The sequence below is a fragment of the Apteryx rowi genome, unplaced genomic scaffold, assembly GCF_003343035.1.
Source record: "Apteryx rowi isolate R43461 unplaced genomic scaffold, aptRow1 scaffold_380, whole genome shotgun sequence".
NCBI classification, from domain to species: domain Eukaryota; kingdom Metazoa; phylum Chordata; class Aves; order Apterygiformes; family Apterygidae; genus Apteryx; species Apteryx rowi.
This window is the reverse complement of record NW_020450308.1, coordinates 221,466-365,644: the sequence shown is the minus strand read 5'-3', so window position 1 is coordinate 365,644 and position 144,179 is coordinate 221,466. Positions and strand designations below refer to the sequence as shown.

Genomic DNA, 144,179 nt, shown 5'->3' with positions numbered 1-144,179 from the left:
CTGAACCGTCACAGGGAGGAAAGGCGAAATAACTTACTTCAAAACAGATAATCCTCCAAACACAATAGAAGGATTTTCTTCTCTTTTATCAGACTTAAAACTTACTGAAGACAATAAAGCAACTCCTTGCGGGGCCCTGGCAGGCCTCTGATTGGGTGGTTGGGGCTTTGCTGCCTGTCTGCATCTATATTTTTGGGCTGTAAGTTCTTCAGGGCAGAGATCGTGCTAATTGACATTTAGTAGAGTGCTGCGTGCTTCTTCTGGAGTTTGCTTATGATATTTTTAAGAAGTCTTCACTAGAGAGGTGTATTTTTCAGCTGTGGGATTTGATTTGCAGACATGTTTTAGTGAATGTCAAGATTTATTATTATACATTTGTAATATAATTATTGATCTCATATCCACCTTGGTCATTAGCAATTTTGGGAAGTTAATATCTTTGGATGTGTTTATTTTATTAAGTTTTCTCAGTTAACAGCTTTCCTGATACCATCACAAGGGGAACAGTGTTGAAACACACAAGTTTCCATGTCCCAGCCTCTTGAACAAACTCTCATTTTTTTCATTTTAACTACTACTTAAAAGAACAGAATTAAAAATTTAAAGAGTTTATGCATTTGTCGTGAACGGAGTGATGCACTTCACTTGTAAGAGGGAAGCAGCACTACGTTTATTGCAGTAAGACAGCGACTTAACAAAGTTCAGTCATAAATAAGAACGATTTAATGAGGTTTGATTGGCAAGGTTCACTCAGTTATTTACTGCATGAAGGACAGGGTCAGATGCGTGTGCAATGGAGACCCTCCCATTGAGTCACGAGGTTCAGACTGGACCCCCTGGCTTTCTAAACTGCTTCGGAGAGGAGCCTACGTGCGGCTGGATCCAGTCCTAGTCTCAGACTTGGTCAATGGTTTATGTCTAAGGGATTATGTGCGCAATTAGTCAGAGATATAACTCAGCAAAGTTTCGCCAAGTTTGCAAAAGTTCAGCATGCTATTAATCACTTACCGAGGATCTGACGCGGGTAAGGAATCTCTCAACCTCGAGGAGTAACCTTGAGAGGCGTCCCTGCTCAAGGGGAGGTTCTGCAGTGCAGCCCGCTGCCGTGCAGGAGAGCTCAATGGACTCTGGGCTGCCCCCTATTTATGGGGGGGAGATGATTGACTCATAGTCATATTTGCATGCTAGATGGGCCTTAGTTGGCGCATGCTCAACCAGCCCCTACATACGTGTTGTTTACAGGGAGGTCAGGTTGAGGGGGAGAGAGCACATCAGTGGGGGGGAAGGAGCACACTGTCACAGCATTATAACATTATTTTGCTCTATATTATAAACTTGGGAAGCAATATCCTCAAGTCCTCAACAAACCTATCAGATTTCAAGACATTTATTATATTTAATTTAAAAGACTGGATACATGTTGTTAAAATCTGTTAATGTTTCATCAAAATTCTGGGAAACATTTATCTTATATAAAATATCTGACATCACTGGTTATTGCAAAGTGTTTCTTAATGTTCTTCATTTATTCTATAAACATAATCTAAGAAAAGATAACATTTTAGCTTAAGTGATTTGAATATGCCACCTGAGAAAGTTTTTTTTTCCCATGAAAAGTTCAGACACTAAAGATGTGTGACCTGTTCAAAGTTTATAACAAATTGCTGGATAGGTGTGTAGCAACCTGCCTTACAGCAATTAGGGCTTCAGTAGTTTCATTTGCTTTTACACTTTGTCGAATAGCAGGTAAAAAATAGATAGTTGTATTGGAATTAATGGTCATTTTTTTTGCTTGGAGTGGAAATTTAACAAGATAGTATTAGAACTAGCTGAAACTTGTCTTTTTAAACAGACAATTTGTAGGTCTGTTCAAATAAACTCTTCTTTGAGATCATACCTCTCCCTACTGGCTGGCTCGCTAAGCTACTTAATCTCTGTTTCAGTTCCTTAGGCAGCAATGTGTGCTTTCAGTGACAAAAGCTGCAGCCTTGATTCCTGCCGATGGTAGCAGTGTATCTCTATGTGCCAGTGCAGCTCCTTGGGTAACTGAATGAGGCAGCTGAAGAAAGAGCAGAGGATTGAGGCCATTAACTCTTCTTTAGCATGTCCAACATTTTTATTGTTTTGGTCTTGGCAGAACTCCTTCTATATTGTAGTTTATAGCACTGAATTGAGGAGATGACACTTTGCTCTGATATGCTGAATCTCACTGCTCTGAATAGTGGAAAACTGGATAAAGAATGATAATGACAAAAGAGGTATGCTTGCAGCCGCAAAACAGTGAAATAAAATCCCTCTTTAGCTTACACAGCACAAATGGTGTGTCAGTTCCAACTGAGAAATCAGTTGCGTACTGATAGAGTTGATGATTCCTGGTTGGAAAAGTATTGAGGAGAGTCAATGTAGCAGATTATGTGCAGCTGCCCCTTTTTATGGAGATTACTCTGGCCTGAATTTGACATTTCCACAGTTCTCTGTCTCATCAAAAGATTGTTCTTCCTTCTTCTGGGCGTAGAATGATTTTTCTGTAGTCGTCTGTGCCTTTGTAAATCTGACAGGAGTCTGCTGTGGTTCACTCAATACTGGGATTAGTTTAGAATAAACTCAGAAGTTTGAAGGTATAGCATGCAGCAAAAGCCTTCCTGAACACAGCATCTCTTTCAGTATATGTTTATGAGGCAGTTTAATGATTTTCAGCTATTGGTTCTGTTGCATGAGACTGTATGATCTGGGACAGGTATATTCTAAAATAATACTTTTTATCTCAAGGTAAGAGGTGAAGAAGTCACTTCTTTGGGACTAGCTAAAGCAGAGAAGCTGGATCCTCCTTTGTTTAGATGGTAGAGTGGTGTTGGAAGGGCATTCCTCAGCAAAGGGATCCAGATATCTTGGATTTGGTTATGATATGTTTTCTAATCACTTGAAGTTGTTGAATTTCAGAGTATTCAGGGAAGTCTAGCTGCTTGTATCAGTATGGAAAGCAGAGGACAGGAGCAGTCCATGTTTCTGAGACTGATTTTTTTGTTTGTTTATTTAGTCATGGATTGGGGCTAACAGGACAGATGTCTTACTATTCTGTTCTTTACGATGTTATATTTTAACATATAAGGCACCTTATTTTATAGTAAATAGAGTTTAAAGTCACCATGTATCTCCAATGCCCTCCAAATATTCCTGTCAAGTAAATACAGCTTTGAAATATCCTTTTTCTGTTCTCAAAGTGACTTACACGCCACAGAAATAAAGTGTCACTTCATTGTTATAGAATTAGGAAATAGAAGTTACTAAAGTGTTAACAGTATTTAAAAACTTTATAGTGCTTTCTAAAACCTGGAAGAATTATTTGTATTCCAGTTTCCTCAAAGTAAGAATTTTTTGCATTCATCATTTCTGCCATTTATTACATACAAGGTTCTATAGTTGAACCATGGCAGCTTGAGGGCTATGAGTGTAATCAAGCACTATGGATGAGACAATGGGATGAGACAATATTAAGCTTGGAATTTTTAATGGTTTTTAATTTTTGCTTATAACAAAAAAAATTGGCGTTGACATAGTATATGACTAGGATTGTGATTATGAGCTATTAAATGAAAATGAATGTAAAATGCTTCCTAATGTTAAACATCCCAGTGTTATGGGGAAGCCATGAGTAACATGGCTCTTTGCTAGGACCTGAACTTCAGAAATTTCTCACATTCCTCTTCTAAGATGATTTCTGTACCATCAGACTGGTCTTTGTTTAATGACATTTCAGGTTTATTTTAGCAATTGTAGAAGTGGGTATCCCTGGGGATGTTCTTGGAGAAAAAGGATGCTAATTTGGGGGGATATAGATCCCCCCAAAACAGAGCATCAGAATATCCCATCAGTTTTGTTTCTTGATGAGACATTTAGGTATTGCTGAACCACTTCTTTGAATATTCATATTTCACTTTGATTATCTTATATAAAGCAGCCTTGGAAAACGTAGGGGTTAATTCTTTTATCAATTATCTTGAATTCACTAGAATTGTCTTTTGTAAAGTAAGTACTAACAAAAAATGACCTATGTATCAAGAGTTCTTTTGACTTTTCAGGAAGCAGAGATATAATCCATTGATTTATTACTCGGATAATGACAGTTATCAAACCTATGACATGGAAAAAATTGGGAGTACACAAAGATGTCAAGCTTCTGAGTTAGCTGAGCCCATTATTAGCAAATATACAGTAATTCATGATGAACTTTCTATAAATATCTTAAAAATGAATGAGGGCAATCAAGAGAAACAGGTTTAGATCAGTATAATGTACTGCTCTTTGAATGGAGGACAAATCACAGACAAATAGGATATATAAGTCTTGCCACTAACTTCATATGACTTTGGATCAAGCCCATTAGGTGCTTCTAAACTGCTTCTGTAGATATCACTCTGAATCTTTTCCTTCACTTTGTTGTGGTCAGCAGCATTCAGAGACTTTATTTTCTTTTGAAATATTTTTAGGATCACAAATATAACTGGTATATAATTCTTAAAATAAATATATCTCATTAAATATCTGCTGCTTCATAAGAGTCTGGAGATCTAATGATTAGAAAAGCTGTGCTATCAAAAATAAAAGCTGTTCAAAATATTTGGTGGGAGGAATCCATTAAAAAGATTATCTTCTAAAAATTATCTTCTAAATACTTACTACGGTTTGACTCTGTGAAGCTAATAACTATAATCCAATGGATAAGATATGATTTCAAAGCATATACTGAAAATATAAACAAATAAAGAATATGCAGAGTATGAGAAAATTTCAGGACTGCTATCTCTATTTCATGACTATATTGTCTAAGGAACTCATTTGTAAATCTGAACTTAACTTTATGGTTGGAGTTTAACTTTGTTTGTATCACATGAAATCCTTCATTTGCATCATCCCTCTTCATGAATATGGGGCTCATCTGGAAGAACTTCTGACTTGTCAGTAGAGTTGTTATCTGAATGAGGGATATAAGAACAGTTGCATTTTTAAAGGTGCAGTTTCTCATGCCCAGTGATCAGCTAATACTTAGCTTTCTAAAAGGATTTTTAGTCCCTTTATAGAATAATAATCATGTTCCAAATTCAGTTCTGACATCTTTAGTAATTTACAGTTCCTTAACGCTTCTTTCAGTATACTCAAATCTTTCACCAAATATATCTTATATTAAGACAATGTCCCTGAGTCAGTGTGTGAGAGACAGAAGGACAGAAAAATAATCTGTATCTGTAGCTCAGTAATTGTTTGCCATAGCACATATCAGTGAATGTTCAAGAGATTACAGTAAGTTTGTGTTATGATTTTTAAGTTATTATTTACTTCACTGCAGTCAAAAGTGTGATGACAGACATCTTATACAACGAAGTCCTTGCTTTGGCAAAATAAGCTAAAATCATACCATGAGTTAGCTGCAGAGTGTCTTAAGGATGAAGGGAAGAAATGCTGAATGAAATGACAGTAAGTTGATTTTGGTGATGAAGTAGCCTCTTTTGTAGTTGAGAGCGTAAGATATTCTTTGGCTAAAGCACTTGACTGGGACTCAGGAATCAAGCTCAAATCCCCTGCCTCTCCTCTGAATTTACCATACAGTCCTTAATGTAGGAAAACAGTGTTAGAGAATATCGGACTGAAGCTGTCTAGGATTAATCGCTTAGCATAACTTGCTTAGCATTAGTAGCTAAATTTGCTGAAGCCTTAGGCCTCAAGATGTGAACGTTCACCTAGATACGTTGAACTTTTACCTAGATAAGTAAAAGGGGGCCCCAGAGCCGGTTCAAGCTGGAGAGATAAAGAAGTTACACGGACAGCTGGAGTAGCAATCTTGAAGATAAGAAAAGCAGCAGCCCGCCTAGAGACAATGGAGGGGCCCAGTGAAGAAGGGGAAGACCCCAGACCTCACTATTACTATTGGTCCATACTATCACCTAAGGGGTGGGGAATTTAGATTGTAAGGGTATAATTGCCCAGGGATTTCTTTGTTCGGGGTCCCTCTTTGGAGGCACCCAGCTCGAGTTGTAATTACCACACGTGTATCATTAAATTTTATTTCCCTCCAGTCTGACTTCGAAATTCTGCCTCAGCGGGAACCTAGGGTCAGACCCTGTTATGGTGGCTGGCGAGTCTAATTTTCCATAACAACAGGACATGAGAGCACCTACTGGATCATCAGACAAGCTCCATATTATAACACCCTTTCCATAAATCGACTCATCTCAAGCTTAATTTTGCTGTTCTTTGACTCCTCAGCTGCAAATGAGACTAACATTTTCCTACCTTATAGGAATGCTCAATAGAAAAATGATGGTCAGTCCAATAAACAAATTAGTCAGACCTGTTGGTAATAAGAGCTAAGTTTAAACAATTCAAGTGCATAACATGGCATGTCTGACTGTCGCAGTACTACTCTCCATGCCTTTCACTGAAATACTTGTTTTGGCTGGTAATTTTAAATTCATCCACAAGTCTTGCTATGCAGTGGGAGCACAAGAACAGCTGTGCTGGGTCTGTCCAGCCAAGCTTCCTCTTTCTTGTTTCCTGCAGTGGCTGGAGAATTGGACAGGCTTTCAGAGATCCTTCCTGCTGCTACACTCTTGCAGCAGACTGCATTTAGGGGCTTTCTGAATCAGGGGTTGCATCTCTGTGCTTAATAGACTCTGATGGAAGTTTTCTTTCATGACTTCCTCCAACCGCTTTTTGATCCCATATGAACTTTAGGTATCTACACATCCTGTGGCAATGATTTCCGTAACTACATGCTCTTTCCAAAAGTAGCTATTTGTATTTGCTTTTAACTTTCTGACTGATAATTTCATCTGATATTTCTTAATTATTATTTATTATGAAAATACAATGGATGATAAAATCCTATTCATTTCTCCATGCCACTGCATGTCCATCTTTATTACATTTTACCATTATTTTCATAAAATTATACATTTAATATACATTTGCTGTTTCACCAGAGAAAGGAACATTCAGGAACAGTAGAACACTGTCCAGTTAAACTGCATAATTTTTTGACACAACATAGGAAAACGCAGTTTTAATATTTCAAGAGCTGAAAGGAGATAGTTCAAAGAGTGTAGGCAAACAGTGATGAGAATGTGTTGACAGTGCATAAATCTGTGATGTGGATTGCTTCATAAAGTGATTTTTCAGGGATGCAAAAGTAACCTCCAGTTATAAACCCTTGAGTGAAAAAATTCATGTCAGCAAACTTGGTTCTTTGGCTTTAGCATTGCTTCTCAGCTGAAATCATCCCATGGCTAATTTCTGATAAACATCCTGTAGTGCAAAGAAACATAATAGAGGTTGTCCTGATGCTGATGAGCCATTCTGATTTTTGCTGATTTGCTTTTTGTAGGAAATTAAAATAAATTAATAGGAGGAGGGATTTTTTGGAAGGAAGGAATAGGATTCAGGAGACAGGACTGACAAAATTGATACTTTATTTATACAGTTGTATAATATTTGTCAATTACGGATAAAGTTGTACACACTTTTCTTATATACCACCAAAGAAATGAATTGTAATTTGCAGAGTAAGTGCCCCAGTGGAAGCAATGGGCGCTCTATTTATGCACACCTTAGACACAGTTAAGGAATGAAAAGTTCTCAGTTTGATTCCATCTTGCAGACACACTTTTACATCGGTCTTGCTGTACTATGGCTTGCAGGAGCATCAGAAAGCATCTGCTTCGAAAAGTTGTGGCTAAGCCACAATTCTGCAGTTCATGAGAGAGGAACAGAGGCGCTGACGCCTGCCTGCTGCTCCCTGAGCCCCCTGTGAGGTCTTCTAGCACTGCAGGGTCTTTGGCCTGTGAGAAACCTTCCTTGCAGGCTTTGGAGGGAAAGACATGTCGCTTCCTACCTTCCCATTATGCAGCTAATCAGAAAGTGAGCAACAATGTGATTTATTACTATAAGCAATTGTTTCTTGTAAATAATCTCCTCAAAAGTCCCATCATTTGCTTGGGGGTCATGGAAAGGAGGGACCCAATCAGGTTGCTCCTGACACTTAACAGGCAGATATCTGCACTCTGTTTCTTAGAGCTCTTTGGTGCTAAAATAGATAGGCCTGATACTTGAAAGTGCTTTTATGAAAAAAAAATTTGTTATGAAAATAACTGGGAGATGGTTGCAGTCTTTGACTTGAACTTATATTTATAGCTAAAATTCCCTAGTGGGAGAGCTAAGCTGGGAGAGCTTTCTAACCTTCCAGAAACATGTCTGGAAAGATAAAAGTAAGACATGGGGGTGGATTTCCTTAGAAAATTTGATGTTTTGTATGGAACTTGTGAGAAGCCTCTTTAAAATGTGGTTGCACACAACACCTCAGAGTGTAGCAGCCAACACGATCATCCCCCAGCACCTCCAACTCCAAAGCATTAACTGCCCTGTTCATGACTGTTAGGAGGGTGCTCTCAATGGAACAGCACTGATTTTGTTGTGCTTACAAGTAGGCATCCATCAGGACTATGCAGGAATGGGAGCATAAGTGTTATACCTGAACGATGGTCTCTTTGAAGTAATAGCAGCATTCAGTCCTGCAAAATTCACTGTGAGCCTCCAGAATTAAATGCTTGGAGATATCTTTTTCACTACATATTCATTAAGAATTTATTTAATTAGCTCCTGCTTGTTTTTCCACCCCTAAATGTTGCTCAACAGTATTAGGATCTTTCTGATGAAAAGGGGAGATATTTTTGCATGGCATCAGGCATAGACAAGCCCTAAACTAGATATCTTGCTCAAGCCACGATGTTCTTATTCACATGAGTTCTTTAAACAACTCTAGTCCTTCAGCAAACATCTCAGAACAAACACAAACACCACAGGGAACTCAGCCGCTGATATTATTCATGTCAAAAAAACACATAAAACAAGCAGGGAAAAAAATGACACACGCTCTGCAATATTAAGAAGATATTTCTGTATGGCTTCAGGAACTTTGCTGCATTTGTACCTCTTGGAGACTTACTTTGCAGCAGACTCAATTCCCCAGTAAAAATGAGTGCTTCTTTTTTCCTGATCTCTCAATATTCATGAGTCTGCACTGCAATGAGTCACAGCCATATCATAACTTAATTAGAGGTTTATACATTAATGGTACTTATATGACTCACCTTTGTTAACTCAGTATCTGAGTATTTCAGTTTTACTTTATTCTGTAAGAACATTATTTATCTTATTATGTCTTCATAACAGATAGCCAGTTTTATGGAGGCAGCCTTGATAAAACAAGACTGACTGAGTTCTGTAAGGTCCCTAGGAAACTTGTAGTAGTTCAGAGAACTGAGGCAGATTCTTCTAAATTTACAGCTGATGGCCCAGCCCCTGGACCATCTTTTCTTTCTATCTGAAATTATGTTTGTTGCTCAGGATAAAGGAAACTGTGAAATAACATAGCTGTTATAAAGCAGCACAGTGTTGTACTGAAATTAACTTACAGGAAAGGATGCATAATATGTGAATCAAATTCTTTCTTTATCTACACCTCATGTTCACAAGGATAAAAATATTCTCACTTTTGATTAAAGACTACTGAAATACAAATGAGGAAGTTTCCTTTCAAGCATGCAAGCAAACATCAGGCATCCAGTACCTCTGAAAATACATCAATAGTGAACACTTCACTATCTGAAGGAAAAGGACATTTCACAAGATGAGAAATTAGGTGGCTGGAATTGGCAAAACATCTTGCTGAAAAGTCCTGAGCAATCTTCAAATAGGGTGAATGAGAATTCTCTGAAAAATCTGAATTTCAGTCAAAATTAGTGATTGTAAGGGAATAATGTCCTTGATATGACTGCAAAGATATAGGGGCTTGGAAAGGGGTGTGTGTGTATGTATGTGTGACGGAGAGAGAGAGAGAGAGAGAGAAATTGTTAGGTGCAGCAATACACTTGATTAAAACATTGCAGTTGTTCCATTATTATTTCGCCTTCAGATATGATTGTATTGTACAATACATATTGAAAAGAAGCATATTGCTCTTAGGATCATAGGATCACAGCATAATTCAGGTTGGAAGGGATGTCAGGAGGTCTCTAGTGCAACCTCCTGCTCAAAGCGGGGTGAGCTCTGAGGTCAGGCCAGATTGCCCAGGGCTTTATCCAGTTGGGTCTTGAAAACCTCCAAAGACGGAGACTGCACAGCCTCTCTGGGCAACCTGCACCACTGCATGACTGTCCTCAGGGGGAAAAAGTATTTCCTTTTATCCAGGAATCCTTATCCTTACATACTTGTTTTAGTTAATGCCCATTTCTCTCATCATCCTGCCATGCCCTGCTGTGAAGAGTCTGGCTCCATTTTCTTGTTAAGATTCCCACAGGTACTGGCAGACTGCTGTGGGGTCCCCCAAAGCCGTCTCTTTTCCAGGCTGAACAAGCCGCAGTCCCTCAGCCTCTCCTCACAGGGCAAGTGCTCCAGCCCCCAACCATCGTGGTGGCCATCTGCTGAACTCGCTCCAGTTTGTTGATGTCTTTTTTGTACTGGGGGTCCCAAACTGCATGCAGTATCTAGGTGTGGTGTCATGACTGCTGAATAAAGGAGGATAATCGCATCCCTTGATCTGCTGGCTGTGCTGCTGCTAATGCAGCCCAGGATGCTGTGGGCCTTCCTTGTTGCATGGGCACACTGCTGGCTCACGCTCAGCTCGCTGCCCTCGGGGCCCACAGGGCCTTTTCTGCAGAGCTGCTGCCCAGCTGTCTGTCCCCAGACTGCGCTGCTGCAAGGGCTCCTCCCTCCCTGGAAAGTGCTGGCTTCCCTGGCTATGCTTTTCTTCTTGTTGAATTTCATGAAGTTTCTGTCAGCCCATTTCTCCATCCTGTCTGGGTCTCTCTGAATTGCAGCCCTGCTCTCCAGCGTATCAGTGCCCCCCACTCCCCCCAGGCTGGTGTCATCTGCAAACCTGATGCGAGTGCCCCTTATCTCCTCCTACAGGTCAGTGATAAAGATGTTAAGCAGGACAGGTCCCAAGATAGACCTCTATGGTTCTTCAGTTCTTACTGGCCTCCTGGTGAGTATGACCCATTAACCACTGCCTTCTGATCCCAGTTATTGCACCAGTGTTTTACCCATCTGGTTGTCCGTCCCTCCAAAGTGTAATGTCCTAGTGAGGATACAGGAGTATTTTGGGAGACAGTGTTGAGAGCCTTGCTAAAGCTGAAGTAAATTACATCCACTGCCCTCCCCTGTCCACAATCTAGGCATTTTCATCTTCATTCTTTCTGAAACCTAAATCAGAAAACAAAACAACAACGGAGTTACACACGTCTGGACAGACAGATGACAGAAGCAGTGAGGATGTAGCAAGGGCCAGCTACTTTTGCCAACAGACCAAGCCAGTTCTGTTGCCTTGCTGTTTTAGTTCAGCTGGAGAAACCTCCTGTGGATAATAACATTTAGCACTTATATGCATGCTTAAATGTTGTAAAGGGTTGTGCAAGCATTAACCTATCCTTCCAATCAATCTTTTTGGCTTCCTGAAGACAATACTGATGTTAGAAGCTAGCCACACAATATAATGTTTAATGCACGCATATATAGAAGACCCAGTAGCTGCTCTACAAATATCATGTTGTGAATCAGGCTGCAACACTACTGGAGCTGTGGCAGAGTTAACCCACACTCATGGAATTGATTAGTTTGTTTATAGCCGGTGTGATCTTCAGGTGGCAATTGATTTCACATCACTTCTCCTGGCATATACTTGAGAAGATGACTTGTAATAGTAATCCCCAGATCAAAAACTAAAAATAAAAGTTTAAGAACAAGGAAAAATAAAAGCTTTCCTAGATTATTGCATTACTGGGTAAAAACATACAGAATTTTTAGGTGGAACATGACTTTCTCTTAAATAAAAAAGTAGTCATCATGTAAAGAAATGTCTGTGTTGCAATATATTGGGATTTGAAAGCATGCTTTGGTTCTATACCAAGAATTTTCTTTTCAGAAAAGGTAAATCCTTAAAGACTTCCCACAATGTTAAACTCTCCCAAAATAGAACCCATTAAAAATGCACAAATCTGACACCAAATCCCATGATATTTAACTTAGGCAGTAGCTATAAGATTATTAGTAAAAGGGATCTATCAGAAGAAAGGGATTGGGCCTGCTGTTTCATACAATGGCCTAGGTTGTGACTGAAAGAATTTAGGGATGATTTTTCCTTTTACATTCCTATCTGAGGGGGAGAAGTGGAGGATATTTGCAAGACCTGGGATGAGATAAGAAGGGAAATGTGGCTCATTAAAAGGGCTGTGGTGTACAGCGTTGGGACATGCAGTTGCTCAGTGAATGGCAATGTTACTTTGGTGTCAGTCCCTTGTCATTTTATGTAAATGAGGGAAGATACTTGAGATTCACCCAGCTATTGCCAAGATTCAAACTTGGCTAGATTCTTCTATTGTTCTTTGAGTATCTTTGTTTTTTGTGGAGCTGTTTTAGTCATGGAATTAAAGAAGTTAATTTGCTGGTTTAAGATGAATTTTCCACTCCAAATGTCACTTTCATTCTGTATAAATGGCGCTCGCAAGGCTATATGAGGTGGTTGTTAAAGAAGAGCTGTGCTGCTGGTGTGCTTGGAGCGCTTGGCCTTTGCCACGCTTTCTCCCTAAATAGCTGGGTCTTGTATTGTTCTTCACAGGTGACTATGCATTGGTAGTGTAATGATGTCTTAATTTTAGTACAGGTAATACGCTTGGAAAGGGAAAATGAAACAAAAATTATACTTTTGCTTAATCAGCCTGCCGTAAAATTCTGTCTCACTGTAACACAGACGTGTTAAGAGTGAGATTAAAATGTACATCCTTTGGGTAACGTGTGAGGCTGGCATTTGGAAACTCTTTTATGCTAGAAGGGATAGTGCTTATCAGCTGGAAATGTTCTGTATGTCCTGATGAAAGCTAAAATGCTGAAGTAGTGACTAGGTTTCTTTTGACTGTGTCTGAAATAAAGAAGATTAAGAAAAAATGTAATGTGAGTTAGTGTGTGTGGGGAGAGTGTCATTAATTGTCTTCATGGTGTGCTGACAGTATTTTACAGTAATTCTAGTACCACTAGTGGTATATTAATGGAATGTTGCTTTGACCTGCTATCAATCATTGTGATTTGCATATCATTTGCATAATATTTTGCCTCAGTCACATATTAATCACTAGAATTTTGTACTGCTAAAATGCTGGGTTAAAAAAATGACTGTAGTAGCATTGTTCCACAGCAAGAGTCCTCTTCTACATTTCACATTTTCCTACTATTTTCTAAAATATTTTATCATAATGTTTTTAGTATTTCAATATTATTTTTATCATGGTTGGTAGAAAATGCTGGACCATCAGCAGTCAATACAGTTCATTATTAGCCTCTCTCTTTTTTTTTTTTACCACTTTATTTAAATTTATCATGACAAATTTATTCTATGGTCTGTCAGACCTGTGTATTTGAGATATATTTAAACAAAATTACTTTGACTGTTACTATTAAAACAGTAGATTTCACATATTTAGCATGCTATTTCACCCTTTGCTAGCAAAGAACTCACAGAATCACAGAATCACAGAATCGCTGAGGTTGGAAGGGACCTCTGGAGATCATCTAGTCCAACCCCCCTGCTCAAGCAGGGTCACCTAGAGCACATTGCACAGGATCGTGTCCAGGCGGGTTTTGAATATCTCCAGAGAAGGAGACTCCACTACCTCTCTGGGCAACCTGGTCCAGTGCTCTGTCACCCTCACAGCAAAGAAGTTTTTCCTCATGTTCAGATGGAAGTGTCTGTGTTTCAGTTTGTGCCCGTTGCCTCGCGTCCTGTCGCTCGGCACCACTGAAGAGAGTCTGGTTCCATCCTCTTGACACCCTCCCTTCAGATATTTGTACACATTGATAAGATCCCCCCTCAGCCTTCTCTTCTCCAGGCTAAACAGGCCAAGCTCTCTCAGCCTTTCCTCATAAGAGAGATGCTCCAGTCCCCTAACCATCTTTGTAGCCCTTTGCTGGACTTGCTCCAGTAGTGCCACATCCCTCTTGTACTGGGGAGCCCAGAACTGGACRCASTVCTCCAGATGTGGCCTCACCAGGGCTGAGTAGAGGGGGAGAATCACCTCCCTCGACTTCTGGCAACACTCTTCCTGATGCACCCCAGGATACCATTGGCCTTCTTGGCCACAAGGGCACATTGCTGCCTCATGCTTAACTTGGTGTCCACCAGCACTCCCAGGTCCTGCTCCACAGAGCTGCTTTCCAGCAGGTCAACCCCCAACCTGTACTGGTGCATGGGGTTATTCCTCCCTAGGTGCAGGACCCTGCACTTGCCTTTGTTGAACTTCATGAGGTTCCTCTCCGCCCACCTCTCCAGCCTGTCCAAGTCTCTCTGAATGGCAGCACAGCCCTCTGGCGTATCGGCCACTCCTCCCAGTTTTGTATCGTCAGCAAACTTGCTGAGGGTGCACTCTGTCCCTTCATCCAGGTCACTGATGAAGAAGTTGAACAAGACTGGACCCAGTACTGACCCCTGGGGGACACCGCTAGCTACAGGCCTCCAACTAGACTCTGCACCGCTGATCACAACCCTCTGAGCTCTGCCATTCAGCCAGTTCTCAATCCACCTCACTGGCCACTCATCCAGCCCACACTTCCTGAGCTTGTCTATGAGGATGTTATGGGAGACAGTGTCAAAAGCCTTGCTGAAGTCTAGGTAGACAACATACACTGCTCTCCCCTCATCTACCCAGCCAGTCATTCCATCATAGAAGGCTATCAGATTGGTTAGGCATGATTTCCCCTTGGCGAAGCCATGCTGACTACTCCTGATCACCTTCTTGTCCTCCACATGCTTGGAGATGGCCTCCAGGATGAGCTGCTCCATCACCTTTCCAGGGATGCAGGTGAGGCTGACTGGCCTGTAGTTCCCTGGGTCCTCCTTCTTGCCCTTTTTGAAGACTGGGGTGACATTGGCTTTCTTCCAGTCCTCAGGCACCTCTCCTGTCCTCCATGACCTTTCAAAGATGATGGAGAGTGGCTTAGCAATAACATCTGCCAGCTCCCTCAGCACTCGTGGGTGCATCCCATCRGGGCCCATGGATTCGTGGGTGTCAGGTTTGCCTAAATGATCTCTAACCCGATCCTCCTTGACCAAGGGAAAGTTTTAAGTTAATGTAAGTGCTGTTATAATGTCAGTAGTTTTTTTTTCTCTATTTATTTATAAATTCCAAAAGAACTGCTACAATTCTCAGTAGAGCCATTTCCTAGAGTTCCAGTGACGCTGAAGCTATTTTGTTGTTGATAAACCTTCCTCACAGCCATTCTTTGACAACATGAGAGTTCCCAAGCAGCCTTTTTGCTTTCAATGGGAGGTGTACAATTATTTTTCATACATTTACTTTTTTAACCAAATTTTTCATCTTTATTTAAAGAAATAATTTTTCATATATCCCAAAACACCTCTCCTCAAGCAATGTGTCTGCATTTTTTTTTCATTCTTGAAAGGGATTTGTTATGTAAAACTTGCTTTGTATTATTTGATTTTACAGTGTAGCCAGCTATTTTTTGTATATTGTATATTTTGGCTATTATGGCACTTTTAGTAGCCCATATGTATACTTCTGCTGCCCTTATTCTTAACTGTTCCCTAGTTAATTTAGAGATGGCCAACCTCTCATCTGTCAGTTTCATATTTTCCATAACTACCATCACCATAAGAAAAATTCTGGGGGGAAAAGTGTAGATTCAGTCCCTCTGTATATATATGAGCCGAAATATATGAACTATACATGAACTATATTGCCCAGTCACTAGCCGAGCAGAACTTAAAAGAATATTGTTCAGTAAAATGTTTACATATAGGTTTAATCTAGATTTTAAGAAGTCCCCAGTGAAGATATATTACATATCTGTATAAAACTTACCCCTTCTTTGAACAAATCCCATCATCTCAGAAGCTTCAATATATTTGGGGAATAATATATGGACATCACAGAAATTAATGATAGAAATTAATTTTTAATGGAATTCTTATCTTGGAAATTTCTTAATATACTTCCCCATGTACTGTTCAGATATGAAAATTGGTTCAAAGCAAGTATATTTCATCTCTTTGAAAGTCTGTAAAGGAAGTACTGTGGATACTATAATTATCTGAGATATACATGGAGGGTAAGTGAAAATTATACCTCACCAAATTCTACTTCCAGGTGTTGTAGCTGTTTCTGTTAGGGAACTAGGCACTGCCGTGATGGGGTGTTCTGAGAGACTGAGACACTGGGCGAATCTCAGAAATTCAAACAAATGCTTATTTATGCTCAACAACCGGAAATCAAGCATTAATCAAACATATTAGCCAAGCCTAGGGTAAACAATACTGTCTGATGCCATGTTGCTGGCCCTGATGGCCATAGTGTTTTGGTGGGTCTTAGTCTCTGAGGTCAAGATGTCCTGCCTGGCTCAAGAAAGATGGAACTGAAATGAGCTCCAAGCTCCACTTGTGTCAGTGGGGTCTGGATAACCTTTTTCCATGGATCAGGACAAGTCTGGTCCAAAGGATTAGTTTCTCTTCTCATAGATCAGAACTAATCTGTTCTGGCGTGTCTGGACTGATGTTACCTCTGAGAGCTTGTCTATTCTGGTTTCTTCACATGGCTGTTACATGATGGCAGACCGGTGCAGGTCATCTGATCCCCTCAAGTAGTTGCAAACTGTGTGCTGTTAGATTAGTTTTGCTATTTTTATACAATTATGCCAAGCAAGCAGACGTTACAAAATAATTCTCTTTCTACCCTAAATCAAGTAGTCTTGTGGTATGTCTGAGTGCAAAATAAACAGGATATGTTTCACGTTTTGCCTTAAATCCAGCAGGCTTGTGGTATATTTGAGGTGCAAAGAAAACATGTTACGTTTGGCAAATAGGCCTTCATGCTACGCAGGAGTAGACTAACATGCTATATTGATGGTACTATGTGGAATCTACATTTTCAATAGGACTTTTGGCAATCATACGAAAAGAGAAAGTCAAGAAGAAAAGAGTCAAACACTGGCAGATAGGGCAGTGTTTTCTTTATATAACTACAAGTTTGACAGAAAAAGTTAGATTAAATCTGTTTTTTGGGGGGGTGTCTACAAACAAGAGTAGCAATAAAGTAGACGTGTAATAACAGATTCAGTTTAGCTTCAAAACTCATATAGTTATCCCAAAATCTGATGCACACAGTGGATGTGAAACATATGCCTTCAGAATATAGTGAAATAGCTTCTTTTACTATTAAATAAAAAAATTCTATGTCTTACTTATACCATGACTGAGCAAATGTCTCCAATCTGCTCCTAAAGAATTTGCTCTCAAAGCCTTAGCATTTTTTTCTCTTATGTTGAAATATTATACATACTATGAGATTCTTTTTTGCTTTATCCAAAAAAGGGATAAATTAAAGAAAAAATTTATTACAGCTTTTGGAACATAAGCAAGCCTTTTCTTTGTTATCATAAAAATTCAGAAATAATGGATCTGTAATTGCACCAAAATGGATTTTGCCTTGAAACAATGATAAATAGTTTTTTTGCAAAAATTATGAATATCATAATAGGAGTGATTAATGTAATATCAAATTACATTTTTTTTTCTGTAGAATTGCACAGAATTCATACTATGGATTTGCACAGCTCTGCTTTGCTGTAATGATTAACTTTAATTCAGATCCAGTATTAAGTGAACCAAATGTTATTAACAACAAAACTTAGAATATAAATGCTAATTTAATTAAGAATGATGGATTCATTTAACTCAGCATGGTCATTCTCTTCCCTGAGTTTTCTCATTTGCTTTCTGTTTGCAGAGTCTCATGGCACAAATCAGGAATAGGTCATGCATGGTTGCTTAGCAATTCTTTAATTAGTATTATGACCCATTTGCTTTGTTAATAGCTTTGCATTTGCAAATATCGTATCTCATTTTTCCTGAGGAATCATCACTGCACATATTCAAGAATAGACCTGTTAGGTACCAGTAGAAATGGAATCCTGAATAATCTTGCAAAACATATTTGTCATACTCTGTGATCCAAGAGAATATTTTCCTTTGTAGACTTGTTGTCTATCATTCTGTGAAACCTGGGCTGACCTATGACCTGACTATTAGACTGTGTCTTTAAAAGTGGTGTTATCATTCACTGTGGCTTTAGCTAAAACATATTAAATGGAAAAGTTCTTACTACATGTAGGCCAAATATATAATCTCTACTAGTTTTTTTCTTTTCTATTAGAGAGGAGAGCAGTGTGTTACCAGAAAGAAAATGCCAGAGAGCAGGGAGATCACTTCATTGCTTACTGTTTAAAAGCTTTCTTAAAATGCGTGGCATTGCTGAGAAGAGTACCTGTGTTGATTTTGGGCAGTAATGAGAAGCTAGAGGTTGTGACATATCAAATTATGCCTCTTGGGGGCAAAGGCTCACCATGGCTTCATGATGAAAACATTGAGACATGCTGCAAGTTAAGTGCGTGCCCGTGTTGGCATCCATGGGCCAGTGGTACTGCGCAGCGAGAGAGGTGTCTGCAGGACTGAGCTCTGTATTTGATGCAAAGCAAAGCCTGGCTTTGGAGGGAGAGCCGTGCAGCCCCCTTCAGCTGGCTATGGATAGGCACTGATACAGTGTGCTAAAAGGCAATAACTTCTGAAAGTGACAACCTAGCTACACAGAGGACACAATTACCAATTGAAATGTTTTAGTCTCTTTATGAAGGAATCCCATTTTATCATTAAAAATCACCAATATATATTAAATGGAAAAATATTTCATTTCTTCTTTTTTAAGACAGGGAAATAAGTAGAGTTGCGATGTATGATTTGAACTAATTTTTGGTCTTGTTTAATGATTATTCACCAGCTCATGAAAGAGGATATGGAATATAGCAGCACTGCAGTTTGCTCACTCAGCACTTGGTCAGAGGTTTATTTGAAGTTCATGCTGCACAGATGGGTGATAGTTTGAAAGCACAGATGGAGTTTAAGGAACAGCAAGTTCAGTGGCAAAACTACTGTCTTGAAGAGAGGGAGAAAACTGAATGAACCAACAGCTTGAGACAAAAATATTGAGAAACAGCTCGTTATTACTCAAAATACTGCAGCCCCTCCTAGCATATAAACTGTGAGGATAAATGGCAAATGTTTTAAAAGACTTGGCACTTTCCTCACTATCTCTTAAACAAGAAGTGCCTCTGAAACCTAAAACACTTTTTTTTTTTTTGGATGGGTGATGTTTTATTGGGAGTAAGCAGAAGAGAGAGAGAGAAGGATGGATATTATAGAGCTAAAGGCCATGGGTAGAGCAAAATAAAGTGGCTGGTCAGGAGAGGGATTAAAAAGCCTGCAGAGGGAAAGAAGGGCCGGAGGGAAAGGCGACTTGCTGACCTCACCAGTCTGCAGGTCCCACTTGTGCTATGTCTCCCCTTGCCAGGACGGGTGTGTGGCTGAGCCCTTTCACAGCATCTGCCTTGCAGAACCTGCTGGGGGAGGCAGGGCCCAAAATATGTCTTGCTACCCTTTCCCAAAAAGAGCAAAAAGAAGGATATTCCCACCTAGGTTTCAGCCACCTGCCTCTTTCTCTGAGCTGTGTCCACTTGTCAGTCCTTTTGCATTTACCTGCTTCCCACTAATGCCAAAATTAAGTTGTGTCTGCAGTGATTTAATCTCATGCCAGTGCACTGTACACTTTAGTTCCTGACTTGTTCTGTTACCTGGGAATCTGAACTCTGTAGTTTTAGCCTAAACCTTGGGATCTTGGCTGAAATGTACAGTCTCTCATTATAATCAAGTAACTGAGTACAGTATTACTGTTTACTTTCAGATTCTCACATCACATTTTTTTGGAAAAGTTTCATTCAATTTGGAATAGTTTTATTCAATAAATGAGATCTGTTAAGCAACAAAGGTAAAATTTGAGGAAAATATGTTTTCTTAGAACATTTGCATATTTTATATTGTTCCTTCAGTTCAATGACTTTCTAATATTTCAGTCATAAATATGTGATAGATTTTTTTAGCTAAGTTATAAAACAATGAATAATTATTGTTGAGTACTGAATTCCATTTATGTGAAATTCCAAGAATAATGTGAGATCCATCATTCAGAACAGGAAGAGAAGTCTCAGCAATAAATTCATTCCTTCAAGCACTGATTTAAAAAGAGAGAGAGAGAGAGAGACTAAAATTATATAATCAGATGATTTAAGACTATAATTTCTTGCTGTGCTCTGATTTATCTCCTGCCACTAGAGGTTGCCTCATAAGTGAAGCCACTATGGTCTAGCATTTAAATTCAGATTTTTTAAGTCTGATTTTTTTTCTTCAAAGGTGTGTTTTTCTATACATTTAAATTTTAGTTTATAAAACACAAAACAACTTAGACCTTTCAAGCTTATTTGCTGAATATAATTATTTTTGTATGTATATTTTCATAACAAAAATAGATAATAAATGTAAAAGCCCCAAACAAATAATTCTGCCTTGTAATGTGTAATGTTGTGTATAAAACAAACATTCTTCTTTATGACAATGTCTCTGTGGAGGCCTGCTGTAGGAGCTGAGAGTCTTCCTTTATAAATAAGAGGAAAATATACTGAAGTTATTAAGGATTTTTTGTGTGTTGGATCCAATACTCAGGAAGCAAAAACATTCCTGGTTTCTGTCTTTCCATTAGCTGGGCTAGTTCTTCCAGAATGAAATTGAAATTTACTGTGATAGCGTATCATTCTTTTGTTTCTTTAATTTTATAAAGGCTGTTTGTTGTTTTTCAATTTTTATAGTAATAGTATTTTTGTGGGTTTTGGTCTATTGGTAGTAGCAATGCCCTTATTGGTCTTTGATGGAAAAAAACAAGAAGAAATATTTTTAAATATCAATTTTTAACACTTTTTAAATTTAAAGGGTCTGGAGAAAGGATCTTTTCTTTTTTCAGTCTGTTGAGGGGTATTTTTGGTAACACTTATACTCGGTATCAGGAAAGTAAAGGCTGTTTGCCATCTTTTCGGAGGAGTTCTTGATGCTCACAGGAGCAGTGAAGAGCTTCTTTCTGTTAAACATTACTGTCCCTTTCAGGGTAATGTGTGGAAGTCCCACAGTGTGAAGCTACATTAGCCTGACATTTAGAGAACAGATGTTTGCAAGGAACATTCTGTAGCAGAAGCTGACTGACCTAATGACTCATTAATATTATTAGATAGCATCATCATTTATCAATTTCGGTCATCAGCTCATAAGGAAATACCAAAGAATCTCTGTGTATGAGAAGTTGGCTGAAACAGACTGTTCATACTGTGATAATGACTGAAATAGCAGCTTTATAAATAAAGAAATTGGTGTCCACAGACCTCTGCTTTGTGTAACTGCCTTTAAGAAGGAGATTGGATTGAATGAGGTTAAAACCTCTGGCAAGTTATTTATCTCACTGGGCTTTTGGCACTTTAGGTTCCCTGTATAGCTGGTGGAGAGTGTTAAGCATGCCCAACTTCGGTGCTTTCCGCTCTCCAACTAAGAAAACCAGATTTGACTGAGAAAAATGATAGCTCTCTGAAAAACACAGGAAAAAAAGGGCAAAACTCTACAGACCTATGGGGAAGTCACTTGCATTCTCCCAAAGGACATGGTGCTCAAGGGGGATATTAGCAAATAAAAGACCATGGAAGTGACAGCACTCTGAGGGGAGCGGAAAGCACTGATGCTGGTCAGCAATCAGGCTTGCACCCTAGTGTGCCGGGCGCTGCAGATGCCACCCTTCGCTGCTGATTGTGTGGTTGTGTTAAGGAGCACAGGGGCCCAAGCCAAGGGATTAAAAATTAGATGGTGTGGAGGAACAGAGTTTTCCTGACTTGGCTATTATGACTATAGCACATATGACTGCAACTCCCTTTATTTACAGGAGTATTGGCCACCAATGATGGTCAGAGGCTTTTTTTGTTAACCTCCAGGCCTTCCTAACTTCTGCAATTATTTATGAGTTTTATTTCTTTTTTATGAAGATCAGAATATTATCAAATTTCCTCCTATTTCTGGCCTTTCACTTCAGATTTTAAATGTCCTCTTCTTTTATCACAGTCTTCTTTTGTAGTTGTGGAAGAGTGACAAGAAAAGTGGATAGGCACAAAATACGGGGGTACCTTCTTTGTCCTTTTCCCCACTGTGGTACAGTAACTTCCAGTTTCACTTCTAAAGTCCTGTTCCCTTCCTATCTGAATGGCAGTGTAGTACTTCCTTGCTTCTGGCAATCCCCAAAGAGAGAAAGAAAAATCTGTGCTTTCAGCACAGATTTGACATGCCCTTAAAGCCTCCTAGTGCAGAGCAACCCAGTTTAAAAACCATAATGCTTATTAGTTCTCTTTAAGCATAAAAAGAAAAGGCTCTGGCTTCCTAACTTGAGTAGACTAATGGTTAAAAGCATGTATAAGAGAAGCACAGATATTGGCTTGTCCTTGTCCTTTTAACATAAAGAACTGTTTCTGTCACATTCAGTTCAGACTCTTGGGCTGTAGAAAGGAGAGGCCTCTAATGAAGGATGCTGCAGAGCTCTCCTTTTTGAGGGACTTCACAAGCACTGTCTAAATGATGTCATTCCCATGGTCTTTTATTTGCTAATATCCCCCTTGAGCACCATGTCCTTTGGGAGAATGCAAGTGACTTCCCCATAGGTCTGTAAAGTTTTGCCCTTTTTTCCCTGTGTTTTTCAGAGAGCTATCATTTTTCTCAGTCAAATCTCGTTTTATTAGTTGGGTCTGCGTAGCTTAAAACTTATGCTGTTTTATCATTCTCTGATTTTCCTTTGTGCAGAAGAAATATGTACATTCCACTTGAGCTAGGTGATGTCAAGATTGTGTCAAGGTATGGAAAAAATAATTTTTTAAAAAAACTGATAACTTTCTGTCTTCATTTCCTCTGATACAAATTCCAACTGTTAAGATTTTGCAGTTAATTGTTTTATGAGGAATAAAAGGATATATATGCTTTGAAGTCATTTGATAAATCAAAAAGGATGAGGATGAGGATTGAATGGGTTTTAAGTAAGACTTCGAGGAGGTCATTAGGGATTTTACTGAGGGCAGTTTTGGTGGAGTGCATAGAGCAGACAATGCAAATGAAAGGATAGTCACACAAGGATAAACTTGTATGCTGTATGTCTCTGGAAATAAGTTTTTTAAAATATATCAGAGATAAAATGATGAAGTATAAAAATAATTTTAAAGAATGAAAATTATTAATAAGATCAGCTATCCATATGTAATTACCTATAAAATAAAGTAAAATAAATGTGTTTAAAAAGTGCAGATAACTTGTTTTCTGAAGAGTAAACTCAATAAATTACTGCCTATCTTTAGCAATGGAAATTGATTTTTCTATCTGTCTATTTACAATGTTCTTAGTCTTCTGCTGTTTTGTCACTGAAGTACTTGGACTTTTTACCATATTCTGATCAATAGACTACATGGAGAGCTTTAACTAAATGACTTTATTTCTGCCTGATTCTGGAAAGGGACAGTAGGCAGATGGCTCTAGTGGGTTTTGCTTTCCTGCATTTTTTAAATTTTACCAAGTAAATGTTTTTGTCACTAGAGCTGCAAAAGTTTCAAAAATTAGTATATTCTAGAAATAATATTTTTATTTTACTGATGTTTATGGTGTTTCTGAAACTTCATATCATTATAGTACTTGCTGATATCACTATAATTTCTTTTATCTGTGGGGAGTTAGATTAAACAGGGTAGTTTTCATTAATGGAAAATCCTTCATAAATTCCAAGTTTCTGTTATATTAGAGATTACTGGGAGACTAATGCAAAAGAACTCAGTCTTTCACTGTTCATGGCTGGAAAACTTTGCTCCCTTAAAAACAAATCTCACTATTGATATAGCAGGCATGTCATAGCTGGAAGTACTGTGTTGTCCAGTCTTATTAAGAAAAAAAAAGATTGTGATAATGTTAAAATACAACAGTATTTTAGTATGGTTTCCTGTTTTCTGGTAGTCCCAGAAGTTGTAAGAAAGTTGACAACACGAAATTTACAACAGAATTAAAAAAGTAATTATCAACACCGTTATTGCAATTACTTATATAACTATTCTGCCAGTACTGATTGGTCATAGCAAAGACCACATTAAAGGGATTATTAAATCACTGCACTGCCTTGAGCTCTAGAACACTGTGCTATAATGGGATTTGGGAATAATACTACCCCAGGTGTTTGATGAGACATACTTCCCCACTCATCAAATTAAACAGGTGTGTACAATCAGTATTTTATTGGTTAGAGAGAAAAAAAAACCCAAACCTAAAATCATACTATCTGGGAACCCCCCAAAAGATAAAGTGAATCTAATTGCTTCCCCTTCTTCCTTGCCAATAATTCTGCCTTGTCTTCCTCCATAGCTCTGGGTGGCTGCTGCCTTACCAAGTGAGGATCCCACTACTCTGCAGACATCTGCTGTCCTAGGCTCAAAAGAATCCAGCTAATGGTCACGTGAATCTGTTATGTCTAACAAGTGTGTTGAATTTTCTACAGCTTGTTGCCACTCGATAAAATTGTTTTCCCCTCCTGCTGGTTAGGGTGAGATGCCACAGCTGGTGGTTCTGTAAGAGCCAGGTTCTCGTAGGTGTTCTTACTGGTTGGGTTCATAGCCCTAGTCCCATTAGTTGTGCCTTCATGGAGATGCTCCCATTTCTTTGCTAGTCTCTGCCATCATCTGTGGCAATGATGATAAGTATTATTTTGCACTTATCTTCAGCTGTGTTTGAGAGAAATTACCCCCACCAATGCATCTCTCAAAGAAGCCTGCTTGGGCTGGCACATTGACCCTTTCCGGTGATCTGTTAAAGATGATCCACAGATGGTGACAAAGCACAATGCTGTGGGCCTCCGTCCACCTGGATCACTCAGAAAGGAGCTTTATTCTGTCCTCAGGCTTCAGGCCACTACATACATATTGATTATACTAGTATTTCTATTATTTTAGGCATTGTAGATACAAGATCTTTCCTTCCCTCTTTTTACCCCCAGACAAGCTGGACCCTCTTGACTCAGAGAGAAACAAGAAGTTGGTACACATTACAAAATTATTTAAATCTTTTTCTGACAAGTTATAAAGTATGCGTGAAAACACAGATGTGAGGGTAGAAAAAAATGTGGAATGGTGATACATCATCTGAAGAGAATGAAACACCAAAAGTCTGGAGGCAGCATGGTTCTAGTGGCTATTGTAATGCCTCAACATTCAGAAAAGATCTGAGGTGGGATTCACCTCACCTAACTGTAGTCAAAGTGAGATACTGAAGTAGTCCGGGCTAGTAATCCCAGCCTCCCCTTAGTCAATGGTGAATAAATAGGCAATTCCAGAGAATGATTCATCTGGCCTATTTTGGAAGTATATCTCCTCCTCATCTGTCTGTTTCTCTCTGTTGGCTAGAAGAGAGCTGAAGGCAACTAGGTTAGATTTAAACATCTAAAAGTTTTTGTACATCTCTTTGTATAGATGACTCTATACTTCTCTCTCCAAATATATAATTCTAGCCCTGCCACAGATCTTCAACTTGTTACTTCCTCCTTATGCTTTCTCCTTCTCTCTTTTTTTTTGTTTTATTTAAATTGACCATCTAGACTGTGAGATGTGGTGTGAAAGGGTCCAGTAGGGTCCTGTTGCTGTTTTGGACCTCTTTGTGCTGTTGGCAAACAAATAATTAGTAAAATGCTATTTTACCCATTATTTGATTACACTGCATCAATGTGTGTCTTGTTCTTTCAAGGCTGATATTCTTAAGGCTGGCCTCTCTGGCTGGTAGAGAAATAAGAAGACACTGTGCTTTAAGAGAAGCCTGGAAGCTTCTCTTCTTTCTAGAGTTTTCTGTATGTTTTTTCTCCTCTCTATAGGTTGAAGTGTTAGTCTTTTAACAGATGGAATGGTAAAATAATCTGTCTCATGAGAACTGAAAAAACCCTATCATATAAAATAGTGTGTTTACATAGGCATATTATTTTCATTTATGGAACCTGAAAGCATCTGGTTGCTGTAGGAAATGTAAAGAAAACTAAAAATGCTTTTGGTACATTCATATACTTTCTAGTATAAATGTTTTGTTGTTGTCTTACTGCTTGGTTGGCTACTGGAGTCATATTGATTCTTTCCTTGTTCTTCCACTTGTTATTGTTGTAAGTGTCTAGACAGAAAGTTAAACCATGAACCTACTAGTGCTGCATGCATAATAACCAAGCAAAGAGTTTTGTTTACAATTTTTCCTTGCTGTGTTCTAAAAATACAAAATTACTGAGTTTTGCCTTAAATTCTGCTGTAACTTAAAAAGTGCTTTCCAGTGTATTTGTAAGGAGAAAAACCAGGGCAATCCACAGTGTCTACTCCACTATTGTGCCATGAAAGGACAGGAAGCACATTTGAAAATAAAGCAGAGGAGGTTCTGAGACAATACTTCTGTCCCAGTTCTCCTGGAACATTAGCCTTCCCCAGCTTGTCCTTTCAATTTCCTCTACTCTTTTACTTCTGAAGTTAGAAAATTTTGCCTTTGCACTCCCTTCCCTGCTCTGCTCTGCCTTGCCCTCTGCTCTCCATCCCTCCCTTCCCCTCCCCTCCTTCTGTTTCTCTAGGTAAGTCTACAAAGAGACACTTGAATTGGCTTTGAACTACCCATTTCTATATCAGAAGCATTATCATGTATATGAACTAGAGGCAGGGAAAAAATTCACAGTAAAGTGCCTACTCAGGAATTTCTACACTGTGTAATAAATATAGCATCTTTTTAGAGTAACATAAGTTAAATCCATTTCTGGTGTACACGACACAACACAGCATTGTATGGAGGCACTAGCTTGGGCCTGGAAATCTTGTAAGTGCATTAAAAGGTGCTGCACTAAAGGTAATCAGCCCTAACTCTCAGATGTTGTTTCTAATGGTTAGGCGGCTTCTGAATCAGCAGCTTCCTGTGCTGTGGTGATTTGGGGAATCTCTACATTGTGCCTCAGAGGCGCTATCTGTATGTCTTGCAAGAACAGCAAAGAAGAAACTGAAGATAACATGAACAAAAAAAAGCAATGAGAAATGTATTGAATGCCTAAGTGCAGAGAAAGGCTGGTGTATGGACGTCTGATTTTCAGTATTTGTTATGCTGCATTTCCCTTCTCCCAATATTATGGCACAGTTGACAAAGCTTTCCTCTATTAGTGTCTTTGTCAATGGTCTTTAGTATAATTCCCAGATTCTTGTACAGCTGGGTGTTCCTTAATTCTGCATCCAGTGGCACCATGACTTCTAATTATATCAACATCAAAGATAAAAACTGACCAGTTGCTATATACTGCAATATTGTTGTATCAAGTAGCTGTGACTTCCACAAAGTGTTGGGAAACCGTTTGAAATTTGGTTCAGTTTGAAAGTGAGCATCTTGGAGATTAGACAAGTATCTGCTTTCTTGGTAATGGACAAAATACATCTGAAGTACTTTGGGAATACGACTTCACTTTGTATGACAAATATGAATGACTTTTGGGTCGTTCATATTTGGACTGGAGGAAACCGTATGGTCCTTGGATCTACTTGTTGGAGTGTAAGGCTGCCTTCATTGGGCAATTGGTTATATCTTGATGGCATCTGCTCTTCTTCACTGACACTTCTCTCTCCCCAGTCCTTTAGGAATTTTACATGGAAAAAAAAATCTAAATCTATTTATCCAGTGAAGCTGTGCCACTCTATTGAAAGGGATGTATCATAGGACCAGGACCAAATCAGAAGCCCAGCAGTAGAGCCAATTCTTGTGGAGCAGAGGTACTCCAGGATCCAGTCCCTGTTTCTTGTAAAGTTTACACATAAAACAATTGCTCGGTAAAATGCACTGGGAGCAGAAACTTGAATCCAGGATTTGAACTCCTAGATTATGTACTCACTGAAAGATAGATTACTGGCAGGAATCTGGACACAGAGATTTTGTGGATGACCCATTTTGACTAAGCTGATTAAATGGTGCCTAAGTCCTATTTTTGACATGGTTACCAGTCCTTTTGGAAGACTGAAGTAGACAGCTGCCTGCATTTTTAGGTTCATAATCTTCTTAAAATCTCATGTGGATACATAACAACTCCTAGGGGAGTTAGTATGTGCCACAGCTCTTTGTGATCCAGTTGTGGGTGGGTGTGAAACATTATACTCAAAAGACATCTTCTATAAAAGTATTTTCCTACAAATACCTATTTTCTGCAAATACCTTCTGACTGATCCAATAAAATCATTGACTTTCACTTCCAGCAAAAGCATTGCGGGTCTAGAAATGACATCTCAAGATCAGTCAGTCTGGATTTGCAGAAGTATATGGTGCTCACAGAAGGGGTCTAGCTGTCCTTCCAAGTACACAGGGCACTTGTGTACATTTGGTATGCAGTTTAGTATGGTAGCTCCTGACAGTGAAGCAAAGTGTATTTATCTTAGACCTCCATCTAATTCTGCAGTCACATGTTATTTTTGACCCCAGTTTAAATATACAGATGAGACCCTCATGAAATTTTGGGGGTGATTCCTTTTGAAGTATTGTAAACAAAATGCATTTTAAAAATCATAGCTCCTGGGAAAAATGTTTTGAAACAATCTCTATGAACATTATTATTTTATAAGAATGAAGATAATCATAGTTTTTATGTAAACTAATTTATTTAGTAAAACCAGATTTCCCTTCAGTTTTACTTTTTACTGCAGTTTTTAGGCATGTTTTTGACACACAAAGTTTCTTGAAGGAGATCATAAACTATCTTGTCTCTTGATTTTACGGCATAAAAATATTATTCAGAAAAAAAGTGTAATTTACCAGTTGGAGACATGAGGAACCTGATCATTTGTATTCACATTTCTCTCTGCAGCAAAAAGAAAATGGTCGCATTTCCCAAACACTGTTTGTAATGGTACAGAAAACAAACATTTCATAAGCTGTCTGAACAGATAGCAGCAGTTTAATTGTTAGTAATAAATACAAATAGCCTCTTACATTTTGGGTGTATTTGTTCATTCCATGTCACCTAAAAATAATCATAGAAGAAAGTATTCCTAAAAATATTTTTATGATTATTGTAAGACTATATCCCACTTGTTTGACCATTTTGAAGTTGCTTTTGGATAGGACATCAAGTATGAGTTAACAGGAGATCTGAAGCATGGTAATACGTGTTGTGCAAATGTAAAATTTGTATGACCAAAATGCTTAAGAGACTATTAGTAATAATAGGGTTTTGTCAGTAAAGTGGTAATTATTGCATATTAATAATGCCTTCCTACATGTCTGACCACAGTTTTGAATATATTCAGACTTCTTATTAGCAGCATAAATTTTAGTCAAAGATGTTATCCAAAGAGCTCAGCTTCTATAATGCTGTAGCTAGATGCTCAGATGTCCTCTGCTGCCAGAAGCATTCACTTGTTCTCAGTCATTCTTAGGAACAATGGAAACTGCTGGCTGTTGAACATTTAAGAAAATACAGTGTCTTAATTTGGGTGCCTAACCAGAAGCTAGATTCATCTGAAACGCTCTGCTTGCTACTTCAGTATGAATTGTCAACCATGGCTCGGCTTCCCTCATTCTCTTGGAAGTGCAGTAGTGATGGTTAGCAGCTCTGTAACTTGTCATCCCAGTAATGCAAATTTTTGAAAAAAAAAAGTGTTTGTATTAGAGTGGACATAATGTTTTGGTCTGCTGTAAAATAATGTTGCCGAAGACAGAGTGTTGCAGAGAAATATACAGTACATGTCTCTGGTCTTTCTTGTGCTGCTTTCTTTCTTTTTTTTTTTTTTTTTCATTTGCACAGCAGCAAACTCAAATCAGAATTCTGCCATTGGTGTTTGCAAGATGTCAAATATCTAATAAAATAGTCTTCAATCATTGCTGAAGTATAACTACGAGACAAACATGTCATATGCCATTTGCTGAATATGCAATGTAATTCAATCTTCAGTATTTCTTCTGTGTGCCTGTGCACTGTGACCTCTATGTAAACCTGCAAATGGCTCTCCTGTGTCTATGGAGATTGTTTTGTATAAGCCAACTTTGGAGCACTGTGTACTGCTTTTGTTCCCCGATTGTTTAAAGTACCGCTCCCAAAATAAAACTAGAAGAAAGAAACATCTGACAAATCTTTGCCCTAGAAAGGTTAGAAACCTGTATTCATTCAATTTTCTTAGCATGCCTCATCCCTACTGGATTGTGCAAATGGTTCTTGCCAACTCCAGGGTATCTAAGTGACAAAACAATATGCCAAGACTTACTCTTTTTTTCTTATTATGAAACGGTTATAGCTATTGCACAGTTAAGGTTGAAGCTAGCTTCCATTACAAGCCTGATCTACAATTCCCATCAACCACTTGCCCCCCAAATGAGCCATTCCCTGTGAAATTTCACATGTCACATCTCATGCAGAGTTAAATGTTTCTAGGAAGGCTAAGGAAAGAAAACAGAAAAGCAGTTTTCAAGTTACAAAGCTTGATTCTCTGCTGCCATGAACAAGTTTTAGTCATAATAAACAGTGAATGTATCACACACTGTGTATGTATATATATTATAACTGGGATTGCTAGCTCTGCCTATTGTAAGAATCCCTAATAAGTTCCATTATAAGACCCCATTTTTAGCTGCTTATAGCTTTGACAAATGTTTACTGTCTTGGGTATTTATCTCAGGCCGATGTGTGTGTTTATGCATGGAGCATGTGTAAAATGTCAGCCAAAACAGCACAGCTATTCATGAGAAAGACATGGGCACAGCAGATCAGGCCTTAGTTTCCGTAGAATATACGAGCTAAAAGCTATGTTTCGCTGCTGAAATAAAATATAAACGAATTCTGGATCAAAACAGTTAGAAAATAAGATCTCAACAGAGGTTTTAGGAGAGGAGGAAACATGCAGTGATCCTCAAGCACGTGGGCTGTGCTCTGCGTGGCGCTGGCACGGCCTGAGCATTGTGTTCTCCTTTGCAAAGCTGAAGGCAGTTTTTCAAAAGGCCCAAATACAAAAGTGGAGATCAACTAGCTTCAACAAGTGTTCAGCACTTATTTTATGATAGTTTTATGCTTAATATCAAAGCTCTGTCGCTTACAGTATGTTGTGTAGAAGCATATATGAGAATCCCCCTCCTACAGTATGCATTTGTATTGTTAATCTAAGTTGTACATTTTTTCTATTGCCTGATCAAATTATTCTTTTAATTTAATTAGTAGCCAATTCTGCTAATTTCAAATTCTAGTCAAATTAAAAAGATGCTTTTGCTGTTCTTTATCAAGAAATTGGCTGTTGCAAAATAATCAAGACTTACCCCTTGAATTCCAAATTTTTGAATACCCATGGTAATAAACCTTATTTTTTCATAATGACAGAATATAAATATAAAAGTGGGAGAAACATTTTAATATTTTTCAAATTTAAACATATCTGTGTAAAAAATGTTAGGTGTATTCACTTGATCTTAGATGCCTTACAACAGTTTTTATTTCCTTTTTTACCTCATTAGACGGAGTCTATTGACAGTTTTGAGGGGTTTCTTTTGTGTAGGAGTTTCCCACATAACTATGACAATTTTGGCCTGGAATAACCTTCTTCTATTTCAGTAAGATATATCTATTGAACAGGCTGTCAGTTGCGACGAATTGATTTTTTTTTCTGAAGCTCACAGACTTCCTTTGGATTAGCTGGATGGGAACAGTAAAGCTCATTTTCAGTTCTGATTTGAACTCAGTACCAAAGAGCTTTTGCATTTAACCCACTGAGCCACGTAGCTTCTCATGAACAAGTTTTCTGCAATAAATATATGAATAAGACACTTGATTTCATTCTTCAAAATCTATTCCATGTTGAACCAATTTCTGAACTTCTAGCTACTCAGGTAATATCAATCAACTTTCTGTCATCTTCATACATTTAATAATGCATGTAGTTATTTTGTATGAAGGAATGAAATAATTTTCGTGTTATGGATAAGTACTGATGAAAGCGAACAGCAGAAGCTTTGTCTCCTTATATGCTTGGAATGGATATGTCATGAAAATTATCTAAAACATATAATAATAAATATACCAAATTGCTCCTTTTATAAAACTCAATATAAGGATATACTGTGGAAGTCTAATTACTGTGACTGATAATAGCAGCCATTTATTGCATATCTTAGGGAATCCGATGACGTGCAGTGCTTGAATTTTGGTAGGCCGTATTAATTATTAAGTAGAGTTCCCCAGTGATTTCTTTGTACTATTCTATTTAAAAATTGATGGTGTGAAAGGAGCTGGTCTTATCAGGGCTGAGATAAAACTGAAGCTCATAACATTGTTTAAAACCGTAAGGTGTAACAGATTGTGTGATCATCTCAGGAAGAGATCTCTGTAGAATAGATGTCAAACTGCAGTCCTTGCCAGAGAATTAAAGACCTGACTTTTCTCTATTTACTTTCCTGTTCATGTACATTAGAGTGGAATGGTACATTTTTAACAATGGGAACTCTTCATCTTTTTTTGTCTTCTTTACATTTGTTGTACTAATTTATTTTTTAAAAAATGTTTTACCACGAAAACTTCTTGTTCCGCTATTAAGTTGAATTCTGAGGATATAATAAAAGATATTTGGAAGGATGAATCTTGATTTCTTTTGTGCATCTAGAGATCAACGTATCTTCCTCAAAATTTTCAAAGTTTGAATTAATTCAATTTTTTTCATATAAATTGTAATCTTGCTTAATTTACTGTTCTGTGTTTCCATTGCTGTTTGTAGCAGATAGTCCCAGTGAAAGTGGTAGGTGTCTGACAGTGAAATGCAAAGATTCAACAGTAAGCTTAATATGCTTGACAGCATCTTTAGAAAATCTAAACATTTCCTTTCAGAACATGCATAACATTAACAGTAGGGCCATGAAAACCTCCTGGGCAAGGAATTAGTTTTCAACACTGTAATAAAAAAATGGTGTGTGTGTCAAGGGTATGCAGCTCTTTTGTTAACTGGGAAAATTTTACTGCAGTGTTTGTCTGCAGCAGGAGTATACTTGCAAATCTACTCTGCAGTGAAGCTACAATCCTCTCTTCAGAGTACAGACTTAAAGGATTTTTTCAGACTCTCAAGAATGTGATGAAGATGGATTTTTAAATTTTTTGGGGCTAAAACAGAACACTTGGTCTTCGTTTATTTTTCACTATTTGGGGACCCTCTCACAGAGTTCAATAAGGCATTTTGTCTAAGAGAGACTGAAGAAGGGACTGAGATAGAGCCGCTGAAGAATGACATAAATATAGCTGTTTCCCTCTTTGGACAGGGAGAGCATCTATATATTCTTCCTGAAGTCTTTTCTAGCCCTGTGATTCTGCGAAAAATGGTGCATTTCCCCATGGGATCTATGTCAGAATTCCTTGACTGTAATGGTTTGAGGTTTTGGCTACTTTATTATTGAGATTAGATTATTTCAGTAGTGTTTCGGAAAGGAAAATTCAAGAAAGACTGTGAGTGGTTTTGATATAGTGAAATCTGTAGTCATTGGTTTGAGAGGCACTCAGATGATTCCAAACAGGCAAGCAATTTAAAGAGTAAAGGATACATTTAAGGAAATTCTTTTCTATTTAGCTTTGTCTCTGTATTTGTACTTTGGAAACAATGTGTGAACTGATGGAACATAAAGGGATTTTGAGATGCCTGTATGTGTAGAATAGAGAGAATACACACATACATACCTATATATATATCTGGACATACACACAAACAAATATACACAAAATATGTCAGATAACAGGTTTATTTTTGAAGAGGGTTTTAGATAATTTGTGAATATGGACTAATGTTAGCATCACTCATTCAGTGGAGTTCTGCTAATCCATGCCAGAGGAGCCTAGCCCCAAAACATGATCCCAAAATAATGATGGCTCAGTTTAGGTGACCTTTTACTGCATTCTCTCTTTTCTTCCATGGAAAAGATCACATGTTAATGCTGACGGAGCATTTCCAAATTAAGCAAATAAAAGACAACTTCCATTAGTCAGCTTCATCATGCCATGCATAAGAATGTGATAGAGTGGTGATTGCTGTTTGATCCATCTGCTTGTGTTATGATTCATGTTAATAGAACATGCAAATGCTCCGATGAAGATGAACTCAGTGCAACTAATTCATTTAAAAGATATTCTCCAAAAGTTTTCCCATTCTTTCAGTCTTTGAATACTTTTGTTTGACTCAAATAGTGACAACATAAGGTCAGCTCCCCAGCTGGGATAACTCAGCTGATAGCAATACACCAATCCATAGTAACAAATGATCAGCATTTTAACACACAGCATTGTTAGAATTTGCCTAATATACTTAGCTAAATTTTGTGACAATTCATTATGTGGGAAACACAGCTAATAAAACAGATATATACAATCAGGAAAAGATAACATCAGTGATAGCTTTATTTCAGAGGCATATTTCCCGAAGCATAAAATTTTTCTGTAGATTTTCCCAAATCCCTGTCTTCTGTGCCACTTAATCTGGGGCTTAAACACATTTGCCACCAAAAACATATCAAGAGAGTCAGCAACTTTTTTTGCAATTTTAAAGCATTTGGGTTGGATTAAACTGAAATGTTAGGAATGCCCCCTTTTTTTGTAAAATTCTAAGTGAGTTAAGAGACAGTTTCAGAAGAACATATGAAATTCACAGATGAGCGTTTCAAATCTGAAAATTTTGGCAGCTTTCTTTTTTTCTTTTGTTATGCCTACCTTCTTTCTTTAAGAATGTTTGTTATCACTTTTGAACTTGATCACAGGAATGTCAGTGGTTGTTAAAAATATATTACCATATTCATAGCACATTGATACAATTGAAATCCACTTATTTTCTCTAGGGCTTCTGTGTAATCCTATTGTTTTAGAAAGTACTGCCATTTTAGGATGCTATCCTAAGATTTATCCTATCTTATCTATCCTGATGTCTATTAGGACATTGTCCTAATAGATAATGTATCAATATTCATGGCTGTTATTTATATATAAAAAGCAGTTATTTATATATACATTTTAATTAATCCATCTGTCTGGGAATGCAGCCATGTCTCCAAACAGTATTTAAAGTTGTGGAACAAAGTGTTAGTGTGCAACCTCTGAGCGCTTCGCCAAGCAAGTGTGCTTGTGCAAAACACTGGTGCTTGCTGGGGGACTGGCAAGGGAGGGAGAAAACCTCCACTGCTGCATGGCAGGGAGCAAGGAGCCCTCACTGCCCTTCCTGTGGTCCCACGCCGTGTTTAACTCTTAGCCTGATCCAGAAAAATGGAGAGGAATGACCAGGAAGCTGGAAAGGCTGTTAGCATCCTTGGCACTGTTGCGTGGCCACAGCTGCCAGCAGCACACAGGTGACGGTGCATTTGAGGTCTGAAAATGCAAACCCTTTTAAATGCAGACTGTTGCTGTTAACTTTAGTTGATAAGTAAAAATGCCTCACTGTGTAATGGAATAAGGCTAACTTCTGTCACACAGTCAATTTTATTTGACATTCTATTTCTGGAATTAATTTGCAGCATTTCAGTTTTCAGTTTTTTTCTTTTTTTACTAAACAGTAATAATATATTTTTTAAATATTATGCAAACAATATGGATATAAACAAGGCTTCTGTTTTTTACAATTAATGTCTTTTTATTACCTTTATTTTACTGATTGGATGACTGTTATTCCTTGAGTTTATCAGAGCCAAAGGTCTTCAACAAAAAAAAATGAAGTGGTTGGTAATTTGGACTACGCAGAGGAATGGGGAATACATGGCAACAGCTGTGCAAAAAACTGTGCTCTTGTTTTACTCTTTGAGCAGAGCTACTGGAAAAATACAATGTTTTGGAAGAATCACAAATATATTTTGTTTTCTAACTAAAATGAAAAACTACTGTGTTTTGAATCAGAATGAAATATTTTGATTTTTGAGTGTTTTAAACTTAAAACAAATTTTTAGATACATTTTAAAGTGAAATATTCTTTAACAAGTTCCCAAGTGAACCAGATCTTTCTTTAAACCATTTTGATTGCCTCAACATGAATTCATAAATTGATTGGTTGAACTGCTTATGCAATTTTCTGCAAAAAAAAAGTTTTCCTGATAAGTTTCATGCAGCTGTAGCTATGCTACAGTGCATTTTTCATCCTGTGTAGCGCACATAGAGCTGTCACATTCCAGAGCTCATGGTAAGAATAGGCTCCGTCTAAATAAAGTGATGAGATTTTTATAGCTGCCATTAATTTTTGTGAACTCTTTTTGCAGTTGGATGGCCAATATTGCAGTTGTATTTCTGTATTGATACATGCAGACACTCTTAATATTCTGACCAGAGAAGGATACTAAAACATGTGTGGAAATGTGTGCTTCCAATCTATGTTGTATTATCACCCTGGTATTCACAACTCCCAAGGATCCTTTAGGATGGGAGAATGGACTGTTCAGTGAAATAATAACAGGATTTGAAGACTTTCACCTCTAGGGCATTAATTTTTTCCCAGGCTAGGCTGGCACCGTCTGAAAGGAGTTATCACTTGAGAGCTTTTGTTTGGCCTATGTGAAATGAAAGTCTTAAATTTTTAGTGGACAGCTGTCCAAATAGCAAAAATACCATCATGTTTGGCACTAATTATGGCCTTTGCAGCTTCAGTAAAGAGGCAAAGCATTAAATAGACATTTAAACTTCACTCCCCTCTTATCCCTGGTGAGAGATCTTCTTTGTTAAGGCACTTTGCCAGGATATCCTTGAGAGTCATATACTGTCCTCACTGTGCCAAATGCTTGTTTATCAGTAATGAAAAAACCTTCAAGACTTGAATGACCACAGCACTAACTTAAAAAGCCATAGAAAAGGTTCAGGACTAGAATTTTTAACTCAGCTGCATAGAAAACTGTTATGTACTTCTCCAGGATGTGATGGGGGTGATCACCTCAAACTCACAATCACCCTAAATGGTTAATCATCATGTGTCTGATTTCAGTGAAGAACCACATAAGATGCCTACATGAATCACATCTATGTGTTTGTATCTGCTAGATTACAGGCTGATGTAAAATAGAAGCTTCACTGAACAGAAGCAGTTGATGTTGAAATATGGACAAAGTTTTACTTCAAATTGGCCCAGATGTGTATTAAATACAAAAGATGATAGTTTCCGGTCCACTGAAGAAGGCTTTGCTCTTAGGTACTGGGCAGTTCGTAACTTGGGGGAATATTAAAGCTTTGTTCTGAATTTGCTAAAGGTGAATAAGCCTGGGGGGAGATAACCTGAATCTGACCTGAGCACTGTGCGAGAAAGGTTAACTACTGTGTACATATAGCGAAGACAGAGCCAGACTCTTCCAGGAGATGCACAATGGTAGGATGAGAGGCAATGGATGCAAGTTGCAACATGGAAAATTGAGATTAGATTTGAGGAATTTTTTTTTCCCCAAGGATGATCAAACACTGGAACAGGTACCTGAGCAAAGGGTGATTTCAAGCATCAGGACATTCCAAAACCAAAGGACAGTGATCCTTAAAGCCCAACTGCTGCAAGAGTAAGAAACACCCAGATCCCCAGCACATGTAGCTTGAGGGAATCTGAAAGGGAATGGACTATGTCTCCATGTGAGCTACATGGGTCAATATCAGAACTTGCATCCGAGGGATATGGAGGGGCAAAAGTGTCTTCCAAGAAGCAGTAACCAGGAAGATTCTCTGAAACACATCAAGTAAGGGAGAAGTCCCCTGGATCTTGGGGTCCCAAAGCATAATCTGTCAAAGACAGAAGATAATTAAAAGCTAATCTAGGTGTTTTCAAGCTAATGGCAACTCTCCTTAATCCTTGCCAGTAAACCACATGGCAACCTATGTAGCTATAGTAGGAGATTTAATGTAGCAGAACTCAGTGGTAGATCCTGTGGAAGAAGACGATTTTATTTTAAACAAAACTGATTTCATTCACACTCATTGTCTCATAGATTTCACTCATTCCTGCTCTCACACACACATACGCACGAGCACTGACATGTGTCTAGCTAAGTGTTTTGGCCAGAACTACTCAGGAGACAAAGGATGCTGGCTACTGAATCCTCATCACATCCTTTAGGTTCTCTTGACTGGTGATGAAAAACGGGGTTTTGGACAGGTCTTTTATATCCTTTAGCAGTCAGCAGTTACTATGGCATGATCCTTTTGCCTCAGAATTTTGTTTACTTCAGCTTCCATAAATTTTAGGCAAGTTTGCTGGACATTGTTTATGTTTCCTCATTTTGGATATCTCAGAGCTGTAATCTATCTTCCTGATGGGCCATCAGGAAGAGGAACAGTGCATGTGATGTGCTGTAACCTTGCTGTCCTCCTCCTGTTGTCAAAGTGTCAGATCTTCCACTGTTGAATCATTTGTACTGTGGTTTTACTAGAGCGCTCTGCTCTTCATGAGAACAACACCTAGCTGAGTGTTTCATTCTGTCATTTGTGTCCTTGGTTATAAGTACGGGCTAGTCTTCTTTTAATCGCCTTTTAACTCTATTCTGCTATTTCTTCTGGTGTTTTCACAGGCATATTTCCATCCCTGCTTAACTCCAATTTAATATTTTTGTTACAAATCACATGTATAGTTCAGGGCACATCTTTTTTATTGGGCAAGAGGGTGAAACAGAGGAAAGGATAGGAGAATGTTGTCTCTTGAGAGGTCTAACTTTAAATTTTGTATGTGCTTGTGATGTGTGGAAGAGGATTTTTACACTCTATGAACAAGAATAGCGAGCTTTTACAGAATATAGCTCTGGGGCAAAAAAAAAAAAAAAAGCATCAGTGTTTTGCAAAGTGAATCGGTGGCATATTTGGAACTTGACAGACTTCCAGTGGACATCAGGGACATTTTTTTTGTAGAATGGGAGCAGAATATGCAATAATGTTTCACATTACAAACCAGAAAGGAGACCCTTTCCCTAAACTTGAAAAATGCCAGATTTGTTACACTTGTTTCTCTAGTTGATTCATTTACCAGTTAACTCACATCTTGAAGATGCAGCTACACTATAAATACATCACCATATCTTTTTATTGCATAAGCTACTAAACTGATAATTGATTCTTTGAAATTAATTGTTTATTACCACATTTGGGTATTCTTTCTTGCATTTTCTTACTTGCTGTAAGTTACCAAATTGCCTCATTTTTATGAAGTCAGCTTTTAACATTGGCTGTTTTGTTGGTATCATTAAGTAAAGACATTAAATGATTACTGCAGTTGCAGGGAGTTATACAGTGTAGTTTCAACCTCTGGTAAGTGAAACTTACCACATTTGCAAAATTTTGCTAGTGAAATCTGTTATTAGCTTCATCAGCTAGCGCAGCAATATACTGGGAAAAAGAGATGCTGTAGTTCTGTTATTGTATTCTGTTAAAATAGTGCAGGCGATAAAGTAGGTGGCATTTCCCTTTGGAGAAAAGCTCAAAGAGAAATAAACTGTGGCTTGCGTTGTTCATGGTGCTCTTTTCCTTTCTGGCTTCTGCCAGGTTCAGTGTTGAATGCTCTAGTAGGTTTTTTTTTTTTTTTTTTTTTAAATATGGCTTTAGGAGCTCTTTGGCTGTACATTTTGTATAGATTTAAAAGGATTTTCCTTTGTGGGTTTCCTCTTTACTAGGGACCTCCTTGCAACTGAGAAGCCTCTTTTTGGGACATTCTGCAATGCAGGAGATGGAAGGTCCATTTGGGGCTAATGAAAATGGTTGCTGCAGAAACAAAATGAACCTGGCCAGACAGCTGGGGCTGGTAAAGTGTAGATTACTGTCATTTCTGAGGCAGCTCTGGTAGGTGAATTCCCCAAGCACCAGTTGTCACAGGTGCGGGGCAGATCCTGCGGGCCTCAGCACTGCAGCTGCCTCGATGCACTGCTGCTGCCCAGCTGCTGTTGCCTTCCCGTAGGGCTGGCTCAGCAGGCTGCTGCCACCTTAACGTCTGGATGAAGCCACTACAAAGCGCTGCAAGGGAGAAGAGGAACAAGGGAAAGTGCAAGGCTGTGGTTCCTCAGTTCAGTTAAAACAGAAGGAATTCACCATTTACCCTCTGCTTGGTGAGCAGACACAAGCTTGCTCTGCGTATGCATGTGAAGAACGTAGCATTAGACTTCAGCCAACATGTCTCATTTCTCCGTAGGGCTGATTAACTAGATTTGATATCAGGCAAACTGTCCACAGCCTCTGGCTGGAGAACATGCTTGGAGTGTGAGCAGGGCCAGCTCATGTCTTCTTGCAAAATAGGTGTTTCCGATACTGAGCTTACTGAAGGAGGACTTACCGACTTTGCAGGCAGAGAAAAGACCTTAATCTCCTCCTGGAGTTGTTGTCAGAGTATTTCCTGATTGCCAGAGGTAACTGTTAATAATGTTCAGCTTTCAGGATGGGCTCTGTGCTGTTCTTGTCAGATTAGGGGCTAACAAAATGATTCCCCTTTCCCCGAGCTACTAGTTGGACTCAGTTCTCATTGAGATTGCCATTACCATTCCATGCAGTAGCCTTAAGAAAGCCTTAGAGTTGCTGTCTGTACCCATCTTCAGTCTGTCTGAGCTGGCTGGTGCAGTGACCACAACTGGAGCTGGCTCTGAGGGTCCTGCCCCTGAGGCTGTAGCAGAGTCACCGCTCACGTCCCGAGCACAGCAGCTGCTCCTGTTGCTGTGACCCTGTTGTGCAAACAAATTGTTCTGCTGGGCAGCCAGCTATTGCAAGAACTTCAGTTCCTCCTGTTGCTGTGGATCTCAGTTATGCGTTTTAGCAAGCTGTTTAGATCCATATTACTTCAACCAGAAGAAAAGCACTGGACTGCCCCAGGGAAGGAAGAGTCCCTGCAGCAGCATGGCCTGGGGACAGACGGCTGGGGAGCAGCTCTTTGGAAAAGGCCCTAAGGGCCCTGGTGGGCAGTGAGATGAGTGTGGGTTAGCAGTGCGCCCTGGCTGTGAGGAAGGCCCACAGTGTCCTGGGCTGCATTAGCAGGGGCACAGCCAGCTGATCTAGATATTGAATGCAGTTTTGGACCCCCAGTACAAGAAAAACATCAACAAACTGGAGCGAGTTCAGCAGATGACCACCACGATGACTGGGGGCTGGAGCACTTGCCCTGTGAGGAGAGGCTGAGGGACTGCGGCTTGTTCAGCCTGGAAAAGAGACGGCTTTGGGGGACCCCACAGCAGTCTGCCAGTACCTATAGGGAGGTTAATGAGAAGATGAAGCTAGGCTCTTCATGGTGGTGCATAGTGGGAGGATGAGAGACAACAGGCATTAACTGAAACAAGAGGGGGTTCAGGCTGGATGTATGGAAAAGCTTCCTCCCCATGAGGACAGGTTGCCCAGGGAGGTAGTGCAGACTCCATCCTTGGAGGTTTTAAAGACCCAACTGGATAAAGCCCTGGGCAATCTGGCCTGACCTCAGAGCTCACCTGGCTTTGAGCAGGAGGTTGCGCTAGAGACCTCCTGACATCCCTTCCAGCTTGAATTATCCTATGATCCTAATGAAAAATCAACTTGCTTAGCCTTGCCTGGACAAAACAACCTTTGCCAGTGGGAGAGGAAGAGAAGAAATGAAGGTGAAGAGGAAAACTATGCTTGTATATTCCATTTTTGCCTAGGCTACCACATATCGCGTTTACACAATATTGCCATTGCCTATGGCTTGCACTGTTCTGCTAGACTGCCAGGCTCAGGCATTCATAAGAGATCAATCCTGCAGCTGGGTCTGTGAAAGTCCTTTTCTTAGAGGGTTGTTGACAATCCAGAGGAAAAAAACAGACATTAATGGACTAATATAAAAACATGACAGGATTCTTTTCCTTATGTCCTGCATCAATGTTGCAGCCTTCAGGTCAAGCAGCATTTCCTGGCGTGGCAGCTGTTCTCCTGACTGGGACTGACTGGCTCTGGGGCTTAGCCACAAAGAGGGTGGTGGTTTTTCCATTTGCCTTCAAGTCAGACTATGCTGTTTTGGTTTTTTGGGTTTTTTTTTTTTTTTTGATTACCTGACAGTGCTGTACTCTATTCATTACATGAAACATTTTTGTTCTGGAGTATGGTCTTTTGCATGCCTGTAGTTCAAAAATATACTTTTTACCTGATCAAATACTTCTTAGCAGTTCCTTTAATGTTCATGGGTCATGAAACATTAGGCGCCAAGTAAGGGCTGTCTCTCGTAGCACAGAATGAATGGTCCTGCTGCTGCAAGGCCTCCCTTATCACTGTCATAAAAGAAGCAAAGCAATATAGCGCAGTGGGCACTGTGTTTTGCTGCTCAAAGAAATCAGCAAGGCACTTGGAGCAGGCTTTAGGGAGTGGGAGAGAGCCCTGCAGCTGTGCCACGAGTGTTACACACTGTGTGAAGAACTGCAGCTCTTTATATAGGAAAAGGTGAGTACAAAGTTTTGGCACTTGTGTCCTCATGCAACCTCAGCTGCTGTCACAAAAAGCCAGGATTACAAAACAAAAGGCTGAGAAAGAAGAGGACTATTTTTTAAATGTAAAATCTGTCTGCTCGGAAGCCTATTGGTTCTGAAGAAAGAAGAGCTCATCACTTATAAATTACTCTCTGGAAATTCAGAAAACAAATTAGTATGTTAAGTTTACTTTTGGGGCATAGATTTGCACTAGTGAGTATGGCATTTACTTGATCATGTTCCTTGTAACTTGTAAATAGCTATCTCTAACCATGGCAATCTCCATAAAGAGTAGAGGAAAAAGCAACAAAAAATTTATAATAGTAAACTTGCATCTCAGTGTCCATTGAACCTAGTGCAGAGGCTAACGTAGTGGTCAGATGACCAGATCAACTCATAAACAGCCAGAAATCTGTAGACATGAACTGTAGTGTTGTTTCCTTCAGATTGCTTTCATGCCGTTTTTGAAATCAGCTCCATCTGAAAAAGTTTTTTTTCAACACACATTGTGCCACTGCACACTTACATTTTTTTCTTTTATTTAAATTAATTCTATTTTTATGAAAGGTTGCTTCATTTTATAGATATCTGTGTAGGTGAATTTTTCATCTCTCCCCTCATTTAAAGACAAATTAGTCCATTTATTTTGAGAAAAGCTTTGATTCATTATATAAAACAGCAACGGTATACTACTATCTCAACAAAAATTCTACTTTTCTCAAAATTAAATCTCAATGGTGAAAGGTTTGCTTGGAATTGCCACTTGCTTATGGTGCTACCTTCCTGAATTATCTGTATTTGGAGCTGATCCCTTTATAGGATTTGATTTTCAGGTGAATATTTGTTATAGCTCTAAGCTTTAATTTATGGTTCAGTCCTCCAAAGCACTATTATTACCTGTTAGGCTCTGAGCAAAGATAGGATGTGAAGGGTAATAAAGCATGAATCATATTGTTTTTCACTATTTTGTTAAGAAGAGGAGAGCTCATAGCCTTCAGTGTTAGAGGTAAAGTTTGACAATGTTGAATTCTTCTGAAGATTGCCTTATCTTGGAGAAATTATGCAATTAGATGCCTAGTATAAGATTCACATTGTGTTCTAATATATAGCAGGAAATGCAAACAGTTGAATAAGTGTTATGCACATCAGAGTAAGGGTTGATTATTTGAAAGACTACAGTATTGCATATGAAGCTCAGTTATGACTATCCTCTGGCCTGTGGATTGTGCATACGATGAAAAAATATTTTATTTACATTTTTAATCACTAAAAAGAAATACTTCATTTGCCATAAAATGAAGTTTTTAGAACAAATTGAAAACAAAAAAATCACATAAGACTTGCATATCAAAACATAAGACTTACATATCAAAACATCATCAATAATATACAAAATAGAGTAGATCAGGGTAATTTTTGATGAAACCCTCTTTCAGCTGGAAACCATTGATGTGGAAAATAGCTGTTTTTGATTAGTTTCATAGTTTAAAATTGTTTTGAAAAATTAAGAAAATTATGGAAACATCCCATTTTGCCATTTTCAAAATGAAGAGTTTGGTCTTTCTTAATTGAAATTATTGTTTTGCAATGCATAGTTGTTTTATAGGAATAGCAGTGGGATGAGAATTAAAAAAATGAAATATTTTGACTTGCCAAAGTGTATCTTTTGTTGGCATTTTCAAGTTGCAAAAGTTATTTGAAATTTTTGCTTTTACTTTTCTATGTATGAGACAGGAAGGCTGTTGAAATCATGAATATTTTTATGGGATAGGAAAATAGTTTCCCTCTGAGATCTGTAAAAGTAACTGGGGTGGAGGACTCAGCTACCTTAAGGCATCCATTGGGTGCCTAAGCATGAGTGGTGTTGGAGACATGTATGGTCAGAAGAGGAGATTGCCTTCCTACACTGCTTGTCCCTTCCTGACTCAAATGTGCCTGGATCTCTCTAGAACAAATACGGGTGTTGGGTAGGGTCTTCTGTCATCTTCTGTCCCAGGATTAGAAAGTGCTAGAAGAAAAATAAACAAGAAGAGAGTGTGCAACCAATGCTGGGAAACAACCAATGGAAAAAAAAAAGGGGGGGGAGGGGTTCAAAGTCATGGTCTCAAAAATGGACCAACTGAGCCCAGGGGGAGGGCATGGAGCGGAGCATGCCTGCGAGTGCCCGTCGCTCCCAGAAGGTATCTGGCAGTGCTCTGCTCAGAGGCATGAACCCTTGAGGGAGCAGAAACAGACCCACAGCTGCTGGGATTCCCATCATTGATTTTCTTCCTCGTGGTGTTGTGGATGGCCAGGATGCCAGGGCCGGAGGAAGGTGAATGAAGAGGTGCAATGAGTTGGTGGGGCCTCATACAGAAAGGATGTAAGAGGAGGAGTGAGGGGAGAAGTGCAGCCAGAGCCTCTGCAAGAGGATCTGGAGAAGCTGGAAGGGGGATAGTGACCTGGAGCACTTGGGGTTCGTGTGTGCCAGGGTCTCCCTTTCTCCAGCGAACACACAGGAGTCGGGGAAACTGGAACCATGCCACAAACAACATGTCTGTGCCCACTGCTTTGGAAGGATTTTGCAGCTAATGTTCTGGCATGCCACAAGAAGAGGTCTGAGCAGAGGCTGGCCCTCCCTCTTAGAGAATTACAAGTACTCTATTAGTAGAGCGGAAAAAAAAGTAGGAACTTACAGTGAATTAGTGTAGTTTGGGAAGCTGGAAGAGAGAGAGAGAGAAACGTAGAGAGTTAGGAATCTCCCAGTGGGAAAAGATAGAGAATATGCCAGGAGACAGGCATATTGCAACATGGAGAGAGTAAGTGAAATAAAAAAAGGGGGGGTCACTGCAGTAGGGAAGAGAGAGGAGAAATGGGAAGTAGAGGTATTGCAGCTGGGATAGAATTCTCTAAAGACCTGTATGTATAGAATAATAGAAAACAAGAATCAAAAGATGTCTGCTAATCCATATACCTGCTTCAGAGCAAGGTTACTAGACCTGACCAGGAGTACTTACATCATTTACACTAGTATATTTCTGGTATGATTTCATGAGAAGCAGTCAACACCATTTTAACAAGTACTGTATTGCTTAAGAGGTCTTTCTCCTCAGAGGGGCACTGAGGACCTGAGGATGAGCATATATGAGTATCGAGTATCTAAATAATTTCAGATACTTTTTTTTTGCTTGTTTTGTGTCAGCCTCCAAAGTTATTTCTCCAAGTGAAAGTGAAATTAAAACAAACAAATATCAAATTTCTTCCCTAAAAAATCTTGAGAAAGAATACTTGTTCTGTGTAATACCTAGAGAATTTAAGCTGCATAAATGATCTGAGTGAATAACTGACAGAGCAAAGAGGATTATAATACTACAACAAAAGCATAAGCATATGCCGTTTAAAATGAGTTCTGCTTAGGCAGAATATTACTATTTCTTGCAAGAGATGAACTTTACTTTCTTTCTGCTTTTTTATTTTATTTTGAGCATTTCCACTTTTTAGATTTGGTCTTCATCAAATGAATTCTCTGCAAAGAAACAGAAAACAGTATCAAGTTGCATTGTTATATGTGTTAGTAAGATGAATCAATTATTATTACAGCCTGCAGGTTAATTTGCTTTCTTCTACTGACTTGGTCTTTGAAGGAACAGCAGATTAGCCCTTGATTGCTAGGAGGTGAACAATTCACAGTGAATAATTTATTCTGCAAATAACATATGACTTAGAATAACTTATTTACCTAAATGCGTTCATTAGATGTTGCACAGGTTTAAGGTGAACAATTTTCATTCTATAGATTATGAGTTATATAAGTTTCCATAATTATATAAGTGTTTATATTGGAAGCAAGATAACTGATCGAATTATCTCAGACTCTTTCCCCTGCTGTTGGATCCTTTGGGATTGTCCTTATGGCAGAGGCTGGGCAAAACTGTGGAAAACAACAAGAATCAATAGGAATTCTGGAATTTGGGGCCAAATTTACAATTTCCATTGATTTCTTGATAGTCTTATTTTTGCTAGCAAACATCACTTTTAACTTGTAACTAATCAGCATGAATAAATGGTTATTGCAACTGTGGGACTATCTGTGCGATAAATTTGCTGTTCATCTGCAGATGACTTTAGCTTTGTAAGTCGTGCTGTTTACTACCAGTAGCAAACAGATTTTCTGGTAGTTTCGGCAGGGTTGCCAACAGCTGTGCTGCTTGTAGCGGCTGAAGCAGTAATAGAGTGATAGAGAGCAAGGACGGTGTGTGGCAGAGAAGTACACAGAGTAACTGTGTCTGAAGGACCATGTCTTAGACCAGTTTTATTCAAGGCAAAATATGGGCCTGTGAGACAATCACAGACTGGTGGGCGAGGAAAAAGGTGCAGATCTGGAAGTACCAGCAGTGTTTTCCAAATTTCAGAATAACAAAGGATATTTATTTGATATTTATGGAGCTTAGCATGAAGACACACCACAGTGAGAGCTCTTATATTATTTAGTAGTATGCATGTAACACTGTCCAGAATTGCTACCTTTAGCATTAGTCAGTAGGTGGCAATTAAAGTGTAGGCAGATTGACTGTTTAAGTTCCTGGGATGGATCTATGTGCTGAGGGAGAACCCAGTTCTCAGGCATTAGCTCAAGCATTTCTGGATTTGAGTATGTGGAACTGCTGAATTACAGTAGCTGCTGACCCATATTTCTCTTTGCTTCTGCTCCAGACATCTGAGTATGTTAACAGAAAGATGTAATTTTCCATTGAGCTGCAAGGTCCAGCTGATCACAATAGAAGACTGAGTAGTCTGATTATTATTATTTTTTTAAAGGAAGTCAGTTCTTTGCTTGGTGTACATTAAAGTTGTGCAATTATATTTACTGTCCTGGGAGACCCAGTTTATCTTTTGCTATGCTGACTGAGGGAATCTCTTGCTGCACAATCGCATTGAAGAAAAGGGTTGTTTAACTGTTACCTGCAGCCTGAGCAGCTGTGTATTTGGGAGACTGTGAGGGAAATTTTACTATCTCCTGACAGAGTTAGGGTTTCCTCAGCAATAGTTCCTGGAATTATGACTGTCTGATGTGTGTTGCAAAACATCTGTGAGTGCAGAGAAAGCCTTACTGCAACTTGAGAGGTATTATTTGGAGACTTTCTAAGATTTATGACCAGCCAGTGAGACATCTATGCAAAATTACAATCTCCAGGGATACCTGGTCAGGAATATTTTGTATTCCTATTTTGAGAAAATAAGTTGATTTAAAAAAAATTAAACTGTGAGTCGAATTTCCTTGACTTATAGTTAAGATAATTCATAGTTAATGAAAATTTCAGGGATTATTTCATGAGTGCTTCATGAATTATTTCATAAATTGTTCAGTTGTCACGGAAATATTTTAAGTGTGAGCAGTCCTACTGAATGGCAATCAGTATAGCTGCTGCTTAATGGCTGTGTTCATACTGGTCTCCACACTTTGATACTGGACTTGAAAAAGAAACAGAGATGGTCATGAGATGTTGCACTGTTTGGAACAGGAACTCATTCCTCTACTTAAAAATTAGTTTATTTTTATAATGTTTTGTGTAATTTCTTTTGCTTTACTCATGAATATAAAAGTACATTCAAGTACATATCAAGTACATTTCATGTACTTTTCAATAATTTTAAAATGAAAATTCTTAATATAGGATTATATTTGCCTGCTTTGGGACATTTTTTATGGAACTTTTATTAGATTAAAAAAAATCAAATTAAAAGCAAAAGTAAAAATGAAAATACTTTTATCACCCTAGGAACCTATGCAAATGTACTGAATTAGAACAGAAAACAAAACCCAACTGTGACAACAGTGCTACAATTTAAACAACAAACGACAACTAAAACAGTTTGAAGCTAGCAGTCAGACACTCAGAAACAATATAAATTGCTGGGCTCGAGACTTTCAGCTCACAGTGAGGACTTGCCATATGCTCTGTGCTTGACTGCCCTTGGAGAAACTGAAAGTCAAAATGCATCTAGGTTGGACAGCAGCTGATGCCAAGGAGTGTTGTTTGGAGGGGTCTGTACGGGTTACTGATTATATTTTGGAAAGTTTTCTTCATTCAGGAGTGCAGGACATGAAAGCACTGCTGTCACACAGCAGAAGAGAAGAGTGAACTGTAATGATCCTTGTGTTCACGACAAATCTGTTTGTATTTTCCCTGTTGCATTACCTCCTTATACCTCCTCATTCCTGAGACACTGCCCTTCCATCTTCAGCTCTCTATGTTTCATTTGTCTAGCCTCGTTTCTCTGAGTATTTTAGGAGTTCACCACTTTTCCTTTCCTGTTTTTCTCTTCCTTCTCCTAAAATCTGCCAGATACTGGGAGTTTGTGTGTCATATTTTTGGAGTTCTGGCCTACCCAGCTGCAGTTCCTGTGGGAAGCAAGAGAAATAGCAAGCAAGTTTACTCTTTGTTCTATTTCCATATAAAGAAAAATATTTTTTCCTCCTCTTTTTTTAGTATACAGGCTCACTTTCCACTGTTTATGCACTTTTGAACCTTGTTCATGTGAGTTACTGCTGTGTTTGACAAACTGAAGTACCATGAGATGAATGGTTCGTTTGTATGTTGAGAAAACAGAGCAGTTAAGGTCACTGGTGGTTTGAGGGGAACAGGCGAGTAATTGCATTTGAATCTCTTCCAGTGTTTTGTATTTTGGACAATGTGTAGCTGATCCCTGTGGTCAGAAAGCAAAGAAGATGCCTGTGTAGGAAAGCAAGGGAAGTTCAGACACTAATGTTGTTAACCAGAATAGTTCTTCCAACTTTTCTTTGTTGGAAAGACCTCATAGGAAAGACTATGTGTTCTGGACTGAGCGAGAAGGTTAATTTGCCCTATAGTATTTCAACAATGATAGAATAATTTCTATATTTATAAGCCGTAGATTTGCTCCAAAAGAAGAACTGTTTTGTAGCAACTGTTGAAGTTAGATATTTGCCTCGTTAAGAAAAGTTCAAGAGAGCAAGCTGACTGAGCTCAATTTGTTTATTGATTTGGGCTATAAAGGCTGTGAACAAGCAGAGACATAAAGTTGAATTACCAATTCATTGTTCCTTTGTGATGCTTCAGTGGCTGAAGCAAAGAAATCTCTGTATACAGTTTTACACATCCTATTTATAACTTGTTTATAAAATATAGCACTACAGTTTCCAGTCTTCTTCAACTGCTTATCTGAAAAACCAAAGCATCAAGAAGTGCTACATTCACAGATCATCCATGTTTGGTATCTGTTTGGCAATCTTAAAAGAGTAAATATGAAAGCACAGGATGAACAAATCATCTGGCTAGTTCAAAACAGGAAAACTAATCAAGTTTTTAAAAACTCTGGAAGACTAATGGTCATACAAAGTTCAGCTAAATCTCTTGATATAAATCCTTTAGTGTCGTGGGAGTTGGGTTCATAATGTGACAGCATAGTCTTATAAATGTCTGAATTGTATTGAATTAAAATAAAGTTAGCATAAACTGCCTAAAGCTATAGTACTAGCTAACATTTAAGTTATAGCAGCTAACGTCCTGTGCTTCTGGTCTTTACCTGTGCATTTTCCTGCATTTCAGAAACAATTTATTTGTTACTAAGGTTTACACCAGAAAATTAAAACATTTTTCTATCTCACAGCCTTTTGATGAGAAGAAAGAAGTTTGCTACTGCTTTGAGAAGCCAAAATGTTAAGATAGGCAAATGGTCTTTTGAATAGGTGTTGAAGGAGGAGTGATATTCTCATAATGGAGTGATGGTTTTGAAACAAACTCCTACCATTTTGGTGAGGCAATGTTATGGATACCTAAGGTCTTTTGTAGGCATGCCCTTGTGGGACAGGGGAAAATGAGAACTACCAGTGTGTGATATGTGTTCCAAGATTAGCAAATAGTTAAGTAACCACTGAATCCCTCATTCATGACAGATTTCCTCTATAGCATGGTTGCCATTTTTAGCACATAGCAGGAAGGTTAAAGCTTGGACAGACTACTAACTCCCAACATATCAGCATCCAACATACATGAAAAGCCAGGGATATAATGGAATGAATCCAGAGGGGAATAACTGTTGGCTGACTCACTTTTCTTGAGCTGTATGCTGTATCCACATGCCATCCTTTCACACATCCAGCATCCTTTTGGGTAATGAAGGGGCCCTGCTTTCCTACTAATGCTTGTTCACCATTTGGATCCCTGTTGGAACTGGAATCCTTGTCACCCTCTGCTGACTTGGCAATTTCTTCAATGAATTGTAGCTCACAGCAATATCCTGGGAAAAAGTCCTGACCTGCTTCTTTTTATACAGAAACCAATGCCATGAGCTCTGCTGTTTTTAGATTTTAGCTTCCTTTTAAGCTGTTTTGCATTATCTGCTCTTGATCTGGTACGTGTAGGTGTCCTGGGTGTCTATGGCATTGTCTTCAGTAAAGATAAAAAGTCTTCTAAACTCTTATCTATTATCTCACTAATAAATTACATACAAATAATAATATTGTATGAACTATGGTCATTTCAATGCATAGAAACCAAAATCGGTGAGAACTTGCATCCACTGCCATTTTGGCAAGTCCCTTGTTTTGTTTTTTATTACCTCACTATTTGGCTCAATTCAGAAAAAGTTCAACCTTGTGAAGGACTTTTTTGGAAGTACTTTTTTAAATGTAACTACTCATATGTTTAGAGCTAAGCTCCCTGGCAAATGGAGACCAATTTCAAAGAGGCTTTCAAAGAGGCCTCTGAAGAACTTTCAGAGCAAATGCTATCATGAATCTCTCTTCATCCTTGGATTCATAATGTAGCTTCTGCTTTCCTTGAATATTACAGAAAAGCTTTACTTATCCAAATCTTCATGAATAAGAAAATGAAAGTGGCATGTTACTAGTGAAATGAGTTGGTAGGATATGAAAACACTCACAAATAATTTTTTAGCTGTATTCAACCAGCTCAGTTCTTGGCCAGTGTGATTCAGCAATTTACATCCAAGTAGTTGTACTACCTGGCTGTCATCAGAAAGAAATAGAAAATTTCTAATTAAAATAAGATTTTTATCTAAGCATAGGAAAATATTAACTAGAATTATTCTTCTTAGCACATAGTGAAACCAAACAGAATTATTTGATTCTGTATTTTGAATTGTTTGTATGCCATAAAGCCACAGTGCACAATAGTGTACCACAGGCAGCAAAGTAAGCAAGAAGGAAACTGAAACCATAATTAGCATTTGAAACGTGATTAACTTATGTAATTTTATGGAAAAATTAATTTGGTCAAAAAATTCAGAAGACAGACTTCAAATTCATGAATAAATTTGGTTTCCAAAATTACAGAAAATATTTGCCATTTTTTCCCCAATTGTATTCAGAAAAGACAGGCTTCTAGGAAGATTGTTCATCATAGCTAGTGAAAAATTAAACTGCTGTGAGATAAGAGGGAAGGTCCTCTCATGGACTAATATATGGTTACATGGTAGAAAATGAAGGCTAAGACATTATCAGCTTTCTCAATGGGGAAAGATCATTGGTGGAGTCCAGCAGAATCTGTGCCTGTTTGTTCAAGATGCTCATCAATGAACTGGAAAAAGAAGTGAATAGTGAGGTGACAGTGTGTGCTGCTACTAATCTATTTGGTGAAGTGCAAATGGAAATTAACTGAGGAGAGCTGCAAAAGATTTCACAGTGCAGGGAGACTGTGTGATAAAGTGCCAGATGAAATTCAGTGTTGATAAATGTATAGTGATGCATATTGGGAGAAAAAGCTAACTTTGCATACGTAATGATGGGCTCTGAATGTTATTTCTACTCAAGGAAGAAATTTTGGAATTATGAGAGATCATTCTATGAAAAAGTCAGCTCAGTGTTTAGAAACAGCCAATGATTCAACAGTGCGCAAAGGTGGCAAATGAAATGAAAAGATTTGTTAGCAAAGGAATATAGAAAAAACAGGCAACATCATTATGGCATTGTGCAGATCTCTGGTCTGTCTTCAACTTTAATAATTTGTACACTTCTAGTGTCCTACTCCTGACAAACATGTAGAAGAATTAGAAATGATAAGGAAGGACGATATGATTGATGAAAGGCGTGTAATGACGTCTGTAAATGTATCAAGAGTGACTTTCTATGCCAGTGCTCTTCAACCTGAAAAAGGGACATTTGACCAGCCCTGTGCTGAAGATTTCTTTATGTAGGGAGAATTTACCAGGGAAGTACTGTTATGTGCTCTCTTGTGTACTGCTCCTTAAGCATCATTATTAGCCATTGCCAGAGACAGGATATTGAGTTAGATGAAAGTTTGATCTGACATGTATGGCTCTCCTTCTCCCTTTGTTATGTCGTGTCATGTTATTATGACGAGAAACAAGATGAAACATTTTCTTGTGATTCAGTGTTCACCTGTGAAATAAGAACCGACCAGTGTTTCTGGACTGTTAGAAGTTATATGTCTGTCTGTCTGTCTGTCTATCTGTCTATTGATCTGCACAATGATTATCTTGACCTTGTTAGTATGATCTGTGTAATCAATATAGTCTGTTGTATTCTTGACGTGGAGACATTTCTCCTCCAAGCATGACATGATAATAACACATACTAGAGACTTAGAGTCAGTGAAGTGCATATACGATTTTATCTTTAACTTAGCCTCTGGAAGACATTTTAAAGTGTGGTGTTCATATTATAAATCTACACTTTCCTTTTTATCCGCTTTACTATTGCATATTATTCTGTGATTAGTTGCAGTTTGACCAGCTTACTGTTGAAATTGAAATTACCATTTGAGATTTCCATTTAATTAGAAGATTCGGTATAAGTTAATATCATACATCTTTGAATTAGAAAGAGGAGAAAGGAGATATTCACACATCCATAACTTTTTGCAAGCACATAACAGTCTATGCAAGGCTTATTTTAGTGTCACAGTCAAGTGTTTAAAATTATACAAAGTGAGTAACACTGTTTATTTTGTATAATTCTTACAGAAAAGTAAAAACAGCATATTTTTGACCCAAAGAAGTTAATAATTTGGTTTGTGAGAAGTATTTTTGAAAAATTATTGCAATGCAGTCTTTCTGATTAATGCCATATGTGGATACTCTTTTGGAATTAAACTATTTTGTAATAAGATGTTCTTATTTTAGAATAAGAAGACCTGCACATGGAATTAATCTGATATAGTAAATAAATATGTTGTAAATAAACACCTTCTCCCAGTTAATGTTTATGCATTGCCTTTAGAATAGCTATTTTATAACCTTGCACTTACCTTGAGTAATCAGAAGTACAATGCCATATATCTTCCTGTATATGTCTTCCAGGTTCAGTTCCATCTCTACATTTCAGCTCTAAACCTCAAAATGAATTAATGGAAATGGCTAGTTCTATATGAATGTATTGGTATAAAAGGCACCTCTAAAGTAAAATGGAAAGAAGATAATCAGAGACATGTAGTAATGGAGTAGAAAGTAAATAGAGATGACACAGTAAGTCATGATGTGGATTAGTGGGAATATTAAGTCAAATAAGGCACATTTGTTAAAATATATCACAGATTTGCTATAGTCTGACATTTAATGCCTAAGTAGGGAAAGGAAATGTTGTTATACTACATTACTGAACATCTAGCCTAAAAGCTGACAGTGAATTCTGTAGTCTGAAGAAACACTGGATGAAAAAGGGACTTCTCCTTGCTTGTTTTCAAGTTGCCACTTGACAATTTTATTTGGATGCCTCTAGTACTTGTAGTGAAAGAGACTGTAAACAAGCATTCACTATTTGAAATACTGGAAGAGACTAGAGAATCTGTGAAAGCAGAAAACACAGTATTGCTGAAAGATTTCAGTTGCCTCCACATATGTAGTATAAACATTCTAAAAAATTCCATTGTACCTTTTAACTTTAAAAATTTGGATTATGAGAAAGATGAAATGCAAAGAAGCTCACTGAAAGGAGCAGCAACAAGGGCAACAATGCTTACAGGTAACACTGATACTTTTAAAGAAGCAATAAACTTATGCACTAATCAGAGAATACTTTCAAAATACTGAAAAAATGTTAGATAGCAGCATAGAGAAACTGTTAGAACTTACAGTCATGCATATTGTATCCAGATCAAGAAAATGGAAAAAAATGTAATCTTGACAGATTAAATATAAAATTGCAATAAAGCAAGCCAAAAAAACATTTTGAGGAACAAATTCCTAAAGGCAGAAAACACATCAGAAGCAGGAAGTCTGCCAGAGAATCTCTGAGATAGATAGATAGATAGATAGATAGAAAGAAAGAAAGAAAGAAAATCAAAGTCTTTGAGTGTAATAAGGCCATTGCGAAAATCTGAATTAATTATATGCATTTACGTTTACTACAGAGAAGGTCAGGAAGATTCCTACTCTAGAGTCATTGTTTATGGATGATAGGTCTGAGGAACTCTCTCAAAGTGTCAGTAAAAGAGGTTTTGGAGCAAGTCAATAAAATGAACAGTAACAAAACACCATGATCCAATGGCTTTCATCCAACTGTTCTAAGGAACTTAAATATGAAGTTCCTGAGCTACTAATTGTAGTATGCAACCTACAATTTTGAATGAATAGAAGGTGGAAAATGTGATGCCAATTTTTAAAATGGGGTCCAATGATAGTCTTCTGAATTGCAAACCAGGAAATCTGACATTTACACTAAGCAATTTGATAGCCATTATGATAGTAAGTAGATAAACATATGCAATAAACATCATAATGGCTTGGAAACTAGAAGGAAGTTATGCCTCAAAATCTACTAGAATTCTTTGAATATGTCAGCAAGCGTAGGGTAAAGGTGATCCAGATCATACAATGTAGTTATGACTGCAAAAGAGTTTTTGACAAGTTCCTTCTACAAAGACCCGTTCATTGCCAGCTTATTAAAAGATTATTAGGTAGAAATCAATGGTTTGTTCTTATAATGGAGTGTAGTTACAAATGAAGTCCTGCAAAAGTATGTGCTGAGAGAGTATTGTTCAGCATATTCATAAATTTGAATTTCATAAACTAATAAATTATACAGAAAAAGAAATGAGTATTGTAGTGACAAAGTTTGCAGACAAAACAAATTACTGCCCAGTTTTTAAAACAGACTGTGATGAGATGCTGAAGGTACAATACCAAGTTAGTGGGTAATAAAACAGCAAATGAAATTCAGTGCCAATAAATACCCAGTGGTGCATGTAGAGGAAATGGTCTTAACTACACAAACAGAATAATGACCTCAAAATTATCATTACTATTACCATTTGGGTTAGCAATATTAGAGGCACAGTAGACATTTCATACAAAATGACACCTCAATGCTGAACATGGAAAATGGGAATTAGATGCTGGAAATTTAGTGGAAAGATTTTGAGAACAAACTCCCAAACTTCATTAAACTACTATAATTACATGTTGCACAAGCTGATTTGAGTACTACATGCAAATTTCATTCATTCTATCTCAGAAAAGATGTATCAGAACTAGAAAGTGTATGGAGAATTTAATCAAATATGGACCAGAGGCATGGAGCAGCTGCCCTTTTAAAAAAGGCATTGGAAATTAGGACTCTTCAGTTTGGAAAAGAGACAGATGAGAAGTAATGTGATACATATCTATGAAATCATAAATGACCACTCTTTCTTATTACATTACAACTAGGGATCACCAGCTTAATTTAACAGTTTAAGGCAAACAAATGGAAATGCTTTTTCCTACAGCTCATAGTTAAATTACATAACTCAATAAGACATTGTGAAGGACAAACACAGAAATAGTTTCCAAAAGGGATTAAGCTTTTTCCTGCAAAATAGGACATTCATAACTATTTTGTTTAATGGCCCTGGTACAACATCGAGCCAGTAAGTCCTACACTGCTTGTTGCTGTATGCGGAAACATTCTGTGTGAACTCTGTTGATGATTTTTCAATGCAGGATAGTAGGCTAGACCAGGCAGTCCTTAAGTTAAATTGTCTGAGTTCACAAATGAACATTGAGGACCTCCTTCTCAACAGCCTTGCCCCCAAATGTAGTCATCAGCACTTATGGGAAGTCCATCTAATATGTTGCCATTCTTATTTGGCAGTTTTACAGTGACTGACAGACGTGTAGTGATGACACAAGTTTCCAAACAGCAGAGACTTGAGTCCAATATCTTGTTTTCTGTGATGATTTAGGCATTTAGACACATCTGTTCACTGCATAGCAATCTATTTGATAATGAATGCTTTTAGCATTGTGCAAATAATTTTTTTAATGGCTCATTGTACTGAAGAGCAAACAAATTCATTTATCGAATAATATCCGACAGCATATATAGGTTCAGGTTCAGCATGCATTTAAAAATTTTACTCGAGCTAATAGAGTGTATATAAGACAATGCTTTCTTGCACGTTGTGGAGATATCATGTAGGTATTGTTTACTTACAGGGTAATAGCTTAATACTTAATTATGTGTGAAGCAGTGACAAAGCTGTGTAATTATGCTGAAAGGACAATGCAATTATCCAGGCCCAGGCCTCTCCTCCCTTTGAGGAAAGGAAGGGAATAGAAAAACTGGAAAGTTTATAATCTGACAGCTGTATTTTATCTGCAAAGAATTTCCTCAGTTCTTAGACTCTCTTTAAAAGTTACCAAGGGACATGGCCTTTAGTCTCCTTTGTGCAATGTAGAGATACTTAATCTCCTGTTAAATGAACTAGCTTGAGTAACAGAAGCAGTCCAGCTGCAGGGACATGGAGCTATATTTAGGCTGGCTACTCCATTACATTCAAAGTACAGGTCTATCTCAAGTATTGGCATTGTTAGTTCCAGAGAGACAAGTGAGACTATAGGAAAGATAATTATCTTTCTTTCAGTGCTGCTTCAGCAGCAACAAGGTTTTCGCTACGTTGTTCTTAAATGATATGAATTGTATCACCCAGATATCTATTTGGAAATATGTCCCATTTAAAAGGGAAAGAATATGTTTAGAATCAACCTTATTTAGATAAAAGTATTTCATGCTTTCATCCTTGCATGTGTCCCTAGCTTTGGAACTCTAGAGCTCCCCTGGAAGGATATCTAAACTATAGATACCAAGCAAACAAGGCATGAGAGGCTGGAAGGATGGGAACATACAGAAGGAATGCTTCTGGTCGCCATCCCCATTTGGGGTTTTGTCCATCAGAAGCCAAATGTGTTTGCTGTATTCATGTTCATGTAAATTGCTGTTTGGGAGAAGTATGTAGTTAGATTAATTTGAGTAGGAGTCTTATAATGTTGATCAGGTGAAACTGATTTCCATGGTTCTTATTTAGAATTGGTACTTTCCTAATAATAATTTCAGAATCAAAATTTCCGGTTCAAACATACTGATCAATGAAGAAAGACGCTCAACTTCACACCTGAGACTCAAGTGAAATAAAAACTAAAGCTGCATATATCAGTGTTACAACTTGGGATAAAATGTCTAGGAAACAGGACTGATTTCCATGTGGGTGCTATTTTGCATTAATTCTGTCTCTGGGTAAGAGGGAAGGTGAATTCATTGAATGCTGTTCTTGGAAAAAACAGAATGGTTTATAGTGTCAAATGAGCCCCTCCTAGATAACAAAACCTGCTGTATTTTTAAATCTTAATGTTATCTGGCCTGAAAACAGGGAAAAATATTCTGGTGCATATTCCAGTGCCAGGACACATTCAGGGCTGAATTCCCAGAAGGAATGGCTCAGCATATAATACTTGCTGGCAATAGCAATTCACTCCTCAGGGATTTTGTCGACTTAGAATCAGTGATGTTTACTAGTTTAATGAGTAAGTTCAACCTTATGCTTGAACAGAAAAATACATCTTTGCTTAGTTTGTTTAATGACTTGTTGGATATCTTTGCAAAATAAAAAATGTCAACATTCCAGGAAAGCAGCATGTAAGGAACCAAGTCCTCTCTCCCAAAGTGTCTGGTTTGTGGCCCAAAGGATATTGTCAGCTGTAGACGTAATACCCCCTTGAGCTGTAAGCATCTGGATTGTGATCATTATTGTGGGAAATAAAAAGGGACCATCACCCGCCAGACTGCCTCTGGTGATAGGTCTGAGAGATGGAGAAGAGTCCTGGCTGCTCTGTGTATTCTCTACCTGTACTTTAGAGGGCAGGATAGGAGGCTGACTAGCAGAAAATGGGCTGTGATCCCTGAGCTTTTTGGACATAGTGTTTTTGGCCTTCCAGGAGAGAATGATCAAGAGCAGCTGAAGTGTAGCTGAAGTGTTCAGTTTTACAGGTCGGACATAGGACCGGTCCACGTCTGTTACAGCTCCACTGTAGTTTTTACAGCGGTATTGAAAGAACAGTACTGAAACCAACAAAGGAATTTGCCCTGAGAGCCCAAATTATTGTCATATGAGTTCTTAAAACTGTGAATGAAGATCTGAACTGAAGTCTGACATAACAGACCAAATTCCATGCTGTATCACACCATGGACAGCTTTGATTTCCATGTGACTAGAGGGGACCTGAGTCTGGGCAGAAAGTCTATTTTTGTTTCCTCTTCAGGGTACAGAGGTAAGCATTTCACATTTGAACTTAAGATGGCATATTTTGGCCTAATATTAGCATACATGCAATTCTTTTGCATTTAACTGTGTAAGTAGTGTCTTTGATGCTTTTTCCCTCTAATTTTAACATTAGTATTTCACCTAGATATTACAGTGGTTGATAATTTCCTCTTTGATGCTATTTCTTACTTTTGAATGCTTCATTCCTAAAGCAGAAGCAGTAAATTCAACTAGGTATTAAAATCAAGGAAATTTACTTTTTTATTTAACTGTCAAAATGGCAATTTTTTTCTGAAGCCTTTCATTTTTACATTTTGATGAGCTAAAATTCTGCTAGCCAACCACAATTCCAAAGAATTGTTCTAGGGACTTAGGAAGGAACTGATACAGTCCTTTCACCGGTTTGCTCTGCCCATTTTGTAGTAATGGCACACTAACACATCCTGCCAAATTTTAGGCAAGTACTTAACTTTGTGCCCAATGAATATCTTCAGTGAAGCCTCTGGGGACTAGGTATTAAAATCCACTCCACAGCTTGGAAATTCTGGGCCAGCTTCCACAGATGTGGAAGAAACCAATCTCCAGTACTGCTGCTGCTGAAAGGCTGATGTAGCCAGCACATTACAGCTGCTGCCGTGCTCTGCTGCCCCGTGGCGGGAGGTAGCACTTGTGCGAAGGTTTAATGATACCATTTAGATGACAGTGGGGTTTGACTTTGTAAATAATGGGCTTATAGTGTTCTCTGGTTAACAGGCAGATGAAAGCACATATCATTTCACTTGAAATGCAAACCTGACAGTTTTGAAGATTGCAGATCTTTTTCTGGCAAATTATTTTGATATCCTATTCCCTCTGGATGTTGGTATGTAAAGACTTGCTGTAGCTAAGATGGCATTCTTCTGTTGACATGTAAGTTATGGCCATAATCTGGCATTCATCAAATCCTCTGACAGGCTTACACACAGCTATTTACATTTACAAGATCTAATGCATTCTGAACATTTAATTGGCTACACGGATGTTCTGTCTTTAGCACTATTTTAATATACAGCTTTTTGTTTGACAGTATATTGTTATTGTAACTGCTAGTAAAGCTAACTGGTAATAACTGATGCTATTACCAGGCAGTTAATTTGCAAAAGGCCAAGAATTAACAGTTTTGTTATTTATGTGGCACAGTAATTTTTCTGCAAAAGGAAATTCACATTGATGAATAATTTAAATCCCAGTTTCCCTGCAAGTCTATAATCACGTGCCCTACAGAGACTGGAGTACATTCTACTGTGAGTATTGTGCAAAAGATTAGTAGCTCCATGGTGGCAATGCTGCTATAACAGTGTGAATTGCACTTTTAATTTGTCTTCCCATCTGAGAGATCGTCTCATTATATACTTTACAAAATCTTTTTTAAATTATACTTTTAAAATTCTTGGTTAAAAGATATTTACATAAAAAAGGTGAAGATTAAATATATTGTTTTAAGTCATATCAGCAAATCATTTTAATGAGAAAGTCCTTTCTTATTCCATTTGAAACAGAATGTGCATTTTATTCCCACCATGTTTAGTTTCAGTCAGTCAAAATCAGCATTGACTGGATACAATTTTTTTTACAATACAGTCTAGATGTGAAATATGTGATAAGCCCTGCTTTGTGTCATAAAATTATGCAAGCTCTCTAATAACTAACTTGTTAGCTATCTTCAGACTGAATAGCATTTTATACAAAACCTTTATACAAGACCAAAACTTGTTCTTTCACAAGTAGCACTGAGCATAAAGTTATTACTTTTTGTTAATCATATAAAATTGTGAAGGAGTATACACACATATACCTTATGCACACATTTTAAATAACAATGTTACATTTCTTTCAGTCCTTCCTTTTGCTCCAGTCTCTCTCTCTCTTAAATACATTATTGAAAATTAGGAAACATAATAGCTAATCTCTTTAATGGCACATCATTATCTTTCCATAACATAATACATTTTATTCATGCTCCCTCTTCATCTATGCCTGACTGGGTAAGGAATCATACTTTCACTATACAAATGGAGAACATTTTCCAAATACTCAAAGATCCCAAATAATATCAGTGACCTGTTAATTAGATTGTTCAACTGATGATAGGATTTCATGTTACTTGGACAATATTTGTTAAAGTTTTTGTTTCTTAGTCTGGGCATCAATCTGTTAGAATTTATTATTGTGCCAAGTGCAGTGCAAAAGCCATTGATTGACAGCTTCAAAAATATTGCAGACTCATTGAAAATAAGAGTGATGTGGACATTTATATAAGGCTTTTGTGTGAACAAGGATACATTTATGTGAAACAGCTGTGTTTAATACTTTCTCTTATAAAATATATGGGCCAAATCCTTTGAGGTAAGTGGAGTTTAGGAGGTAGGTGTAGGAGGTAGCGTAGCTGGGGTCAGGGCTGCCCATGCCTCGGTGGGGTGGCAGGAGCCAGCTTTGCCAGGGGCAGAGCTCTGAGAGCAGGTCAGGGCAGATGGGGTGCTCCAGGTCACGTCCCTAGCCATGTCCTGGGCAGTATGCGGGTTGGCAAGGGTTCGTTAGACTGCTTGTTTTGATCTAAAAGTTATTAAAGTTATTATAAAATATTACTTTACAGTTATTAATGATTGGCAAGGCACTGGGTTTGGGTTCAGATCCAGATTTGAACTTCAGAGAATGCTCAGAGATACTTGGATCTATATTTCTGATTTATGTCAATTACTACTTTTATTCATACTTCCCATTTGCCAAACTACAAAAATGAGTTTGTGTAAATTCTTTATTTTAGGCCACTCTTTTAGGTCACTCTTCATTTTGCAGTAGGACTGATTTTGAGAGTTTATTATATGTAGTTTTTTTCCTAGCCATTTGCATGGCAGGAGATTTCGTTTTTGTAGATATCTGAATAAGATTTTTCATTCAAAATAATAATGGTAAAAATTATTAAAAAAAACATTTCAGATGATGCTTTTGGTTTGAAATTTTTTAAATATAAAGGAAAATTTTGAAAGGTAGTATTTCAAATTTCAGTATTATTCAGATTTTTAAATTTGGAATGTTCTTCAGCCTTTTCCTCTTTTTTCTGCTGAATATTGTATACATCAATTGTGCACTCATTATTGGAATGCATAGCACCTGACAGAAACTTGCCTAATTAAACAGATCTGATGGCATGCCTGAGCCTACTTCCAGAATTTAAGCCTGTGTATAACTTAAGCAGGTGCTGAAGTCTCAGAGACTTCAGTGAGACCAGTTATGTGTGAATTTGTATATGCACAGGAAGACTTAGTGAATGAGACACTACATATACAGCCTACACTGTTAAAACAAATCTTTTCTTGCACTGAGATGGAAGGTTCTGACTTGGGAAGTAACTGATATGTTGAAGGAGATATAAGAAACAGACTTTGGAAATGGTCTTTTTCCCAAAATAAAGACTTACAGAGTGTTACACAGTGGGACTGCAGGAACAAAATATAATTCATGCTCATTTCAAAGGCCAATGACTTAGTAGGCTTTGACTTAACCTGTACGTTTAGTTTAGCAGTCAGATAAGATTCATCCAAAAGTGAGTTTTTGTTGCATGCCTTTCTGAGTTATATTGCTATAAATTCCCCATACTTAAAAGTAGTAACAGAAGGTATGTATAATGAAAGGGTAAATAATAAAGTCCCAAATGGGCACTGCTGTTTATTAAGACTTCACATTTGCCAGGTACTGAAGATGTAGTCTCTGTTCACAGATACTGGAATGTGTGCTCAGTTTTAGACACAAAAAGTTGTTCTAGTGCAGAGATATGGGCTACCGTGCTTGACACTTTGCATATTTGGACCCTAACTGCATGGAAGGTACATGCTCATGAGTTGATCTATTATGCGTATTTTCTGAAAAGGGAATAGATCTTATAAAGCTATGCAAGCAATTTAGAAAAGAAGTCTCACTACTGTTTTAGAAACAACTTCCACCATCTGCTTGAGAAAAGCAGTGGGTCGTTTTGTGTGAACTTGGCAATTAAATATGCTAAAATATAGTAGTAGCAGAATAAAATGCCTGCCATATTTATTAAGAACAAAAATGGAAAATCCAGCTAAATAAAAACAAAACCTCAGACAAAGAGCTGCCATCTGGTTATCAGTTAAAAATAAAACTCTTGATACTCCTTAAACACCCTAATTGAAATAGATTTTTAGTGAGGAAGTTTAAAACAACAGGAGTTAAGTTCTGATTAGAAAAGCAAATTTTTTACTTGACATCTTTAAAGAAGTGCTGTAAAATATTTAAGACTGTATATCATGTTCTCTTTTATGAAGACTGTGCTCTTCTGGTTTTAAAGAGAGGACAGCAAAAACTGTAGGAACTTTAGCTGTTTTCTGATTTTACACAGGTTGTGATCAGCACAGAGACAAAATAGACCCAGTGCTCCAGCTCTTGGAATAATGAAATCACAGCTTTCACTGGGAGAAATGTAATTTCTACTCCTTAAAGTAATAAAGAAAAGATGGCAAATACAGAACACATTTTGGGGGGATGTCAGTAGTCTTTAGACCTTGTCTGAGTCTTTAGATATTCTGGCAAATGGTGCTGAGCCTGTTTTGGCCTAGATCCTCTCTAAATCTCAATGGCATGTTCAATTTCCAGAGTCGGTACCATCAAGATTATTTCTGTGGAGAACTCTGTGTATGGCAGAAGAAGAATACAATGAACATAATACTCACAAACATATTGTGGTAGCTGGCATAGGTATGTAGTTCATTGCTGCTGCTCTGACCAGGAGGCGGTACATAGTTGACATAACTGTGTGAAAGGAGAAGATCACAATTGGTTAATATACTCTTGCTGGGTAAAGAAAGGACTCTCTGAGTGGGTTTCATCTCACCTAGCTTTAGAAATGTAAAAAGAAGATATGTCTGTTGATGCTAGTTTCTCTAAATCCCTTTACAGTCAATGGAGAAAAGCTAGCATCTGCAGGGATGATTCAGCAGCCCTTAGATAGACACTTATCTTCAGCTGCAGTGAACCAACTCCTGAAGCTGTCTGTTTCCCTCCATCAACTGTAAGAGAAATGTAGAGCCTTAGATATCTAATCTTTAAAATTTTGGGTTAGAAGAGGTAAATCCCACTTTACATTGCTAAAACCAAGTTGGGTTTCTACTAAGAACAGTGTAGAGAGTGGCTGAGGCTGCGGTTACTGTTCTAGCTGTGTGCATGCAGACCGGTTCCAAATGCCTTTCCCAAACTCTTCTTTCCTGGATAATGTTTCATCGCTGTGATTTGATAGGCCAAAGGTTACTTGTACATAGCTCATCTCAATGACATGTCCTTAAATGTTCTGAACCAGTTTGCCTGAAGGTGTTCTTGCCACTTCTAAGCTACTGATCCTTTTCAGTGGCTTGACCCTTGTAATTGTAGTCTATGTCCCTTGGGCCAGGAGGTGGAGGAATCTGTAGTTAAACTCAGCTTTTGTTCTGGATGTTCAGCCCTTGAAATATACTTCTGCAGTTTCTGGAGTGCCAGATAGGCCCACAGTTATAGTTCTTACTTCCCTCTGGCTTGACAAATTCTGTTGTGACACTGAGATCAAATCCCTGACCCTGACTTGGCTGGGAAAGAGTGGTACTCTTTGCAGTCAAAATGTTATTGCACATCATAGTCAAGTGTGTCGGCTACTGAACTAAAAATGTCCAGTGATAATATCTCTTGGTTTTTAGAGGTTATCTTCATTTTTTTCATTGGATTCAGAAATGATTTTGCTGCCCATGATCAGCACCAGACCTCATTGCCTCATTCAGTGATTTTGGGGTTACTATGTGGTTGGCTCTTCAGTTTAGCTGAGCCAAATGCCATATAAGTACACCCAACTGAAAGCTTATTGATGAAATAGCATATTTGCAAACATGGCAGCAATGTATTTTAGTGAAGACACTAAAATTTTAGATCTATTAGAAGTGACTGCTTCCATATTGTTTCATATGCTGGTATGTAGGAGGCCATTTCCATGAAGCTCAGTTAGGTGTTTAATAAAAGAACTATTTTCAGGACTGTCTATGTTCCAGCAACCTGCAAATAATGCCTTGCTGCTTATTCCAAACCTTCACTGTGTGCCTGACATGTAGTTTTTGTGCAGCCTTCTGAACAATAATGTTTCTCTTTTTCATGAAGGGTTGGAAATTTGTGCAGATTTCATAAACAAGGTGACAGGCCTGCTATCACTATGTATGATTTCAGGACTTAGGCATTATGCTGGAGAAATAAGGGAATATAGTTATTTTGGAAGTGATAAAGGATTCTCTGTGTTTCTTTTCTGTATTATATTGGTTGTAATACACTCTAAACTCTCCTAGTATTTTTCTTCTAGCAGTAAGTTTTTTTCTGGAAAAAAAGTCCAGGAGTCGAATGGGCTTTGCCAAAAATTGTGAAGTTCTAGTATTTGTGTCAAAAGCGAATTTTGCCTTGCCAAAGTCTATATATGCAGTTAAAACTTAAATGTGAAGGATACCAGAATTTTACAGGACATGGCCATCACTCATTCACATTAGAAGATGTCAACTGATCTGAACAGAATATCTGGTTCATGAGGACTGTGCAAGCCTGTGAAAATATTTTGATTTGCTCCATCCCCTTTGCTCCCTGCCCACCACAACCCCCACCTTCCTGCTCAATATCTGTGGTGGAAGCAGGATCCACGTTCCACTCTTCTGGTTACGATGTTCATAAATTCTGAGCCACTCTGAATTGTATTGAAGTAGCAGATATATTTAAGAGGGTAGGTAGATATGCATGGCTCAGATTTCTTTTAAGTAAGTCTAATCACTTGGCTTAGCTTACCTTGATCACTTCTGTAAAAACTTTATTAAAAAGAAAAAGTTACTGTAGCTCTTTCCTGTCATGCTTCTGAAAAAATGTTACAGGCACATAAGAAATACAGTGACTTTTAAAATTGTTTCTCACTCTTTTTAATATAGTGGCCTTTATAAGCTTAAATACTTTCTGTAATCACCCTGAATATTTTTCAAGAATCAGAGTTTTCAGAGGCATTGAGTGGATTTTAAAATCAGCATTGCACAGCACATCAGATACATCATAAGTTTATAAGTAGATGAATTATCTCCTTGATTCTTGGATTATAATGGCATTTTGGTCTGGTGTGTTTTTTTGATGAAATATAGCTAGATGATTCTTTTGCTGATGAACTATGAGATAGGCAGTTGCTTTCTACTGATTCTTCTATTGATAGAAAAATAGTACTTCTGGGAATGTCGGCTTGAAACATTTCTAATCATTCTGATACTTCGATTTCTTGACATGCATTATTGAACATGTAGTTAGGTTATATTTTTTATACTATATTTTTATAGTAGAGCTATAATACCCTTTTTAGTACTTGAAGTATGCTGTGTGCTTTTAAGTTGTATCTCCAAATTTTGCTTTAGCTGTAGCCAACTAATTTATATTTCTGAAGGTACCCTAGAATACTGCAAAAATAGGGGAAATCACCTACAGAGTTTTACAGCAGCTGGATTCAGAAGGATAAAGTGTAGATCTGGTTGTCTGCTGGTTAGGGCAGGCTGGTGAAAAATTAACAGCTAGATCCAAGTCTTTGGATCTCCTTCTAAGTGTTTGGGTTTATGCAGTGTCTTCTTTCAGCAGGATCTGGTGCATGCATGGAAGAAATATGTCCCACCTGCTCCCTTCTCAGCTACAGTGGCCATAGCTCCAGTGATCTGTAGACAGTAGATTGGTCCCCGTAAGAGCTGAGAAAAAGAAGTCGGACAGATAAAAGGGAGCTGCAAGATAGATTCATCATGAAGCTCCCTGGTTTGACCATGAGGATTAGGTTTTCTCTGCACTTATGCAGGAGCAGTTTTTTCTACTACTCAAGGGGATTTGAGTTCACTTTTGCATGATTATGTTATCATCACCAATGGCTCCAGCACACAGCTTTCACTTCTCTCTTGTGGAAGGCAGAGTTGAACTGAGTCTTTTACCCAAAGCCAGTGTGCTAACCACCAGGACAGAGGGTCTTCTGAGATGAGGCTCCAGCGATACCTCCTCATGGAGCTTCATATATATTAAATAGTTTCTGTATCAGGGAATGACTCTTTAGTTGGATGGCTGCATCACTCAGATCATTCAGCTTGCACTGGGATACAAACTTTTTCCCTCTATTCTGATGAATATTTAATCATCTCTTCAAACTGGAACTCTTTCAACCAGAGAACTTGTAAAACTGCTCTAACTCAGAAACAGGTTGTGACCAATAGCTGAACATGAAGTAAAACTGCATTTTATTTCTAAAACTCATCTGTTTCACAATGTAGAAACCATATCCTGCAGTAGGTCTAGCCATTTACATGATTCCAAGCTAGCTGAAACTAAAGCACAGCTTCTGTGACAATAATTTATAATCGCTTTTTCTGTGTAGATTTCAAACAATGTATTTTTCATAAATGGTCTTGAATATTCGTTTCACATACACTGAAAAATATAACTTTGGGGTAATAAGAGCTATCATGTTTTGTATTCAGTCACTTTTCAGAATCAAAGATTTAAATACAATATTTAAAATACAAAATGTTTTCAGAAGTAAAATAAAATAACTCAAATTTTGAAGACACAATAAAATAAGTTACCTAAGGACTAATTCAGTGGACTTCTATCAAGGATGCATTAGAGATCAGAGACAAGCTGGCCTTTATAAGGAATGATGCAATATGAAAAATAATACTGAGTTTGTGACATTTAGATGATACTCTAAAGAAATTTTTAGCTTTATGATTTTTATGATTGACAGCCTACTACTAGGCTGTTGACCACGTAAACTCTGTGAGTAGGGTGGCATAACTAGAACACAGAACCTGCCATGGAGAACAGGAGAGTTTCAGGCTTTATTCATTAAACTTCTAAACTAAATTGAGTTGGGCTATGTAGAATTTTTGTCCTAAGGGGAATTCTTGCTTCTTAATTTTTCCTGTTACTACAGTTGGAGATAAATACTTAAAATATTCTGAACTTTTATTGTACCAAAATACTTAAATGTGGAAATGCTGAAGTGGTTTCAGGTTGTTATCAGTCTGTATACTTGCCTTACCCCCTACAAACTGTTCCTTGTGCTTCCATTATCCCTCTCTTAAGGACTTTTTCTCCCAGTGTTTCCATAGGACTAAGCAATTTTGATGCCGTGTTGGAATTCCATGTCTGATTGCTGGAGTCTCTAGGGTAATGTGCTGGCACAGACACACTGGCACACTGCACTGGTACTACCACTGAGGGACACGCAGGTGTAGATGTATATTGGGGAAAGGGCTAAAAAGGTGAGGGTCTGTGGAAGCTCAAGAGATCACCCTGCAATGTCCTTTTGCTATAAAATAAATTTCATTAGATAAAACGGAAATAAAAAAATTTCTTTTCTTTTTTGTTGTTGATGAAATACATTTTTGTTTCAGTGCATTTTCTGTTTGCATTGAACAAAACATTTGACCTGAAACAAGCATTTTATTTTTTTTGCAAAGAGTATAAAATAGCAAAACAAAAGGCTAGTCTTAGTTCTCAAAAAATGAGAAGAAACAGCTGCTCTGGTACAAAATTCGTTCAAGACACAGGTCACCTGGATTTAGATGTCTCTTTTACCTGAAGGAATTTTTGCATGCAATGAAGGTGTGAATGACTTGCTCCAAAGACTTCCACTTGATGCTTTTTCTGTTTTGTGTCAGACATAACCATTCAGAGAAAGACTGACTGCAGTCTGGTGGGTGGGAGATTCACCTAGGAGATGGAATGTATATTTTTGATATGTTGCAATGAGTAATAAAGAATTCCAGGGACAGCATTTACTGGAGAAACTGGGAGTACCCTTTATCCAAATAGACTGCATGCTGATTGGGATATTCTCTGGGGAGACGAAGGTTCATATTACTTCAGGTAGATGACAGACCTAAACCTGAATTCTCCATGTTCTGGATGAGTGACTTAAGCATTGTCCTTAAATTAAAATTCTGTTGTCATGTCCTTCAATTTGTGCATTTAGCTTACTTTTAATCAGCAAAATTATATTTTCTCAGAAAGTAAACTATAGAACTTTCCTCCTTCTATAAAGAAATAAATTCCACCTCTCTCTTAATACGGTTCAGGAGCTGAAAATAAGAGTTAGTCTTTTTTTGGTTGGTTTGGGCTGAAGTTCCTTTCTGGATTTGAACTTTGCCAGAATGTTGTGGTTCTTTGATCTCAAGTTTCAGTTTGGGCTAATTTTTATTTTTATCCTCTACTTTTCAGATCATTAGTGCATATATACCTATAGGCACCATTCAAGCTAGAAGACAACATTAATAAAACTTAGCATCTATATAGCATTTTCATTTTTTAAACAGTGTTTGGCAACAATCATATTTAGAGGAACATGGCAAAACAGAAAAAAAAATTATACTGAGACCCAGAAAAGAACTTTTTTTGGTGTGGAGGCATCTTCTCATACTGCTTGCAGATAAGTATTTCTGAACTGCAGCAATCATCAGAAATCTTCTGTTTATCTTTTGCCTCACATAAAAGGTTTTCATTATAGCTGGACAAGGAATTGATATTTGATGAGCTTAGTCTGCCTAAGAGAACATTGCAAATACATAGTAGTTTATATTTATGGGAGAAAACATTTTCGGTGAGTTGCTTTCCCACTACAGGCCATTGTTTGTTCACATATATTCTTTGCACATCTTGCAGTTAATGAGATGATGAATGGTTTGAGATGACTGGTAACCTTTCAGGTCATGGTGCACAACTTAGGTTCACCAGCTCCATTATTTCTTAGGTGAAATCCAATGAAAATACAAGATTGAAAAATGATACCAGTCTCATTTAGTTGTGCAAAGAAGTGTCCTTAAGACATTTATTTTCTTTCAGCTCGATTATGTTCCTACCTGTTCTACTGAAGAAACTTGAATTGCCACCATCAAAAATAATATATTAAACTGGGTGTACAAGGGCAGCCCAGCTACCACTGAAAGTACTGGAAGACAATAACATTACAATTTCATGGCTCTTATTTTTCAAGTTTAAATTATAGAAATATGTCCATGTGCATTCATCATTATTCCTGCCATTCACAGGAGACTGAGTTTTAGCATTTAATTTGGACAGTGAAAACAATATATGCAATGCTGTGATTCCAAGAAAAATGGAAGGGGCAACTTCCAATCTTCTATTAATTAAAAAAAAGAAAGCAAAACAGAAGAACATGAAATACACAGTCTTATTCAAATTAATCAAGAAAGCTCAGTCAAAATCCTGTTTCAGGTAACAAACATTCACAATTATATTTTAAGTATTTTAAGTGGCTGCAGCACTCACATTACAGTCAACAGGCTTCTGAACTTCTAATTCGCTAGAAAGATGTACCCTGGTAAAAATCGTCTTCCTTGTTCTTCCCAAAATGACTGATAGATCTGATTTATAAAGATACATTTATTTTCTTTTTTCTTTATTATTCCATTTATCTTAATGGCTTTTCATTTAAGGTATGTATTTCTGTGGTAAGTACTTTTTATAGTTCAGGCTGCAATTTTGAATTCACTTGTGGGCTAACATGTCTTGACCTTGAAATATCAATTCCACGTTTCTCTGTGAAACTTCAAAGTATACACAGGGAAATGAGGGAAAAATTCCCCTTTCCAGCATTCATGACTTGTTTTATACAAATTCTTTCTATTCCCAGTTGGGCATTCAGGTTAATTAGACATGAACGACAATAATGTAAGTGAATTTATCATAATTAATATAGCTATTCAGAATAAATTTCTTTGCAGCATCTGTAGATAATTTGAATAAAGAAGTATAAAATAACAATATAGCCTCCACTGATTATTTTCAAAACAAAAATTTGGCAATACTTGCCAAATATGACTGTCCAGAAATTTAGGTTAATCTTTCTCAAATTCGCAAGAATTTAAAATAATTCATGAAAATAAATCCTGTTGTTTTGCAGCCTTTATAAATCACATTTTGTCTGCCACTACAAAGGATAATTAAAATTGCAGTCCTTATCTAATTATTGGGTTCTTAGAGCTTTCAGAGAAACGCCAAATATCAAAGGAATCAAGAAATCACTGGGGCAAAGCTGCACTTGTTTCACTGTACAATAGGTTACTGAAATGGAGGCCCATTATTAGCAATCACAACTGGAAATTTTGCAAGAAAATATACAAAACGCAAGCATCCTTTATTGCATCAGTGTCCTAAGAACAGTTGTCACCTTTTACTAGCAGGGACTGTGGAAAAATGGTGGATAGCTGTTACAATGAAACAAAAAGGATTAATTGACACAGAAGGAAATACACATATTAGCTTAGACTGTGCTTTGGTTCTCGTCAAGTTATGAAGACTGCAGTGATTTCTCAAAATTATAACAACATATAATGAACTGCTGATGTTAGTATCATGCATATAGTTTCCTACAAGTCTGGAAAACACATAATCATTTCCTTTGGCGGTGAAAGCAGTACTGTGCCATGACTGAAATGGTATGAAAATATTATTACATCAGTTTTTTCCTTCTATGTAATATATATAAATATTATACCTGTCTGTGTTCTAATAAATTAAAATCCTCCCTTATTAAAATTAAACCTTGATTTCATAACAGCACTATTCTAAGTCTTACCATTTATCTTTAGAAATTTGGGTAATTTGCTGCTATTTTTCATTCATGGCTCTTCCTGTGTCATACTGGCTAATTACCACTCTTATTGAAAGACACTCTTCAAGTCTTGTGCATTCAGAGAATAATGCTCTCTCTGTATAGGAGAAACATGGAAATCCTTTATATAGTTGGCAGTAGAAGAATTCTAGTAGTCTCTAGGACACTTGTATGGGACCAAATTTAGATTGCTACTGACAGCAAAGTAGGCTTTACTTGGCTTAGTTCCTAGACAGTACCAATTAATTATTATACAATGAAGACTGAAAAAATCAAAAATACCTCTGTTTAATTATAAATACTACAAACACTGGATATAACCCCATTCTTTTGAAACTAAATGCATAGAATCTTTGTGTCTAACATTAGCCTTGTTAGTGCAATCATTATGAAAGTATAATGACATAACCCTCTTTGATAACAAAATACAAATGAAAGTAAATAATATTATTGTTCCGCTGAGCATGAATAAGAATGCAAATGAAGAGTTTGTTAGAACTAGTTAATCCTGTTGTAAATGTGGTTACATCTGAGGATTTTCTCAGCCAAAGCTGTATTAAGGAACAACAACAAAAAAACCTTGAGTCAGATTTAATTTACTCTAATAAACTTCCAGTTCAAGGACAGTTTGCATTGCTAGACTGGAGTAAAAGAAATTTAATCTAATTATGAATATGAGAGGTTTTTTTTTTTTGGGGGGGGGGGGAAGTATGAAAAGTATGAAGTGCACTTGGGCTCAGCCCTCACCTCAAGTCCCGTCTATAGGGTGCTGCGGGGGGGGGGGGCCGGGGCCGGGCCCGGGGCCGCCGCCCGCAGCCGCCCGGGAGCGCTGCCCGCGCCGGCGGGGAAGGAGCCGCCCTGGGCGGCGCCGGCCCTGAGCCCCGCGGCCAGACCCCCGCGGGGGACATCCCCAGGGCCCTTACGTCTTTGGGGACTGTAATTTGTTCGGCTCCGCGTAGGGAACAGAGAGTTGCCTGCGTGGTTCTCTGTTGTTCACCAAAACGTATCAACCCACACCTCCTGAAGCATGGCTTGTGGTAGATACCACACTCGGGGAAAACCTGTCAGTGATACAATGCCTGGGAATGGCAGGCACGGAGCCAGTAAAGTATCCAGTTTCTGCCAGTTTTACGATGAATTGTACCTTCCTTTGACAATAGAGTTGCTTGTAGTAGAGTTACTGGCAGTACCAATGTGAGAAAGGACAGCAAAGCTCTTGTCTTTAATTTTCTCTATTGAAAGACAAGGGATTTGCTGTGTTACAAAAAGGAACAATTCACTGAGTAATTTGAAGTTGTTTATTCTGTACTTTATGTTCTAAATTAGGGGGATGTGCTGCAAGTAGCTGCTCCTTGATTTTGGCAAGCAAGCTGCCCTTCCCTTTGCTGTAGTGTCATGTTAGGAATAGTGGCCCTAAAATGCAGATTGAAAGATCTAGGTTCCACTTTTAACTCATTGGAGGACCCCCTGAGTGACACACAAGTCCCTTTTCACCTGTCTTTAATGTGTGCTGAAAATGCTTTTGAGTTTAATTGCGACCAAAAGGGCAGTTTCTCCAGGTATAAAATATTGATAGCAATTATCTCCTTCCTTGTGAAGGACACTAAATACTGCAAAGCAGTGTCTGCATTAGCAAATAGTTTGTCCCTACAGAAGTGGTTTTGGGGAGCCAAACTGTTGGTGCACAGTATATTCATTTGGTGGAGAAGGAGGTTATTTTGGACTAGCTCCAGTCTTGTTCTCAGAACTGAACACCCTTGAGCAGTTGGAGTGCGTTGGGTGCACTCTTAGAGCTCATCTTCAGGTTTATTTTCATCCAAAAGGAATTCAGTTCTTGTGCTCCAGGATTGTTCCACGATGTGAACCAAAGCGTAGCAAATGGAGACAACTGGGAAACTGGTTTCAAAAGTTCAGTCTGGATCCAAACTTAAATGCTGACACAGATACACTTCTAAGCGTCTCTGATCCAGGGAACCAGAGAAATACATTATTATATTTATTGATTTGTGTTATTATTCACATACCTTCTGCTGTTGTATTACACTCACAAACGCTAAGTTACGTATCATGTAGCAGGAAGATGGGTAGAGACTTTAAAGAAGCACAGGTTATGACTGGCTGTTAATGAACTCCTGCCCATATCAAAAGGTCATTGCAAGGCTGTTGTGATACCTGCCAAAGTGAGTGCACTGTTTCTGGTGATACACTTTCCTGTGTGAAATTTAGGACAATATGCCTCTTATATGGTACCCTTCAAAAGAAGATATTTGAAAGGAGGCTGGAAAATGCATTGTGTTTTTCTAGGAAGACTGCCATTTAGATACTTCAGCCATCTTTGAGCAAATCCTGATCTGACTTGAATTCGCTCCTAGCAAGCCACAGCTGGAATACTCTGAAGCTTTTTCAGTATCAGCTGTTAATTAATATTTTCATTATTGTTTCGCAACACTGATGAGGAAACAGAGATTGAGAGGAGACTGCAAAATTGTGTGGCATGTAGTAGCACGGTTCTCAAGACAACAATAATTATTGTGGTCTGTGTCACAGGTTAGGTAGCATATCAGGGCCAGACAACGCAGTGTTTGGTAAAATCCTGTGTACAGACAGAATACTTATCTACCAGTAAGTTAAGAACTCAGATTTTCCTTGTGTGCCCATGTGGGCATACCTCTGTTGAGTACAAGGCTCTGTATCTGCATAGGCTGCCTGACTTCACGTTCTACTTCACAACTAGTAGTTTAAGGTTGTTTGTTCAGCCTGGCTTGCTTTCTATGTCATCTCTCAGGCTGAAAGAGATCTTTCCCTATGCTTTGGACCTGGAATGGAGATTTTCATTATGTTTTAAATCCACCAAGTGATGTTTTGAAGGAGTCTGGCCCAGCTCTGTTTTCCCTGAAAGCAATGCCTGTGGTGGCTGTGATGAATGAGTAGGTGCTAGGCCTTGATATTAAAAGGCAGAATGTGTTTCAGCTGTGTTTCAACTAGCTTTGCTCCTCACCAGCAACTCTTGTGTCTTCCTAGTGCAGTATGTGTGCTCTTAGGGCTATTTTGGTCACTACACAAGCTGGCTTCATATTTTTCTGTGATTTGAGCAACCTGTTATTTTTGATTTACACTTGAAACCTTACCTTAAAGTGTGGGCCAAAATGTGTAGGAGTCAGGTATAAAACATAGACTGGGCTCAGACATGCCTATTATTTGCCAGAAGTGCTACTCTGTCTATTGCTGGATATAATTGTCATGAAAATAGCAGAGGGGAACTTAGTTTGAGTCTTGCTTCTCTGTTCATCTACACAGATCTGTCACAGTGTTTCTTATCAGAAAATTTCTTTCTGGAATAACAAAATTTAATCCTCAGCTGGGAAGTTCAACCCTAAAACTGTAATAATAGTAATCCAAGCAGTTCATATGGACATACTACACTTCAGTCTGGCAAGATCATGTAATATAACCAAAGCAATACATCCACATTCTTACATATGTGTAAGATTCCCCAAATTAGTCCTCCAGTATCCCTTGAAAGACATTCTGCTTAGGATGGTAGTCATTTTAAAGAGATTTAGTAATAATAGAAATTTAAATTCCATGAATTTACATACTTAAATATACTTTTAATTTTGGACTCAAATCCTTCTGTTTCTTTTAAACATCTAAAAATGCTTAATTAATTCCTGCAAGCACATAGTTTTTGTTTTCTACATTTTTCCCCCTGAGGAAAACAAGACTCCTTCATATCTTGATAATTTTGCCATTTGCCAGTTTCCATGTTTCCGTGATGTCAATGTTAAAACCAATCTGTTATCACAATAGGAAGATTTTCAATTTAAAGTAAGACTGATGGAAAAGGGAGTGAGCTTGAAACAAAGCAAGGGAGTGTTAATCATAGTACCATTGCCCATGTTTACCAGAGTGACTTTAATTCATTGAAGTCTATTACAAAGGAATTTCAGTACTGAATGGTCCACCAGCATGAGGACTGGGACTGTTTGGGTCATAATGTTATGATGCAGAGACTGGAAGTATGCTTTGAAGACATTGAAGACTAAGAGGAAGGATATTCATCGTAATCAGATGTTCATCAGCATAGTCCTACTCCAGTGAATTCAGCTACAGAGCTGGTATGGCTGTAGATACAAGGCAAGCATTAAATGTAATAATTCCAGAGGAAAATGGCAGTGCAGAACAGCTAATTGGACTCACGAGAAGTGTCCAAATAGTTCTGAAGTTGTAGCTTAAGATCCATGTGTGACATTTTAATAATTTTTTTATGGCATACAATACAGTGAGTTCGGGCCGTTAATGGGTAGCTTTGCAGGTGTGGTACATAGGATGTCAAAGAGAGAAATGCTGGGACTTTTGGTTTTTTAAGGAGCATGACATGGCTTTGGAAAAAAGCTATGCTAATGCACTGGGAAAGGACTGCTTTACTATTTTCTTCTTGAAAAAAGCAGCACTTCACTTCCTGTACTAATTTATGAAAAAGGACCATGACATTGACATTTGCTTTGCTCCACAAGCCAGGCTCTTTCACTCTCCTGCTGTGGTAGGGTCCATTCCTCTGATCATCACAGAAGACTATCCCCACATGTTTTCCAGGTTCAGTTTCTCTTTCATGAATATGATTGACCAGAATTGTACAGATAATTCTAGGTGATAGATTATGAAACTGCACAATAGTTCTTTCCTATCTTTATTAGAAGTATATCATCTACTAATTTACAGGACTTGCCTTTTTCACAGCCATCTCATATTGCATTCATACTGATGTATCCCTGGTGATCAAATAGTATAAGCAAGCTACTCTTTACTACAGTTATTTCAAACAGTGAATTCCCAACTTGTTGCAGAAATGTTATTAATCTCTGATAGACCTTTTCAGTATTACTTGCTGTTATCGCACCTGGATCCACCTTTCAATCTTGGAGTAATCCACAGAGTCTCCAGCTTAATGTATAAGTTCTGGAGTGGCACTGTAGCAAAAGTTTTATCTAAATCCAGACAAATTATATCTACTTCATTTCCTTGTCTAGAAAATCAGTTATCTTACCAAAAAAGCTGTCAAGTTAGTCTGGCACAATCTACCATTGGAAAAACTGTGCTACATTTTATCCCATGTTCTATTTACTTCTCTGTCTTTAGTTCATCTTTTTCTTCAAAGATTGCTCTAAAGTCTTACAAACCAAAGAGGTCAGACTAAGGGGCTTAAGCTTGCCCAGATCATTTTTGCCCTTGCTTTAAATATGGGCACTTCAGTTGCCACTCACCACTAATATTTGATACTCCCTCTGCCTTGATAGATTAGGAAACTTATCTCTGCCACTGTAATGGCATTTATGAAATCACAGTATTCTTAGTGATTCAGGTCTCATTGAGACATTTTGTTCAAAGCCCAATGAACTGTTATCCTTTTTTCCCCCCTTCTGTTAAACTTTTGATAGGTTAGTAAGATATGAATGAAGAAATTTAAATAACCATCTGCAAAAGGATCACATGTAAGATATGAGCAAATACTACTGCTGTGATGATTAAGTGAGTAGATAGTACCCCCTACAACTTAAAACCCCTTAAGCACAGGAGTGGAGAAAGAAAGAATTTAAAGTGGCATAATAATATCAGAGAAAGTTATGTGAATTGGAGCCTAAGTTCCTTCTAACGCTGAACTCTTAATTGTGAGATTAGACATTTTAAAAGTGTCTAGAACATCACCGGGCAAATTAAAGATGTTAGAATATTTTGAATTTTTAAATATTTTGTAATGCTTTATGTTAGGCACTTAAAAGCACACAGAAAAAAACTGTATGTGCAGGTCTGATGCTACATTATTACTATTAATTTTATACTTACATTTTCATAAATTCATAAAAGTACAGAATCTAACCCCACATAAAAATTCATGACATTTTCTTTCTGTGTGTTTGATGATGTATCAGCATCAATGTTCATCAGATGAACACTTTTTTGCCAGTCCTGATGAACTGACAAAGAAAGAAATTTTATAAATACACAGTTAAATGTATCTGTATTGTTTGAGCTGAAGCTGGCTAGGAGGATAGGGCACTTCTTGTTTACTCTTTCTGTGTTTTTTTATTGCTTTCAGTTAGGTGTTGCATCTGAAAATTAATGAAGGTGAAAATTGCAGTCAATTGTGTCTACAAAGAATTGGTGTTAATCTGAAAGCAAGGGAGATTAACATTGATAGTGGTTTAGAAGGAAAGACATTCATCAGTATCATCTGAGTTTTCAAGGCAATATCATCACAACCATACCTGCCCCTTTGGAAGAAAAAAATAAGTTTTCCCTAGTATCTCAGTAAAACACCTACGAGTTTTAGCTGTGAGGCTGTATGCAGCTAGATGCCTAAAGCATTTTATACCTCTGGTAATTTAAGAGCCCTGCTTATCAGATTTTTGGAGCAATAATATATATGTAAATTTTGCATCCAGCAGTGTGAGATACTGTAGGCATATGCAATTACCTGTATGTGCTTCTGTCTGCAGCATATAAAGAAAAAGGTTTTTGTTTCTTGCATATTTTCATTTATTTTGTTTCTTTAAAATTTTCAGATATTTGAGATATTTTCCTTTTTCAAAACTGTCTCTTCTTATAAAAGCTCACTCTCTAGTAGGTTTTCAGGAAAACCCATGTTGCGCACACTGATCTCTGTTTAGGAAAGTATGTGCTGAAGTCACACTGATTCCAATAAAAGATGAGTGTGGTCTTGCATGTTAATCATATGCTAAAGCAGTCTTGAGGAAGGATTCATTTGTCTCGGTGTCTTGAGTCTTCACACAGTAACCTTTTAAAAGCGCTCCTTATGGCATTAACCCTAAAATTCTGCATCCCATGTCCACTGGTACACATTGCTACTGAAAGTAGCAATGACTATATTACTTGTATTGATCTGTCAACAATCTTTTAATTATTTCTGACTATTTCTTGATAGCATGCTCAGCTTCCTAGTGCTACGTATTCTGCTATCAGAGAATCCAAACTGGTAAATGACAATTTTTTGAAAAACCCCCCACTGCTTTTGCTTTGCCATATAGAGGTTTCCTGTGTGACTCCTACACAAGACTGGTGTGTTTTACTAGGCTAAATGCCTATTTTCTTTCTTTTCCTACCCATCTAGATCAAACAAAGCAGCTTCTGAGAACAGGTCTGTATTCTTCCCCCAGCTTCGTTCAGAACCAGAAGGCACTTTGTGTCTGTTACAGGCTGTGATGTATGAAGCAGAAAGAAGATTGATTTTCACAAGCTACCTTGTACCTGAAGTAACGAGAGTGGCAAATTACTTGTTCACTGAGCAAACATGACAGGAATGTCATAGAGGGAATTTATATATATGCAAACACATAAGGGTCGCATAGGTGTTACTTTTACAAAGTGACCTTATCCACCAGGGGGGCACTTTTAAATCTGCATTAGCTTACATAGGAAAGGCTAAATAAAGCTGCAAATACCTGCATTGCCTGGGGTGTAAAAACTAAGACAACTAATACATAATGTAAGATTCAACACTGCAGAGAACATAATTTAAATAGCTGCATTATTTCTGTACAAGAGACTTGAGGTCAGAAGTGATTGCTACCACTCATTTAGGGTTTCTCTGAAGTAGAAAATAAAATATCAGTTGCCAAAAGAAAAGAAAGAGAATTTGGCACTAATTTTCTATCAGAAATTTTTGTGTTTCTTAAACATTTAATAAGGATTCAGCAGAGAAATAGGCATATACTTCTCTTCATGAATATGTGCATTCACAGGGTGTATGTGTTTGCAGAAGGCAAATGGATCTTACTGACACTGAAAGTTTCTAAATGTGTAAAGCAGGAACGAATGAATTCTAAAAAGCTTCACAGAGGCTGATGTTTGTTAAAAAAAAAAAAAGAAAGAAAAGGAGAAACAGAGAAAAATAACTGTTTAACTCCTAGGAAACCAATGAGAATTTTATTTGTATTTAAGCCCTTAAAGGAAGAATGAAAACTATTATTTTCTTGCATTCTTTTCTTTTTCTCAACAGTAAAGATTACATGTGGCTATGCTTTGCTTAAAATAGGAAAGCAAGGCAATTTAATACTGGCCATACAATGTAAGGTAATTCCCATGTGGTTCTCCTCTCTTTCTGAACTGTTGGGAAGGTGGCTGATCTCAAGCACAGCAGCACAGAAGGAGGAAAGAAAGTAGAAACTCAGAAGCTCGTGTGACAGAGGATACTGCATCATTGCAATGAATATTGAGAATACACATCTGCACGTGCCAGTTTTAGTACTGCTGAATAGCTGGGACACATGCGTTGTTGTGAGGGGGCAGGCAGGGCTTTGAAGCAGCTTGCACACACCTATTCATATATTCACAGTTTGCTTTCCGTGAGCCACTGGGGACAGGGAGCAGCATTTCTGCTGACACACCAATCTGTGAAGCTTCTCTGCAGCGTCAGATGCATTTTCACCCTGAGAAAAAATCCTGTGTTTTTTTAGCTATTTTTGTCTCTAATCTCGAAAACAGCGTAGCCTGTGATCCAAGAGCACTGATGGGCTCGTGGAGTGCACATTAGGAGAAAGGAATGTTCTAGAGCAAAAGTACCGAATCCGATGAATTTATTCACTGTGTGATGGTGTAAGTGAAGAGCTGGTCGCAGTGCAGTCGTCTCACTCAGCCACCACCTGCTTGGATTATGCTGGTATCATGTCTTTTGTTTCATTTTGAATGTGTGCCTGAAACCACAAAGGAAGCTACCTTTCCTTTTCCTGGCCTCTAAGCACATTGAAAAATGAACTCAGACATGGCAGTCTCTCATTTCCTTGTTTGAGTGAAAATGCTGAGAATTCTTTTGGTTTATTTCCAATATTTGCAGGTTAGAAACCGAGGAAATATTTTTTATGCATAAAATTTATGCTTTTGTGTAAAACTGATTTTCAAATGTAAACATTTCCTATAGCATGGCTATTCTCAGTTTTGATCACCTCTGTCTTATGTGGCGTTATTGAAGGTTGTAAGGATCATAGTGAGGGAAAGGTTCTGAAGAAAAGTAGGAAAGGAAGATGTCTCACAGAGAAAACCATTGAGGTTAATAGCCATAGTTTGTCCATGCAGCTCTGCATCACCTCTAGGAAAAGTAGACCTCATTTCAGACCTCATTTGTTCTATTTAACACAGCCTGTTATGTTAGTGTAATAACAGTATGACACAGAGGAGCATTGATAATGAACTGAATTTCCTGGATCCACTTACCTGACATGGATCAGGGTTGCAATAGGCTAATAGTTATGTTTCAAAGCTGAGGTCAAGTGCTTTTTAGTTTCAGTGCCTTCTCAGTGCTACACCTTGGGCTGCTTTGGAAATCCACAGAGAATAATCAGCATCACAGTTTGGAAGTCCAGATAGTAATGCACACACTCAGACACTGGCTGTGTCTCAAAACCTCGGTGAGTTTTGGCATTTGTGGTCACTTTTTGTTATCTACCTGGTTGCCTGCTTTGCTGTTGAGATGAATCTGTCCCACCCCCTTGAGTCTCTATGACCACAAATCCGTCATTTTTTCTTTCCATGGCTGTGTTGCTCCAGTGTGGCTTCTGCCAGGAGCATTCTCCCTTTCTCAAGGAGCTTCCTACCTGCTTTTTGTGCATGCAGCTGCCCATCTGTGCCTGGACTGAGCGTTGTGAATGGCCAACACGTACAACCTCAGGTCTAGTGCTACGCTGCGTAATCAGTTTGAAACTTGCCATCATCTCCCATTTTCTTCTTGTTCCCGCTGCTGCGTGTTGTAATTGGTTTAACTGCTGAGAGACTGTTTTTGTACTTCTACTGATGGCCTCAGAGTCCCAATCTAGAACTGCTACTTTCACTGACTTTTCTGTTAGCCTGTCCAATTGTGCTTATTAGGGGACAGTTAAAAGACAAAGTTATGATTTATATTCTTCTAAAGGTAAATTCAATGAATAAGTAATGCAGAATAGTGCAATAGGCTTGCAGTGCAGAAAAGAAGCATTATTTTTTCAGGACTGGAAAACCTGGCAATGGCAATGATCCTGGATTTGCTGTGTTAGAGCTGAAACCCTTCCTTTGCTGTACATTAGGGCCCTTTCTAGATTCAGCGCTGGCTTACTGCTGTCTGGTGCACTGGCCTATGGGCAGAGGTCTGTCTCCTCACTCTGCCACTACCCAGAGGGGCTGCTGTTCACAGGCAGACAGGGTGGCTTTTTCTCTTTGCTCCTGCTGCCACTGTTTTTCCTTGTGTATTTGCATTTTCTGCTGTGCGTTTGCAGCCGGTCTCGTGGCAGAGCAGGTGAATCTGGCAACAGCAGAGAGTACAGGAAGGATCTGCGTTAGAGTCTGCTTTGCTTAATGGTGCAAGTCCCCCTGGGTTTTGAGTAGAGTTGGGTATGTAAGGAAGAAAGACTTGATTTTAATGAGAAATGACTTGGCACCAGCATCATAACAGGTGTATTAAAAGAATCTGGGAGTGAAAGAGTTAAATCGTATCCTGTTCACAGAGGAGGCTGTGAAACAACATATGCTGAACGTGCACTTCAGTTTAATTTTTTTGTTCTTATTTACAATGACAAATGATGTATTTCCTTTTAGCTTCGAGTACTTCATAACCCTGGAGTTGGTGATGAATATGCAGTTTACACTAAAAGAACTGGAATTATAGTGCAAGAAGGCACGACTCGCTATGGTTCACAGAGCGCTGTGACCTCTGCAGTGATTATTAATCTGTCAGACTTTCATGTACACATCCACAATCCCAGATATAGCTCTTGCTTACTCCTTTCTACTTTTTCCCTGATAACTGTGATATATGAAACTCTGGGAAACACTGCTGTCAAAGTATACTGGATTCTGTTTGCTCTGAAGCCAGATGTTAAGGAGTTTGGTACACTCCTCAGCGGGTAGTTAATTTGAGTCGTAGTGTTTCATTACACACAGCCTGGTGTGGCATCTTACCGGTGTTTAACAAGCTCGCATCTATCTCCTGAAAAGCGAGGTTGACAGTTTTGGGGCAAGTGGTCTGGTTATGAGTCTTGGGTGGGGGGACAGGGGGCTGCCTCACCAGGGTGTCCTCTTAGAAAATATTTTGCTCGAAGGAAAGGAATTGCTCTGAAGGAATGAAAAGAGATTTAGGACTTTGAAAAGACTATTGGTTAATTCTGCATTATATCACAATCTGCCTTTCACAGAGTTTGTGTTTGCCCAAGATAGTGTTGTACACAAACAGAGCAAAAGAGAGAAAAAGAGATACCCTTTTTAATTCTTTCAGGCTTCTCATGAATATAATAGGAGAGAAATGTGTAACTTTTTTTCAGTTTTTTTCTACTCAGAAGGAGAAGGCAGCCTAGCTTCAGGCATTGTAAAATAGCAATAATTTTGTTCAAGTGATCAAGTTTGCAGCTTTTCTAGTGTAAGTGATGGGGAATAGGCATCACCATCCTATTGACCTATCAGCAGAAACGTGACCATCCTGCAGAACTGTTTCTTAGCCAGCTGCCTAGGGCTCTTCTATAGAGAATGAAAAGTGAGAGAAGGTTTCATTATTATACCTCTTGCCACCCTCTGCAGAACTGTAATCCTTAAGCACTAGAGCCTGTGTTCCTGAACTTGTCTTTTTGGCAGGTGGAGAGGCATTTTGTCTTTGAAGGTTACTGAGAAATAATCCACGTTACCTTCATGGTGGTTTGGTGACACAGTGAAAACATCACTGAGCAAGGTGAGGGTAGCTGTATGCAATTTCCCTTGGTGCAGTAAATCAAATCTTTTCATCACCCTTTGGACAGGCAGGAGAGGGACTAGTGAATCTGCTCTGTTTGAGGCCATATTTCCACACCACTCATATCTCCCTAGCAGGATTTCGCTTGTGGAAGGGTTGGTATATATACTGGAGATCTATTCAAATCCATCAACTCCTTGTGACGCGTGGCTAGAATCCAAAAAAAGCTGCAATCTCCAAAGCTAAAAACTCTACTGCATGGAGCCAAGGAGGACCACACTGACCATGGCTGGTCCCGGATGCACTAGTGGGTCTTCACTGCCCAGCAAACCCTACTGCGTGACTGCATGGATGCTTCTTCCTTGACAGCTTTTCTATTGCTGCATTTCTTTGGAGATTGCTGTGATTATGAACACTGCTTGCGCCTGGGTAGAAACCTGAAACATAGAGATATTAAATACTCTAGGTACTGACCTAGAGTGTGGGGGAATGGAGACAGAGCAGGGAAAGAGGTGACACTGATGCAGTACGTGACATACCTCACTTAGAGCTAAGCAGAAATCAAGGCTTAGGGGTTGTCAACCAGGTACTTTTCAAAAGCACTGAATTCCCTTTAAATTTAGAAAAAAAAGTTTTTTAAAGAAATACTTATCTTTGTATATTTTTATTTTCAGGATGAATAAGAGATATTTACAGAAAGCAACAAAAGGAAAACTTCTAATAATAATATTTGTTGTAACACTGTGGGGGAAATTAGCATCCGGTGCAAATCATCACAAAGGTAAGAAATTCTGCTCTGTTTCACTATGTTGTTGTATATGTATCTCCCATCACCAAATTCAGCAGTATCCAATTTATGCGACCTATTTTTCCTTATGCTTATTTGTGACTCCTGTTACTGGTCCACAAATCAGTGTCAAGGGAGAAGAGTTTTCAGTGAACTTTTTTTTTTTAACTTACTGAGAGTTTAAGTATTTCAGTGCAGTTTTCAGCATTGTCTGATTTTAGCATCTTCTTGGTCATTTTTTAATGCTTGTGCAGTTGAAACGATGGTAAAGTTGACAGTAAAAGAGGATGGTAAAGTTGAAAAAACAAATAATAAAAAACCGCCTCTCTCATAAAAAGAAATACATCAAATAGCACATATATGTGCTGCAGATGAATTCCTGGAATGAATCTTGGAAGGAAACAATCTTTAGTATCACAAATGCTGCTACTGTATGTGGAAATCTGTCAAGGCTAACTTTGTGGAGAATGCGTGCTGAATATGGTTGTCTGTTTCATCACTAAGAAAAGACCCTTGCTCTGCGGTGTTGCCTGTCACCCTGTGCACGCCAGCGCTTTATTCCTAACACTGGACCAGCAACCCTAGTAACTTTGAGAATGTGGAATTTGTTTCCTTCTGGCTGTTTCAGCCCCTAAAATGTGTACATACAAGGCTTGACAGTTTCTAGAAGCCTGTAAAAAGCTCTCCTTTTCTATTTTCTTTTCTTTGTTTGTGTGTGTGTGTGTGTGTGGCTGTGGGCCTCTAATACAAGGAACAAGTTCCCAAGATTCTTGAATTAATGTCTTCTCATAGGCAAATATAACTTAAAATGTGATGTGCAGTATAATTTGATTTTGAAATTCACTCCTCATATTCATCTAGTGTCTGTTGACTATTCATTCTCCTATTCCAGATCGGAATAAACTGTATCAGCTTGAGTAAATTAGGTGTGGTCCATGAACATTACTGAGAGCTAAGGAGTTAAATGTTAGGGAATGATGCTAATAAAACAAGTCAGTCCATCTCTCTGTGTTAATTTACATTTTATAATGTTCCCTCTGATAATAGGATTTTCTGAGCAGGTATTTTATATATCTGTCTGCTAGATGTTTTTCTGCTGTGTGGAGATATTTTTATTCGAGATACCTCGCTGATTAAGGACTTCAGGATGCAGAGGCTCTTTCCACAAAATCTCTTGTGAGTTGTGATTTGGCTGCAGACAAAACAGGTTCTGATGTGATGCTGCAAGCCACCGAAAGTAGGCATCATGCCAGATAGTAACTGTGCTGACACCCTTTAGTCATCCTGTTACCCCTCAGAACGAGAATATGGATTTGTACTGTGGCTTGCCAGTTTGGTCATCCATTGGAAAAGAGCCAAGGTATCTCAGCCTGGATTCAGAATTCTTTTGCCTTTGATTATCTTTCTTTAGAAATCAAAAAGCCCATATCCAGATCATTTTGATTCCATCCACAAAGGCTGTTCAAGCTGTGTTTGCCTCAGTCCAATTTAAACTTTGCCAAGATGCTTGCCCCTCTTTTTGAAAAACCGATGACTAAAAGCTGTCACCTAGTATTTCATGAAAAATGATAATCCCAAGGACTTTTGAGGGAATTAGTGCTTCATAATTAAGAATCAAATAATCCCCCACCAATTTTAGCTTTCCAGATGTATTCATGCAGAGGAAATCCCAGCAGAGCTATACTATTTATTATCTGGACATTACTTGGCATTTTGAGCCCCAGCCTTAGAGCAGAAATAACTTGAAAAATATTAAATTTGATGGTTTTAGATTAAAAATATGCACACAACCCCCCCTGTAAAACCAGCTTACTAGCTCTGGGGACTTCTTTATGTTCCTACAGGTTAACAAAAACTTTGGTTCTTCTTTTGCTTTAAGTTATAACTTTTCAGGCCTTTAGCAAAAATATATGAAGAAGTCTTGCAGGGAACAATAAAAAGAAGAAACATGACTTGAGTGTTTAATTTAGAAAAGCAACTATTGTACATGTTCAGGTTCTTTTAGAAATAAAAAATATGCAGAAGGATTTTGGCTTGTGGATTTAGTAGATCTGCAGAGCAGTTGCATTCATCATATATGAGGGGATTTTTTTAAGGCATAAATCATAGTTAGGCAGCTCTACTACCATTCATTTCAAAAGAAACTGGGAGTTTAATTTCCCATTGTGCCAAAGAAAATCTCCCCCCTTCTCTACTAACAAAAAAGGAGCTAAGGTGCAGTCAAGACCTTGACACTCTTCACCTTTAAATACAATTTCCAAATACTGAGAAAAGTGAGAGTTTCTTCAGTGATAATTATCCCTTGCATCATTAATCTTCATTTACAGAAGTCCCTACCAACATATTGACATGATAATTTCTAATGACTTTGAAGGAGCCCCTACAATTTCATAGATCAATAATCTACATTTTAAAAAATCTTTACTTTCCTATTGACTTAGTCATATTATGCATCAGTTGCACCAATTCTTAAACCCATGTCTTTTTTTCTGAAGGCTATTGTAAAAGAAAAAATAAAGAAAAAGAAGAAGGAAAGATCATTAATGTGTGAAAAATTGTTTAATGAGCATGCTGCTCTTCAGAGAGATTTCAGCAGTGATATAAACATCTGATTTTGACAAGATCATCTCTAGGTTTGTTGCACTTGTTTCAGGGATATGTCACAGATGAGAAATTCCCGGTCAGTAGTAAGAAAAACAGAGGTCCAGGCAAGGCATGTGGGACCAGACTCTGAGGCCCAGGTTGAAGCTGCAGCCACCAAGGTTACAATCTGGAATTTTAGATTAACGCTTTTTAGGGTCAGGTGAGTGGTCGGCAAGTCCATCCTTCTTTCTGTTAAGAAGGAGACACTTCTGTTCCCTCGTTACCTTGGCTGATTGTTAGATTCATCAGTCTGGACTGAAAGTCTAATTACTAAAAGAGATAAAAACTCGCAGTGTCTAAAACAAAATGCAAAGCTTACTTTTTCTCCCAGTAGGATTGTGAGTTGACCTGTGTTTATGTGTGTGCGCATGCTTGTACTCCATTTATCCTATCTTCTAAAAAGAAACAGGAATCTGCTTTTTCTTTTTCAGTTCTTTGGGGGGCTCTGGTACTATAGCAGTGTGTGCCTTACCTGAGCATGTGTGTCTATGAGTCAGCCTGCAGTACTAGGTACAATTGTGCTGCAGTAGCTGTGCACAAGAAGAGAAATAAAGAATGGAATATCAATCTCCGAAAGGATGTTGCCAAGGTTATGCATCTAAAAACTGATATACCTCGAGGGTGGCTCTAACTGAAAGATTTTTACTTCAAGAAATCCATAAGGGCATTTTATTATCAGACTGATCCTGGTCCTCGTCCTCCTCACTAGCCCTTGGAAAACAAATAAACCTGTGCAAATTAGTTCACTGACAGAGATGGCAGGCAGGCATCTGTTCAGCATCACTGCTTGTTTGCTATTTCTATCACAGGGAACATGAATTGATTTGGTGAACATAGTATCACAACCCGTTTTTAAGGTGTCAGATATAAGGAATGGTCCTGTGGAGAAAGAAATATACTGACAGTCCCTTATAGGCACTCTTTTTTAGACAAGAGGCTTCTCTGAGATGCAGTTCCTACCCTACAACTAAACACTCTCTCAGAATTGGATTTCTTTGAGCTTTTTGTGATTACGAACGGGTTTTTTTTACATTCATAATGCCATGAAGTGATCTAACTAAAAAAATTAAGGATGGTTTTCAATCTGAGTATAGTCTAATAAACCTCAAAATGCAAAACAACAAACATTTTATTGAATTTTAAATCCCTGGACAGTTTTCCAAAAATACTGCTAATCATGAACGTCTGCTTTCCAGAAGAAATTTGTTCCTCAACCAGAAATTGCTCCAGGTAGATAAATAAAGCAATTGACAATTTTTGGACTTAGATGAAACTCGATAATTTATTATCATTTTAAAAAATGTGCAAAGACTCAGAAGATGAAATTTGCAGCTGATGTTGATCATATAGTTAAAACAATTTTTTCAGAGTATAATCATACTCCTTATTAACTTGCCATGTTGTACAAAGGTTTTCGAGGAGACTGCAGTTAGTGTGTAAGGTTTTATAACAAATGTCAGACCACAAGGATATGACTGCTAGTGGGCTTGGGTGTAAGATTTAGTCTTGAAAAACCCTGTATGCTTTTTTGATGTGGAATTGCTGCTTCTCTGTGTCTGCTGATTTGCACTAAATTAGATAGAAGTTTGAGGAAATATCTTACTATTCATAAGGAGAAAATGAATCTTGGTTCCTCCTTGCAGAGGAGTAGCTGTTCTGGAGCCCAACTGAAAAAAGAGCAACTAAGCCTCTGCTGCTGCTAAAATGATAGCAGGAAGAGGATCTGAACAAGAATCAGATGAACAGTGGTGAAATTTCACTCAAATTCCCACCTTCAGCCCCAGTGAGATAGTTAATAGAGGCTGCTATTTAAAAGATAGTATTTGGTATTACCACCCCATTGAAATAAATAAGGCCAGTTTGCACCCTTCTCTCCAGACATACTGAAATAAGAGCAGAATAGGTCAGAGTCAGGAGATTACTGTTTCCAATTAGATTACCCTTCCTGCATACATTTGCCTTTCTCAGTTGCCTTGCTGGGGCAGGAACACTGCTGATACCAGTGTTGTGAGGTGGGACATAGCTGGTGCCGCACATGTATCTGGAATTTGGGAATGGGTATGGTGATATGAAGCTAGAAATTGTAGCAGTAACATGCTCCTGCACTCAAGTGGTTATGATGTGTTTTTCTGACTTGGCTGGACCTTCATTAGCGGTTGTTTTTCTCCCTGATCACAAGATTTCTTTTGTTTTGTGAAAAGAATATAAATAAGATGTGCAGGACAGTCCTGGAAGGCCTAAGGAACTGGCCAAAAATGTTAAGTCTTTGTGGAACTGAGTTAGAATTGCAGTTTAATTATAATTATTGTCTCTAGGCATCTTATTTTACCCTGTATATAGTTAAAATAATACCTATCCTACAAGTATCTTTGAATGACTCATTATTTCAAGAAATCCATAAGGGATAAGGTCAGCTCTATCTGACCCCCTGGACTGTGGGATTGATTTGTTCTGGGGATAGTTAATACAGCACTTTGTTAAAAGGTATGGTAATGGCCTGTGTGCATTCCCTCAATGCCCTCAGACCTGTTTCATGCACAAGGGGCAAAATTCACTGGTGAGTTAGGACAGCTGCTTAGATGGCTTAATGGCTTAGTTATGCCATATTCATTGCTCCTTTGCATCACCAGAGCAGCACAAGAGACTCAAGGCGTGCTAGTGAATCCTGTGTAATGCTTTGCAAACTGTCAGTGGTGTGAATTGTGCTTTAAAGATAGTTAGTTGTTGATCCTTTGATTCTTGCAATGGATTTTCTCCTAGCCAAACATTCTTCTTATAGTTATCCTCTGACTGACATTCATCTAGCCACCTATGTGTAACTCTATTACTATGCATGTTCTTCCATGTTCAGCACAGATATTATTTAACATCTAGTACCTGTTTGCACTCCCTGGGCAAAACCTTATCATCAGAAGTATTGTACATTACAAGCATCGGTAAGTGTACCTTGGAAGTTTAATAAAGACGATACCTAAGTGGAGAAGCTTCTCAGTGCTGATGAATAGTTCTGATTATTTGTCTTCCTGATTTACTGTTTGCTGTATATTTTAAATCTGAAGCAGCAGAGTGGAAGAATGATTGTTTGCCTTGTGCTGACTGCTTGCTACAGACCAAGTGAAACCATCTTGAGTGGGCTGGGAGAAAGCCTCCTGAGGGCGTGTTTGGTCAGGTAGAAAAGGAGAGAGACCAGCTTGCAAGAAGCCTACAGCAAAAGCAAAGACTGGGAGACTGCTGTGAAGATCAATAAGCAGACAAACAGCTTGGCTTAGGAAGTGATGGAAAAAAAGGGTCTTAAGGAGCCAGAGGCAACTGTGTGGGGGGTTTCTGGTCCAAGGGCAGCCTTGGATAGAAGAGCCCATCCCACATACTCACAGAGGGCAGATTTGTTTACAAGTTCTTCTATTTCTGTTCAGCTTTACTCTGCACCACTCAGTTTTCTCTGTTTTAAAATATGTTTTTGTCTCGTTTATATAATAATGACTTTGGATTCAAAGTCCTGCTGAAGTTTTGCCTGTACCTTTGTCCTTTCTGTTAAAGATTTTTCACTGTGTAGAATGCAGCATTCATAAAGCAGAAGTAGAGGGTGTTAAACGTTAAAACCAATAATCGGTTCTTGGTGCAGAGGACAGAAACCAGATCAAAGAAATCCCTCCTTCCTAAGTCATTTAAGTACTAGATAACCACACGTTCCGTCTTGTTATGCTTCCTTCTTGAAGGAGTCCTACTGGAGGTAATGGCATTCTTTGGGGACACAAGGAATGAAATTTGAACCTCTCTGATCTGAAGAGGGCACCAAATGTGGATCTCCCACTTCCATGATAAGTGCTATAGTATAAAAGGTATGCAGCAGCAGTACCATTGCTTCATCAGTCTGAGCTTTTTTAAAGTGTCTATACCATAATATTTTATGAGAGATCTGATCCCATGGGTAAATTTTATCTGTTCAACATGCTTCTTCTGGATGTTTTACACACTATCAAAGTGTGTAAAAGTCATTCTGCATATTTCCAGGTTCTTGACTGGTAGGAGAAAATCACCTAATATGTAGATGAGGGAAGTGGCAAACAAGTACAGAAATGTGTGTGGATAACTTGGGAGCTACCAGGTGAGGCTGGGAGAACTCTATGGGGTCTGTCAAAATATTGGATGGAGGCATCCATTCTTCTCTTCTTGGTTTGTCAGTCCTGTTTCTTCAAAACCTTTTGTCATATTTGCTAAATGTGTTCAAACATGGATAATCTTATCTCTTGTGGAAGTTTGTCCCAGAGATAGATTCTCTTAAATGAGAAAGCTTTGTCTGTAGCTTTCACAAACTTAATTCTGGGTGTAACTAGTGTTTAAATATAGAAACAAAGGAATACGATAGTCATTTTACCAGGCACGGGGAAGAAAGCTATTAGATGTTCTTATCTAGCTTCAGCATTAATTGAAAGTTTCAGTTATATCAGGATCAGAACCTGATCCCAAAATTGCCACTTGCTTGAAGATAAAATAGAACACAGTCAGTCAAACACTTTCATATCAGTATCTATCATTGCAATCTAAAATGTTAATACAATATCTGTTAGAATTCAGTAGATAACACTTTTTGGCCTTCTGCCAGGCTATAAAAAATAATAATTCTCTCCTATTGCCAAGAAGCCAATAGCCATGATGGTTCAGTGGGACATGGGTGCAATCAAGAGAATAGCAGAGTTATGCCTATTTATTCTCTGCCTTGCTGGCTCCATCACAGTAAATGGCTGCCTTGCTATTTTGCGCCTATTCCCATTGCCACCTTGAGGACTAAACTTGTTGTCTGTAAGGCAGCCATGAAGAGAGAAGGTGGAGAGTTGCAATAGGGTATCATGCATTTTCCTTTACACTGATCAATTAAAAAATATTTCTGTTTGGCAAGAATTATAGTTTCTTGATGTTTTTCTAGGACAAATAAAAAAGAAGTACATAAAAATTCTTTATTTTGGGCCTGATCCTGTAATCCCAGTGTCAAATTTTTATTACCTTTCCATGAATAAGTATATAGGATCTCTTCCTTATACATTCAGAATCTGTGTTGCAGTGGACAAGGTGATGATAGTGTAAAAGATTTTAATCTTGTAAAAGCTATATACTTAGTTTATTTTACAGTTAGAAATACCAGACTTTTTAACATTTTTCAGTGCTTTCATTTATTAATAATGTTATTTTCCCTTGTTGAGCTAGATCACCAGTCAGCAATATTAAATTCTTTAGCTGATTTCCATTTTGGAAGATTAAGCTTTCCCTTGCTTTTTGTTTGAAAAATATTGTAAGATGTTAGGCCTGATAAAACACGATGTTATGTTTATCCTGTCGTTACTTCTTCCCAGCATGAGTAAACATATTGGCAGGTCCCTAATTTTGGAATAAGATCTACTTTTCCAATTTCATAATTTTTGGTTTAAAATTACTGCTGTTGATATGTAGTGAGTCTAACATAGTGAGTCAATATCAGATTACAATTTGAGTTTGATCCTTATGGGTATCCCAGTGTATAAAATTACTCTTCGGGCAGGATTAGAGAAAATTTTACTTTTAAAGTCTTGAACTGGCTTTAGTTACAGAGGATGTGTATCACAGTGCTGGTCTTAAGGTTTTCTGCACTGCCTCTCAAGCTTTCCAACATACTTTCCATACATACTAGTGAACTCACATGACTGCCCTATGCGTATGCTGGTATATACTGCACACCCCTGTTATAGCATCCTACTCAGGGTATTTCACATATTCAGAGACAAGACAGGTTGAGACATTTGCGCTTGGAAAATTTCATCCCAATTGGAGATTATTTCTATAGCATCCAGGGGATATATTAATCCAACTTGTCTGCATTCATTTTCTGCTGATGATGTCTAAAGACTATGTCCTTCTCTCTTGACACTATTCACTGAATTTACTCTATAGCAGTGTAAGTGATTGCTTGTACAATGTCATAGTTTAGAACAGCTGCTCTTTAGTCATACAAGTGCCAAAGACATGTTCATAAACAGACAGCTATTTTGGGGAATAGCAGAAGAAAAATCCTATAAGTGCTTTTGGGCTGTGATTTATAAAGTTTCTTCCTGAACCAAAGCTTTTAATTCTCTTTGGGGGTGTGGGAGGAGGAGGGTGTCACCACCTCCTTTTAATGCTCCTTAAGACAGTCTTCACTGTGGAGATTTGTGAATAGGTCTCATCTGTTCTGAAAATCAGGGGCCAGGTCTGAGCCCAAGCTGCACAAACCAACAGCCCCAAAACAGCAAAGCCTGTCTGTGTGCATGCATAAATACATGCATATGCATGCAAAGATATGGGGGACTTGGATGAAAGAGAGAAATGTAAAGTCATCACTGATGAAATAGCTTGTTGTGGATCTTTTCAGCATTTTTAAAATGCTTATCATTTATTTATGGGAACTTCACAAAATACTGGGTGCTTTTCAAACATAACTGAAGACTCAAGGGATTTTTCACAACATCTGGTTTAGGCATCTCACTTGGGTGCTCTGAAACACCCTTCAGTGCTCCTTTCTTTCACAGAGTGGGAATACAGGCTTTCAGTTGAGGTGCTCTGAATTGCACCTCAGATTCCCAAAAGTATATAATGTAAATACTTCCCTGAATTCATATACCAGAGTGCTTGCAAACTGTTGAAAACCTTTTGGAACGTCCTTCTCCTCTTCCAGAGTCATAATGCTGAAATAAAATTGTAAAGGCCTTATTTTATTGCTGCTGTTCCAATGGAATCTAATGTTGCATTTCAGAAGTCAATGGAATTAGGTCTGTGATAGATTCATTTATATCTGTATATAATTTCTGCGAATGTCATTTTCTTTTGTGAAAAAAGTTTTGGTTGTAAAACCTGGATTTGGCACCTTTGTTCCTTATCTCCTGGTTGAACTAAAATACACAGAAACACAAACACACAGAAGAATTCTTGAAATTTACAGAGGGATAATATTGAAATTTTGACCTTCCAATTAAAGTGTGGAAATACCATTTGAAAAAGAGGTGACTGTGACCAAGAAAAACTCACTTCTTCATGTAGATGAGAACAAAGCTATGGAATACCTAGTGGAGAAAGTAGGCTGGCTTGGGAGTTTAGATGACAGAAGGCAGGAAAATCATAAAAGAGCAGTCTGCTTTGTGTAGCCTTCTTTTACCAGGCAGAGCAAGAATTCTCTCTGTAGCGATGAGGAGGCTGAGCCAGGAGCTGCCAAGTCTGTCTTGTTCTTTTTTTCCCCATAGATTTGTATAACTCTTGTACTCAAATTGTTCTCAAGTAAATGCAATAGACTTAGAATTCCTTTTGCAAAGTGCTTCTGGCTTCAATATCAAGTGTCCTTGAATGACTGAAGCATTAAGCTGAATGCGTGGGATATTCTGGGTGAATGCAGAGCTGTGGAAAGGCTATGCCTGAAAAAGTTTTCTGTAAAGACGAACACTAATCTTGGGTGCATTGTGCCGTTGGATTTTCAGGTCCAAGTTATTCGAAATGGTTCATCTGAGTCTGTGCTCCAGGACTGTGTGTGAGGTGAGAACTAGGGCTTGTAGGAGGCTGGCTGAGTTGCAGGGGGGTTCAGCATTTTTCTGGATCCTGAATTTGAATCCAAGTCTACAGGTCTGATGAGAGGGGAGCAGGGACAGATCAGTTAAGCCTGTGATACAATCTCAGTGAAAAGAGTGACTCATAGAAAAGACTGAAAACAGCATCAGATTCATTCAGTGAGCTGAAAGGCTAAGGAAGGTCAAACTTAAATAAATAAATAAATAAATAAAAAGACAAATGGCAGATAGTATTGTAGTTATGAGCAACAGAATGCAAGGATTTTAAGGTAAAATTTTTATTTAAGCCTTTGCTTGATTTTGTTATGTTATGTAAATTTACTACCAATAGACTACCAGGGCTAAACTTTCATCTAAAATGCATTGGTATATGTCAGATTAACTGTGGAAACTTTGTGAAATGGAACCCAGAAGGTGTGCTAAATGCTAGGCACCATAGAGTGAAAAGTAAATATATTTTGAATGAGTGAATATTGAGAAAATAAGGCATCCAGAAGAAATGGGAAATTTGGATTCTTAATTGCATCATTCACCCCAGAACATCTGCCAGAGGTGTTAAGAACAAATATATCTGTATCTGATATCTGTATCTGAGAGAATATATAACTTTATGTAAGGAAGGAGGAAGGATAATGTTGTGCCATCTTGTTACACTGTGGCACACTGTGCATATGAAGGCTGTGTAAATCTCTCTTCTCCTTCTAGTTTTGGTTCAAAAGCACTTTAGGAAAATAAAAGAACAGTTTCCATGCCTATATTTACTTTTTCAGATTTCTGCAACATGGGAAAATCCAGACAATCCGGCCTCATTGTGATACCTTTAACAACGCGCCTAGTATTTAGAGAAGAAGAGGGAATGGGATGTAGACAGCTAAAAAGTTCTCACTGAGGAACTAGGGGGATCCCCATTAAGCCAGTGCATTAAGACAGTGCTCACCAGCCTTATTGCATGCCTTTCTTGACTTTCTGATTTTTGTTTTACATCATAAGGCTTGGTTTTCTGCTAAGTGATGTAAGGTCAGCACATATTTCCCACCCTCTTTCTGTTGCATTACTGTCATTCCATTTTCCTGGGCTTACTCTGAAAAACAGCTTATGTAGAGGGAAAATGCTGAAGAACTCAACAATCAAAGATTAAGTAGGTACACTATACTTTACAAACCTAAAATAAACCCTAAATTTTAGAGAAAAAGAAAGAATTTTTAAACTGGTGCCATTTTTAATTTTCTTTTTAAAAATAAATACCAACAGGACCAGTGCATATTATTGCCTGTAAAAATGCCATATTCTAGAACAGCTGTTCATTAGTTACACAAGTGCCATAGAAATGTTCAGAATCAGTCAGCTATTTCTGAATATAGCAAAACACAAAAGTCTTTTAATTATTTTGGATTAAGACCACCTTTAATATAATATCAATGTTTTATGTCCATTTAAAACTTGAGTTTATAGCAGAAAGTTAGAGGAAAACTCAATTACAGAAGTCTGAAGGGAACATGAAAATGATATTTTTAAATCATACTCTTATTTTTTCTTGTTCATGTGGTTTATTTCATGATGGGCCAAATTTTACTCTTATTATTAATTTTTCATCTTTTTGAAATAAACAATGGTAGTCTGTTGGGTACTATTGACAGTAAATATGGAAAGTACTTCTAAAAATAATGAATTTGCTTAAACAAATACTTTCCTCAAGCTTAGTTCTTGCCTCCACCTTCAAACATAACTCAGTCTAGTGAGTGCTATTTAACCTGTATATACAATAATTCCTGTGAAGAACTCACATTTGAAACTATCATGAGAATTTGCTCCTGTGCTGAACAGTGGTATAAGGAAAAAAATGTAAACAACTCCACTTATCAGGCTGATCTTGGCTGCCAGAAAAGCTTTCCCAAAAATCTGTTCTATTGTCTGAACAGATCTGTGGGAGTGATTTTAACCTAATTTGCTCTCCTGCTTAGTGCTAGGAATACAATAGTCTACACTTAAACAGCATTATGACCCCCACTAAAAAATATGAGAAATTGCCAAATTATGGCTCATCCTAAATATAGTCATTGCATCCTATAGGAGAGGAGTGTTAAACTATAAAATATCATTCCATTTCTCATAACCATAATCATCTGCAGGCAACAATCTCAATAGTTTTTAATGAAGTTTTTATGTTTGGTATTTCTTTTGTACTTTATTTATTTTATGAAAAAATCTTCCAGTTTTGTGCTTAGAAAAAATGATAATTAAAGAGGAGAGATGGGAAACATGAGATTTCTTTCTTACAGAAAACCTTCAGAAATTATATGGGACTCTTTCTGTGTCTCTTTAATGAAGTGAATTGTCTACAGTGAGGAATTAAACAGTGATATATTTTAAATTCAAGAAATCTGTCTGAGTCCTCTAAGTTTCAGGGTTTTTTTCTTCGAAGGAGAAAGTTCACTGTATAAAGAGAGCTTTGAAAATCAGTCTAGATATGCTGCTGCCCTAACAGGTAGCATTTTAAAAGCTCCTGAAATAATAGCTAGGGGAGTATTTTCTTCAGATATCCTTTTGCATCTTCCTTTGACTTTAGTGTTATATTTGGCCCTGAATGTCACCTCTCTGCTGAGTCTTGACAAACATCTGAGATCTTAGAGGTCAGCTTTGCAGTGAAGGACAAATCAGTGGATATATTCTAACTTGTTTTAGTTGTGCACATACATCAGTCCTGACACATACATGGTCATACAGCAGTGACCTGTTAGGTATGTTTCAGTATTGTAGTAATGCCAGATTCTCATGGGGTCAGTCTCCCCAAAGAAATGACTAACCAGAGACCAAGTCAAGAGCAAATTCACGTCTCTGCTGATGTAGCCCTTTCTGTTAGGGTTTGTCTCACAACAGATCAAACTCAGGTCCCTCAGCAAGGGATCTAATCTTGCTCGCCTAAAAATTAGGTGTAACTACTCATCTGCTCTCCCCCTAAGCTCAAGAGAGGACTGTGAGCTGAGGATGATTCTTCCTGTCCCAAAATAGGTAACTAAAATTGGTGGGCTGTATTACTTTCTGGGGGGTGCTTCTCTCTCTGCCTCTGCATTGATTGCACAGGGACGGCTGGTTAGATTAGATGTCAAAGCTGCAGATACCCAAGCTGTGGTGACATGTGTCTTTGCTTTGGTAGAGCACAGAGAAAACATTGCTTTCTTTTAGATGTTATAGCAAAATAATAAATGATGGTTTAAAGATTCAGAAAGTGAATTGTAAATTAAATTGTATTGCTGTGTTTAAGCTGTGGCTCCTTCCACACTTTCTTACATGTCTGTGATTGTATATGTATGTATGTATGCTATATATAATACCTGATAAAAATAAGCAGGGATTAAACTCTAACAGTCTCTTCAGTTTGCAGGTTTGCAGATGCTGCTGTGCATTGTTTTGGGGGGTCTGAACCTTACATGTGCTATTGACAAATTTGGTTTCTGTTCATTCGAGTGACAGCATGTTCATGTAATATGTGTATTGCTAGACTCTAAAAATGCCTGTGCAGAGAGGAAATGTGGCTGAACATACCACTCCCTTGAAGAGGTGATACGGAGTATGAGAATAATTGGCTAACTTCTATATTATGCAGCACATTTACCAAACTAATCATCCAAATGAAGAGCAGTCACTAACCATAAATATCAGAGTAGTCTGTGTGAAATAACGGGTAATGCAGTGTCCATATTTACTTCTATGTGGTGGTTTTTGCTCCTTAGAAGGAGTTTGCAGGTGTAATATAACTCATAGGCTGTGCAGTACTTTGACATAAAGAAATAGCTGCTGAAGCAAAGCTGTCCCACTGAAGCCTGGAAAGGCTAGCTCGCTCTGGCTGCATATTCGGTTTCTGATTTCCCCACCTTTTTAGTTTGTTTTACAATGCTCTGCTAACTAGAGATGCACCTGGAGGATGTGTGCTAAGATTATTCTCAGGATTTCACTGACTTGTGACCCCAGTGAAGATAAAACTCCCACTAGATTTGTGTATGCGATCAGACAAGGTATCTCATGAATGGTGTTCTGTCACATCCTACAACATATCGTTTGCTGCTGAGCTTTTTAAAGTGGTGAATCGAAGGGGAAGGCAATTCTTGTTTTGTGACAGTCTTCCACACACTCAGGAAGATTGCACTTGGCTCCCTTCAGAACATATCAATGCCACAGACCTGGACAGTTATTTAGCACTCATCTATTTTTTTCTGGTGTGGATATAAGAACTAAAGCAGTAAAAATATTGATTGTGAGTCAGTATAGGTACTCCTAAGGAACTGTGGGTAATTGGTTAGTTCCCCATAACAGTTTGATCTAACCTTGAAAAGAGACTATGAATATTATAAATGACCAACTCTTCTGTTGTCATTTATGACACATTATTAGGCACTGTAAGACATACACACTGCACTACATGTACCATACATGACATTCAGCTTCATACTCGGGTCTTTGAAAGAGTTACATGTTAACTAGCCCACAGATAATAATTGCTTATCAAACTGCTGGTCTTCCAGTTATTTAAATCAACTTCAAATTGTTCAAAGTGATCTGAGACTTGAAGTTTTGAGGTTCTAATATTGACCTCTAAGATGAAAATCCTATGTTAAAGTATCAAAAAGATCAAAGAATACGGAACCATAAAAATGTGTACAGTTAGTATACAGAAACTGTCATTTTATGTGTAAATGGTAATTTGCTTATACATTAAGTGCTTCCTTGCAAGTTCTGATTAGCAACCTTTGAATTAAAATTTGACCTTTTTTTTTTCCTTTTTTTTTTTAAATTACTTCCTTAGGGTCCACCCCTCTCATTTTTCCCCTCATCCCTTCACAGTGGTAATAAATATCTGAGAATTATGGGCACTTTTTCAGTCTCTCCCTTTGCCACAAGCAGTCTCTTTGGCATTGACACCTTGGAGGGTTCTTTGTTCCCAGTGTTTGAGGGAGCATTGCACTGGGTCTTCTGAGAGGAGGGTGTATCTGGGGTGGTGGGTAATGTGGCAGAGGAGGCGCTGAGGGAGCTAAATCTGGTGAGGGGGAGCAAAGGTTGCCTCGCTTGAAGGTGGTGCCTTCACCACCCCTTTCAGCAGCAGCAGAATGCAGCAAGGTGTTGTAGCCTTCCTCCTGCTCCGTGACATGAATGATTGGCAGGTCTGCAAGTTTCCTGTTCAGTGCAGAAGATTTGACCAGTCTGGGTAAATGTAAAATTAATTTCCTTACATTCTGCTCCAGGTTTGCTTTCTGTAGTGCTGGAAGCCCATGCCCAGAGACTGCACAGAGAGGTCCGCTATGTTCTGCACTGGTCCCCAGCAGCTGCCTGGGCACACGCGGTGCCTGGCTTATGCCTTGGAAGAGCAGCAACCAGAAGGAGGCATGGGTTGGCCTGGCATGGCCTCTCACATCCATCTCAGCTTCACAGGGTCCCTAGGTGCAACGTATGGGCTTCTGTAGAGATAGAGGGTAAAATAACAAGCATGAAGCAATGTCCTCATTCTCTGAAAAAAAGCCCCTGTACAATTATAATTTCTTTTTCTATACCTTAGTTTTTAATAGGTTTCTCTTGAAGGTGTGGATTACTTCAGATGCTTTCATTACCTGATAATTTTTGTAAAGCATGCTTATGGAGTTCTGGGAATGGTGATATTTTTGCAATTTCTGACTTTGGGTAGCAATAGAGTGATATTTATTTTTCCTAACAACAACTTTTATTAATCAGGGTTCCTTCAGAAACAAGTTCCAGGGAGTCTGCTAGGAGTGTCTTAAAAGATACCAGTTCAGCAAGCAGAGATATCTGAAAATACTATGTACTGGGGATCCTTGAGCAAAAATGCTCTTGACTGAAGAGCCCTAAATGGTTCTCCTGCCAGTTTCTCCTCTTTTATTTTGCTTGTTGAAAAGTGCTTTCTTTTTCTCCTTCTTGAAGAATAGCCAGTTTCTTCCCAGGCCATCCAGTTCATAGACTCTGTCTAGATACTTATTGATTCATCATGCCTATGGCTTAGAGACTTGCTATTTATTTGGAACTGATAATGTAGAGGGAAGGTTGTAGCAGGGGAGATCATTCTAAAAGAGGGGATTTCACAGGACTAGACATGTGCCTTGTTAGCAGTTTTTTTTCTAAAGGCCAGAGTTAAGTTCCTGCCTTGATTCTGCACTTCAAAGAGCTTGCCTGGGGCTCTACAGAAAGAAGCTGAAACTTAAAATTAAAATCTTTCTTTCAGATGGTGAACTGTGCACTGGGACATCCTACAAAGTTTCTCTTAACACATTTGGGGAAGTCTGAAGTACTGTAGGGAAGTCTTAGAAGGCAGGGGTGGGAAAGGACAAGAAAAAAAAGTGTTAATGTAGTTTTCATCGAGGCAGGTATGCATATACGCACTTGCAGTTCATGAGAGGAATATTTCGAGGCAGATATTTGATATTTTGGTTTAATTGACAGACTAAGTGGAAATGCATTAGAGAGCTGCAAAATGGTATGTGATGTACTGGAAAAATGCATTATAGAATTAAAGAAGCTTTAAATTAGTTCAGATATACCATTCTACCTAGATATGAAAATAGATAAGGCAAAGCAAAACAAAGCCAAAACAAACCCTAAAGAAAAAAAATTTGACACACTGACTAAAACTGTATGAAAAACAGGCAAGCAACCAACCAACAAAAACCCAAAATTTTTTAAATGTGGAAATGTGGAATTTCAAAAATTAAAGGTTTCCTATAGATAACTTTGGTTAAATTTCATCACATAAGTATGTATTGATTGAAAAATATTAACAGTATCTTATGGTATATTTTTATTTAAATATCCTTTATAGATGACTGTGAGCACACATTTACATAACTGCTTTTCTGTATAAAAGATGGATATACTATGGCTCTGTATTATGAATTTTATGTTTTGAAAAATTCTACAGGATAGGAATCTTGAAGTTAGCAGGATTTTCAGAAGTCCAGCTTGACCTCACTGAGTGGATTATATAAGGTCATCACTAAAGTCCCGAAGCTTCTGACACAGAGTGTATTCTAAGTTTAATAAGCTTAATCGTTCTTCAGTACGGATGTCACCTCTTTAAACAACTGATGTTCAGGTACATCCTTAGAAAAAAATCTTTGTGCGGACGACTTTGAAAGTTGTTATTTTCTCTTTATTATCCTCTTCTTCTGGAATTTATTAAAGAGGTTCCAAATAAATCTGGGAGGCTGTTGCTCTTCTAACCTTGAAGAATCTTAGTGGGGGTTAGTAAGAGGTGCTAAGCATCTTTTATAAAAGGAAAGGGGATTAAGACATAAAGACTTTGATACTCAAATTCATGGTAATATTCAGGTGCTTAAATATGACTTGAACTTCAAATTGCTGAGGTCTATTACCTAAATACCTTTCTGTACAATAATAAAGAAATACTTTAATTGTGGAAACAAGATCACATGTAAGCAACTAGTTGTGTGTTGAGAAGGAAAAAAAGCACAGGGTCCCAGCTGTATCTTTCTTTGGGGAAACCACAGTTGCCCTTCTTAGACTTTGGTTGCTCACCTTTAGTCTACTGAGGTGCTTGAGCTATTTTCTAATAAGTATGAGAAGCCTGGAAGCTGATCAAAAGGACTATAGAATTTACCTCTCCGCCTTGTTATACTAAAACTATTTTGTACAGACTCCCATACACAGCACTTTTCTTAAGATGTTACTTTAGGTGAGGGCTGTGTGCCTGAGGGTCATTCAGATATTTGGGGGTGGGGAAAATCTTCTTTTTTTTTTTTCTGATACATGACTGAAATCATGTTAATTTGTCATCTAGTAAAATGTGCCCTGAAACCATTTAGGTCAGCTGGAAAGAAAAGAAGATTAATGATGAGAGTCATCTAAGGAAACAGGGGAAACATATTCCCCATAAACTGTGTAACAAGCTTCTGAAGCACTGAGACAGAGAAAAAATGTGGGTTTTTTTGTAGTCTGTCAGATGCTGAAGACTGCTCTGAGACGTGTTACTGCTTCTTGCTGAGTTGAGATATTTGGCAGAAGGCCCATAGAGAGAGTAAGAGAGAATAAAGTCTGTGTGCCAAATGTTCTTTTGAGTGCCTGAGAGCTGGATTGGTCTTTTTTCTCTGTGAAATCATATAATTAGCAATCTCAAACCTCAGACTGTTAATTTACAAAATGCCTGCACACTTTACTGTATCGTTTGCTTAACATGTTTGATAACAACCTCAGAGATACTGGGGCTTTTGACTTCTTCTAGTATTTATAAACCATGTCTCACCCTGGGTGTTTTTATGCCGGTTCTACATGGGCTTGTCTGGTGGATGGTGTCAGTCTGCAGCAGCTCAGAAAAAATGCAGGAAGCTTCCAAAAAACAAAGTGGCTCACCTCCGTTTCTGATCCATAAGGGAGCACACAACCTTTGCAGCTGTCAGTACTCGTCCCTCTCTGCTCTGCTGTTTTGCAAATGGGAAAGTTGCGGTGCTGTGGTTCCACCTGCAGCCCCCCTGCCCCGTGTCTCTGCTCCGCTCCCACGGCTGGCTCCGAATAGCAACCCTGCCCCTGGCCATGGCAGGAGCAGCTCAGCTTGTTGATAGGGCTGGGCAAGTGTGCAGATGCCTTTTCTGCTCTGTATGTTCCAGCGGGTGGACATATAAAGATCTGCTGGGTCCCAGATGATCACTGCCTTTCCTCCTCCTAAATCTCGCCTCTGAACTCTCTGTGGTTGCATTAAGATGCAATTGCCTGCTTTCAGAAGTGAAAGTGGGACCCAGGGAGGGAAACACTGTAGGCCAAGAGGGCATCATTTGAAAAAGGGGAAATTATCCTTCAGGCTACCTGAAAATTAATCCTGTTTTGAGTTCCTGTGTCTTCAGTTAAAACTTTGCCATGAATCTATCATTTGTAGCCATTGCCACAAGAAGGCCCTGACTTTAGTTAGAGAGGAGGTAAGCTTATTTGAGTAACAGTGGCTTATTCCTGCCAAAGGACTGATTGAATAAAATTAGCCTCAGTAAGGCCATGAGGATAAAGTCAGATAGCTCCAAGCTCTCCAGGTCCAAGAAATTCTGCATGAGGTACTCCATCTGTGGTTTTATGTTTGTAAAGATTGTGTGCCCAGCTGGGACCATGCCAGCTTCTTGTGTTATTCCAGTAAGCCTTTTTCTCACTCAGTGGAGATAACTCAATCCTTCAGCCCACTTCAGTGCATAGGCAGCGCCATGGGAGTTTGATCTCACTGGGTCATTAGCGAGCTCTTCTCAGGGGGAATGCTTACATTGTCGTTTTCCTTGATTTTTTTCCAAAAGGGAAAAAGTTTTCCCACACAGATGGCTATAACTGGTGGCTGGCAGACAGGCTGATGGATGAGATTTTTTTTGGTACTGTGCAGAAAAGTATGCTTGGCAATGTGACTGTGGCAAGCCATTCATTAGCTCTGTTTTCAAAGGCTACCAGAGATGCTGTCAGCACAGTGTTGTCATATGAACTCTGCTTACCATCCTTCATCCAACGGGACTAAGTGGGTTAATTGCATGGTAGAGACAGCCCTATGAGAGGAGCTAGGCTAACATCTGCAGGATAAATACTTATCAAGAATTACTCTTGTAATTTTAGAATGGGTTTCTCAGGAGAGAAAATACCACACTGAATCCAAGAAGGCTGGTACAGGGCTTGTAGCAGGATTTTTTGTGTATGTATTACCTACAGGTGGCAGTACAAAAATAATCTATCTCCAAGCAATCAGCTCTGTTATTTAACAATTCACCTGAGAACCTGTCCCAGGATACAAGTCCTGGTAGAACAAAAGGGAACTGAATAACAATGCTGTACTTTTAAGTAAAATGAATGAAACTCATTCTCCATTGGTGTAAGCAGAGTATAGTGTGCCTTCTGTCTGTTTGGACTTTATAACTGCCCAAGGTGACCAAGCAACTTTTAATAGCTATAGCAGCTATGCAAGTGATGGAAATGTGAATGCAGTAAATAAGATGTCAAAGCCCTGGTCTGAATGGGAAGGAGTTGCCCACATCACAGCACTCTCCAAATCAAGCAAAAAAAGAGGTTGGCATGGCCTATGGCATGGGATGAGCCATTCCGATCAAACAGTGCAGCTCTCCTGTGTGACCCGCTGCAGTGCTTTGGTGTGTGCCTCTCTACAGCTATTGATCTGCTGATCTAGCAGGTAACCCTTCTAATATGAGAGGAGTAGCCTGACAGTCTGTGTACATTTCTTAGGAGCAAAGGTTGAAAGTTAAATGTTATTTTGCCAAATGTTGTCTCTGTCTTCCTTGCTTATTTCTTCTTTCCAGAAGGTTTTTAATGCTCATATCTGTTAGAGGTTGCTGAATTCAGTAGCTGAATAAATGTGAGGCTGCTGCGGCTCCTTATCCCCAGGTTCTGCCTATAGCGATGCTGAGCATGTGTGCTTTATGGACATATATAGATGAACACATAGACACGCAGACACTCATGCACACAGTACACAAGTGGCAAGTCACACAGGTCAATGCAGACAAAACACAGAGCCTTTCATGGCATTAACATGCACAGCAGTCACACAAACATGACAAGCAGCACAGACAGCACTGTCCTGTGCCTCCTCTCCAGGACTAAAGTCTGCTAGTGGAGAGAGATATATATGTACACACACACAATAAGTATCACTCCAGTAGCTGGTTTTAGACACTCAGCCTAACTGGTAGCTGATCCCAGATGTGCTAGTCTCCCCAGCTGCATTCATTTGGATCAATGAGCCCTGAGGTTTGTGGTTCCACTCCAGATGCTAGCAATCAGATCCTTTAGTTTACACTAACTAGTCCAGCTTGAATTTCCCTAGTGTTCATGCATACCCCCTCAGAATAGAGAGTACACACACAAAAAAGATAGCTAGAAATAGGATATAATGAGAATACAGCTTGCAGTGATCAAACACAGGGGGCTCAGCCAAACAAGTGTACTGAGCAGCCTGTTTACACTTGACCAGCCCCTTTTATCCTTTCCCTTTTATTTTCCCACACTTGTTCCTTCCTAATCCACCCTGACCCCCTCCCTTTCCCCATGTTTTGTCTTTCCAGTAAACATCCCATAATGAATCTCGCACATTCCCGCAACCCCCTTAAAATATCCAATAATAAATTTTACACAATCCCCAAACTCTCTTCCCCCTGCATCCCATAGTAGGTCCTATACCCCTGTAGGCAGTAGGGGTTCAAATAGGGTCCAATACCCCTCTAGTCTGCAAGGCGTTCTGGGGAGAGAGTTTCATGGGGTTTTCCCACCAGGAGCAGGGACTAATTGCTTCTTGTTGTTAGCTCTCTACCCACTCAATGTGGGACTGCCCAAAGCTAACTCTAATTTAGAGCAGATTTTCCATTGTCCTGTCAAGGGCCATTGTGCTGGTCCAGGGCTACCAGAGTGGAACGTGTCTCTGCCAGATTCCCCCTCTCTCCTGACACTGCCCCTGCATTTGCCATGGGACGAGATTTCACGAGCTTATCAGGGCCAGATTTGATTCCTATGGTGACTACCCACAGCCATTTTCCAGTGGAAGAATGGACATTATTCCTTCTGTAACATTGCCACGCTAAGGTGAGGGTAATTATCACATGCTCAGTTCTAGGTATTTGGAAGAGTAATGATCAAGAGACTTAAAGAGCAGCTTTTGTCTATGGAAAATTTTCTCTTTTCAAATGAAAATTTGGTATTTGATTTGAATTTTACACTAGTTTTGTATTACATTAATGTTTTGAATGCACATGACATCAGTGGAATAAATATCTAAGTTACTATTTAAGTAGTCATGTGAAATGTAGTAATAGCATGGAATAAGACAAGACAAAATTATCATTTTTTTTTCCTGCTGATTCTACAGTGCTACTCCATGTATCATCTGGAAAATGAAGCAGCATGAGTGCCCTTCCTGAGATGCACCACAACCATAGCATGCCTCATTGTCACCACTGAGGACACAGGAGTTACTGCTGTGTCTGTAATTGATTTTTCAGTTCACTGGCCAAACAGGAAACAAAACAAAACAAAGCAAAACAAGTAGAGTTTTTTTAGGTTAAATTAAATATTTTGTTTTGTTTTGAGAATTTTTAACATTTAAAAAGTCCTTTAAATATGTTTTAACATTTTCAGATATATTGTTAAGACACAGAAAATCATTTTCGTAATGTGGAAACAATTATTTTTTGCCCCTTCTCAGGATGTTAAGTTTTTGGTTCAATGTGTTACCAAATTTGACTAGAATTCACAAATAGTTTCATTTCTTGGATACTGCTTTCTTAGCAAATGAACCATTCATTAAAATGACAGCTCTAATGACAGTTTAAAACATGATTTAGTAATCTTATTTCATCATATTTTTCAGTCACATAGCTGGAATATGTGTCATCGTTCAATCCATCACTGTAACAGGTGCAGTATATGCAATCATCAGAATACATATCTCAGATGCAAATCCAGATACTACTATTATTGATAATACAAAATTTTAACTCTGTCACTGAAATTCTGATCCAAAACTGCTGATCAACTCAAAGTAATTGGATTCAAAGGGCTTTGTATCAGATCTTTAAAGGTCATCTTCAGTAAAGTTCATGCCAATGTAAATATACTAGTGTTTCTTTGGGAATCAGTGGCTCACTGCACACCAGAGGTAATGAGATTATGACTAGTATGGGGAGACACCTCTGCTTTTTCTGACTTCTGTGGTGCCAGTTCTCCATCTGGCCTGTGGAGCAAAAATGAAGGTGTACTTTATTTTCTGTTCATGCAAGCAGACCTGAAGCTTGTATGCCCAAAAGCTTCCCTGATTTTTTCCACTTGCAGTAATGAATGGTTTAATAAAAAATTTTACCTCTAACGAAAACTTCACATTTCTTCTGTTCTTAGATTATCACAACTACAGCAATATCACCACCAGTGGTTATAGAGTTTGATTAAATTAAATTAAATTTCTTCCTTACTTGCTATCGGGTGGATATAAAAGAAGGATATTGAAATTAATCGAATGAAGGAACTGGTCAATATATTTCTTTTTGTACATCTTTATCTGGCCTTTAACAGGGAAGGCTTTTAAATCTTGACTTAGCTGTGGTTGCATAAGATTTTGATTGCTTAGATGTGGCAGCTACTAACACTTATTAAACTATTGAAAAACTGTGCAATAATACTCTGCATGTGTGTGTGAGAGAGAGATTTTGCAAGTTGATTTGTATGCTTCCAATCTACAGTGACACTAAGACTGGTGTGACGTACTGAGATTGCTGAAGTATAGAGGAAGGATATCGTACAGCTGTTTTCCGTGACAATCTGTATGAACAAAGAAAATAGCCTGTGCAAAAAAGAAAACTCACTTTTTTTCCAGGTCACTTAATAGTAGTACAGTGATTTAGAACCAAATCTGGAAAATAGTATAGTCAAACCACTAATTTTATTTATTTTTCTGATATCAATAACTCCTCCCTCCTCCCCCACTTGTTTAAATATTGTGGTATAGAATATTGACTAATCACTCAGGCAAAAGGATGAAGCAGGCTGACAATCTGCTGAAATATTACGTGCTTTCCCTTGCAGATGGTTACTAAAAAAAAGTAGTTCCATTATAGTCGTCTTAAAGTAAATTACTCATGTGGTTAAGGTTTACATGAATAAAGAGTACTTATGTGAATATTTGAAAGACTGGATCACTATAACATTTAGTATGGGACATCTTGCTGATTATACCCAAGATGACAAAGATGCCAAAGTCTATATAATATTAAATGTAATTTGAATAGAAATTCATGGCTAAAAGACATTTCCACTCATCATCTTGTTGCTGATCTGTTGCTTCTTGTTTCAACTAAAGCTCTGATTTTGTGAAGAGCTTTAAAGAACATGCAGACACATGCAAACAAAGCTTTGCACACTTTAAATAATCTCTCTGATCACAGAATAATTACCTAGAACGTAATAAAATAAGATAAATGCATTGCATGTAAGACTGCAGATTTGCAGTGCTGGTAAGCTGATGTAGAAACTGGTTTCCATGGAAGGAGGTGATGGTGCTCCCTGTCTCTGTGCCCAAGGCTGCATGCTCCTGCTGCTGCTCTCTGGCTGAGACTACTTCTCCGTAGTCTCTGCATCCAGCCAGTTGTAGGAGCTTAGCCTGTGGAGAAGTAGCCCTACAAGAAAATGTGGATATTCTTTTGCCAGTCTAAATCCCTGGCTTACCATAGGGACCATCAAAGGGCACTGTCAATGCAAGCAAGGGAAGAAAAAGTGTGGAAAAAGAGGCAGGCATTCTCCTTTTTTAGTAGCTATTATTGATTTAGCTGTATCACCCAACTACTGTACCTGTGTCTTTGCAGAGAGCATATAATAGAGCTTCATTTTGGACATATTTTTTCTCATTCTGTGTTTGTAAAGTGGCTACTACGATGACAATGAGCCTGCGGCCTGAGGACAGATAGAATCTGTGACTTAATTTCATGCAGTCCATGGCAACATGATCTTTTCCTCATTGTTAATGGCCAGTGTATATGTTAATGCATGACCTATTCAACTTTCAGCAAAGAACAGATTCAAATGGCCTAGCAGATAGGTGTCAGAACTGAACATGAATATTTAAGTGACAATGTTAAGAAATGGTCATCAGATCTTACGAGTAGTGGAATTCAGAAGACCACTTTTCCTTGATTTAATGTTAGATTTGTGTATAACACTGTATCTATGCTAAATGAATTATATTCACATTTGTGAGTTGCAAAATACTAATCTTGAATAATAACCTCCCTTCCAGACCCTCTGGTCTGGAACAACCTTCCCACAGAAGTAAAGGAGTAAGGGCCATGATTTATTGCCAGATGCACTGTGCATATATAATGGAAATTTCATTCACCTGAAGGAAAGAAATTTAAAGCTGTCATGAATGAACAAGAAGAGACAGAAATTCTATACATTTAAAGATTTTTTTGTGTATGTTTAAACCTACTCCTAAAGCACATTCAATCTGATATAAAATAAAGAATAATAATTACTTAGCTTTTTTTTTTTCCCTGGAGCATAATTGCAAACACTTAAGTTTTCAGTGTACCAATATCATACTGATTTCTGTGATAGCTATTGACCATTTCACTACATGAAAAATACTATAAAAGTGACAAGTTAATTACAGGATATACCATTAATGGGCAAGATATGATGATTTCTGTTTTCCAAGTTGTGCTAATATTACAGAGCTACATCTTCTGGAACTGTTATAAGTAACTATTGGAGAAACTGCACAGTTTGTACACATAGATGCCTCTGAGTCTCTTTCTTCAGTCCTTTTTCACGTTGATTTCAGTAAGGATTACATGCATTAGTAGAGATTTCAGGATTGAGTGTTTGCAGTGGTTTTGAATAATGAATTTCTTTAGGATTCCAGAAATGACATTCAATTCTTCAAATATTTTCTGCAAAGCAAGCAGCATACTTTGAAGCCTGTACTAGGAGAAGAAGAAACAACCCAAAATGTGAATCTTATAAAGTACTACTTCATTTTGGAATGGTTCAGTGGTTTAATGAGGTTAATTTTTATTAGGTTATGGGAAATCCTTTATCTACTGTACAGAGGCTTTCATTTCACATGAATGTGACAGATATTGTACTTACTGCACTGGAACTTAATTATTTGATAGCATAAGGAGCTGAAATCCTTACATTTCCTCTCAAGGAATATTCATAGCATACTCTAGATGGTGAATAGAAACTAGAGGATAGTTGGTCTAGATTTTCAATATTTGAGATATCTTAGTATACTTTTCTAGGTTGTTTTGTTATTATATCTGGAAAACTTCAAAGTAGGTTTATTAAAGATTCCCAAAATACTATCTTTTTTTTTTTTTTTTTTTTTGTTCCATCCCATTTTTTGGTCTTCACCCTTTGAAATGTTTTGCCCTACTGTACATTTGTGTAAGTGACCATTTCATTTAATTAGACAGTTTTCCCACAGAAGTCTTAAAATGCCTGATTTTCTCTCCCTAATTACCATGAAGTGAGACTTTCAAAAGTTTTGTTTCAGTATGAACTTTTCCCTCAAAGCGTTTTACAACAGCTCTTTTAGTTTCCATTCCAGATGGCTATAGGAGCACATAATTAGTACTTTATTTTCTCTTAGCAGGTATATTATGGCATTTCTGGAGACCTGGTGGAGCTGTGTAAAGCTATTTAATAAGAGACTGAGGAGACAAAATTTCAGGATCAGGGAGACAGATCAGAATACAAATAAGGACTGAAAACTAATATAGAGAAAAATTAAGTGAGAACAAGTTCACAGCCTACCACTAAATTTACTTCCTTTTGTATATTCAGTGTCTGTTTTGTTATATACCTCTCATAACATGCAAATCAGTGAATTTGTGTTAGCATATGTGAGTATAAAATGCATAATTGCCTATCAAAATAAAAATTAATGCAAATTTACAAAAGCAGAATCTGTTTCTTCTAGTATGTGTTATCCATAAATATAACCTAGAATCATTTTTTATCATATTAACAAATAAAGATACCTTAAAAAATTCTAAAAGTTATATTGAGAAAAATGAATGCAAGTATTTAAATTGTCCTATTTGAATATCAACCTGTGTAAGTGTTTGGAATATAAATAAAAATAACTTTTGTAGCAGAAAGCACTGGTAGCTGTAAAAATGTTTATTTAGCCTCTCCCAAAGGTATGAAGATATCAGACACTACAAAGTTCAGACAGATAATATGAACTGCTTTCCTCTTTATCTATTGAATTAAAAAAGCTTAATAGTTAAAAAAAAATTTGTATGGAAAAGGAGAAATTTTTTCTCCTAGGTTTCTGATTTATGTATCACATTTCAGTGTATCACAATGTGACAGATCATGGGTTAAGTGGTCACATTGTGTTATATCATTCCAGCTGTAGGACAGCATGATACAAAAGAGCATAATCTAACCTGACATAGTACAATGCAGCAAGTGATTACAAAGATCACAGACTTTGTTCTAGTGAAAACTGCATAATTGCTTGAATGAAAATTTTAGTAGTTTATGTTTTGTTAATGAGGACCCAGATCATGATTTTCCTCTAAATGGCTGTACAGATGCCTGTGGCTTTTGTCCCTAGGCACATTCTTGGGGTCCATATCCTACCTCAAGTTTATTTTCCATCCGTGGCCCTTTTGCGAGCTGATAGTGTGCAGTAACAACGGAGTGGGTACAATGATCAGTGGCAGGCCCCTGCAAGCCCTTTAGTAGGGCCTTCTCCATGTAGAAGGTCTTATGTATGCTTTGCCTTTAGGGATATAAAAGTAGCTGAAGCATGTAATGCACAGGCTTTGCAAAAACGTTTCAAATTGTTAAGCAGCCCAAGAAATAGAGGGACTTAGATATCCTCTTAAAACATCTTTTGCTTTCCATGATTCAGATTTCTTTCTTTACTGGGTTGTATGTCAATACCAGCTAAAAGTTCATATTTCTTTTTCTCTTCCTTCAGATGGAAATGAACTATCCCCAGAAATATCTGGACTGGCTTTTCTTTTTATTTAGTGACCAGTGAAAGTCCTTTTAAATGGATTTTTTCTAAGTTCCAGAACATTTGTTAACTGGCTGCTGAACCATAAGGGTAGTTTGCATTTGCTTTCCCCTCTTACCAAATTGGCCCTCTCATAGAGGATATTTGGATAATGGATAATGAAAGTTGTCCTGTTGTCTCCTGTGTGTGAAAAGCTTTGATTCCCCATGTTCCCAGACTTTATTTACAGTGCCAGGTTTAAATGTGATTCCTTAGTAATTTTTATTTCCGCTTTTCATTTGAGGCCTGTCCCTATATCCTTCCAAATTTTTTCTGTCCATCCTCAGGAAGATTGTGGGATGTCAAAATCTACATCTGTCCTGGACATAAAGTCTGGAGACATAGATTCTGAATACATATGAATGTATGTGGATTTTAAAGTTGATATACTTCTATTTCAAGGTTTCTTCCTCAGGAAAAAAAAATGGTAGAGATATATAGCTGTTTCTGACAGTATGGAATTTAATATAGTTTCTGTGTTAGCTTTATAGTGCTTCTGCTTCCTGGTTCACTGGAACAGCCCCATACTTCTCCAATTATTCTTCTTTACCCAGATTTTTTCCTGAGATAGTTGCCCTACATTTGGAAAATAAATCAGCTTTACATTCTAGTGTTAGTACCATTGTAATTTTAGTTTCATGCATGGCAGATTGCCTTATAGAGCTATGTTTAATGTATCTCTAATTAAAAAACCAAATAGTATGTTGCTACCTAGCAATGTTATCAAATTATGCATCTTCTTATTTGCACAGCTCACCATGTTAAAACTGGGACCTGTGAAGTGGTGGCACTCCACAGATGTTGTAATAAGAACAAGATAGAAGAAAGGTCACAGACGGTGAAGTGTTCCTGCTTCCCTGGGCAGGTGGCAGGTACCACCCGGGCAGCTCCTTCTTGTGTTGATGGTGCGACTTCTTCTATTGCTTCCTTTTGTTGTATTTTCCTAGGGGGGGTTGCCAGGCTTAGTCATCAGTGAGAACCACTCCATTACAGTTAACAGTATTTAAAATATGAGTAGGAAGGCTTCTGCATTTTGAAGGGCATGCCCAAGGTAAATGGGAGGAAGATAGGAAAAATAATTATTTGCTATTACTATGTGGAAATGCTAAGCAAAATTATTAGATGCCAGTGGAGGAGACCTCTTGAGAAGCTAAATTTGATCTAACTAACAGAGTGCCCTCAGTGTTGTATCAAATTTACTTAATTAAAAGTGTTTATGCAAAATCTACATCATTTTCATATGCTGTAGACTTACACTTCATATATTTATTTTTATCATAGAGAAAGAAACAAACAAATAGAACATAATTCTGGCTTATTTTTAGTCTTTTTATCCAACGCTTTTTAGACAACTGTCTATTCACAGTGCAATATTAATGTTTTCCTTACGAATGTGGCATAGGTTCATATGTTTTATTTGGGAAAATACTGGCTCATTTTTCGTATCTCTTTCTCTGAAAGAGGAGCAGGACTGATTCACCCTTTACATGATCTCTTTACTGTTGATATGTTGTTGGCTGTCAAAGGAGCTGTGAATATGTCAACTCTGAGGAATAAATTTAATCAATCAGCCTATACTACACTGTACAGTAGTTCAGGCAAAATATACAAACTCAAAAGAAGAGACTTTGCTTAAAACTTTTAAATCTGGCTGAGCAAGAAAAAATGAGGATTGGAAAGGAATGCTGTGAAATTAGTTCCAGAAGTACAGTAAAAAGGAAAAAAAACCCCAACAACATAAAAAGAGATTGACTTGGATGCAAACAGCACCTTGTACAAATTGCAGCTTATTTTGTTATGAAGATTCTGAGCTGGCTGCAAATCACAGAGTAGCTGTCAGTCAATATATTTCTAAGATTCTCCTGGAAAATAAAACAGATGATGCAACATAATGACATACTGAAGTATCCATTTCAAGAACAAGCAGATGTGTTTGTTTTCTTCTCTTGTAGCTTCAATAGTGGAGCAGAAATGGTGGTGCCACATGCAGCCATGTCTTGAAGGGGAAGAATGTAAAGTTCTTCCAGATCGGAAGGGATGGAGCTGTTCCTCTGGGAATAAAGTGAAAACAACTAGGGTAGGTATGATACCAATCTGACACGTTACCAACAGGTACAAAAAGCACGCAGGAAGTTGGGTGCACTCAGAAGACAACAGTTTAGAAGAATAAAGAACGAGGGAAGAGAGTCATACTGAGATTGGACTTTATGGTCTTGCACACATTTCTCAGCATACTTTGCAATTGTTTGATCATGGTAAGCAGTATGCTGGACATTCCCAGGTGAGCAACAGAAACAGTAGAGTTGACCCCTTTTTCAGCTACCAGTAATAATCACATGTATTGCATTTTGGTATGTATTTCACGCTGCAACCACTTGCGCAAAGCCTATATGCCCTGCTAAGCTCTGTGTAATATTCAAAATGCACAAGACATTTGTTTACAGAATAGAAGGCAAATGAATTTTTGTCAGCAACATGGAATTCTACACCGACCATGTTTCTACACTGAAGTTACTGAATATGGTAAGTAAGCACTTAATGTGTCGTTACTGAACGATCTTCTGTTTTTTTCTGTCTTGTATAACTGAGATTTACTACAAAATTTTGAGTGAGTTTCAGTAAGTTCCTTTTCTCCATTTGACACTTTTTATATTATTGGTTCAAAATTAGATTGACAGAAATCCATCTAACAATCATCCTATACAGTGCCTGAAAACAAAGTAAACCTATTGTAATCTCAGCTTTCTAGTGGCTAACAGAAACAAAAGAATAACAAATTCCTCAGATAACTCTAAGCATTAATTACTCAGACTTCCTAAAAACTACAGCTTTGGAATCTCTACAGGGTCAATATAGTTCTTCATCTACATAGAACAGATTAAAAATCTGCCCTGAAGAAAAACATGCATGTGTGCAAGCATAAACACCTTTACCCCCACACATCACCAGGCGTACACGATGACTGTTTTGCTCATGGATATTTAATAATTGCTTGTGGTATCAGACCATAATTGGCTAGTATGATATTTACTCTGTGTAGGTGTGTTTGTGTGTCTGTGTCATTTGAATGAAATCTTTGTGAGGACACGAAATCTGTGGTACACTCTGGCTATAGTGCACTGTAGTGTGTACAGATTGAATTATATTCCTTCTGTTTCACACAGAGCTCTGCATATCTGTGTTTCTCTATCTATGAGTCTTTAAAACATTTTGCCATTCTTTCAAGGAAGAGTACTTCCTCAATGTTGATATACCATTCCACTCCTGAATCCTCTCTTGAATGTATTTATTCTGAAGCTAACCTGGCTTGAATGCTGCCCGCACCTGACTTGGAACATGCCAATGCAAACTGGATTATATGCATGTAAAATGTGTGTGTGTATAACATAACCAAAAGGAATTAGATAAAATTTAATAGCGATGGAGTAGAAAGAAAAGGAATTGTGAGTGAGTGTTTGGAAATGTTATTTTAGTGAGCTTTCTCTTCTTTTCTTTTAATTTTCTTTCCCATTTCTTCCTGATAAATTGCTGTGTTCTACTTATGTGTAAATTGTCTTGTTTAGATCCTGTGATCTCAGGGCTGGGATTTGTAGAGATATATGTATAGTGCTACACACATTTGTCCTGGCTACTGCTGCATTTATACATGGTACTATTAGCTTTAAAGCACACATGCCATTTTATATTTAATGGGAGTGCTTAAAAAGCAGTATTAATAATGTGGGTCTGGATTACCCTACTGTAACAAAATAGGTCACAAAAGGGAGAGATCTTAATAAGAGTCTCCTTAAAGAGATTTTGTTGTCAATATATTGTCGTCAAAAGATAGGCTTTTCTCCATTGATTGAGATTATGAAGCTCTGTCTGCCTTTAGGAATAGGCAGAAACCCAGAGCTCTCGTCCTCAAGGGCTCATGCCTCTGCTGCAGGACTGGTTCTTTATGGGATTCAACCTTCTCTTGTCCTCCATGGTGACAATACTCAGGGCTAATTTCATGGCTCTTCAGAAGAGATGCTATGGAAAAGCCAGTCCTTTGCTCTCTTTACCATCATGTGCATTGATTCAGTATAATGGTCACCATAGCCTGCTTGCACTCTCACTGGAAGGGAGAATACTCCATCTCCTGAAATTCCCTCTATTTATTCTGCCTTCTAGTTTGTTCAGATACTGTGTGTTGCCCCCTTCTTCCCTCATTTCCCACACATCTGCAAAGCTATTTTGAGAAAATACCAAACTTTAATTCAAATTTCTGACTGACAATTGGTCTCAGTCACTGGAACCAGGTGGTAGGGGAATGAAGATCTGTCATTCCAGATGCAGGAGCCTGAGAATTTAATAGACATCATTCTGATGCTCAGAAGAATATACATTGCTATTAGGAAGGTGAGTGATTCTTTGTGTTAAGGGAGTAGCTTATTATCAGAAAGCAAGTACGTTTCCCTAATATGTAGTGACTACATTGTTTTTGTAGCTCCTCTTCTGTTCCCCAAAGGCTAGAAATAAAAGGAAGAATTCTAAAGCTGTCTGTGGTTTCAAACACCCTTTGAGACAAATGATAAAGAACTATACAGAGAGTCAGTATTAAGAAATCATGAATAATAAGCCTCTGATTGTCAAATTAAATGACCCATATGTGATTATCATGTATAATGTAAAAGCATAAAGAAACAAAGGGAACTAAACAGTTTGAGTGATTTAAGTGTACTGTGGAAAATCCTTGTGAAAGTTTTCCTGAAAGGCCTAAAAAAGTATTGGCTCTATATTCACCTCTAAATATTTTCTGTAAGTTTGCCTTCTTTGTGTGTAGAGAAAGTAACCCAATTAACTGCTGAAGTACTACCTCCTCTTCTACAGGATAGCAGATTCAAAAGCAGCACCTACATTTCCACATCTCAAGCTGTTCATAGTTAAGTATTATGCTAGAGATAAAACCAGTAATAGGAGGGAAGTATTTTAGCGTATTTAATCACACTGCTGTAGAGACTGATGATACCAACTTCTTGATACTTACGAAAGCAGTCACTAAGCAAAAAGGACAGGAGAATAATGGGAGAAAACTAACTGATTTTTAAAAATACGGGCTACTTGAGGTTTTGCATTTTGTTCAGATGTAGGGATATAATAAGGTCAGTCATGAATAATGAATTAGATAGAGTGTGGATGTTGTGGTACTCAGAATTCAAATGTTAAGAATAGTGAGGTATAAATTATTTACCCTAGGAATGCAAAAACAAGTATTATGGAAAGATTTTACAGTGAAGCCACTTTTCCTAATTTGCCTGCATATAATTTATAGTGTGAGAGGGCTGACTTTAGGAATTAATTGTGGAAAAGCAATGAATACAAGGGAGGAAAAGTGGGTTTGTGAACTGATCATAAGTAGACTTGTATCGGTTTTGAATTGGTTATTTTGGATCTACGTAGCCTGCAGGAGGGATAGGAGAAAAGAAGGAATGACAGTTTAGCTAAAACAATAACTTTTTTGACTTCACATAAAAATGTGTGTTAGGTTTCCTAAGCATTACACTACTACAAAAGAGGATGTTCAGAAACACTTTAGTAGGATTATGAAATGGTTAAGCGAATAGCTGAGATTTACTAGAAACATTGTGGCATTCTCCTCCAGACTGAGACACTGTTGTGAATGGAAGTGATTGAATTTTTTTCTGTATGCCTAGCCTCAATGTTTTGATAAATAAAGACAAATTTTCTGTCGTGTTACCCCCTTTACATGATGAAAAAACTGTAAAAAAGGAGAAAATAAAAACATTTTTTACTTTTGAGTTTTTTTTCCTACAACCTTCTTCTAATACAGTTACCTTTATTCAAAATTTTCCCTTGATTGTGTTTCCTTTCCTTTTTGCAAAACAAGGAAAATGTCTTTTAAAAATGAGGGGATTTCCCCACTATTTAGAAACCCCAAAATATGGTTAATATTATGAATGCAATTGACAATTACATTTTTTATTAAATTTGGACTATTCCAAGAAAAAATGTCCATAATCTTTTTTTAAAATAAATTCATATATATTAAAAAAATATATAAATTAAAGCTGTAAAATGTCACAGAAAAGTTAGCCACAGATGAGAGTATTTTGTTATCAAAAAGAATACGTTGGAATACTGAATATTGGATTCAAAAAGATGCTTCCAAGAAGGGGCAAGGAATGTTGATATGAAGCTACTCCATCAAAATACAGATATAGCATAGCATGGCTGGAGAAATAGGCTGGGAATAACTAAACTGAGACATATTAATATGGCATGATTGTGCCAAAGACTATTTCTCCTATTGCTTAGCCATTGGTGAGAAGAATATATATTATACAGTTTCATGTAATTTTCCTTCCTTTGATCGTAGTGGTATATGTAACTGAGATCTTCTTTTGTGTAATACCTTCTGTGTTAATCATTGTTTAAAAGTGAGGAAAAAATATACAAATAATGAGAGTGAAGATCTTTCCACCATGAGTTAGCCTGGCAAAGTTTGCAGGTTCACCATAAGATATTCATTTAAAAATTACATTCTTCAGGATGTATTATATTCATCAGCAGATCCTCATGAGATATAAACTACTACATCTGTAAAAAGTTATATGCTATTCAAAAAAAAGGATGTTTAACAGGGGAAATATGAATGTGTAGATGCTTATCATAACACATTGTACGATGACTTAGGGATTCACATGCCATGTTTTATATTGTTGCAAATTTGTGGGTATTTCACTAAGGCTGGGCCAAAACTAAAGGATTTGAGATAAATGCTCAAAGCCTCATGGAGACTGAATTAAAAGCTATTATATTTACAGGTTTCCAAAAACTGTGACCTTTAAGGCATTTAAAAAGTATATCTGAATGTAAATTATACATTTAAATTCTTTCCTACCTTTTAAGTACTATTTTTTGCTACACAGAGATAAGGAGAAAAATAAGAGGAGATGCAAAATGACCACACATTTATCATTTTCAATGAGGAAGCTGTTTGGGTAGCTTCTTTTATATCCTGGCAAATTTAGAAGAATTGAACATATTTAGTAGAGGAGTACTTTAGATTTAGTTTAGGAGTAGAGGTCTCTGGAGAGCAGGGTTTCAAAAGCAAACTCACAGAGGTCAGGCTTTACTTGTATAGTTAAGAAGAGTGCATTGTCCATTATCTTTATAATACAGGCTTACTTTAAATAAGAGTGTCAGAAGCTACATGTAGCCTGTGAAGGTGCATGCTGCACCACCTCCCGGGGTGCCGGTTCCCCAGACGTCCACCCTGCAAACAGCTTGGAGCATGCCATGGTCCTTGGGCAGCCTGTAGACCTGGGTGTCTTTCCTGCAGAAGCTAGAGTGCAGGAAAACATGGGAAATGGTGTGTGCTGAGTCTTGTCTTGAGATCTTGGAGTTGCAACATAATAGAAAAAGTGTGCACCCAAGCCCAAGGAAGCCCTGGAAGTGCTCCTGGGCTGCAGAGGTTGGGCACAGCCTGAGATCTGTTCGGAGAAGATGACTTGATATTTTATCAAGATGTAGGGAAAATACACACTGATTTTTTTCATGTGAAATAGTATCTTGTCCTTAAGCTTTTAGTTTGACTTGGACAGAACGGCTTGCGGAATAATCTAGAATTTAATGCTAAATAATGTACTAAGATCTGGTTAAAACATCAAGTGGAATTCACCTGACTTTGCTTGAGTTAGGATTCTCTAAAGTAAGATGACTCAGCCTGTGCTCTAGGCTCTCTTTGTAGTTTTGGAGGGAATTGTTCACTTCCAGAGGACAATTCATCTTGTCCTAAGATCAGTCAGATGAAGTACCTTCTGGAGGTGCTTATTTCTCCCCAAAGCACTAAAGGAAATCTACGATGATTATCTCAGCATCTAACATTTAGATGCTTAATGTGGAAGAGAAAGATGGTGGGTAGGAAACTTTAGTCTCTTTGACATGGTCTTAACCCCCTTCCCCCCCCCGCCCCCCGCATTCTTTGTCAGTTTGTAAAGCTTTAGACTTAGACTACCAACAAATGCAATATAATTTAAAAGAAGTTTCAGTAGTGTTCATGTTCTGAAGATACACAACTGCAAGCTAAATAGGTTAATCATACTGTGATGAGCAACATGCCCGATAATCTAACTTTCAGCAGAAATTGGCAACCAGTGCATGCCTTTTAGAATTGACTTGTTGGTATAATAATAATAATAATAATAATAATAATAATAATGAAATAGAAATTAATCAAAAAACCCTGAAGTATTGCATACTGGCAATTGATTATTAATCTCGGAAGATCTCTAGATGGTGCAAGTGAACAAAATAATACTTTCTTATTAGCAAGTGCTAGTAATATTTTTACATAGGTTGTAAAAGGCCACATTTTGGAAATGAATGTCCAACTTCTGGAAGTGCTAAGCACCTACACTTTTATGAGGGACAGAAGGAACTGGAATCGTCACTCTGAAAACTGGCTATTATTTTTTAATGTATGGGGAGAAGACACTCCAGAAGAGAAAGAAATCAATATTTAATATATTACTATGTAAGTATATTCCAAACCAATATTAGAAATAGACTACTGTAAAAAATATATAAAATAAATACTTCAGGCACAGAGAGATATAAAAGAGAAATATTACAGGGCCAGAAATAAATCCATATTGAGTATATTTATCTACATTCCAAATCCAAATCTGCTTTCCAAATCAATACCAGAGATAGACGACTAGTGCGAAAAATAACAGGAATATTGCCAGGATGGAGGGAAATCCATACTCAGAGTGTTTATCTACATTCCAAAACAATATTGGAGAGAGCCTGAAGTCAGATATTTGTAATATTCCATTTAATATAATTTCTCATTATGGCATCCAGAGTTTAAAGAAGCTAAAAACTGAATAACATTCTTGGAAGAGGAGAAGGTATACCATCCAAACACACTAACTGGCTCTGCGTGAAGCCAAATGGTGTTCAGCACATGAATTCCAGTACTCTGAATCAGTGCAGTCCTGTTGCTATTGATACTGCTTATATTTTTATCCTATCTTCCTCTTTCTCATTTGCAGATGCTGGATTGTTTCTAAATTAATTACAGCTGCTGATAGCAGAGGCAGTGATTTTGTTTATGTTTCAGTTTATAAAATATGTTGTTCATAACTTTCAGCACAAAAGAAAGAAAGTACTTCCATTAGATATCTTATAGCAATGCTTTGCTAAGGAGGCCAAAGGAAGAGGGCTAAAGGCAGATGGCAATTACCAAGATTCCCAGTACCAGGAGTCAGCATTAATGATGTCCCAACTGCTACGTGTGCTGTCACAACCACCACTTGAATAAGACAACACAATAAAGAGGGATAAAATGTGTTGCTGGATATGAAAAGAAAAGGAAATTTATCTTGAAAGTAAGCCTGATATTAGCATCATCAATGCAGTTATGCTAGGTGTTGTTCTGTGCTTCTTTGCATCAGCAACAGATGCAGGGGCACTTTAACCAGCAGCAGAAGAAAAAAGTGGAACGAATATTGCTGTTTGCTCTGCCAAGGTTGAAAAGAAATATTGCCATTATGGTAGCCTTTTCTCTCACTCCTTTATTTCTATTCCTTCCTCCAGGCTTTTCAGAAACAACAGTAGTGATGACGTATAATTAGAATAATCAAAAATTCGTAATATAAGCATTATATATAGTACTTTCTAGAATGTTTCTGATAGGCCGGATGTACAGTAGTTGTGGTCAGTCCATGCTAATACGGCAATGCATTTCTCACATGACATTTTTTCAGTGTAAAACTACTACTGACCTCCATCACATGAAACAATTTGCCTTTTGCTTTGACTATTGTGAAACTTGAAATACTGACAATGTAAAACATTGATCTGACAGGTGTCAGTAGTAAATAATTACAGAAATAGCTTCTCCTAATATTCTTTAAGGGTCTGTACTAAATAAACTACTTCACTGTAAAACCACTTCACTTCAGAGCCTCTATCTATAGACTCTTCACCTTGTACCTTAATTTCTGGTGCAGATTTATAGGAACAATATGCATATCTGTACAATGTCTAGCAGTACTTTGTGGTTCATAAAAAGGATGTGATAACAATACAAGCAAATGTATAGACTGTAGCAAAATATTAGCCATGGAGAAGAGAGATTGCACTGTATGACAGTCTCTTCATTGTTTTGGAATCTCTTTCCAAGCCTATGGCTAATCTGTCACTAGAAGAAATTTGCAGCTGTCTCAGCATGTTTCTCATTGCTATCTCAGAGACCCACTGTATCTCATCTGTCATTAAAATAACAATATATATGTATTTATGCATTTTCACAGTATGTACACATTTTCATAAAAATATATACAAGTTTCAGGGGGCAACTCAACTGGGAATGGAAATAGGATGAAATTTCCTAGGTCAAGTTAGCTTGTTCTATTAGTCAGAAATTATTGCTCTGACCTACCATCATAATTATTTCATATTGAAGCTCTCTATTTCTTTGTAGGACATTTAAACACTACTCTTTTGGGACACTTAGGCACTTTGATGAAAATAGCTAGCATCTCTTGCCAACCTGTGTTACAGTTAAAAGTGTAGCTCTGAAGAAAGTTTGAATGAATCATCAATATTCAGTGGCTATGCAATTCACTCAATCTCAAAAAATAGCTGCTATTTACCAAATTTACTTCTTTACTGTGAAGTGGGCATACCTAGTTCTAGCCTACAAAGAAGTTCTTGTTACAAGTCTATTTTTGATGGGAGTTTAGCCCTACAGCTTGATGATAATCATTTATAGGTCAGAAATCTAGACTATTCACAGTCCTTGCGCCAAAGGCAAATTTTTACAAAAAAATCGTAAGTCAAAGGGACTAATAATCAAAAGGTCTAAAAGAAGAAGGGAATCAAGGTAGTAACAGAGGCAGTAGGAGTAGTCCATCATGCTATGCCTATGCTTTGAAGCAGAAGTAACAGTTCGGTACTAAACTTTTACACTGCCACAGGACCCTAAATGCAGAAAATCCAAATTATGTATGAAATTAAATACAAAGTTCTTTAGAGATATACCTGAATGCCAGAAATGCAAAAGTTACCACTCCAGTGCTGTCTAGCTCACATGCTGGACCTGGTTTCCAACTTGGTCTTAATTTGTTCTTTCATTTCATACTCACCATAAATATATATGCTAAATATAGCGTAAATATGGATTGACTTTAGGAATTTTTGACCTGATTATCAGGTGGAACGAGGGTCTTATTCCAAATCATTTGAACTCTGGAAAAAAAGAAGTCTCTTGGACTCCAGAATGTTTTGAAATAGGCCCATAAAAGCCTGAATGTTGAAAATTATGGGCATGTTGACTTCTAACTGTGAAATGTTATAGGCAAACTCACAGAATGCAAAGTGCAGTAAAATTTTCTGGGAAGGTCAAGATAACCCAAACATTCAACACCCAAGCAATTTTTCAATATCAAATTTTGTTTCATTCATTTCTGGCTTTCAGAGTCCTATGGATACTGATATTGAAGACTGAAAGTGAAGAACATCAAGAGAGAATGGGATAAGGGCAGTGATGATGGGTATAGCTCTTTTGGAAAGAGGGGCTTGTTAACACATTACTTGAAAGAAAATAATTTCTAAACACAGGATATTATTATTATTTTTTTAATTAGAAATTTTTGCCTAGAAGTTTTGCAATTTGTCCTGACTGGTTTTCAACCCTAGCTGCATATCCTTGTGGTTACAGTAGGTCTTGATGCTGGTTATTCAGAAGGGTTCCTCTTTAATTTTTTTGTGAGAAGACACAATGTACAAATCATGAGAAATGAAATGCATTGTTTGTATATTTTTATGAGGGGATAGTTTTTCCTAAGGTAAGACTGCAGATAGCATCCATTGTAAAGCATTATGTTAGCTTCTGCAGAAACTGAAAACTGATGGGATTACTCCAAAATCAAAAGAAAATATTTCTTAATATTTGAAGAAAAACATAAATGTATTTCAGTTGCATGTCATTAATTAACTAATCAGTGATTTTTGCAAGCATTACTTTCTTCCACATGAGAATCGTCCACTCCATCAGTCCAGCCAAGAGGTTTTCTGCCTTTGTCCTGAAAGATTCCACTTGTGATTTTCCTTTTTCCTTTTTTTTTTTTTTTGAGTTTTCCCTTTTCTGGCATGTTTGAGGTACTGTCCTCATGTCTGGAGAATATTTTCTGCTTCTATGATGGAAAATAAAAATGAGTTCTGAAGGCTCTATGTAAATTTTTGGTTTCTTCCACTTCTCCATTAAGTGGAAAAGGCTCAACACTGAAATCAAAGAGATTTCTACTCTCATTTGCAGCTTCATTTTCTGCCAGTCTCTTACCCTTTAGCAGCTGTGATAGGACAGTTCTTTGAAAAAGAACTTTTTAGTTTTCCTAGGAAATCCTAGTGAACTTCTACTACCTCATTAGCTGCCGTATGGGAAGATTAAATACAAATGCCAAAATCATGCTAACATGCTCTAGAACTAGTGCTTCCTCCTTGTCTCACTTCCTTTGTGGTCTCTGAGGGCTTCTTTGGATTATTTCAGCAAGTCAGAAACGATGCATTTCAGCTCAGCAGGACTTAGGCGTTCTGAAGTCTCACATTATCACTGCCTAAATAGTAGCCTCTTTCCATGGGTATTTGGCACAGGGTTCACAAACTATGCATCTGGCTTTTTATAACTTAGTTGTAGAACTGATATGCAGGAGTGGAGCAGTGGCCCCTGACTGTCCAAGAGCTATTATTTTCAATTCTCCCAAATTCCATGGTTCTCTTCAGGCATCTCCTTATGCGTTAGCAGTGTTTATAGAAAAGCTCAGCACTACCACCCTGTCTCATCTGTGGTTTTCTGCCTTCTAGTAGGGAAGGGAGGAAATAGGTAATGGGTATCAATCAGAGAATGTCAGTCATACAAAGAGTTACTCACAGTCTCCTGTGGAGGAGTGAAAAACTCTCAAACTAATTGGAATCAGATTACTCAGCTATTCTTCCCTTGCAGAACAAAGTGAATGTGCTGGTAGAACTTATTTGTTTCTCCTTAAGAATAATTAAGATATTCCTGTCCTGTCTGAGAACTGCTCAAAATAAAGCAAAAAAATTGTTTTAGGCAAGAATAAGTGGAAGATTGATGCCTAGGACTACATTAAAAAAGAAGAGGACCAACATGAAACCATTTGCATAAAACTTCCAGAATTGTTCATACTTTCATAAGTTGTAGTTTACTCCTTCTTCCACCTTGGTGAAGACCAGATTCATCTTAGGAAAAACACTACTGTCGCAGATAGAAAAAAGGCTCCAAAAGACTTTTTATATATTCTATAAAATGGACTGTGAGTTTTCCTCTGCTGATTAGCATCTACAGATGATGTCTTCTGAGATCCCACAGTCCTGACTGTCATTCAGTCCCTTCCATGTCTACAGCGAGGAATCTCATAGAACTTTAATGCTGAGATTCTAGGTAAAGCTACAGAATATCTGGTTTGCTGTGGTTTCTCTGTATGATGTGACCCGCAGCTTGGATGATATGACTTGCAGCATGGATATGATCTCAAGGAGATAATGGACTGTCTAACCAACCTGTATCTACAAACTCAGTATGAATAGTAGATTCAAGTATTTTGATAGAGCTGCATTTTTAAGAGGTCCAAAACATCTGTGCTTCTTCCAGTTTTAGAATGCCAGAAAATATCTTGCTGATGCCAGCCAGAAGAACAACAGCTTGTTCCTTCATCCTGAATTGAAGCTTTTTGCCTCAGGAACATGTTCCTGCCAAAAGAAGACTGAAGGACTTTACCCCTTCTAGTGCTGTTACCAATTTAGTCATATGCATCACTGAAAAATCTCAATAGTTGGCCTTCTAGAATTTTGAGATCACTCTGTTCTGCCTCCTTGTCATCTTTTCTGAGGGACCTTAGAAAAGGAGAGCATAGCAAATTTATCATCTTCAAGGCATCATTCTAATTCCAGTGCTCAATAATTTTTGTTCAATATTTTCAAAGTACAAAAAAGGAACAGGACACTGCAACTTGTCAGAGTTGAAACAGACTACTTGCAAAGCCAATTTAGTTTTGGAGAATCATTCAAGAGAGTGCCATTCAGGAGTCTTTTTTCTCTCTCTTGACCTTAAATCACAATATCACTGATACTTACATCCCTGAAATTTGAAGACAAAAACCTTCAGAGCCTTTCAGCCTTTCCTTCATTTCTCCATATTTTAAAACATCAGAGTCTAATTATGATTAGCTACTCTGATTCAGTCATACTTACTTTGCCTTGGGTCACATCCTGGTCAGAGGACAACAAGAAGAAACAGGTATGAGGAGGAATGTCAATATTCTTTAAGAAATACAAATTAAATTGAATACCAAAGCAGATTATCAATACATTTTCTATAGTTCATTTTTCTCTTAGAAAAGGTATGTCTTTTCTGTGTACCGTGAAATCCAAAATAGTATCAAGATGATTCTCAGTGAACAGAAGTTATAGGAAGTTCTAACTTCCCCATGGAAATCTCCGTAATACTCAAGCAAGAAGATGTTTCTACTCAGTTCAGCAGCGATGATGGTGACTTGTATCAGTTTATCATGGTTAGAAACACAGTTCGGGGCACATGCCAGAGATCGGCATCAGGCTACCATTTTCTGGAGTTAAGCAAATAGCAGTGTGCTATGAAAACTATTTCCAAGAATGCTACAGGAACTCATGACCATATATGTCAAAACCACAAAAGCATGACTGAAATTTTGCATCTACTACTCACAACTTCAAACATGGATGGTGGATTTGCTCTCTGTTTTATTTTCTGTTTTGCTTTTTGAGCTAACAGTACTAGTTTTTCTCTTTCCTTCTTCTTCTGTAATGACCAAGATGACTAGAACTATTAGTCAGGAATGAGCAACCATAATCTTGACTACTTCATAGTGAGCCAGACTTTATGTATTTTTCCCTAGGCAGTGAAGAATCCTCCTAATTGCTCATCTAAGACAACTTTTAGGTGAAAAGTCCTTCAGTCTTCCCTTTCCCTACTTCTATTAAAACTTGATACAGGGTGACAGGGATTTTTTCTGTAATCTTCCAAATCTTCCACCTTTCATCTGTTTCTTGTGTGTATTAAAGTGATGGCGTGATGGGTACTCATACTGGAGAAAATTAAAATTGGATGCTCTTAAGATAATTTTATATTCTCTAGGTGAGTACCCACTACTCTGTCAGCCCCCACTACTTTGCCTAGGATTTTTCCAAGCATGGGGAAGTCTTTTCTTCATTTGGAGATGCTAAGTGGATCGAAAAAGAGAGGAAAATGATCAAAACGTTTCAAGTTGATGACTGATTCATTGTTTTTAAACATTTTTTTTTTCCTGCCTGGATATTGCTCTGCTGTTTTCTAACTTGTTTTTTAGTTCTCTTATATTCCCTCAGCTATGACAGTATTCCTGGAGCCAAATGTGAGTGCACTACCTCAAAAAGCCAGCAGTGGGAGCTGGTAAGCAAGTGGGGAAAAATCATCAGAGGATTCTCTGAAGCTTGGGACAAAGGCAGAAAACACATCAGTACTGCACTAGCAGAGCAGCAGGTACCCTCATAGAGAAGATAAAATTACAGGTAAGGAAATAATTTATGTTTCTATTTTGGTCTCGTCCAAATGGCTTATCACTCTCTGTTCAAAATTCCTGGAAAAATAGTGCACTACAAACATATGAAGAAAATAGATCTAAAATATAATGATTTTTTTACTGGGGATAATTGGAAGCTCAGTCTTATCCTTGTCTCTGGAAAAATACATTAAAAGATGAAAATACATTATATCTATTAGCCAATTAAAAACCTTAACATAGTTTTAAAATAAGGCTAGTTTTTTGTTTGTTTGTTTGTTTTTAGAATATTAGACATAGGAAATTGCTTGTTAGAGGTTTCCCTTTCCAATAAGAATAACTGTAGGGTTTCTTTAGGTAAGTGAGGTAGGATTAAGCTGAAAAGGTAAGGACTGTGTTCCCATCTCTGCTTCTTTTACTTTCTCACAGTTGACAGGGTAGTAAGACTCTTTATTATGCTTCTGTTTCCCCATCTGTAAAAAGGAAAGAGGCTACTTTTATCTTCCATTTGAGATGACTAGTTGGAAGAAGTGCTGTAAAAGTGAAGAAAATTACAGTTATTTAATTAATTGTCTTGCAGTCTTTTCTGTTGTGATGCTGCAGTCCCACTATGGAGTTGTGATCACCACAAAAACTACAAGAAGATATTCTTGTCTGAATTTTTACAGTTGTTGCCTGTTACAGAGAGTAAAATAAGGTTTAAGTCTTTTTCACTTAAAACTCTGTTATCTAAAAATGTTCAATTTTTGTCAATTCTATCGTAAACTTCATTTCTCTGCTAAGTCATGGAAGCACTGAGACAGTCTAGGCATCATCCTGCATAATGTGCATTCTAGTGGCATTACCCTTTGGAAGAGAATAATAATGAAGTACACTGGAAAGCCTAATGAATTAGATTTATGCTTGATGTAACTCATATGTCTTCATCAAAGATACACTATGATAATTGTTCCTGTGAGTTGTGTCAATTAGGTTCATTTTGTAAACTATTGAGTTCAGGCAAATATGAATCCAGACCCATATTTATTTGTTTTATAGTATTTAAATGTGCAGAGACTTTATGAAAGCAAAAGGTTACTGAACTTCTGAGCCATGGCTTAATCTTGTAATAGATGTTTCTAATGATCTACAGCATGACATCTAAGTTAAAGGTCTAAAGAAAAATAAAATAAAATAAAAATAATAATCTTTTTGTAGGCATTGTTTACGAAAAAGTAGGCAATCTTTTGATATGCTGTGCACCCCTTTTTGAAAATGATCATTATCAGCATGTCTAAAAACAATACCATATGTCTAAATAAGGAACTAGCTGCTTGAGTTCAGTATTGTCTTTTGAAATGTGTCATCTGTTATTTTATGGTAGTTCCCATAACCTACCAACAGTAGTGATAATTGTAAGTAGAGTTCTCAGAATGCTTCTATCTTTCAAACTTTACACTGTTGTTGTGTTTTTACTTTAAACATATATAGGAAGAACACATTGAGTCTTTCATTTAGAGGAAAACAAATTCTGACTTTATGCCTTTTTTCTGTACCACAGGTCTATCCATGGACTTATTTTCAAAGAGCTTTTCAAATACTGGTTTATCATAATTAAAGGTTGCTGATATACTTGGATGAAATGAGTGTTATCTATCCTTTTTGGTTTTGGTGACAGATCAATGAGTTTTTGGTGACAAATCAATGAGTTTGTTAAATTTGAATATGTTTAAACTTTTTCCCTTGAGATTACTGTTATTGTTTGTTTGTTTTTTTCTTTGAAAACATGCTCTTTTGGTAAAAGAAGTTACTCTGTTTCTAAAATATGTTTTTCCTGTCGTTCTGTACTTTTCCTTGTAAGTTAAAGAAAATTCCGTCAATCCCCATTTTGTTTTCTGTAACTAATTCAGTAACAGTGTAGTACTTGACATGTGTTTGTTTCTTAGGCAAACGTGTAAAACTCTTCAAGTCCGAATGGAGAAGTAGAAAAAGGAGGTTTCTGCTGTGCCTGATGACAATTTTTGATTTTTCCACACACACAAAATATTCTGGCTCCACGTTGGAGCACCACTAGTTGTGATGAATCCTAGTCTTGGTCGGATTCTAAGGAAGGGCCAGACGTTCGTTGAGGAACAAAGAGTCAAACCCTCCAGAAAATGTGTTCCAGCCCTGGTTTATTACTCACAGAGCAGCAGGTGTGTACAAATACAGGTTTACACAGTATTAACAGGAATTGTTGTACCTAACTCTTCATTGTAGTTACTTAGTTTGCTGCAGATGCCCAGGAATCGTGGTTAGTTTGGGCAGCACTTCGGGAGGTTGGTTCAAGAGACTCTGCACTGCGCTGCTAAGCAGCCTTGGTGTGTCAATCAGATGCTTCTGGGAGCCTTTAAAAGTCATTCTTCACTCACTCTCCTTTCGAAGGTAGACCCAATTCATGACCTTAAGTATAGTCACTATTGTAGGAAAGCAGTTGGGTGCTCTGGAGAGGAGAACAGAGCTTAAAAAGGAAGTATGTCTCAGTATATCCGCTTAGGTGTTGTTTATAGTCGTAGCTGAAAGCTCAGCATCCTGTACTGGATTTCTCAAAACTCAGGAAACAGTTGGAAAAAGGGTATTTCCACTATATTCCTAAGGTATGGCAGATGTTGTCTGTTTATCTTAAAACTATGTTTAAGACAGAGGACTCTGCCATTTTCAGAAATGTATGTCATGCTGTCAAATGTTTTTTCCTTTCTATTTTTCTAGTCCCACGTTTAAGATCACTTGGCACATGCTTGGCAGAAATGGAGCAAGTGGAAAGCTCAATTTACATGTGAAAGGTTTCCATACCCTTTTGGTTTTTGCTTATGATTTTTAACACTGATTTTATAGGCCTGCATTCTTCAACACCAAAAATCTGCCACTGAAATCATTAAGAGTAGTGGGTAAACTTGAAATACAGAATTATACCTCAAATAGCATTGTGCGAACTGAGTTTTCAGTATGTTTGTTTCTTCCTTAATGGAAATTCCTAAGCACAAGAATTAGCACAAATATAATTCTGATAAGTCACAGTGTGATAAAAGTATTAAAGAATTAGAAACTTTAGAGTCTGGTTTTATCGAAGGCATCAGTAACTTTTGAATCATTGAACTGTATTGGGAAATGTTCAGTTTAAATAATAAAATGAGCTAGAAATGATAACTAAAGGACAGACCTGAGGATCTTATAGTCTAAATTTCTCTGTTATTGGCTTGGGAAATTGTTTAAACTAACACTTTTCATACTGAAATACCTAAAGTAAAATTAAGGAAAAATTTTACAGCTCTTGAGCCTTATTTTCAGAAGTTAGGTAGGGCCAAAGTTTTATGGGCAGGAATGAAACATTGTAAAGACTTTTGAAAACCTTGTCTATCAGTACATAACCCTCACTGAAGGTAAACGACCCTGTGTAATTATCATTAAATATCCATTTTCAAAACTACTCACAGATCACTCAGATTTTGCCTGCTGTCATTAGCCCAAGTCAAACAGCAGTCTGTGATACTGAAGCAGCAGCCTGTTTCCCAACTTGCAGTTCTCTGCTGCAGGTATTGCATCAAGCACACCCTTGAAATATGTTTGAATGCCTCAAACCTTTCCCAAAACTTTGCAAGGGTTTCTTGTGCACTCAGAAACTTAGTTATCAACCACAGACACCCAAATCCACACCTACTACTATAAAGTGCATATGAATCCTATTACAGAAATGTCCTTAGCAGCTCTTTACTCCAGCTTCTCCACTTTTTTAGAAAATAAATGACAGAATTCTCAAGCTTCAAGGACATTGTGAGCCTGTCTTTGTTAATATTTGCAAAGCACTTTTGAGAATCACAGGTGGAAAGTATTAGAGAAGTACAAAGCAGTCGTATTATATGAACAAACACCTTCCAAGCTTACAAGTTGATCTGTTTCAGTGCATAAACATGCACAAGTGGCAATGCAAACTGTCATTTGCTTTCATAAACCACATATGAATGATAGTGCCTGGCAAACACACTGTACAGATTTTGAAATTCCAGAAGATAGTGCACTTCCATCTGTTGAAAAGATTCATTTGCAGTCTAGACCTTCATTTGCAGAGGACATGAGAGGGAAAAAAGCCATTGACAGATGTTTGTTTCTGGTTATGTGGGCCCTTCTGTTTCTGCATTGTGATACTCGTATTAGGTTTTCAGCACCAAAACAACATTATTTCTCTCATAGAAATGTACGACTGGTATAGCCCTCTTCAACTGCTATTTCCTTCCTTATTAGGAAAGGTTTGCTAAAGAATTACTTTGCTTACCCAGTTTTATTAACTTCATGGTGCTCTGTTGATGCATGGTATGAGAATATAAAAATACAGACAGAAAATGGAAGGAAATGTGATATGTACAAATAAGGGTTGTCTTGGTACAAGATCTCTGGCTGATCTTGGAGGATATCTTGGAGGACAGTAGCAATCCACAGCTAAGCATTTTCATAATGTGTCTTCATAAAGCATTTATCTGAGGGAATCTTACAGTATTCCTTGTATTTAGCTTATCTGAGGTTGTCCATTAAAAAGACTTGTAGAACCCTTCTTACTTTTTAAGAAATCCCTGCATCATTGTTTTTGATAGGCTGTTAAAATTTGGCAGAAGAAAGCTATGGGTGCCAAGGTCTTTTCTTTGTTTCATGAATTTCCACTTAGCTCAGGGTGAGTTATTAATTATTTTTAAATCTTTTCTGTCTTGTGTATCTCAGAAAAAATAATAATAAAAAGATAGCTTTGAAGGTTCTTGAGTATTCTGAGACATTCCGAGATAAGGCTCAGGCTATGACCATATGCACAATCCTATATGCTTGACAGAACAGTTCTAATTTAAGAGAAAAGACCAACATTAAGTTCTTCCTATTTTGTGTATCTATTTATATTCTTTGGTGAACACCTGGTACAGAAGGTCCACCATACCTCTAAATCAAATGTAGAGGGAAGAAACATGGCTTAAAAATTTCCCACAGTCTGCATTTGCATTAATACACGATCCCACTGGCATTATAATAGACTTCTCCCCACCACTCCCTCCACTAAATTCTGTTGTTTACTGTACAAGGGCATCTGTTCAGTGGCAAGTTCCTAACTTTCAAGTACTTGACTTTGCAAACTAAAGAGTGTGTTTTAATACGGATTTTTTGTATGGTCTGTCATAAACATAGAAAAAAATCAAAAGAGCTGCCAGCCAAAAAATTAGTAATGTACCAAGTTGTATTATGAAATATTCCAGCACACACTGATTTCAATATATTGTACATTGTTATCTATTTTCTTCTAACATCATTAAATAGTAATTAAAGTAATTAGATGCCTCATTTGCAAGTATAAACTATTCTGTAGTTTAAAGTATTCTGTAGTTAGCAAATGCATAGTGGTATATTTGTCACACTGAAGAAATAGAAGATATGTATTATTTCTAATCTTGACCCTGTAACTCTGACGCTTGGGTGCATGACAGCAAGAAGAGGTACGTTACTACATAGAGAATATTCACTCAGCCATTCTTTATAGGTTTGATTTTGCTCCCTTCCTCTACTTAAGCGTAAAGAAGTCTTCAGGAAAAGTATCAGACTGGGTTTTGTATGGGAAGCTATTCTGACAGGAGAGAGGAGATGGTCTGCAGTATTCATTGGCTGTGGGGATTTCGCAAGTGAGGGCATTTTTCACCTGTTGTCAGCACCACTCGAATGAAGGCTGTCTAGAAAAATCTTGAGCTCGTAGCTTTTCTAATGGGCTGCCTTTGAGGTCTCTTCATCTCTGGTCCACACTGGGTTACACTGGCAAAAGTGTTCTACCCAAAAGCTGAATCTGTTTAATGAGTAAAAAAAATGTGGAAAACTGCAGTTGTATTTAATTATATATTGTTGTTTTAAAATAGAACAAGTGAGTTCACATACAATTACAGGCAATTTACAGCAGCCACTCACCAATTTAAATTAAAAAGTCTGCAACTGCAGAGTAATTAGGCTTTAATTGCACATTTAGTAGAAGAAAGTGAGGAGAGTCTAATGTGCTGTATTTATGATATAACAACCATGTGAAAAAATATATTAACATAAAGGAAATAATTATGTTCCAAGAATGAACAAATTAATTCAAATCAATACCAAGGATGCTTAAGGTATTATGTCTGTTTCCATTTATATTGTTCAGCAGCAGAAAAGTTAATTTTCATACATATTAATAATTAACTGAAAAATTGATTAGACTTGATTTGTTCCCATTCAGTGTTACTGTTCTCTTAGGATTTTAAAGATTAGAACATACCTCTATCAGTCCCTTTTCTCCTATTAAGACCATTTGCACAATGCCTTGCTTCCTAGCTGCTCAAAATGCACAGTTTTTACTATAGCCAGAATTAAGCATTTCTGAAAATAACATCACTAGATTTCACTGCTTCTTTATGAAATTGCCTTTTCATCTAAGGGGTCCATTCTCTCCTTAATGTGTGTGGATATATAACTTCCATTAATGTTAATGGCTGGTGTGTGCTTGCTTAACAAGTATTACCTTTCTGCATAGAGGCAAATGTGGACCTCTATGCGAGTTCCTCAGAGTTGGTGTGTGTGACCTGTAAGTTAAAAGGAAACAAAAAGACAGCAGGGGGAATAACATAAGTTCAGGCAAGGGAAAGCGGTTAAAAACTCCAATCATGAAATCGTAAAAACTAGGCATGCGCAGCTTGTTTTCCAATATAGTCTGTATAAACATGATGAACTGTGTATATGATTAGACACCCACTATACAGCAAAGTTTTGAACAGCTAACTGAAACTGTTTTTCTTCATATTTCCTGTTTATTCTATGTAACAGTGCATGTTGCTTGTACATGGATTTTTTCACCATGCAGTTGTAGAGCTAGACCAGGGGCAGTTTAGGCCTGCAGTTTATGGTTTCCCTGAGTTTCTTCCTGGCTTCACTAACTGAGGAGAACACATTTGCGCTTGCAAACAACCCTGTAACTGAGCACTCATGTATGTGTGAAAATGCTAGCTCCAGTTTATCACTGTAGCTGATGCATTGAGGTGGGTGAACTGGATATTACAGAAATAATAAATAGACTTTCATGTCACATTTATACCTAGTTTCAAAAGATTTTGATTTGGAAGTCTAACAATATAAAATCACCTTATATACTACTTTGGGCTTCCTTTAATGCATGTGATAAGTTGCAGTGTCATATGGGTAAACGTATGGGTAAATTATCACAGACCATCTCACTTGAATTTTGCCAGAAAATCTGTCACTCAGAAATATTTTCTGCCATTTTGCCACTCTGAGCCATTTTAAATGGTGACCTGCAGGGAAGAAAGTGCTGTCACAAAGATGTTTCTCTTCCTCTACCAGGGTGTGCTGGCCTGATGCGCCAGGCAGCTTGATTCCGCTATACAGTTTGGTTCAGCAGTAGCTAAAGGTTACCTGTGTTGTGAACTCTGAGGGTTAAAAGACCCCCGCATACTTTGCCCTTACTTTATATGACTGGAAAGCTGCCAGCCTCTCTTTTCAAAAGCAAAGGTTTACTCAGTGTGTCTGTAGGCAGAGCGGTTAATTCACATGAGTTACTGAGGCTGTGCTTGTGCAGTTGTGCCTCTGAGGAACCTTTCTCTGGTTCTGCTTTGGTTCTGGCCTACTCCGTGGTGCAGAAATGTAAGATGCTTTGACCCTGTGTGGGCCTCATATGGCCTCTTTGGGAGTCTCACATCATTTGATCAGTCTTCAGTGAGCTTTGCATCAGTTGATTTACCACAGTTTTATATGTCTGTATCAAGTGAAGCTAATAAAAGTCCATCTGCAGATAGGATCAGGAGATGTGTGTTTTACAATATGCAGCACAGTGGCACCTGCGTCCATGAGTAGAATTCCAGCATGTTATAATAACACAACGAATAAATAACAATAAGGTGCTGTGTCAGCCTTTTGAGCTTTGGTGCATGGCATAGAAATATGTTGCCTGACTTTTAAATTAATTCTTCATTATTTTTTCAGGCAATCTTACACTACAGAAGGGGCTACATGAGGCTGTTTCCAACAGCAAGAACAAAATAAAATAAGAGCAGTGTAATAAATAAACCCATGTATCATAAAAATGACAAAGCACAATTTTATTATTGCCTTCTTAAGTGCAATTCCTAGAAACAACTTGGAGAAGGCAAACTAAAGTAATGAACTCCTAGAACAGTTCTTTTAATATTCTGCTCAATGTTCCTGCTCTGACAAGAGCTGACAAGAGCTGTATGCAAATAGTTTTGCTGAGGGCAAAAGAATGTTTCATCATTAAGGAGCATGACCCTTCTCTTTGCGATCAAAATGAAAAACATTTGCCCCTTGATGCCAGAAAGTGTTATTGTGACCGATCCAATGGGTTGTTCCTCAAGAGCTGGGATGGTGTCCCCTGATACAATTTGATATTAAAATGTTACATGATCATTAATTGTATCCACTGACACAGCAGAAATATTCCTTAAAGTTATACTTCTTTGATATGACAGATTTTTTTTCCTTTTCATGTTTAAAAAACAAATCAGACACAGGGAAAGTCCAATTACTGTGAAATACTTTGTCTCCCGCTCTTTCTCTGTGGTCCTTCTGTTCCACTCTTGTTTCATGTTAGCCTGGATGAAACCACTCCAAGTGAACTTCTTGACAGTTATTTTATCCCTGGTGAATAACAGGGTATATCTATCTCATGTTTATGTATGCATGCTTTTTGTCCTGTTTCCTCACTAAGTGATTATTGCTTGCTAAAATGTATTTAGCCCTTAACAGGACATTGCATTTTAAAGTAGCATGCAAAGAAGAGAAGAATATCTCTCCAGTTACAGTTAATATTAAAACTCAATTGCTAACATTTTAAAAACACAGTTGTTAAGATACAGATGTTCTAACACTGAAAAAGATGAACATAATACAGACTGTTTTCTTGAATCCAGCACTTTTAACTTTTGTGGACTGGTAATCTGTGACCTTCAGATTTTTCTTATGAAATTTTTAAGCATGGTCATATTTCAGTTTCTCCTTGTCAGGTCCCATTCCAACAAAGCACTTCAACACACAATCTGAGCTGGGAAGCAACCCCATCTAATACCACTGGGTATTTTTCACTTATTTAAAAACACATGAAAGAGCTTTGCTGGACAGAGATCTTATATTTCAGTCTCAGTTTCCAGTACTTCAAAAGTAGATCCTCTATGTAAAGTTTTGATTTTTTGATTTTCTTTTTCTTTACAGGTAACCCGATAGCTAAAGACAAATCAAGTCAACCTCGAGGCTGATGACATCGGACACATCACACAGGAATTTCATTCCTCCATGCAATCCTTGAAGTGAAATTTTATATTGCTGGGGTATATCCTTCAGAATCAATTGTTTCAGTGAGAACCTGGCTTGTAATCAGCAACAGCCTTGAGATCAAAAATACTGGAAAGTTGTTTTGAACTTCTATGTCACAAAGATTTCAACTGATTGAACTGTGTACACTTGTAAAATTGCACTTGCGGAGGAATTTGCAGCTGTAATCGCAAGAGGTGATATTCAGAAGGTGCAGAAAGGCGGCAATCTTTCAGATTCTCCATTCCAGACTGGTGGCTTTTCATCTTGATGAAGTCAATCTCCAAAATGTTCTGGTTCCTTCTCTCTAAAATGAACCCTGGTCCAGCATTAAGAATGCTGGTGGACTGCACACTACGTTAATTAAATTTCTGTTGCAGAAATTGTCCTCTGGCATGGCGCAGTTCTAGACATTTTTATTTGTATTCTAATCTTGGAGCTCTGAAAGGTACATATTTCAACATCTTGAAGTTACTTTTGTTATAGGAGTGGAAATATATATCCATTGTTAATAATTATTGTTGACAAGTAATAGTTATCTGAATACATCAGTCATATTAGAATGTATAGTCAGTTTGACATGTTTCCCTAAGGCTAATCAACTACTACAGCTCTTTGGCAGTTAAAAAAGTAGTGGTCAAAACTCAATTACCACTTCCATTATAAGGCATTTTATACCTTTAAGATATACATTTCCATTTAGTTTGAAGGAGATTCCATTTAGTTTGAAGGAGATGGGTGTTCCTGCTATGTACTTTACTCTCCTAACCTTTAGTTCTTTGAAATTCATGGTAAGCAGTCAATGACACTATTTTATCCCTTTTTATAAAGGTAGGCAGGGATGTATATGAGTTTTGCAATTCTGAAATTTGACAGTACTCATTCAGATTTTTTTTTGTTAAAAAATAAAATTTCTTGCTTGAGCCCAAGTATTGTTGGATGCTTGTGTAGATGTCTGCTCACTCTGTTTGCTATAAAGGAAAAAGAGCTTAGAGTCATCCAATTCAGATCTTCTGATCCTTGCCAAAATCATTATCTCACAACATTTACTTTTTATTTTCTTTTTCAGTAGCAATTTTTTGAATTTTGTGATGTGCTGTTCCATGAAAAAAAATCCTCAATATTTAAAGGCCTTAAGCATCTATGAGCTTTTTTCTAAGTTATTACAGAATGTGTAATTTTATAGTCCATTTAATGTATATTGTACCATCTGTAATATTGATACAACAGAGAGCTGGCAATTCCTTTTAGTGACACTGCATAAACATGCTGACTGGAGAGGGTGAGAGAATTCTGACTGTTTGCTTTGGTGCTCTGAAATGAAAACCGCACACACTTGATGGTAGTCAAAAATATATAGATGCAAACTTATTTAAATGTCCTGTGTGGTCACCAGACTCTCAGAGAAAGAGGGAAACCCTTTTATCATTACAAGCCATTGACATGGCTAGGTAGTTATAAATTAAGTTCCATGATGGATGAACACCCTGGAGTGCTCTGTCTGTCACAGCATCCCCTGCTATTCCAAAACCATTTCATTACCTCTGCTGTATTATTGCACAGGAGAGCTTAAAATAAATGATCGTTGGGAATAAAATTGAGATGTATATTTTATCATTCTGCCGAGGAATGATCAAAGATGTTGGCAGAGAAAGATATTCCTTTCTGATTAAAATTTAATTAGGATAAACTGTAGCAACAACTAGGTATCTCTGTATTTTAGGATGGAATAATATTGTATGGATTTGTGCTAACAGGTGGGAGAGAAGGTAGCATCTTAAAGAGATTCTTTGTTTGGGACAGTGCAAAGTATAAATGTGCTATTTTGTAAAATCTGAATATGGCCTCTCTTTGGTCAAAAATCTGCATCATGCTTCTCAATATTTGTTTTTTTATTTCTTTGTTCTTAAACCAATACTGAAAAAACTGTATTATATCGAGTGTAACACATGCATATCAATAAGTGAAAATAAATGGATTTTCAAATATACTGAATAGATTATCTGCAGTAGATTAATGTTGTGAATATTCATAACAAGTGAATAAAATTGTGATATAAAATGGAGTCCCCTGTATGGATGTGTGCTTTGAAGATTTATATTCTATTTGCCCATGGAACAAAGGATTTTTCTTCAATGAGCAAGAATCATAAGGGTTATAATAATTTTGTATTTCTGCAGTAGAACTGGGAATATCTTTGACCGTTTTGAGAGGTTCTTTTCCAAAAAAGAGAAAATGACTTTTAGCACAGTTGTTCTAGCACTGTCTTGGGAAATTCTGGTGGCCATATTGTTGTTTTCAGATGAGGCTGAAAAAAATGTTGCTTTTCTTCACAGAATGGGAATCCTGAAAAAATCTATTTTAGATCTTTTCACTGACAACAGAACATTGTAGACATTTCTGAAATGGTAACATTTCAGTTTAATTTGTTGAATTTCTATCCGGGAGCAAGCTGGGAACCATCGTTCAGCTTTCCATAGTGCCCCTTTTACTGCTGTCTTTGAAAATGGAGTACAGGTGACTAGATCAGCTACAGACATTCATGTTGTAGGCATGGGGAGATGAATCCTGCCTCAGCTGCTTCTTTATTCCTTATATGCTTGTTCCCAGATCTTTTGATGTACCCAGCTTCCCCTGATTACAAAGATGATCACACATTATGATCAGAGGGAAATCACGTTACCTTTTGAAACCACTAATCTTCAAGAACTCTGAATCACAGGAGAAAACAGGGTCCCAGTCTGCAGTTCTGCATGGCAGTGCATCGATAGGGAAAGAAAACTCACTGTTTTGTTCAGATCCTCCAAAATGAGATGTACTGGATCAGTTCAATGAAGCAAGAAGGAAATCCAATGTGAGTCTTAATGAAATTTCCTAACCAGATCGAATAAATATAAAATAGAGCTTAAAAATCTTTCAAGCCTAATCTTAGTTGTATCTGGCTTGTTGGTCATGGTAAGTAAGAGCTAAACTCTGAAATAGTGCTCCTACTGATACCATTGTTACAACCTTTAAATCCGTCTATTCCAGTATTCTGGCTACTCCAGCTCTGCTTGAGAATGGTACTGTTGTAGCATTTCAGCACTTCTCACAAGCAAATGCAGCTCTGTTCCATATAGTATCTATATGCTTTAAAACTGGAGACAGAATGCATCAGATAGGTTTGTTGTAAAACTAAAGACCTACTAGGAAGTTGTTATTTTGTCAGAATTCATAAAAATATATGCAGGTTTTTTGTTTTGCTTTTGTTTTGTTTTTGTTTTGTTTTGTTTTTGTTTTTTTGCTGGTAATGATGATACTTCTGGCATTTATAGTTATCCAGGTAACATGCAGTTATCTCTAACAACAAAATGGAAAGATGTGATTGGAATCCTTTTCTCTTAATTTACTGCTCTTCCTTCATGCCTGGAATTTTGATACATCTGTTGTTAACCAAGATGCTGGCAAGGGAAGGGAGCCCAGTTTTTATTTGTAATAGAAGGGTTGCCTTAATCTCTAGTTTCTTCTTGCCGAAAAATAAATAGCTCTGTATCAAACATGTCACAACTGAACAATCTGATGGCATTAAATGGTTACTCGTGATTTCAGTGGTATTAAATGGCATAATGAATATTACTTAATCTCTCTATTAGTCTTTACAAGGCAGTTCTTATCCTGGGATAAGTATTTTTCTGTTTATTCTTTTATAGCCTTAGAAAACATTCCCAAATTGCATCCTTGATATTGTTTGTATAAGATGTCACAAAACTTTCTGCTAATGCTTTATCATTCCAAATATTTTAGCAGCAATATCCTCCTTGGCTGTTTGTTATGCATCTTCTGTGTTTACCTGAGCTGTTTATGTGTGATAAAAGGTGGTATATTGTTGCATTTCCCACAACATTGTTTTGATGCCAGTGTTGCCAACATCTCCAAATGCAAAGCAAACTTAAGACTGTCTAGCAAGTGAGCCATTTATGATGACAACTGGAAAGTACTGGAATATGGAACAACTCTGTTCTTTTTTCTCAAAGTGCTGTTAATGGGGTGCCAGGCTTGCAAAAGCTAGGGCCGACGTAGGACTGTAGTATGGTGTCTTCAGCAGAGATGCAGGTTTTGGGGACGTGGCACCTGCATGGGACTGCTGGGATACAATTAATACTCCACAGAAATCCAGGACTGGGCTCCATGTGATGATCACAGCAGGTCCTGGGACCTATTCTCTAGGAATAGTGGTGGAAAGGTCTGTCTCATGTGTCTCTGGGATTTCCTCCAAAGCCAGGTGGCAGAAACAGCAAGGTGCCTTAATGATTTTGCAAGGAAAGTCCTGAAGGAGCAAGATCACTAAAGTACACGTGCCTGTCACTATTCAGGTTAATGGTTAAATAACCTTCCTTTTATTTCCAGTTCCTCCTTGCTATCACACAGACAATGCTATGTGGTAATGTAGGGAGAAGTGAAATCCAGTTATTCCTTGATAATAGATTTTCTTGATTAAATATCACTATCAGATCAATATTAGCCATGACTGAAGGACTTGAAAATAGCTAAAAGCCAGTTTATTGCCTGATAAACAAACTTCAAGAAAGAGTTTGTGTAATAGAAATATTATTGCCTATATGTAACCCTAACTATAAAAGTTCTATATTAGATCTGTAAATTATGTTTATAGCCATAACTATAAAATTCTATTTAAGCCCAATGTACAAGCAATGCCTTTTTTTTTTCCCTACAGCATTGAGGCACCTCAAAGTCTCTGTAGTCTGTGATTGCCTATGCTGTTGCAACTGGGAAAACAGTTAGCTGGGAAAACCAGATGTAAAAATACTGATGTCGCTTGCTTTACTGAGACATCTTTACTGAATAAGATAAGCAGGTGAAGTTGCACTCTACTCGAATATCAGTGTATCAGTTGAATCTCTTGATGTTTTTCTCCTTACTGGTAAAGGAAACATGACAAAAACTGAAAAACTGAAATGATATTATTCAGCCTTATGTCCTAGTATTTAGATCTCATAACCAGAACTCCCACAATGTATAGTTGTTGTTTTAGTCACTATGTCTTCATATAAAGGATTTTTCCCCTGTTTCTCTCTTTAATTCTGGGTGCCTTGCCAATGTTTGGGTGTAGAGAATACAACCAACCCTTCATATTACTGAGTTTTAAATGCTTTACCTTTTTTGTTCCTTTTATTTTTCTTTGGTCATTTTCTCTTGAGCTGGATCCAGTTAGTTCCTACCAAACTTCAGTAGTAATGAGAAAAAATAAGCTTCTTTTGTAAATAGTGGCCCAGAACTGAATACAAACTCTCTGTAGTACTTCTTGGACAGCAGATGAAGAGAGAGATGATGTGTCTCTATCATTAGCTCTTAAAATGGTTTCCCGTTCACACTATTCTGTCTGAACAGAAGCATTTTTTCCTAACTATAAATGGTCTGTGTTTCAATATGCTCTGTGATCATAAAGCTGATGGAATGGTCCTCTCTGTATGGCAGATTATCTCAGCAGAATTTACAAATGGAAGATGATGATTTTGCTAATGTCCATGGGCAGGTAGACAGAATTTGGTCCCAGATGCTCTGCCTAATGTTCATGGCAAAAGCGACTCAAAAACAATGCCTCCATATGCCGTAATTGCTCAAATTATTTCTCAGGCATATTCCCTTGTCATCCCTCATACGCAGAACTCATTAGATTCCTAGTGGGAGAACATATGGAGAGGAGAGATGATGGAAAACATTGTAAAACAGATTGTATGTTTAAATTTATATTATAAAAGACCTCTGTACACAGGCAAACTTGGTGGAGAAAGTTCAAACTCTTTTGTCCCACTTTATAAGAAAATTATGGAGCATTTATGGAGCTGTGGTCTCACTGCGGGGAAAGATACTTAAAGATGATGGGTGAAATCCTGGCCTTAGGAATATTATTGGGAGTTTTGCTTCTAATTTGATGGTGACTTGCCTTTCCCACATTATTTGTCCAAATAGTTAGTTAAAACATAGCTATGTAAGTTCTTTTCACTAATAAGCATGACCAGAAGTCAAAGCTCCATCCCTGCAGATCTGTTGGTGGGATCAGGCCTTTGGTTATGTGTTTGTAAATTCAGTGTCAAAACAATGACTATTAGGGCTGCCTTATGGTTTGTTGTTTCACAAAAACTTATAAAATTCCTTTCATCCAGCTCAGCTGAATGATGGATTGGGATTCACATCCAGTGCACAGATCTATATTTTTCAATGACTACAGAATATTAATGATTAATTATTTACCCTTTCTTATAGTTCTCCATAAGAAAAAGAAGATAAGCCGACACGTATTCAAAATATTATATGCTCTAGGTTCTGATGCTTTTTAAATTACACTTATGATTCTTTCCTGTTTTATGTTAAACTTTTTCTGTTCTTATTCTTGGCTCCATACTGAACATAAAGCTGGTTTCAGCAGGGGTGCACCTGGGATACTATAAAAGGTACCAAAGGTGAAGGTTGGCAGTAGCAAAAGTTATCCAGCGGATGGGTGGGAGATGGATAGACTCGTGTCTGGGAACACTGTGACTTTACCCCTCTGATTGGTGAAATATGGTCTGTCACCTGGAGAAACCCTTCTACAGATGCCATTGTTGCCCAGCTCCTAAAGCAAAAATATTGTCAAGAGATCTCTTAGCTCATGGAACTGAATACATGGAAATGAATACTGGAAGGACACAGAGAGCAGTGGAGAGGGAGTGGGCATCTCTCACAGTGGGATTTCTACAGGCCTTAAAAATGTTGGATACTTCCTCAGGACATTTGCCTTTGATCCACAGGATCATTGCCTTTCCAAAAGGAGACAGAGGATGGCTGTTTAGGCAGCATTTGCAGTAGAATGGGGTGTGCATGTGTGTGTGTGTTCTGGCAAATATCCCTGTCTACAGCCAACATTTGGTGTCATGGCTTGAGAGGAAGGGTCCAAAAAATTCAGAACTGACCCTCCTCCATTACTGTTGAAATTGAGCTGTGTTGTTATACTTATTCTTCTCCTAAGTTAGGATTGCACTGTATGCTGCTGGCAAGCAGCACCATTTGCTCTGCACCTTTCAGAACAGAATAGTTGCTCTGACAAGCCTCGTCAGGAAGCAATACATGCGTTACTATATGTGCTCTCATCTTATACTGACATGCCTGATTATTCTATAGGCTTTTTCTGACAGTTGCAGGGTAAATAGCTATTATTAGATGAAAGTTTAACATTTATTATTTTGCACCAGCACAAACAATGCACTTTGCGGCTTCTGATTTGTTCATCCTATTACATTTTATTCATTTGTGCTATGTATGTGTTAGCCTGTCAGCTGCTAGTGGCACCTCTTAAAATCATGTCATCATCTGGTGACTTTTTAGTCACTG

At 37.7% G+C, this 144,179-nt stretch overlaps 1 protein-coding gene across 1 annotated transcript; it reads left to right on the top strand.

Annotated features, from left to right (window-relative positions):
• The first annotated feature begins 84,011 nt into the window (after positions 1 to 84,011).
• Positions 84,012 to 137,506, top strand: FAM19A2 (family with sequence similarity 19 member A2, C-C motif chemokine like). Its single transcript, XM_026074202.1, has 5 exons — positions 84,012 to 84,117; positions 112,629 to 112,781; positions 113,829 to 113,953; positions 129,392 to 129,640; positions 136,713 to 137,506. The coding sequence occupies exons 1-4, from the start codon at positions 84,012 to 84,014 to the stop codon at positions 129,401 to 129,403; spliced, it is 396 nt and encodes a 131-aa protein (XP_025929987.1). The 3' UTR covers positions 129,404 to 129,640; positions 136,713 to 137,506.
• Positions 137,507 to 144,179: the final 6,673 nt, after the last annotated feature.

Coding starts and splice junctions, on each gene's coding strand:
- FAM19A2 (XM_026074202.1), top strand. CDS start 84,012: ATGAATAAGAGATATTTACAGAAAGCAACAAAAGGAAAACTTCTAATA. Junction 84,118..112,628: donor CGGTGCAAATCATCACAAAG/GTAAGAAATTCT, acceptor TTATTTGCACAG/CTCACCATGTTAAAACTGGG. Junction 112,782..113,828: donor AGCTCCTTCTTGTGTTGATG/GTGCGACTTCTT, acceptor CTTCTCTTGTAG/CTTCAATAGTGGAGCAGAAA.